The sequence below is a fragment of the Malus domestica genome, chromosome 09, assembly GCF_042453785.1.
Source record: "Malus domestica chromosome 09, GDT2T_hap1".
NCBI classification, from domain to species: Eukaryota; Viridiplantae; Streptophyta; class Magnoliopsida; order Rosales; family Rosaceae; genus Malus; species Malus domestica.
Genome location: NC_091669.1, coordinates 2,601,318 through 2,739,722, shown reverse-complemented (window position 1 = coordinate 2,739,722; position 138,405 = coordinate 2,601,318). Strand labels below are relative to the sequence as shown.

General features: G+C 39.9%; 17 protein-coding genes, 4 long non-coding RNA genes, 3 other non-coding genes and 1 pseudogene across 29 annotated transcripts; 13 read left to right on the top strand and 12 right to left on the bottom strand.

The window, feature by feature from the left end:
• Positions 1-1,054: 1,054 nt before the first annotated feature.
• Positions 1,055-1,887, bottom strand: LOC103421488 (uncharacterized). The gene is made up of 2 exons (XR_011571152.1): positions 1,554-1,887; positions 1,055-1,460 (listed from the first exon to the last, which is right to left on the bottom strand). It is a non-coding gene; the product is annotated as an uncharacterized lncRNA (long non-coding RNA).
• A 1,980-nt stretch (positions 1,888-3,867) lies between these two features.
• Positions 3,868-7,797, top strand: LOC139188091 (uncharacterized). The gene is made up of 4 exons (XM_070805158.1): positions 3,868-5,350; positions 5,666-6,443; positions 6,753-7,525; positions 7,670-7,797. Exons 1-4 carry the CDS (start codon positions 3,868-3,870, stop codon positions 7,795-7,797), a joined length of 3,162 nt encoding a protein of 1,053 aa, XP_070661259.1.
• A 12,185-nt stretch (positions 7,798-19,982) lies between these two features.
• LOC103442314 (AAA-ATPase At3g28580-like) lies at positions 19,983-21,964 on the bottom strand. Its single transcript, XM_008381095.4, has one exon. The coding sequence runs from the start codon at positions 21,684-21,686 to the stop codon at positions 20,118-20,120; it is 1,569 nt and encodes a 522-aa protein (XP_008379317.2). The 5' UTR covers positions 21,687-21,964; the 3' UTR covers positions 19,983-20,117.
• A 4,963-nt stretch (positions 21,965-26,927) lies between these two features.
• On the bottom strand, positions 26,928-27,388 carry LOC139188264 (uncharacterized). Its single transcript, XR_011571597.1, has 2 exons — positions 27,250-27,388; positions 26,928-27,074 (listed from the first exon to the last, which is right to left on the bottom strand). It is a non-coding gene; the product is annotated as an uncharacterized lncRNA (long non-coding RNA).
• Positions 27,389-35,234: 7,846 nt separating this feature from the next.
• Positions 35,235-37,123, bottom strand: LOC103411183 (AAA-ATPase At3g28580-like). Its single transcript, XM_008349830.4, has one exon. The coding sequence runs from the start codon at positions 36,940-36,942 to the stop codon at positions 35,374-35,376; it is 1,569 nt and encodes a 522-aa protein (XP_008348052.2). The 5' UTR covers positions 36,943-37,123; the 3' UTR covers positions 35,235-35,373.
• A 3,100-nt stretch (positions 37,124-40,223) lies between these two features.
• On the bottom strand, positions 40,224-40,349 carry LOC114827184 (small nucleolar RNA SNORD14). Its single transcript, XR_003776405.1, has one exon. It is a non-coding gene; the product is annotated as a small nucleolar RNA SNORD14 (small nucleolar RNA).
• Positions 40,350-40,431: 82 nt separating this feature from the next.
• On the bottom strand, positions 40,432-40,532 carry LOC114827208 (small nucleolar RNA R64/Z200 family). Its single transcript, XR_003776426.1, has one exon. It is a non-coding gene; the product is annotated as a small nucleolar RNA R64/Z200 family (small nucleolar RNA).
• A 218-nt stretch (positions 40,533-40,750) lies between these two features.
• On the bottom strand, positions 40,751-40,836 carry LOC114827204 (small nucleolar RNA Z199). Its single transcript, XR_003776421.1, has one exon. It is a non-coding gene; the product is annotated as a small nucleolar RNA Z199 (small nucleolar RNA).
• Positions 40,837-41,618: 782 nt separating this feature from the next.
• Positions 41,619-42,900, bottom strand: LOC103429032 (thaumatin-like protein). Its single transcript, XM_008367174.4, has 2 exons — positions 42,680-42,900; positions 41,619-42,447 (listed from the first exon to the last, which is right to left on the bottom strand). The coding sequence occupies exons 1-2, from the start codon at positions 42,741-42,743 to the stop codon at positions 41,723-41,725; spliced, it is 789 nt and encodes a 262-aa protein (XP_008365396.2). The 5' UTR covers positions 42,744-42,900; the 3' UTR covers positions 41,619-41,722.
• A 1,348-nt stretch (positions 42,901-44,248) lies between these two features.
• LOC103429031 (serine/threonine-protein kinase D6PK) lies at positions 44,249-47,533 on the top strand. Its single transcript, XM_008367172.4, has 2 exons — positions 44,249-45,542; positions 46,578-47,533. The coding sequence occupies exons 1-2, from the start codon at positions 44,881-44,883 to the stop codon at positions 47,449-47,451; spliced, it is 1,536 nt and encodes a 511-aa protein (XP_008365394.2). The 5' UTR covers positions 44,249-44,880; the 3' UTR covers positions 47,452-47,533.
• Positions 47,534-49,010: 1,477 nt separating this feature from the next.
• LOC139188250 (uncharacterized) lies at positions 49,011-51,345 on the bottom strand. Of its 3 annotated transcripts, none has more exons than XM_070805475.1 (4): positions 49,893-51,345; positions 49,673-49,781; positions 49,477-49,583; positions 49,011-49,353 (listed from the first exon to the last, which is right to left on the bottom strand). In XM_070805475.1, the coding sequence occupies exons 1-4, from the start codon at positions 49,964-49,966 to the stop codon at positions 49,203-49,205; spliced, it is 441 nt and encodes a 146-aa protein (XP_070661576.1). In that variant the 5' UTR covers positions 49,967-51,345; the 3' UTR covers positions 49,011-49,202. The 3 variants fall into 2 exon arrangements, 1 of the variants encoding a protein (XP_070661576.1); XR_011571560.1 differs by having other exon boundaries at positions 49,477-49,781.
• Positions 51,346-60,300: 8,955 nt separating this feature from the next.
• On the top strand, positions 60,301-62,340 carry LOC103404395 (glycerol-3-phosphate acyltransferase RAM2-like). Its single transcript, XM_008343298.4, has one exon. The coding sequence runs from the start codon at positions 60,400-60,402 to the stop codon at positions 61,945-61,947; it is 1,548 nt and encodes a 515-aa protein (XP_008341520.2). The 5' UTR covers positions 60,301-60,399; the 3' UTR covers positions 61,948-62,340.
• A 1,520-nt stretch (positions 62,341-63,860) lies between these two features.
• On the top strand, positions 63,861-66,501 carry LOC103442307 (probable prolyl 4-hydroxylase 7). The gene is made up of 8 exons (XM_008381086.4): positions 63,861-64,065; positions 64,162-64,248; positions 64,374-64,431; positions 64,549-64,653; positions 65,367-65,424; positions 65,522-65,697; positions 65,793-65,853; positions 66,010-66,501. The coding sequence occupies exons 1-8, from the start codon at positions 63,965-63,967 to the stop codon at positions 66,318-66,320; spliced, it is 957 nt and encodes a 318-aa protein (XP_008379308.2). The 5' UTR covers positions 63,861-63,964; the 3' UTR covers positions 66,321-66,501.
• Positions 66,502-66,896: 395 nt separating this feature from the next.
• On the top strand, positions 66,897-68,786 carry LOC103403369 (transcription factor MYB35-like; the record flags this gene model as incomplete). The annotated part of the gene is made up of 3 exons (XM_008342175.3): positions 66,897-66,957; positions 67,075-67,204; positions 68,043-68,786. Coding segments are annotated over 3 exons (855 nt in total), but the record flags the coding sequence as incomplete, so codon positions are not given.
• An 871-nt stretch (positions 68,787-69,657) lies between these two features.
• On the top strand, positions 69,658-70,461 carry LOC114826902 (uncharacterized). Its single transcript, XR_003775913.2, has 2 exons — positions 69,658-70,068; positions 70,152-70,461. It is a non-coding gene; the product is annotated as an uncharacterized lncRNA (long non-coding RNA).
• On the bottom strand, positions 70,345-73,201 carry LOC103442308 (uncharacterized). Its single transcript, XM_029107784.2, has 9 exons — positions 72,666-73,201; positions 72,505-72,585; positions 71,991-72,341; positions 71,748-71,883; positions 71,486-71,648; positions 71,161-71,289; positions 70,835-71,029; positions 70,615-70,737; positions 70,345-70,519 (listed from the first exon to the last, which is right to left on the bottom strand). Exons 1-9 carry the CDS (start codon positions 72,814-72,816, stop codon positions 70,409-70,411), a joined length of 1,440 nt encoding a protein of 479 aa, XP_028963617.1. The 5' UTR covers positions 72,817-73,201; the 3' UTR covers positions 70,345-70,408.
• Positions 73,202-73,723: 522 nt separating this feature from the next.
• LOC103442309 (uncharacterized) lies at positions 73,724-76,412 on the top strand. Its single transcript, XM_008381088.4, has 10 exons — positions 73,724-73,954; positions 74,053-74,150; positions 74,256-74,351; positions 74,545-74,649; positions 74,733-74,837; positions 75,144-75,282; positions 75,493-75,605; positions 75,684-75,740; positions 75,875-76,091; positions 76,266-76,412. The coding sequence occupies exons 1-9, from the start codon at positions 73,813-73,815 to the stop codon at positions 75,986-75,988; spliced, it is 969 nt and encodes a 322-aa protein (XP_008379310.1). The 5' UTR covers positions 73,724-73,812; the 3' UTR covers positions 75,989-76,091; positions 76,266-76,412.
• A 463-nt stretch (positions 76,413-76,875) lies between these two features.
• LOC139188213 (uncharacterized) lies at positions 76,876-82,114 on the top strand. The gene is made up of 4 exons (XR_011571504.1): positions 76,876-76,978; positions 77,795-78,540; positions 78,640-80,438; positions 81,350-82,114. It is a non-coding gene; the product is annotated as an uncharacterized lncRNA (long non-coding RNA).
• Positions 82,115-84,353: 2,239 nt separating this feature from the next.
• LOC103442311 (inactive LRR receptor-like serine/threonine-protein kinase BIR2) lies at positions 84,354-86,692 on the bottom strand. The gene has a single exon (XM_008381091.4). It carries the CDS (start codon positions 86,493-86,495, stop codon positions 84,693-84,695), a length of 1,803 nt encoding a protein of 600 aa, XP_008379313.2. The 5' UTR covers positions 86,496-86,692; the 3' UTR covers positions 84,354-84,692.
• Positions 86,693-88,209: 1,517 nt separating this feature from the next.
• LOC103442312 (uncharacterized) lies at positions 88,210-92,482 on the top strand. Of its 2 annotated transcripts, XM_008381092.4 has the most exons (5): positions 88,217-88,357; positions 88,503-88,679; positions 89,455-89,508; positions 89,656-91,338; positions 91,850-92,482. In XM_008381092.4, the coding sequence occupies exons 1-5, from the start codon at positions 88,340-88,342 to the stop codon at positions 91,880-91,882; spliced, it is 1,965 nt and encodes a 654-aa protein (XP_008379314.3). In that variant the 5' UTR covers positions 88,217-88,339; the 3' UTR covers positions 91,883-92,482. The 2 variants fall into 2 exon arrangements, with proteins under 2 accessions (XP_008379315.3, XP_008379314.3); XM_008381093.4 differs by lacking the exon at positions 89,455-89,508 and having other exon boundaries at positions 88,210-88,357.
• A 3,152-nt stretch (positions 92,483-95,634) lies between these two features.
• Positions 95,635-96,126, top strand: LOC103442781 (uncharacterized). The gene has a single exon (XM_008381587.2). The coding sequence runs from the start codon at positions 95,635-95,637 to the stop codon at positions 96,124-96,126; it is 492 nt and encodes a 163-aa protein (XP_008379809.2).
• Positions 96,127-98,847: 2,721 nt separating this feature from the next.
• Positions 98,848-101,793, top strand: LOC103442305 (type I inositol polyphosphate 5-phosphatase 4-like). Of its 3 annotated transcripts, XM_008381085.4 has the most exons (8): positions 98,848-99,011; positions 99,160-99,416; positions 99,535-99,625; positions 99,716-99,826; positions 99,945-100,526; positions 100,813-101,076; positions 101,200-101,389; positions 101,506-101,793. In XM_008381085.4, the coding sequence occupies exons 2-8, from the start codon at positions 99,317-99,319 to the stop codon at positions 101,629-101,631; spliced, it is 1,464 nt and encodes a 487-aa protein (XP_008379307.2). In that variant the 5' UTR covers positions 98,848-99,011; positions 99,160-99,316; the 3' UTR covers positions 101,632-101,793. The 3 variants fall into 3 exon arrangements, with proteins under 3 accessions (XP_008379307.2, XP_017190174.2, XP_008379306.2); XM_017334685.3 differs by lacking the exon at positions 98,848-99,011 and having other exon boundaries at positions 99,013-99,416; positions 99,492-99,625; XM_008381084.4 differs by lacking the exon at positions 98,848-99,011 and having other exon boundaries at positions 99,014-99,416.
• On the bottom strand, positions 101,740-104,228 carry LOC103442779 (uncharacterized). The gene is made up of 8 exons (XM_017334686.3): positions 104,114-104,228; positions 103,753-103,922; positions 103,605-103,667; positions 103,492-103,511; positions 103,339-103,383; positions 102,949-103,010; positions 102,617-102,753; positions 101,740-102,517 (listed from the first exon to the last, which is right to left on the bottom strand). The coding sequence occupies exons 1-8, from the start codon at positions 104,184-104,186 to the stop codon at positions 102,398-102,400; spliced, it is 690 nt and encodes a 229-aa protein (XP_017190175.2). The 5' UTR covers positions 104,187-104,228; the 3' UTR covers positions 101,740-102,397.
• A 4,336-nt stretch (positions 104,229-108,564) lies between these two features.
• On the top strand, positions 108,565-119,349 carry LOC103424183 (ABC transporter B family member 15-like). Its single transcript, XM_029107783.2, has 9 exons — positions 108,565-109,071; positions 109,200-109,257; positions 109,372-109,550; positions 110,344-110,801; positions 113,343-113,898; positions 114,414-115,307; positions 116,155-116,625; positions 117,294-117,573; positions 118,285-119,349. The coding sequence occupies exons 1-9, from the start codon at positions 108,817-108,819 to the stop codon at positions 118,902-118,904; spliced, it is 3,771 nt and encodes a 1,256-aa protein (XP_028963616.2). The 5' UTR covers positions 108,565-108,816; the 3' UTR covers positions 118,905-119,349.
• Positions 119,350-124,157: 4,808 nt separating this feature from the next.
• On the top strand, positions 124,158-129,984 carry LOC103442778 (ABC transporter B family member 15-like; annotated as a pseudogene).
• Positions 129,985-138,405: the final 8,421 nt, after the last annotated feature.

The window sequence follows — 138,405 nt, the reverse complement described above, 5'->3', positions numbered from 1 at the left end:
ACGGTGTGGGTTTTAAGTTTACATGCAAGCTCGAAACCAAGCTAGAAAACGGAAACTGAAATGAAATGGAGTAGTATGGAGGCTTACCAAGTCAAGACTCAAGAGCTCGAGAACTAGTTGGGGTACGTGATGAACAGTGGTGGAACCCATTATGTAGAACTTGGCTTGGCTTGGTGTCCTTAGCAGATCCAGAAGCTCTGTGCGTGGAAAAGGAGAAGTGCATTGGTGGGATAAAGGGAGATGTGCAGTGGAGAGGTAGAGGAAGGGATAAAACTTGGCAGGTTGTAGGCTAAAGGGAGATGTGTGGTGGAGAATAAAGGGAGATGTTTGTAGTGTTTTGATTTGTGGTTTTTCATAAGAGAAGAAGATGGAGGGATGGGAAATGGAGAAATCGAGGAAAGAGAGAGAGAATAGGAAAGAGAGAGAGGGATGAAAGAAGGTTGAGTGGGTGGGTGCAGAGAGATGTGATGGAGACGGAAAAGAGAGGGGGTGAAAAAGAACCAGTTAAAAAAAAAGTGAGAGAAATGAGGCATGTGTGTCAGAAAGAGAGAAAGAAACCCATGTGAGGGAACTGATGTGTGCGTAAGAGAGAGAGAGAGAGTCAAGTGAAGTAATGGGAACGGAACGGAACGGGTCAACATTGGGTTTTAAAATATTAAAAAATAATTATTAGTGTCGGCTACAACCGACACTGGGTTTTACAGTATTTAAAAATTATTATTAGTGTCGGGTAGAAGTGACACGATTCTTCATGTTGACACGATTTTCTTTTTAAGCGACACCACCATTCATAAAGATTAAAAGCTATGTCGGTTATACTCGACAGTAATTCCGACACCATGTAAAGAGGGTGTCAGAAATGTCTTATCCGCCAGTATATTATATAAAACCAACACCAGTCATCGACAAAATAAGCCACTTTTGTAGTAGTGGCTTAAAACGGTGATCAATAATTCAAAACATGCATGCATAATATCATAAGTAAATTGAAAAGAAACTACATATTCTTACTAAGGCTCAAGGCTTCGCCCTAGCAAAAGAAACTAGTTACGAATAATCATAAAACAAAATATTATTAAGAACATGGAAAGGAAACACCTTGAAAATAAACTTCAAAAGCTCTCTAAAGTAGTGCCCGTGTTCTCCTCCCCTTTCCTAATGGCTAAAAAGCCTTATTTATACTACTCCAAATTAAAACCCTCATAGAAAAGGTTTTCTAAAAATAAGGAAATAAAATATTAAAAAGATAACTAGGAATTACATTCTTATTTTGACTAGGAAATCTGCCCAGCAAAGAAATAGCCACGTTTCTAGACTTTCATGGCTCCAAATCAGGCCCAAAACGTCTTGAATTAAATATTATGACCTCCTCTTCAAGTTCCAAGAAGAGTCCAAGTTCAAAATCCATCATCTTCCAGCCCAAAATTCGCAAATAAGCTCTGCAGCCCCATCTGCCAACACTGCACGTTGACCATAAATTAATTTGCCACGATCAGATGCTTGGGGATAAAATTATGAAATTTTGATAAAACTTTGTTGACAGATTCACGAACCTGCTCCAATTGAAATCACTCAAAAATTCCAAAGTGGAAGATTTTGTGCTGAGGTAGCTCTGGATAGCGGAATAGATTTCGCTTTGGTTGCGGAAATCATCGGTGAATTCATCAAAGGTGATTTGGATGTAAGGGTAGACAAAGCCCACTAATTTTTGAGTGTATCCTTCGACATGGTCCCGAAGTTGGAGGGGAAGGTATCGTTGAAATATGGTGATAACGAACACCATACTCGCTATCACCGAGCCCATTTGAGGCCACATTCCCCCAATCATCTTCGTTTCTGACCGAAGGGTTTACGGAATCTCTTGAAGGTTAAGGGTTTTAATTTTGTTTCTGCTCAATGAAAGACATGGTTTTATATAGAGTGGAGTATTTGTTCTTTTCTTAAAAGCCAAGTTTTAGTTGTTTACGATAACTCAGTGACTAAAGGGAAAAAAATGAGGAAGTTTGCTGGGATCTTCCGAAGGGAAAATTTTTAGTTGTGACGAGAACACGGATGATACAACATGTGTTTTTATGCAAGTGGTGGAAACTTTTAATTTTTAAGTTATTAACCTTTTAATATACGTAACCCACCATTTATGTAAAGATACATGATGTAACATTTCGTGTGACGGAAATACTGAAAAATCTCTTCTTCCGAAGGTAGCCGCCATTGTTGACAAAAGACTACAAAAGACAATTATTTTTGGCATATTTTTCTGTTTTTAAGAGAAACTCCGTTGTACGAGTTGATGTTTTTTTTTTTAATTAAAAAAAAAAGTCATTTTTTAATGATGGAAAAGAAGAGGACGTAACGAGAAATTTGAAGTGGAGTGTGCTGGAAAAATTAATTTGTTTCTAAAGGGAAAATGCATACGTCTACATCCTGTTACTATCATTGCTATTGTTGTCACCACTATCACCAGTGTTACCTCTACAGCTCACCAACCAACACACCCCTTTATTAGCACCACATCACCATCACAACTATTGTCCTAGCTACTGTTCTTGTGGTTATCACTCACACTATCATGTTCATTTTTATCATTGTATACAATTACATCATTTTTTCACCAAAGTTTTACCAATCACTTTTACACTCCTTTCCATACTGAAAAGACTTTTAAAAATAAAGTTTACTGTTTGGGCCCAAAATAATAGTTTGGGCCGAGTATAGAATCATTCTCGGCCCAGAAGGCCTTGCGACAAGAATACCATGGATCGTTTAGTACGTGGGCCTCCAAACCTAGGTCAGCTAGGTCATAATGCAAGAAGTCGAGTCCTAATGCAATGAGGAGTCTCGGCAGGACCCGGAAGCAAATCCGGCTCGGTTAAGGACTAGGTTCACAATCCTAGTGAAAGTAGGACTGGTCGAGTTGGTGCTGATCAGGAGAAGAAGACCTAGTCCGAGTAGGTTTTTAACTCGACCTTGGGGGGAGCCGTTGCTATAAATAGAAGAGGATGCGCATCATTCAAAGCCCCCTACAAATCAATACAAAACTGCCCTGCGCAAACTCAACAACTTGAGATTTTTCTTTCTTTTTCGCTGACACATCTTCCGTTGGCATCAACAGCACTGTGAAAGCAACCGGTGATATCTTAAGTCGGCATAGATAGCTCTGTCACCGTAGAATCAGTCGATCTCGCAGTATCTTCCGTTGGCATCAACAGCACTGCGGCGAGAACGGTTGATTACCTATCCAAGTCTCTGTCAAGGAGGATTTCCGGATCCTTATTGATTGAGGTCATCTCATTAGCCTTCTCGGCGAATTGAGGTGTTACGATATATCGAGCTCGGCGCTTTGCTTGCCGAGTTATTTTATGATTGGATATTCTCAAGTGGGATTTAGAGTTCGGCATTCGGACGGCCGAACCACGTTCACCATTAAAACTTATATTTGCTTTGAGTATTTGTGCCCTTACACTCTGGTGTCGATTCGGCGTGAGTTTACTCTGACGAATAACATCACTGTGACTGAATCCGACGACGACGACTCGTGAACTTCGTAAGAATAGTAATCTTGTCTTCAGGTTCGAGAGCCCAAGAGGCCGAGACGTGTTCCTTTCTCGGCCGCAATCGCAAGACGCAGAAGTCAGCCGCGCGCCCAACGCAACATCAACAAAATTTACTCCTCGGCCGAGCTCGGCCGACGAGTTGGCACGCCCCGCATTCACCGAAGGACGTAGTTAGCTTATAGATTACTCGACCTGCGCGCCACGTAGGCTTGGTAGTTTCTAGGGTCAACATTTTGGCACGCCCAGTGGGACCCAGTGCTAGACTACGAAGTTCATGCCAATTGAAACACGATTGGTAAAAAAGAAAACAACTATGGGAAAGTCGACATCCGATCTACCAAATCAGAACGCAGGACACCATGTGCCACAAGCGCAAAATCCCATCAGCGCCGTGACACCTGAGTCTACGAGCGCAACTCGCCGAGAGAGGGAAGTTAATCTCGGCGGTCAGGTTCGCAGTCTTGAAATTCCCGACAGGAACACTTGCGTTCTCAATGAAGGAGTAATAGAAGATTGTGATGAAAATGGTGGCGAAGGATCCGATCCACCCACAAGGTCGTTTATTCGAAAACGGCTTGACGAGCAATCTCGGACAGTTGAACAGACATTGAGTCGAGGAATCGATAAGCTTCATGACGTGATACGCATTTCCAGTGAAGCACAAACCAGATTACTCGAAATACTGGTTAGTAAGGTCAGCGATGGTAGAATTTTCGATCTTGCCCAGCATTTGCCGCCAAGGAATAATCTATTATCAAGTGCACCGGCCGAGCCAATTCCTGCTCGGCTCAGGCCACTTCAATTGGAAAAAGGAGGAGGGTCGAATAGTAGGTCAGACGGATCCGACCAGAGAGCGGAAGTAATGCCCGTCGATATGACCGAAGTTCAACGGATGATCGATTCAGCCATGAAGAAAGGGCTGAAGTTCCCTAAGTTTATACACCCGTATCCAGCTTACGTGGAACAGGTCGAATACCCTAGAGGTTTCAAGATCCCAGATTTTAGCCTTTTTACCGGAGAATCGTCCTTATCCTCGTTAGAACATGTAGCTCGCTTCACCGCACAGTGCGGATACGTTAATAGTGACTTTCACAAGCTGCGACTTTTCAATTTTTCGTTGATCGGCTCAGCATTCGCTTGGTATATTAACCTCCCACCGAACTCCGTCCAGAGTTGGGAGAAGTTGGTCGAGAAATTTCATGAGCAGTTTTATCGGCCGGGAATGGAAATGTCAGTATCCTCACTAGCAAGGATGGCTCAGGCGTCCGACGAGTCACCAATGGATTATCTTACTAGATTCAAATCAGCTAGGAATTGGTGCCGAGTGCCTCTCCCCGAAGTTGAATTCGTCAGACTTGCTCTGAACGGTCTTGACGTCGAATACAAAATGAAATTCTTGGGGGTAAACTTTCGGGATATGTACGAATTAGCACAGCATGTCGAGCAGTATGATGATTTGCTCCACGAGGAAAAGATTTCGAAAACTCCATCTCGGGGGACGATTTACAAGAATCCTACTGTCAGTTATGCATCAACCGAGGATGAATGTGTTAGTGTGGATGCAGCTGAGATAGTGATAGATAAGCCATACGTCTGCAAGGCACTGACTCAAGTTGATTCTAAGGAAGTCAAAACCCGCTCGGCTACTGAAGGAGCACTGAAACCGTCGAAAGTTTATACATTTGATATTACAAAAGCCGATGCAATTTTTTATCAACTCTTATCAGCAAGGATCATCAAACTTCGGCCTGGGCACAACATTCCCAAGGCCGAAGAGCTTAAAGGGAAGATATATTGCAAATACCACAATTCAAGCAAACACACGACAAACAATTGTGTCGTGTTTCGAGACAACGTCCAAAGCTGGATTGATAATGGCAAACTGAAATTTCCAGAGAAGAAGATGAGTGTTGATACTGACCCGTTCCCCACGGCAACAGTAAATATGGTCGATGTGTGCCTACCTAAAGACAAAGGGAAAGGGAAGGCCGAAGATGTTGCGACGCAACACTTTCGAAATCAGAGTTCTCGGCCACGTTTCATGGCCGATTTTCATTCACACAAACCGCCTACAGCTTTAACGGGACCCGCTATTGTCAAACCTATGATAGATTATACCACCGATGAAGACAGTGGGACAGCGGTTTTGTGCAGTAAATGTAGAGCAAAGGTCGGCAGTGAGTCAGAGGAGAAGCCCTCTTCGCTTATAACGGAACGACCTACGGCCGCAACCCAGCAGAAGGTTGCCGACGTAGGCCAACATCAAGGGGTTTTTGATAGGCTCGGTCCCAAAGTGAGGATGGAAGAGGCACCCTCAGTCAGGCGACGTCTTGATTTTAATGCTTCATTTTACGACGATGACTACTATAAACGTAATTCTAGCAGTTCGGAGTCATCGCGGAGCCAAAAAACTTTCAAACCTCCTAAACCTAGCGATCAACGTTGGTATACATATCATTCTTCGAAAGGCGTTTACACCGCACTGTCCAAATCCCAGAAACGCCGGCACCAAAGGATAGATTGCATGGCCCGCCGACAAGCGGCCCAAGAAACTTCGGCTCCTCAATGGCGGTTGAAGGACACAATTGTTACTGATGATGAACGACCACCTCCAGCTATTATGACAGAGTTGGTTCAAGGGAAACGGCTGGTCAACCGAGATATCGAAACCACGTTCGAAGAGGCTGATAAACGGATCAAACTTCTTCTTCGCCCGGGGGAGATGAAGGCACGCCTCGAGCATTTCAGGCAGGAGGCCGAAAGTAAATTACCCCCGCCGGCCATACAAGAACCTTTGATTAAAATTCGACGGAATTTGCACCCACCATTCCTCGGGGAGGCTTTGGAGTACATGCGAGAATTCCATAAGAAACATTCGGCCAATGATCTGTATGGCTTGCCGAAGGCATGTCAGGATACAATTGATCTAGTCCTGATTTGTCCTGATGCCGAGCTAATCATTCAGAAGACCTCAGACCCAGGATTGAAAGCAAGATTCCAGCACATACGAGAAGCTCGTGTCCTTGGATTTGAAGTCGACCTATACACTGATATCGATGCAGCCGACCTTCCTTTCTCAATAGAGGATCTTCAGTATTTACGATATCACTTCGAAGTATTTTCGGTTGTTTCTCTCTTCGGCCTTACGACCGATGAAATAGCACGTGTTGCGCGATTGGATGCTTATCTCGACACCAGGGATGCCCGGATACACTACCAGGAGCAGGCTCGGATCTTGACCCCAAACACACTGTCGACCTCAACCTCACTTGAGGTGATAACGCAGAACCAACAAGCTGCCGAAGCAACAACACAGGATCAAACCCTTGAAGAAGGAGCAGAAGAGTCTCTTTGTCCAACTCTGACAACAACGGAAGCTGTAGTCGCCAACCAGACGAGAGATAAGGTTAACGAGGAGGATCCTAACCTGATGGGCCCATCCGTCTTGGATAACATGGAAATCAATATGGTCCATGTGTTACTTGCTGCTTTTCAATCCAGCACAGCTCAGCTAAATTTCCTCGATGGTGATGTAGTCGCCGAGGAAGCCGGCCATGTTGATTTCGTCTCCGTTGCTGAAGTTGACTCTACAACAAAAGATGACAATATCAAAGCAGCTTTGGCCGAATTATTTCCTCGTTCACCATCGGCCAACCTCCATCATTTAAAGCCATTGTATGTGACGGCCCATATCGAGGGATATCCAATTTCTAAAGTTTTTGTCGACTGTGGAGCTACTGTCAATATCATGCCTATGAACATCATGAAAGCCTTACGTTGCTCTAATGACGAACTTATTTCGTCAGGGATCACAATGAGTAGTTTCGTCGGTGACAAATCCCAAACCAAAGGTGTCCTTCCGCTAACAGTGAATATTGCTGGTCGCATTCACATGACCGCCTTTTTCGTGGTCGATTCTAAAACCGAGTATAATGCACTACTCGGTCGAGATTGGATTCACCAAACCAGCTGTATTCCTTCCTCATTGTATCAAGTGCTCATTTTTTGGGACGGCAAATCGGTCACTGTTCACCCGGCCGATAGCCAACCCTTCGAAACCAACATGATCCAAGCACGGTACTATGATGACTACGTCGGCTACATTACTTTGCAAGGCTTCAATGATGAAGGACGACCGACTCAGATTTCTGTTCAGAAAGCTATCGAGGTTGGCGCCGAGACTGTCCACCAGGATTCGGCGAGACTCGGATTAGCCAACTTTCTCCCCGAAGCCGATGTTTGACACCGATCGGGAGGAACGTAGGGCCACGGTTTCATCTACTATGGAACGACTGCTGGCCCATTGGTATACTATATCTCAACAACCAAATTCGGGCGTTAACCTCGTCGAGTTCCTTGCCGAAGGAAATAATGGTCCTGTCTTATCCCTTGACAAAGTTCGAACCGCCCCGGCCGAGCTCGAAGATCATCAGCCCCAAGTTAAGGACCCCCTGGAAGAGATTAACGTTGGGACGGCTGACGACCCACGACCTTTGTTTATTAGTGCATTACTTCCCCAACAAATGAAGGACGAACTTTGTGCCTTGCTTACAGAGTTCAAAGATTGTTTTGCTTGGAGCTACCATGAAATGCCCGGCTTAGATCGCACTCTTGTCGAGCATGAATTACGTATTAAGCCCGGATGTAAACCTTTTCGGCAACCACCTCATCGATTCTCGACCGAAGTGCAACTCGGTATCAAGGATGAACTGGTTCGACTTTTGAAAGCCGGGTTCATTCGGACAGCTCTTTATATGTGGAATGGTTGGCGAATATCGTTCCTGTCTTAAAGAAGAATGGTGCACTGCGCATCTGCATCGATTTCAGAAATCTGAATCTGGCAACTCCCAAAGATGAGTATACAATGCCGATTTCAGATCTATTAATCGATGCCGCGGTGAATCATGCGATCTTATCCTTTATGGATGGACATGCCGGGTACAACCAAATTTTCATTGCTGAAGCCGATGTGCACAAAACTGCTTTCCGCTGCCTGGGGACACTCGGCACTTACGAATGGGTTGTTATGCAATTCGGCCTCAAAAATGCCGGCGCCACATACCAACGGGCAATGAACACCATATTTCATGACTTAATTGGAACCATCGTCGAAGTCTATATTAACGATGTTGTAATTAAATCCAAACAACGGCGGACTCATGTGGATGATCTCCGACAAGCTTTCCTTCATATGCTCCAACACAATCTCAAAATGAATCTTGCCAAATGTGCATTCGGTGTGTCAGCCGGTAATTTTCTCGGTTTCCTGGTACATCACCGTGGGATTGAAGTGGACGAAAATAAAGCACGTGCAATCATCAGTGCTCCACCCCCGACTACGAAGAAACAGTTGCAGTCCTTACCCGGCAAGATAAATTTTCTCAGCCGATTTATCGCTAACTCGGCAGGGAAAATGAAAGCGTTTTCAACGCTTTTGAAACTTAAGGACTCGGATACATTTACATGGACGAACGAGCATAAAGCGGCGTTTACACAAATCAAAGTCTCCCTCACGACACCACATTTCCTTGTTCCACCTCGGCACGGTAAACCCCTCAAACTATATATCTCGGCGGCTGAAGAGTCCATCGGCTGCCTCCTTGCCCAAGACAATGATGTCGGGCGAGAGCAGGCTATTTTTTACCTCAGTCGAAATCTTAATCCACCGGAGATCAATTATTCCGCCGTTGAGAAGCTCTGTCTTGCCGTGTTCTTCGCCGCCTCCAAGCTCCAACATTACATGCTTCCGTCGGTCACACAAGTCATTACCCAGACCGACGTTATCCGGTACATGTTTACCCGGCCAATCGTAAAAGGGAGAATTGGGAAGTGGACGATGGCGTTGTCCGAATTTAGCCTGCAATACGTGCCCCAGAAAGCTGTCAAAGGCCAAGCATTGGCCGATTTCCTTGCTCACCACCCCTCCCCCTACGGTTTTGGGGACACTGATGTCGAAATCGGCATGGTTGAAACACGCGACAACTATTGGACGATGTATTTTGACGGGTCCAGTACTTCATCCTCGACCGGCGTTGGAGTTGTCATTCAATCTCCTAATCACGATCGTTGATATTTTTTGCTTAAGTTGGATTTTGACTACACCAATAATCAGGCCGAATATGAAGGCCTAATCATCGGCCTTGGCCTCCTTCATGACTTGCGGGCCACCCGTGCCCTCGTCCTCGGCGACTCTGAGCTTGTGATTAACCAACTTAATGGGTCTTTCCGCTGCATGAGTTGTACCCTGGCACCCTACCACATGGTTGCCAGCTATTTGGCCGAGTCCTTCGACGGTATTACGTTCGAACATATTTCCCGGATCCATAATACCGACGCGGACGAGTTGGCTCAAATTGCCTCTGGTGCACAACTCCTGGGGGGTAAGCTAGGCCGGGAAATACCGGTGTTACGACAACTATACCCAGCCTTGGTCAACCAGCAAATCCTCCGGCGCAACGATGTAATACGCACTCGGGTCATGTCTTTACCTTCATTGCTAGACCGACAAGATACTATAGAGGTTTGTACCGTCGAGGCAACACCAAATGATTGGAGAAAACCCATTATGCAATACCTTGACAATCCCGATGGAAAACATAGTCGCAAGACACGAGTCCACGCCACGAACTATGTCACGTACCAAAACGAGTTATACCGAAAAGGGGAGGATGGATTGCTACTGCTATGCCTCAGCCCCCAAAAGGGTGCTCGGGCGATCACAGAAGTCCATGAAGGGGTTTGCGGAGCTCATCAATCCGGACGAAAAATGTGATGGCTACTTCGACGACACGGTTACTTTTGGCAAAGAATACTAAAGGATTGTATCGAGTTTACACGAGGATGCGTACAGTGCCAAATCCACGGACCTATACAAAGGGTCCCGGCCGAATCATTGCATTTGGTCATCAAACCATAGTCGTTTAGAGGATGGGCCATGGACGTAATCAGCAAAATCACGCCATCCTCCGGAGCTGCCAAGCATGCATGGATAATAGTCGCAACCGATTACTTTACTAAGTGGGTCGAAGCAAAATCATATGCCGAGCTAACGTTTAAAGAAGTTTGCGATTTTGTGGAGGAACACATTGTGACCAGATTTGGCGTACCAGAAACGATCATAACTGACAATGGAACAATCTTCACAGCCGAAAGGTTTAAAGAGTATATGGCAAATTTAAAAATTCAGCTCGAACAATCTACACCGTATTATCCACAAGCGAATGGGCAGGCCGAGGCAAGTAATAAAGTGTTGATCGGCATCCTCGAAAAAATAATAAAAGAAAGACTCGGCATGTGGCATTTGAAGTTGAACGAGGCATTATGGGCATATCGAACATCGCCCCGATCGGCGACTGCGACAACCCCGTATGCATTAACCTACGGACACGATGCAATGTTACCAGTCGAGTTAAGCATAAATTCGTTGCGATTAATTGAACAAAGTAGTTTGTTTAGCGCCGAATACAATCAGTCCATGAGACAGGAATTAGAAGATTTGGAAGAAGCACTGGTGCGTGAATTTCTTGACACACAAATTAAACCCTCTTTTTGACAATTGTAGTATAGATGTAAGTAGGGTATCGTTCTAGGCCGGGGATTAGGAGGGATTGCTAATCTATTCTAAATTAATTTAAAAATATTAAACAAGACTCAAGGACACAAAACTAGGCTAAAAACTCTAATAACTCGAAACACACTTAGGATGACTCAAAATAATGAAAATAATCAAATTAAACACTAGGACTGAAATGGACGGAAATCGAATTGAAAGACTAACAATAATGAAAACTAACTAAATAATATAATTTAATAATGGATGGGTGTTTGGTTTTGATGAAAAATAAATTAAACTTAATTAAATTACAGAATTGACAAAAACATGAAATTAAGGTGAAATGATAAATGACGGACTAGCTAGAGGGTTCTTCTCCACACATGACACATATGCAACCTAAATTGATTTTCAGTTGTTCCTTCAATAAATTGTGAATCTCAATACTCCAGATTAACCGTGAACAGCACTTTTTTAATCTTCAAGTTTTCCTTAAGTTATTGAATTGGACGGAAAAACACATACAACAATTCAAAACATTCTTCAAAAGTCCCCTACGTGAAAAGCACAATAGCGATACAATCAAAGATCATTAAACTTTGTGAAAACTATAAGCATTGACGAGGCATTCGTAACTATGAAAAGCATGATACTCTTGCCAAGAATTTACTTAACGTGATTGTGACTAGCAACCTTTACTACTTGTGAAAATAAGTTCATAACGATTAGGTGAAATTCACTTATATTCTAGCATCAAATTCATGCATGTAAATTAAGCGTGCACTCTCAACCAACATACACAAATCAGTTTTTATACGAACGGATAAGTAAATTGAAATCACAACTTATGAAATCACAACCGAAGGTAATCAATTCATATTACAGATATAATCATGGCTTTGAATTAACCTCTAGCCAAAATCAATTTATTTACACATTATTAAAAATAGAAATAAAATAGAAGTTTTAGAAAGATTTAACCGAGAGAGAGAAGGCTTGCAGCTTCTGTCCACCTGACGTTGTCTCTGTCCTCCTCCCATCCGCGCTACTCTCTCCTCCCGTCCGCGCAAGCTTTCTGTTTTTCAAGGCTGCAAGGGCAGCTTTTTCTTCTCTGACCCTCTCTTGGCTGTCCCGTATCTATTCCTCTGCCCTGCCTTCCAATCCCGTGCCTGCTGTCCTTTCCCACGCTGGTTCTCAAAACTCCCCTATGACTTCTTCTCGCTGACCCCGTGCTGCCAAAGGCAGCTCCCTCTCTCGTCAGTCACCTCTATCCCCCCGCGTCTCCCACTGCTCTCTCGTCTAACCTCTCTGACCTCCCTCTATTTTCTTTCTATTTTCTGTCCCTCACGCTGCCCAAAGGCAGCTTTCTGCTCTCCAATTCCTGTTCCGTGTGCTTTTCTTCACACGCTGCCAAGGCAGCCCTCTCTCCTTTGCTCTCTCCACTCTCACGCTGCCCAAAAGGGCAGCTCCCTGTGCTCACCCTGTCCCTTGCGTCTCTGCGAGCTGCCCAAAGGCAGCTCCCCCTTTTTCTTCTCGTTTCTCCCCCAAGACCGCCCCCTTATATCTCCTGCTTCTGACAGTCTCCCCGCGCTGGCACTGAAGCTTTGCTGCTTCTCTCTGACCTCGCTGCCCTCTCGTGTTCTCTCCAGCTGCAAAGGCAGCTTTTGGTTCTTTTTTTTATTCCTTTCTTCACCCTCCCACGATGTAAACCAGCTGTTCCGTCTGTTGCCTTAAACAAAAGGCAATGATTTCTTTTCAAAGCCCCCAAGGCCACCAGTGGAAACCCCATCATTGATGTCCCCCGTGCTCTCCACTTTCTTCTCTAATTTCTTTGCTATTTTCTGCAAATTAAGTGGAATCCCCACTTTTCTGGCAAAGCCACGCACCTTTATTTTCATTTAGTTTCTAGCAGCCTCACGTAGCAGAAAAATAAGTTCTTTTAATCATGTTACTCCTACAAACACAAAATATCAAAAGTATCATAAATACTTAAAGCTTCCAACTAAATTAGACAAGAGAAGACATATAAAAGGATGAAATATAAAGTTTAAATATTGGTTTATCATTTAGCGTCACAATGGATTAGCAATATTGTAATTTAAATTTGCTTTTGACGAATTTATTACATAAAATTTAACTTGTTCTATTTTTATTTTCTTTGCATAACAAATCCTATAAACACAAAAATAACGTAAATAACTAAAAAATATAAGGAACTAACTAAGAAAAGACGGGTAAATTTGAAGTAAAAATATATATAAATATGATCCGATCAAGCACGACTTGACGCTTATAACTTACTGGTGGCACAAAAACGTATTGCCGAGCGAGCCTATAATCAAAAGGTGCGTCAGAAAACATTCGGCGAGGGTGAATTGGTTTGGCAAACGGTGTTACCCGTAGGACTAAAAGACCCTAGGTTCGGCAAGTGGTCGCCAAATTGGGAGGGGCCGTTCGTTGTGCATAAAGTATACGGAAAAGGTGCGTATCATCTCAAAGACCAAACCGGTGTAGTGCATAGATTACCAATCAATGGGAAGTTTTTAAAGAAATACTATCCGGTCATATGGGAAATGCAGGAATAGAAAACCAATTCATTAAGATTGATAAGCATGTACAAAATGAGTAAGTCGATCGGTTTACATTCAAGTACATTCAAGGTGAAGAGGGTAGAAGAGTGCCGAGCAGGGCCTTCAACTCCAACCATCGCACCTCACCCATGATAACCTCGACTTGCCGGTTCCTCTTATCCAGCTTCAACCGCTCGACCCGTTTTGTGTTCGCCGCATACTCGGTTAGGCAATCTTTTCCGCCCGACTCGAAGTCCTTAGCAAGCTTGGAGGCAATGGCCGACCTACGTTTCGCTAGTTCGGCCATTTGACGGTCAAGCTCAGCCAATGCTTCTCCTTTTACCTTTAAAGCGTCAATTTTTGGACGGAGAGTGTCTTGGACGGCCGTGGCAGCTTGCAAGTCTTGTTCATCCTTTAGAGCGGTTTGGAAGATACTAAATGTCTCTCGAACCCGCTCCAAGGTAGACGATGCTCGAACGATAGCATCTCCGCTCAAACGACCGTCAGCTCCGAGGTCGTTCAGACATGTGCCGAGCAAATCAAGACCGTTGCGCTCGAGTACTTGCGACGCCGAAAGCGACAAGACTTCTCGCAACTGAGTTAGAGTAGTTGAATCGGCAGCTTCAGTCGCGGCGGCCGAAGAACCAGACCCTACAGTTGTGCTGGAGATGAGGGCTTTGAATTCGACCTCCCACGAAGCCTGCACACACAAATCAGGTTAAGCTCAAAAGAAGTCATGAAAAGGATAGCAAGAAGGTTTCATTTTTTTTAACCTGCCGAGAGGAGACCTCGGCCATGTCTCCAGGATCGTTGCTCGAACCTAAAGAACTCAATGGCCGAGCCCAGTGTCTTAGACTGCTTCTCAGTTCACGCGGCCGATGGAGGTAATCTACGTTCGATGGCCACTGAGGCGGCCAAGAAATATAGATAACACCCTTCGGCGCATAGAATTTTCGATGAAAATAGTGTATAGGCACCTGACATTTAGTATTTTCCTCGTTTAGAATTCTAAAGCAGAAAAGTTATCAAGGAGATACGGTGGAAGGTACTTACGAAGGCCGAAGTGGCTTCCTGGGAAGGAATATTGAGGTCCTGGTCCTGAGGATGAACGGGCGTTTCCGCCGTCGCCTCTGGCTCCTCGGCAGGTCGCTTGCCACAGGCGGCCATGGAAGGGCCGATCGAGACAGCCACTTCGAATGCAGGATTGAGGTCCTGGTCCTGCGGAGGAGCACGCGTTTCCGCCACCATTGTTGGCTCTCCGACCGGTCGTTTGCCACGGTCGACCGTGGAATGACCGACTGGAACGGCCGCCTTGGACGCAGGTAGAGGTCGACGGTGGGGATGAGGGCGACTCGCCAATGGAATTTCATCGCTCCCCTCGCTCTCTTCCAGGATGAAAATCGAAGGTTTTGGATGTACGAGGGAAGTCCCCTCGGTCGCAGGGACTGCCTTTTCTAGGACAGGCGCAGTCTCGACCGATGGAGCTACAACGGGTGCCCCGACCTCAGAAACAGGCCGGGCTTGGACTGTTTCTGCGATCGGAGTTGGCTGTTTCTCGACCAAGGTTTGGCCGACGGTGGGAGAAGAAGAAACACCGGGAGTCATCTCCGTAGTATGACTGGAGATAACGTGGATCTCCCATGCTCCTTTCTTTGCCAGCTTTTTAACCCGCTTGGCAGGCGGTGGAGGTTCGATGACCGGCTCGGCCTCTTGACGAGGCCGTTTGCGCAGCACAGCAGTTTTGGCCCTCTTAGCAATGACCGATTTCTTCTCGGCCGCAGTTGCAGCGACCACCTCCACCTTTCTCAACGACCGACTACCTGAGAAAGTAAAAGCAAATCAGCAAGGCAAATTAACAAAAAAAAAAACAAAACAAAAAAACAAAAAATTACCTTGAGCTTGGGGGGCCGAGGCCTTCTTAGGCCGGTCACCAAAGAGTTTGTTCAACACACCTTCGACCAGAGCCCCAAAGAACTCATGGGTATACTGTTCCCACCAATCGCCGAAGGTGTCAGTGCAGAGGGTTTCAGGGGTGGCCGGTCGAAGGTGGAAACTTTGGCATTGCTCTTGGAACTCCCTCTTGGCGATGGTGCATTCCTTTTCCGATGAGCCCAGTTCGCGCCCACGGCTTAAGACGGTGCGGGAGGAAAGAATGGGGACCGGGCAGCCTTGGAGGTAGCCGAGCTGTCGAGCAAGGAAGTTAGGATGGTACACTTCCCAACCCGCTCGTTTCCCATCACAGCCGAGATGAAGGTCGCGAGTGAGCACGAACGACCCCCATGACTAACGAAGGTCGGCATCTTCGTCCGCGCCCCACATGGATATGGGTAGCCTGATGGAGGAATGATAGTCTCGACGACGACATATCAGGAATTCGTCGTTGAAAAGGTCATTAAGGGTGAAAAAGTACTTAAATACATCTTCGGCTTGGTGAGGGGGTATCGGTCGGGAGGCCAGCTGAGGTCCGAGCGCTTCCATTGGTGAGAAATCAGCGATGGCCGGTCGAAGGGAGGCGAAGTAAACTTGCAGCCAGAGTTGGAAGACCCAGAGGGGACCATTCTGGTGTGGGTCGATCTTGTGAAGGGTCGTCTCGGCCAGGCAGCGGAGGAGATGGGTAAGAATGTTGTAGCTAAGTGACAGGACGTGACCACTAGCCAGGGCCTCGACTACCGGCATGTTCTCGACCAAGCATTTGTTCGACTTGGTACAACAAATGTACTTGTTGTACCAATAGAAGAGGAAAGCTTCATGTTCCCCTTCTCGCAGGGCCTCTTCTCCTCGGCCGGAGAAATGGAGATAGAGGGTGTTGTAATTGAAGAAGTTCTTGTGGAGTTTCTGAACGTCTTCTTTCGACGGGATTTGACCCTCACGGCTCAATGTCTCAAAAGCCCGTCGATCAAAAAGCGTCTTCAGGTCAAGATTCGACGAGTACCCGGAGAGGGCCGCATCGATGGGGATTCCAGTTGCCGAGGTGCCCAAGATGGTGGTGACATCAAGAATGGTGGGGCCGATAGGACCAAGGGGGAGAACCATGGTGTTGGTGGCCGAACACCAGAAGCACAGGGCGGCTAGGAGAAGCTCCTTGTCGAAAACGACATCCATAGATGAGAGGAGGATGGCGTCGTAGATGCCGATGGCCTTCCATTGCTCGCCGAAGAGCTTTTCCATTCGAACAACCCAGGCTGCCCAGGTTGTGGTGGTCGAAGGCCAGGAGCCTTGAGGTTTCGCCGCATCCCATCTCGACCATTCAAACCCTTGGAGCAAGGGTGATAGGCAATGCTCCTGGAGAAGTCCAGTAATGGCTGACGGTACTGCCGCTTTGAAAAGAGGACCCAAGATTTGGTGAGAAGTGCTCATGTCACTTTCAAACCGTATGGTTTTGATTGAGCTTCGATCAAGAATCTTCTGACACTGATCACATTCCTTGGAAAGCTTAGAGATGAAGGAGGCCATTGTAGGAGGTTTAAAAGGTACGGTGAAAAAGGGGTTTTTCTGGGTTGGGGGATTTGGAGACGAAGACTTGGAAAAAGAACTGCGCTGGAGAACAAGGGCAAGAAATTTCAGAGAGATTTTGAAAGCGTAAAGTATGAATGAGGGATTCTCAGTATTTATAGGATTTTGGAAGGAAGGGCAATCGTTCGAATTTCAAAACAAAGGGCAAAATCGACCGAAGGAATCGCTAATCATGATGAACATTTAGGAAATGCAGTTGAGAAGACCGAGGGTCTTAGGTTTTGGGGGCGCACGATTGCGTGTGATGGCGAGATTAATGGCGAAAGACGTTTCGACGTCTACACGATGACAAGCGGCTCACGGATTGAGGTAGAGTGGCTAGGTTCAACCATAAGGTCATGATGGCACGACGGTTCAGGTAGCCGCATGCCTTAGACATCATTATTGGGGATTGGTCGTGTTAGAAGACGCCACGTGGCGAGTTGGTTAGCAGGATCAAGATCGTGCAATCGTGCTCAATAAATGCGCCTTAGAAATAGAACACTAGGGTTCTGAGGATTACATTCGCTTCTTGAAGGCCAAACCTCGGCCAACAAATTCAGGCCGAGGACCTCAGAAGCGAGAGGGCAATGTTTGGGCCCAAAATAATAGTTTGGGCCGAGTATAGAATCATTCTCGGCCCAGAAGGCCTTGCGACAAGAATACCATGGATCGTTTAGTATGTGGGCCTCCAAACCTAGGTCGGCTAGGTCATAACGCAAGAAGTCGAGTCCTAATGCAATGAGAAGTCTCGGCAGGACCCGGAAGCGAATCCGGCTCGGTTAAGGACTAGGTTCACAATCCTAGTGAAAGTAGGACTGGTCGAGTTGGTGCTGATCAGGAGAAGAAGACTTAGTCCGAGTAGGTTTTTAACTCGACCTTGGGGGGAGCCGTTGCTATAAATAGAAGAGGTTGCGCATCATTCAAAGCCCCCTGCAAATCAATACAAAACTGCCCTGCGCAAACTCAACAACTTGAGATTTTTCTTTCTTTTTCGCTGACACATCTTCCGTTGGCATCAACAGCACTGTGAAAGCAACCGGCGATATCTTAAGTCGGCATAGATAGCTCTGTCACCGTAGAATCAGTCGATCTCGCAGTATCTTCCGTTGGCATCAACAACACTGCGGCGAGAACGGTTGATTACCTATCCAAGTCTCGGTCAAGGAGGATTTTCGGATCCTTATTGATTGAGGTCATCTCATTAGCCTTCTCGGCGAAGTGAGGTGTTACGATATATCGAGCTCGGCACTTTGCTTGCCGAGTTATTTTATGATTGGATATTCTCAAGTGGGATTTAGAGTTCGGCATTCGGACGGCCGAACCACGTTCACCATTAAAACTTATATTTGCTTTGAGTATTTGTGCCCTTACACTCTGGTGTCGATTCGGCGTGAGTTTACTCTGACGAATAACATCACTGTGACTGAATCCGACGACGACGACTCGTGAACTTCGTAAGAATAGTAACCTTGTCTTCAGGTTCGAGAGCCCAAGAGGCCGAGACGTGTTCCTTTCTCGGCCGCAATCGCAAGACGCAGAAGTCAGCCGCGCGCCCAACGCAACATCAACAAAATTTACTCCTCGGCCGAGCTCGGCCGACGAGTTGGCACGCCCCGCATTCACCGAAGGACGTAGTTAGCTTATAGATTACTCGGCCTGCGCGCCACATAGGCTTGGTAGTTTCTAGGGTCAACATTTACCAAAGCTCAAACTAGCCCTAGTTCATACAATGGTCCAGTCATAATAAATTAGTAATAAATTTGTCGTTTAAAATATTCTAGCTTTAAGACCTTCAACTTGTAAAGAAGAATACTACTAGACAGTCTAGACCGTATTACTAAATAACATATTACCGGACCTTAATCCCAATAGTCAAAGGTTAATTTACCAAAACTTGTTAATCAAGTGACAAGAGTAATTAACCACATACGTTTCAAGAAGAAAATAAAAATAACCTAAACAACGAAGGACAACAAAAGACATATAAATTAACAAAAGCAAGAGACACTGAAGACAACATAACCCAACAAGTGGGATCAGTGCGTACAGTAGAACATATATCCTTTGTTTTTTCCACCCAATAATTGATATTAGAAGAAGATAAAAATGTCGAACGGGCTGTAGCACAGCCAGTCCTGTGGCTCTCTATGTCCCTGGGTTTTGGTTCATCCGTTGGCCGGTGAATACGCAAACGGTCACCGCCCGTCGTCTATTCCGTTGCTCTATAAAGTCGAACGGTGATACAAAATAGTGACTACTTAGAGTGGATGCATTATTTTTTTCCAAACCTCTTGAAGGTTTAGGTTTTTTTTGTCATGACTAATGAATGGTGGAAAAAAATAAGGGGCATTGGTTCATTCCTTTGGCTGGTGAATAAGTACTTAGAGCAGATGTGTGTTTTTTAATCCCGAGTTTGAATCTCCTTTTCTCTAATTTTAAAGACTAGTTTTAAGAAATTTCAGATGGGTGCTGCTCTTCTACTGCTGATTCCGTTTGACAAGGTTGCATTTTGACAGGTTGGTCCAAAGTGCACAGAAAGAAAGAAATTTCAGATGGGAGCTGCTCTTCTACTGTTGACTCTGTTTGACAGGTTGGTCCAAGGTGCACAGAAAACAAAAAATTAGTTAAGTGACTAATAAGAGAGCAAGTCACTCCATACTTTTCATTCTTTCACCTTCACAAGGGGATGAAGAATGTCAAGCTCTTGACATCCGAGCCTCCAATTAATTTGGCCGAACCATGCAAATACGCGTGTTCTTTGAATAATTGTCGGATTTTGTTGTCTTAATCATAGCGATTCGTTTACTCTAATTGATAAAGCTTCATCAATTGAGAATGTACATGATAAGTACAGCCTTAAAACTTCTAAGAAACTTTAATAAATAGTAATGAAATTAATGGAAGACATAAAAAAAAAACTTCAAATTACTAATCTTTTCGTTTAGATTAGATTATTAATGGGGTGACACCATTTTCCTTAACTTTTTCAGCTAATGTTCCATTACATTTCACTTCCTCTTTGGTAGATTCATCTTTCTTCTCCTTTTCTTCTTTCTCCGCCTTCAATTTCCCTTCTTCCTCCGCCTTCAGTTTCGCTTCTTCCTCCGCCTTCTGTTTTGCTTCCTCCTCCGCCTTCACTCTCGCCGCCTCCTTGGCAGCCTCGAGCGCTTCAATCAAGTTCTTCAAACACGACTCAGCATCCTCGACATCAGATTTTGGCATCAGATTCTCCGCAACATCGGCAGGTGTCATGTCGGTCTCTCCCAACAAGCGCTCAATGGTTCCAAACAACTCGTGCGTTTCCAAATCCAAATAATTCCTAGCAAGAACTTTGAACGCCTCGTAGCAGCAGTAGGACAGTTTTATGTGCTTGTCCATCCTTCCTCTTCTAATCAGAGCAGGATCAAGTTTATCCACATAATTAGTCGTGAACACGATCAGTCTCTCCCCTCCACACGCAGACCAAATGCCATCGATAAAATTCAGCAGCCCCGAAAGAGTCACCTTGCTAGTTGTGTTCTCTTCTTCTTCCTTCTTTTTCAGAATTTGATCCTTTTCATCACCATCTTTGGCCTCCTCTACTTTCTTATTCTTTCGCTGCCCGGTAAGATCAAGGGAGCAATCAATGTCCTCGATCACAATAATCGCCTTACCGGATATGTCAATCAGCAGCTTTCTCAGCTCGGTGTTGTCCTTAACCGCGGTCAGCTCTAGATCATAGACATCATAATTCATTAAGTTCGATATGGCGGAGATCATGGTGGACTTCCCTGTCCCCGGTGGCCCGTAAAGGAGGTAACCCCTCTTCCAAGCCTTCCCGATTTTCTTATAGTAGTCCTTCCCTTTTCCGAACTTCAAAAGATCGTTAATTATCGACTGTTTCTCCTTCGGATCCATCGCCAATGTCTCAAACGTCGCCGGATGCTCAAACACCACATGGCTCCACTTCGTACCCTTTCCGGTGTTGTTAATGTAGAGCTTCCGCTGCCTGTTCTTAACCGCAATCGCCTTCCCCTCCTGCCTCACATGGTCAAGATACGACCCCATGACAACGTCCCTATGCCGGCGGTGGAACGTCAGCTTGTACATCTTCCTGTCATCGTACTCGGGAAAGAACGAAAAGGATGTCTTTTTCGACGCGCTCTTTTTGGACGCCCACCAGAGCTTGATGCCCTCGAACTCGTCGGTGACCTCCTCGTTGTCGTCCATGCCTAGAACCAAAGCCTTGCTTCCTTTAACCTCATGAGCCTTGAGGCGCTTCGCTCTCGTCGAGGATTTCGCGCTGAGGTAGCTCTGGATGGCGGAGTAGACCTCGCTCCGCCGGTGAAAGTCGCTGTCGTATTCGTCGAAGGTGATTTGGATGTAGGGGTAGACATAGGCTACTAATTTCTGACCGTATTTTTCAAGGATATCACCGAGATTGTCTGGGAAGAATTGCTTGAACATGGCATAAGCAAACATCATGCTCGCCATCACCGAGCCGAGCTGCCCCCACATTTCCCCCATCTTTGCCATCGGGGAACGGAGAAATCACGTGACAGTCCGACAGTAACAGTATTCTCAAGAAGAAATTCAACAATTACGCTGTAATTCTCTCTGATAGAGGTTTGAAAATGGAGGCGAAGTTATATAGACACAGGACTGCCTCCAGAGTAGTGTGACCAACTAACTAGATGCTCTGATCAACTCAACTTCCTGGCAGCTTCCATTTGGCCACCTTTGATTTCTATGAATTTCGCTTTGTCCATCTACCAAGTTTGACCGAATATTGTGCATGTTCGCATACATGGAATTGAAATGACCAAGATTATAAGATATTTTTTTTAAATATTAGTATTTAAACGAATACTTCACGTATTATATAAAATATATAGTAAAACATTAAAAAATATATTATTTTTAACACGGGGGATCGATTTAACTTAGGTCACGAGGTAATCGATATGAATATGAAACAGAAAGCGGTTTTCTCGTTAAATTATTTACTTACGGTCATGAATTGAAGTAAAATTAGTTTGGCTACTGGAATACTTTTGTATACGATAACATTTACTACTCAATTTTCAAGGAATTGTTTTTGGTCTTTGAGCATGGAGCATTTGATCATGACTTGTTTAGAGGTACTTTTAAAATTATTGAAAAAACGTTGTTAGATGATGTTTGTACCATACTTGACCAATCCCGAAACTACCGAGCACCGGCCAACGCTATACTGTCAAGGACCCAGAAGAGTTCCCCTCCGACCAGGAGGCCAATCACTACTCGACACGTGTCAAGATTAGAAGCCAATCAGAGCGCAGCACGTGTCGACATCAAGAACCAATCATAACATGACACATGTCAATGTGACAAAGCTACAAGTTTTTCTATAAATAGGGGTCATTCCCCCACAATATTGCCTAATGACATTTGTGTTAAATCATTCACAAGAACTCACTAAATTGAGAGCTTGATCCTTTGTACTTGTGTAAGCCCTTCACTACTAATAAGAACTCCTCTACTCCGTGGACGTAGCCAATCTGGGTGAACCACGTACATCCTGTGTTTGCTTCTCTGTCTCTATTCATTTACGTACTTATCCTCACTAGTGACCGAAGCAACCAAGCGAAGGTCACAAAACCTGACACTTTCTGTTGTACCAAAGTCTTCGCTGATTTTGTGCATCAACATTTGGCGCCGTCTGTGGGAAACGACACTTATTCCTACTCTCTTCAGCTGTGTCAAGCTGGTTTCTATCATTCGTACACTTTCTTTTGATCAGGCATCCCTCTCCAGCATGGGAAGCGAAGGAAGCCACAGCACACAGAATGACACCCCCCTTGCACATAGTGCGAAACAACGAAAGAAGGAAGGAAAACGAGTTCTTCTTCAAGCTAAAGTCGATGAGTTGGAAGCTCAGAACAACAAGATAGCAATAAGGAATGAGGTCCTCCAGGAGCAATATGAGAAGCTCTTCGAGACACTCCACGAAGCTAGGCAAGCTCAGACACGCGAGCTTGTTGCCCCCGTGGAAGTCAACCATCAACTGGGTGCCCTCCAACATGGAGGGTCACATGCATTCGACATAGATATCCCTGATAGGGAACAGATTACCCCTCGACTTGATAATCAACATGAGGCTTCTCTTAACCCAGTTGCTTCGACCCGAACCATGAGAAGTGGAGGGAGACACCTCTTTGCTGAAGGGGCAGAAGGATCGAAAGCCGTCTTTCGCGATTGTCGGGATTTCCTGAAGCAACGTCGAGAGAATTCCATCCATATAAGCTCAAAGATTAATGACCCAAGGATTTCTGAGAGACTCGGTCCCCTGCCACGGCCCAAGCCGGCCACCAATTTGGGGAAGGGGCAACAAGTCCCAGAGAGACATGAGGGTACAGGGGACTCAGAGGTGTTCCGACAGACATACCCTGGAAGCCAGTACAGCGAGTCCAGGGAAAAATCACATGCCCTTGATCAAACCTTCCTAATTCCAAGAGGAGATGGAGATTTACGAAAGAAAGCTCCAGTGACACATAACTCCGCTCAGGACCCCTTTGTCCTACAACTTCTTGAGGAAGTAAACAAGTTGAAGGCTGAACGTCAGGCTGAAATACCTGACTGGAACCAACCCAGGCCTGGCCCTCTTACAAGGAGGATCCTCAACACCCCCCTTCAAGCAAAGACAAAGCAAAAGCTTGGCTTGCAACTTTATACTGGAAAAGAGAACCCGATTGAGCACCTTAACCTCTTTGAATCCACCATGGCATACCGGATGCACACCGACGAAGAGCGATGTCTTCTCTTCCCCTCCACCCTCTCTAGTGAAGCTCTAAATTGGTATTGTCGTCTTACACCTGAGACGGTAGACTCATTTGAGGAATTGAGGAAACTATTTGTTTCCCAACACATTTTCCAAACCGATCGCTTGCACTCTGCAGATGACTTGTACACTATCCGCCAGAAGCCAGACGAGTCATTACGTATGTATGTTGGCCGCTTCAGCCATGAATACTCCCGGTGTGCCGAGGCAGACGACAAGACTGCCCTCAAAGCCTTCACGGCAGGCCTACGTGATTGTTTCTTTAAATACATGATCAATGCCAATACTTGGAAGACTTACTCTGAGGTGATGGCGCAGGCTTATAACCATGCATCCGCCGAGGCAAAGACATATCAGGAGAAACCCCCTACAACCATCCTTTATCAACAAGTGGGAGGTGGAAGCCAGACTCACCTAAATGAGAAGACCTCGACTTTCCAAACAGCAGTGGCACCTCCCCATGCCTTGCATAATGCTTCACCGAATCAACAGACATATCAATTTCAAGGCAAGAGGAAGGATTTCCATCATCACCACTCTCCTTTCAGTAAAAAGAGTAAGGGACACTATCCCGATAACCAAGGGTATCGCCACAATAGCGCTCGCCCCCAGGCAGTCAATGCAGTGGGTCAAACCCGCGTCAAGGGTATCGCCACAATAGCGAGGTTTTAGCCTGCCATACTTAAGGTGTCTTACGCCTGCCGAGGCGGAAATCGTCCTTCGGGAAATACATGAGGGAGTCTGTGGAGATCATGCTGGATCTCGGTCCCTAGCACACAAGACTTTTCGCCAATGATATTACTGGCCAACACTCCACCAGGATGCCATCAAAGTATCCCGCTCATGTGACAAATGTCAACGATATGCAACTATTCCTCATTCCCCTCCAGAGCCTCTTACTCCTATGATCAGCCCTTGGCCCTTCGCCCAGTGGGGACTTGATTTGATCGGCCCAATGCCGGCAGGGAAGGGCAAAGTCTGTTACGCAGTCGTTGCAGTGGACTACTTCACAAAGTGGGCCGAAGTAGAACCCTTGGCAACCATTACTGAGGCAAAGATAGAAGACTTCGTGTGGAAGAACATCCTTTGTAGATTCGGCATTCCCAATGCGATAGTCACTGACAATGGGCGACAGTTTGACAACAAGAAGTTCAGGTTGTTCTGCTCTAAGTTCAACATCAACTTATGCTTTGCCTCTCCAGCTCATCCCCAGTCTAATGGACAAGTTGAGGCCATCAACAAAATAATCAAGCGCACTTTGAAAACCAGCTTGGACAAAGCTAAAGGCTGTTGGCCAGAATTTGTACCCCAAGTTCTTTGGTCATATCGCACTTCATATCGGACTTCAACAGGAGAAACTTCATTCTCACTTGCCTTTGGCACAGAGGCGGTTGTCCCTGTTGAGCTCGAGCAAGCAACATTCCGAGTCCAGAACTACATTCAAAGTGAAAATGACAAACAACTCACCCTCAACTTGGATTTAGTCGAGGAACACAGAAACCAAGCTCACTTGAGGAATGTCGCCTACAAGCAGCGCATCTCCAACTATTATGACTCTAGGGTCAAGCCTCGTTCTTTCAAAATAGGAGACTGGGTCTTAAAGAAAAGATTACTCTGCGACAGAGTCCCGAGTGAAGGCACACTTAGTCCAAACTGGGATGGACCGTATGAAGTCATTGGCATCAGTCGCCCTGGCTCTTACACACTTAGAAGCTCTGATGGCAAGACCCTTGGCCATCCATGGAACGCTGATCACTTGAAGTACTACTACAAATAGACTCACGATGTACAAGTGTTGAGCTATAGCCGTTCGGCATCCTATGTAATGAAGGCCATTTGGCAATGAATTCAATAAAGAGGTAATTTAGCCAACTCAGCCCTCACTCTTTTACATTCATAGCAAGCGATGCCAGAACCCTTCTCAATCAGAAAGCAATCCGTCTTCCACAGTCACTACAAAACAAGCAAATGAAGACCGTGTCAAGCGCCAAAAAAAAAAAAAAAAAAAAAAACAGCTTCATCCAAAAAGCTTCACCCGAAAAGCTTCACCTCCAAAGCTTCACCCACAAAGCTTCACCTAAAAAGCTTCACCCAAAAAGCTTCACCCGAAAAGCTTCACCTCCAAAGCTTCACCCACAAAGCTTCACCTAAAAAGCTTCACCCACAAAGCTTCACCCAAAAAGCTTCACCCGAAAAGCTTCACCTCCAAAGCTTCACCCACAAAGCTTCACCTAAAAAGCTTCACCCAACAAGCTTCACCTCCAAAGCTTCACCCACAAAGCTTCACCTAAAAAGCTTCACCCACAAAGCTTCACCCAAAAAAAAAACTTCACCCGAAAAGCTTCACTTAAAAAAGCTTCACCTACAAAGCTTCACCTAAAAAATCTTCACCTAGAAAGCTCCCTCTACATACTTTCACCATCAAAGCTTCACCATCAAAGCTTCACCTAGAAAGCTTCATCTACAAAGCTTCACCATCAAAGCTTCACCTAGAAAGCTTCATCTACAAAGCTTCATCTACAAAGCTTCACCATCAAAGCTTCACCTAGAAAGCTTCAACACCAAAGCTTCACCTACAAAGCTTCAACACAAAACCTTGCTCCAAATAAACAAATTTTGTTCACAAAACCCAAGATGCCCTTGAACTTGTACAAAAACACTTGGGTAAACATAAACATTTTTTGTTTTACACCCACAAGGGCCCAAAATTTTCCTTCTTATTTATTCACTTATATATGTTCCCAAACATATTATAATAGATCCAACAACAAGCCAAAGTCCCAAGTTTCATAATGGACAAAAGTACAAGCAATTCATCAATAATGAAGGTGCTACAAAAATTGGAATCTGCCCCAAAATAGAAATCCAACCCAAGAGACTTTTTCTCTCTCTCCCTCTTCCGCCTCCTTTCATCTATCAAATTTCTGCAACCTCTGCTCTTCTCCAATGGAGCTGAATTTTGGACACCCTATATTTCTTGAGCATATGAACAACTTTCAAGAAGGAACCATTTCTGTTTGAGCGACGGAAATTAAAGTGTTGAAGCTCCAAACATGATAGTCGGCTTCTTGCAGATTTCGAAGCTGTTGTGATGTTTCGAAGATCTGGAAATATTTAACCGTTAGTTCATCCTGAATTTTTGATATGTTATGAAAGCGTCGATGAGGAACAACTTCAATGAAGAAAGCATACCGATCTGAACAAGAGAAAATGGAGTTTCGAAGCTCACAACAAATCTGACGGGTTGACAGAAAAATAATAACCAGTCATTCATCATACCTGGATTTCTGGAGTTATACTGCTCCGAGGGATCTCAAATTTGGATATGTTGTAGTTCACAAGCTGAGGAACAACTTCAATGAAGAAAGCATGCTGATCTGAGCAAGAGAAAATAGAGTTTCAAAGCTCACAACAAATCTGACGGATTAACAGAACATTGATGAACAGTTACTCATCATACTTGAATTTCTGAAGTTGTACTACTCCGATGGATCTCAAATTTGGATATGTTGTAGTTCACAAGATAAGGAAAAACTTTCATGAAGACGACTTTGCAATCTGAGCTATAGAGAAAGGTGTTATCTTGCATCCACTCAGGCTGATTAGTGGAAACGAAAAGCAATTCCACCAAAGAAAAGATGAAAAAGAGAGAAAAGCTACTAATTGCACTTGATCTTGTCTAGTCAATAGCATGCAGCATCAAACACACAAAAGTTGGAAATATTTTTAGATAAAGCATATACGAATGTGTGACATCGAAACAAGAATTCGTTACTTTGACAAATTAGTAACACGCGAGACACCTCATTCGGCAACTCTCTTCGCCTAAAGACTTGGGGGACTCCCACCATATGCTACTGCACCTTGATACTCGGCAGTCTCACAACCACTCAGTGACTTGGATTTTTCAAGTCTCCAACCGAGAAGTTTTCCTCACTCGGGAAATTAAGGGAACACTACCTCAAACTACATGCTTCACTCACAAAGCTTCAACAATACAGGTTTCAACAAAAGCAAAAATTCAAAGAACTTTATGAAGAAGGCTTTGGTGTATTTAACACAATATGTTGAAATGAAGCAAAGCTTATTTATTAATATTTTCGATAAGCCACAAATATGTACATATACATGAGTCAAAATAAACAAACAAAAGGGAGCCTTCACAAAGGTTGCTTAGGGGAAGTCTCAGCAGTCGGTAGAGCCCTAGAAAGAGAAAGCACCGGAGGGTGGTTATCCGGAGCCTCAGTACTTGACAAAACCCCAGAAGGAGGAGGCATTGGAGGTTCATCATTTGAAGCTTCATTACCAGGTACAGCCCCAGAGGACGAAGGCAATAAATGCCTTTGGAACAAACCCACAAACCGCTGATGATCAAGTAAAACCTTACCATCAGATTCCTTCATCTGGTCAAGCTTCCTCTTCATGTTTGTAGCATAGTCATGGGTGAGCCGGTGCAACTGCTTATTCTCATGCTTGAGCCCTCTAATCTCCTGTTTGAGACTCATCACTTCAGCAACCAATGATTCAACTTGGCGGGTTCTAGCAAATAGGCGTTGGGCCATATTAGACACAGAACTTGCACACTGAACACTAAGTGCCAGAGAGTCCTTAACAGCCAACTCATCAGACCGTTTGGAAAGTAGTCTATTATCTTTGGGAGTGAGAAGGTTCCTGGCCACCACTGCAGCGGTCATATCATTCTTCATCACAGAATCCCCAACGGTAAGAGGACCAGTAGGGGATATGAAGGATGGGCGCCATATGTTGTCTGGAGAAGGCGTGGCTGTCTCTTCTCCAAGGTTCAAGTCAAAACGACGGTCGGAGGGTCCAGACATTTTCAAATGTGTTGAAGAAGGAAGAGGTCAGACAAATCAAGATCTTAGAAGTGCAAGAAATGAGGTTCTACTGGTAGAGATTCAAGTGTGCTGTGGAACTTAATGCCAGCCTCTATAAAAATCTGCACTCGACGGAGCTTCAGAAATCGAAGAGGCGTTTGCTTTCTCAAAAGCTGGGCTGCTCAGAGACCACGAGGGCCGATCTCAGAAATCGAAGAGGCGTTTGCTTTCTCAAAAGCTGGGCTGCTCAGAGACCACGAGGGCCGATCTCAGAAATCGAAGAAGCACCTGCTTTTTCAGCCTCGTCAGCACCTGTCACATGCACACTCAGCTTTGCGGAAATTACGGGCAATCTGTCGAAGATTTCTGGTGAAGTAGAAAGCACGTGAATCTTACTGTTCAATCACCGCTCTCCATATGCACCATCAACTCCTCGGGTACCACATATAACTTTGTCAAAGATCTCTGACAAAGTTTAGGCACGAGAATTTCGAAGTTCCAGCTACCCTACTATTACCCATAAGGGTAAAGGAACAGCACCACTGCTTGACAACTGGAAAGTCCCTATGTGTGTCGACCTCCGGGTTTTGCGGCAAGACAGGTTGGCAAGAACGTCCAACCTTTACTCACATTCGAGAAAAGACTCCCAACATAATTACTTTCTAAAAAACCGGAGTAGCACCGCTTTCCGAATCTCGAGAGTCAGATCCTCGACGGGATTGCTTGTTCGAAAACCGAAGAGGCACAACTCTCAGAACTTCGAGAGCCAGATTTCCTTAGATAAAGCTTGTCTGTAATCTTCACACGTAACATCAGCTTTCCAGATACCACATACCACTTTTTCAAAGTGCTCTGACAAAATTAAAACACGTGAAGCTGGCAGCTCCCACTACATTGCTGTGACCAAGAAGGGTAAAGGAATAGCATTACTACTTGTTATTGGGAAATCCCTATATACATTGACCTCCCTCCTCAACGGACAGGCAAACCTGCAAAAATGCTCAACCCTTTCTCGCATTCGAAAAGGCACCCTCAACATAACCTCTCGAAATACTCAGCTTTATTTCCCCCCGATAATACCTCAGCAAATAAGCCACACCAAGAACAAGAGTATCTCATATCATCAGGGTCGAAAGCAAGAGTATCCCATATCATGCTTTCTCCCTATCTTTGTCTTTGTCCTTGTCCACACCTGTAGGACAATGAGAAAGAGAGCAGTCAGTCGGAACCTAAAATCAAACCTCCAATTTGGAACTGACTGCCTGGAGCCTTTGCCTGGTTGCTTACTTAGCATTGCTCTCGAGTACTCATCCTCAACTGCTGTCAAGGTCACGAATTCCACCGGCAAATACCTCATGACAGTTGATCAGATATTGTCTCTTTACACTGAAGCTGCCAAGCGTGGATGAGTCACTATGAAGGAATGTTCTGAAGGACCATTTAAATGCAAAGGTTGCACACCACTTCTGCCATGCAAAAGATTGAAGCAGAAGGTTCAACGGTGAGCTGAAACAGATCACTACAGCACGACACCTTTCCATACCACATTCATTATTCCGTCAACAGCAAAAGTATCCCATATCATCAAGGTCGAACGTACTCTAGATTTGATGGACTTGTTTTGACCCTCAAATTTTTGAGTCGGCCTTATACTCTGAAGGGCACCAGAAAACCCTCCAGCACAGTTCAAGAATAAGCCTGTGGAAAGTTACTTCTTCAAAAGCAAAAGTATCTCATATCATCTCTTATCCATTTGCTTCTCCTTATCCTGTCAGTTGAATGAGAGACAAGGAGAATGAGAACAATCAACCGGAAGCCGAAGTCAAACCTCTGATCCTGGGTTGCTTACTTGGAAGTTTGACTGCTTACCTTGTCTGTCACCTCTTTCGGCAGATCTCCTAGCTCGGCGACTTGGGGGACTCCTACTATAGGGTTTGTATCACACTTGACTAAGCCCGAAACTACAACTAAGCTTCAAGTGAAATTGATACATTACCTTGTGCGTCAACATCAGCTAAATACACCATTCCCGGATGGAGGAAAAGTACTTCCAGAGAAGGGCAGATGAAGATCAGACCACACTTCGGTACTTAGAAGTTTCGTGATTACTCAAGGGATTGGATCTTGCAAGTCCCCAACCGAGGAGTTTCCCTCACTCGGGAACTTAGGGGAGCACTGTTTGTACCATACTTGACCAATCCCGAAACTACCGAGCACCGGCCAACGCTATACTGTCAAGGACCCAGAAGAGTTCCCCTCCGACCAGGAGGCCAATCACTACTCGACACGTGTCAAGATTAGAAGCCAATCAGAGCGCAGCACGTGTCAACATCAAGAACCAATCATAACATGACACATGTCAATGTGACAAAGCTACAAGTTTTTCTATAAATAGGGGTCATTCCCCCACAATATTGCCTAATGCCATTTGTGTTAAATCATTCACAAGAACTCACTAAATTGAGAGCTTGATCCTTTGTACTTGTGTAAGCCCTTCACTACTAATAAGAACTCCTCTACTCCGTGGACGTAGCCAATCTGGGTGAACCACGTACATCCTGTGTTTGCTTCTCTGTCTCTATTCATTTACGTACTTATCCTCACTAGTGACCGAAGCAACCAAGCGAATGTCACAAAACCTGACACTTTCTGTTGTACCAAAGTCTTCGCTGATTTTGTGCATCAACAGATGAAATGTTTTTGGATTCTCAAAGCACTTGAAGTGCTTTCTGAGATAATGATTTACTTGCGTTTTTACCAAGAATTAATTTCAAAAATAATTTTAAAACAAATTATTTTCAGTCATTTTAAAAATATTTCAAACAAGCACTTGTTTGGAAATGCTTTTAAAATGATTAAAAATGTTGTTAGACAAAATGTTCTTTTGATTCCTAAAGTACTTGAAGTGCATTCTGAGAAAAGAATTTACTTACGTTTTTATCAAAAATTAATTCCAAAAATATTTTTACAAAAAATTATTTTCAATCATTTTAAAAATATTCCAAACAAACACTTCCACAGAGAACAATTTCATTCATTGTTCCTTTTAATTCCCACCTAACATGAGGAATCTCACTCGCCCTACAAATTAGTAATGGCATTCCTAACTTACTTACAAAGCTATTTGATGGAAAGGGATCCTCTCCGGATTCCTTCATCCTAATCCACAAAATCAGTGGATCCGTGCCATGAAAATTTAATTCAAAAGCTGAAATTATTATAACTTTTAAAGTGGGTCCCTGTTTGTAACCGTTAGATCAAATTTCAATGTCACAGATCTACTGATTTGGTGGATTAGGAGTAAATGATCCGGAAATGATCCATTTCCCTATTCCATGACCTTTTAGAACAAGGTGTCAAAAATTAAATTGGTTAACCATCTTTTCCATCTTACCTTAAAATTCATAAATTTTAATTCATCCCTTAAAATCTTAATTAAACACGCCTTTTTAAAAATAATATAATTTTATATAAACGGTTTATTAATTTACATCAATCAAAATGGATCAATATAATTATTAAAATTTTACATGCTAATTAATAGTAAACATAGAATATCAAAAAATTTGTGAGTGTAATAATTAAAAAATTTGCACACCTAATACAAATTCTACCTTCTTTACACATAAAAATTGCATTGTCACATCAATCACCTTCACTACTTTCTTTTCTTTGCCGATTCACCTTCACTTGTTCACACAAATCAAATAGGATGAGTACACCGGCTTCTGACGTTTTCTATTAGAATCGGTCACCAATTAGTATACGTTGGCGTGACCAACACGATATAAATTATTCTCCGTTCTCCACATCACACTTCAACACTCAATTTAAAATATATATATATATTTCATATCATTTTCTGCTTCTTCTGCCTTTAATTTCGCTTCTTCCTCGGCCTTCACTCTTGCCTCCTCAAGAGCTTCGATCAAGTTCTTCAAACAAGACTCAGCATCCTGTATAACAGACTTAGGCATCTAGTTCTCAGCAACATCAGCAGGAGTCATATTGGTTTTGCCCAACAAACGCGCAATCGTTTCAAACAACTCATGTGAATCCAAATCCAAATAATTCCTAGCAAGCACTTTGAATGCTTTGAAGCAGCAGTAGGACAACTCTATGTGCTTGTCCATCCTTCCTCTTCTAATGACCGCAGGATCAAGTTTGTCCACATAATTAGTCGTAAACACGACCAGTCTCTCCCCTCCACAAGCTGACCAAATCCTATCGATAAAGTTTAGCAGCCCTGAAAGAGTCACCTTGCTCTGTGTGTTTTCTTCATCTTCCATCTTATTTCGAACTGGATCCTTTTCTTCCATGCCCCCTTCATCCTTGTCCTTCTTCTTCTTTCGCTGTCCGGTAAGATCAAGCGAGCAATCAATGTCCTCAATCACAATTATAGACTTACTCGACGTGTCAATCAGTAGCTTCCTCAGCTCAGTGTTGTCCTTCACCATGAGTCGATTTTATAGTATATATTATTTCCTATTCTTGGTATATTTTAGTTATTATTTTGGTGAGATTTTGATGTTTTGCTATGTGTTTTTAATGTAGGACATGCGAATAGGGGTGGGTTCAAAAAACCAAAAACCGAAAACCAAACCGAACCGAAACCGAAAAAACCAAACCGAACGAAAAAACCAAACCGAATTGAAAAAACCGAACCGAACCGAATTAATTAAATTAATTTTTTTATTTAATTATTTGTTTTGGGTATTATTTTCTAAACCCAATTTGTTAGTTAAAATGTGCTAAACCCAATGTGTTGCCAAACTTTAAGCTCAAAATATTTTAAAAAGGCCTATAAAAACTCTAAACCCTAACCTATTATTTATCTCCCATATAAGGTTACGGAACCAAACCTCCTTCAGAAGTACCTACATCCATCTCCATAGCACTGCCTACTTCTGCCCTAGCTTTCTTTTCCAAATCTACTCTCATATAACATGTAACAGAATCCATAAACATTTATTTCGGGTACATTACTTGGGTAATTTGTGATGGAAAAGAATCTAACACACACTAAATAAATCCACCCACGCATTATTTTTACTAATCAAGTTGTCAACATGCAATTACAAGCAAACAACCTTGATCTTTGAACAACATCATACAATTTAACTTTTCTAAGTCATTTGTACGATTTTTGTGTTGTGAGGTTGTTAGTTTGGACTTTGGAAGACTTGATTGATGATTTTAGTTCAATTTTAAATGTTTATTTTCATTGTCTTTGATTCTAGTTAGAATGCTTATGTTATGATTGTGTTGGATATGTTAAAATTTAAAATTTCAATGTTTTTCATTTTTGAAAAAAAAAAACAAAAAACCGAACCGGAAAAAACCGAACCGAAAAAAAACCGAACAGAAAAAAACAGAAAAAAAAATGAACCGAACCGAAATTTCGGTTTGGTTTCGGTTTTAGCAAAAAACCGAACCGATTTAAACCGAACCCACCCCTACATGCGAACTTGTTTTGAGCATAAAATAATCAAACGGTGGAATTTTTGAGTGATTTCAATTGGAGCCAGTTCATGAATCTGCCAAGAAGGTTGTGTCAAAATTTCATAATTTTATCCCTAAGCATCTAATCGTGAAGAATTAATTTATGCTCAGTGCTGGTAGATGGGGTTGTAGAGCTTATTTGTGACTTTTGGGCTGAAAGATGATGGATTTTGGACTTGGACTCTTCTTGGAACTTGAAGAGGAGGTCATAATCTTTCATTCAACACGCTAGTGTTGTAAGCAGGATTATAGTAGTCAAAATTTTCCGTAAAGTACTGCAACAATAATGTAGATTAAAAGTTCGATCAACCAACATATATTGTAGCAGCTCAAGCAAAGTCGTTTTCCACAGGGATTGAATGAATAATTTATGTTTAAAACAAACTCTTAATTAATTATTTAAAACAAAGTTTTGAAAATATTGATTTTGGAATTTAATATAATAAAAACGAATTTAAATTAAAAATAAATAAATAAGTCAACTAGAAACCACTTTAAAGCCCTAGGGTTCATCCGTCACATTAGCAATCCTACGTAGTTCTTCCAATTACTTATGAATTATCCATGCATATTTATAATGTTAAGTTTTCCTAAGATATATTCTATTTGGAACCTCCAACATAGAACGTATATCTAACATGAAATCCGTTTGGATGTTCAAATCAAATATGAACTTGAAAGACTCATTAAGTTTTATAAAAACCCTTTGAAAAACCATGCAACCCTTAAGACGTGGTGTTAATCCTAAATGAAATTACAATTATTAACCACAAGAAGCCAGCGCCAATTTCAGGGAACCTTCCGACTAAAATTGCATCAAATTACTTTTCTAAATATCCTAATGGTAGCGAATCACTAAAACACTTAGATAGTTCACTACTACAAAAGAGGTTATCACTGGCGGTGCAAAAAACCAACACTAAATCCTAATTGATAAAGCTTCATCAATTGAGAATGCAAACGATAACTACAGCCTTAAAACTTCTAAGAAACTTTAATAAATAGTAATGAAATTAATGAAAGACATAAAAAAAAAAACTTCAAATTACTAATCTTTTCGTTTAGATTAGATTATTAATGGGGTGGCACCATTTTCCTGAACTTTTTCAGCTAATGTTCCATTACATTTCACTTCCTCTCTGGTAGATTCATCTTTCTTCTCCTTTTCGTCTTCCTCCGCCTTCTGTTTCGCTTCTTCCTCCGCCTTCAGTTTCGCTTCTTCCTCCGCCTTCTGTTTTGCTTCCTCCTCCGCCTTCACTCTCGCCGCCTCCTTGGCAGCCTCGAGCGCTTCAATCAAGTTCTTCAAACACGACTCAGCATCCTCGACATCAGATTTTGGCATCAGATTCTCCGCAACATCGGCAGGTGTCATGTCGGTCTCTCCCAACAAGCGCTCAATGGTTCCAAACAACTCGTGCGTTTCCAAATCCAAATAATTCCTAGCAAGAACTTTGAACGCCTCGTAGCAGCAGTAGGACAGTTTTATGTGCTTGTCCATCCTTCCTCTTCTAATCAGAGCAGGATCAAGTTTATCCACATAATTAGTCGTAAACACGATCAGTCTCTCCCCTCCACACGCAGACCAAATGCCATCGATAAAATTCAGCAGCCCCGAAAGAGTCACCTTGCTAGTTGTGTTCTCTTCTTCTTCCGGCTTTTTCAGAATTTGATCCTTTTCATCACCATCTTTGGCCTCCTCTACTTTCTTCTTCTTTCGCTGCCCGGTAAGATCAAGCGAGCAATCAATGTCCTCGATCACAATAATCGCCTTACCGGATATGTCAATCAGCAGCTTTCTCAGCTCGGTGTTGTCCTTAACCGCGGTCAGCTCTAGATCATAGACATCATAATTCATTAAGTTCGATATGGCGGAGATCATGGTGGACTTCCCTGTCCCCGGTGGCCCGTAAAGGAGGTAACCCCTCTTCCAAGCCTTCCCGATTTTCTTATAGTAGTCCTTCCCCTTTCCGAACTTCAAAAGATCGTTAATTATCGCCTGTTTCTCCTTCGGATCCATCGCCAATGTCTCAAATGTCGCCGGATGCTCAAACACCACATGGCTCCACTTCGTGCCCTTTCCGGTGTTGTTGATGTAGAGCTTCCGCTGCCTGTTCTTAACCGCGATCGCCTTCCCCTCCTGCCTCACATGGTCAAGATACGACCCCATGACAACGTCCCTATGCCGGCGGTGGAACGTCAGCTTGTACATCTTCCTCTCATCGTAATCGGGAAAGAACGAAAAGGATGCCTTTTTCGTCGCGCTCTTCTTGGACGCCCACCAGAGCTTGATGCCCTCGAACTCGTCGGTGACCTCCTCGTTGTCGTCCATGCCTAGAACCAAAGCCTTGCTTCCTTTAACCTCATGAGCCTTGAGGCGCTTCGCCCGCGTCGAGGATTTCGTGCTGAGGTAGTTCTGGATGGCCGAGTAGACCTCGCTCCGCCGGTAAAAGTCGCTGTTGTATTCGTCGAAGGTGATTTGGATGTAGGGGTAGACATAGGCTACTAATTTGTGACAGTATTTTTCAAGGATGTCGCCGAGATTGTCTGGGAAGAATTGCTTGAACATGGCATAAGCAAACACCATGCTCGCCATCACCGAGCCGAGCTGCCCCCACATATCCCCCATCTTCGCCATCGGTGAAGGAGAAATCAAGTGACAGTCCGACAGTAACAGTATTCTCAAGAAGAAATTACGTAGCGGTGCGACTGTCACATCCTAAATCTCTCTGATGGAGATTTGATAAGAAGGCGAAGTTATATAGAGAAGATGATGAGGAAGTTTGGCTTGGTGATCAAGACAGAGGACTGCCTAGAGAGAAGTGTGACCAGCTAAGTAAAAGCTCTGATCAACTCAATTTCCTGGCAGCTTCCATTTGGCCACCATTGATTTATCTGAATTTAGCTTTTTCCACACCTACCAAGTTTGACCAATGCAAAATATTGTGTACGTTCACAGACATGGATCAAATTTCAATAGCACGAATTCATTGATTCCGGGAAATATCAATTTCCCTATTTCATTACCTTTTAGAACAAGGTGTCAAAAATTAAATTGGTTAACTATCTTTTCCATCTTACCTTAAAATTCATAAATTTTAATTCATCAAAATCCATTATAATCTTAATTAAACACGCCTCTTTAAAAATAATATAATTTTATATAAACAGTTTATTAATTTACCTCAATCAAAATGGACCAATATAATTATTAAAATTTTACATGCTATTTAATAGTAAACATAGAATATCAAAAAATTTGTGAGTGTGTAATAATTAAAAATTTTGCACACCTAATCTAAATGGACCCGGCTTCTTTGCCCTCTCATTTTCCATACACTCTCATTCCTCCTATTTTGTGTTGTCATGGTTAAGCTACGTCAACATTTTATATTGATTTTTTTATAGATATAAAGACAAAAAACAATAATAATATAAAATGTTGACGTGGCTTAATCGTGACCGCACAAATAGAAGATGATGAGAGTGTATGAGAAGTGGGAGGGCAGAGAAGTCAGGTCCACTGACAAGGATTGTGTGCCCTCCCACTTCCGATGCCCTCCCGTGCCCTCCTGTTTTATATGGTTACGGTTAAGCCATGTCAACATTTTATATTATTTTTTTATAGAGATAATAAAACAAAAATGAATAGTAATATAAAATATTGACATAGTTTAACTGTGACCACATAAACAAGAAGGCATTCGAGGGCAGACAATCATTGTCCCAATCTAAATTCTACCTTCTTTACACATAAAAATGGACTTGGATTGTCTGCCCTCCCATTTAGGTGCCCTCCCCGTGCCCTTCTGTTTTGTGTAATCACGGTTAAGTCACGTCAATATTTTATATTATTTTTTTATAAAAATAATAAAATAAAACGAAATAGTAATATAAAATGTTGACGTGGCTTAACCGTGACCACAAAAACAGGAGGGCACAGAAATTGGAGAGCAGACAATCCAAGTCTCATAAAAATTGCATTGTCACATCAATCACCTTGACTACTTTTTTTCTTTGCTGATTCACCTTCACTACAAATCAAATAGGATGAGTACACCGGCTTCTGACCTTTTCTATTAGTATCTGTCACCAATTAGTATACGTTGGCATGACCAACACAATATAAATTATTCTCCGTTCTCCACACCACAATTCAACAGACAAGGACTGTCTGCCCTCCCTTTTTTCATGTCTTTTCATACTTTTTTTTGTTTGTATGGTCATGATTAAACCACGTTAATATTTGATATTATTATTCATTTTTATTTTGTTATCTTCATAAAAAAATAATATAAAATATTAACGTGGCTTAACCGTGATCACACAAAACAAAAAGGTATGGAAGGGCATGAAAAAAAGGAAGGCAAGTAATCCTTGTCCCACTTCAACACTCAACTTTTTTTAAAATATATTTCATATCATTTTTATTTTTAAACTAAGATATTAAATTGTTAAAGCAACGTAGCATTTTTGTTTTTATATTAGTATATTTTATATATTTTGTTTTAAAAAATTTTGATACAAATTTAATCTTCTTAATTTTGTCAAATATATTTATGAGAGAAATTTGTGCATTACCCAAATGTATTTATAAGGCCATCTCCAATCAACCCGACCAAATGATCATTGAGCTAAAAATAGTTCGGAATGACACGAAAATCTTCTCCAACAGAGGGTTATCCCAAATGGCTTATGGGTTCCATTAGGCCAAAACTCCCAAATCAGGCCAGTGGGCTGGTCATTTCCAGCTAGCCAACCATCCCTCTAGTGCCAGAATGACAAGCTTGATATTTTGCCAACCCTCCAGCTCTAGAATGTCAAGCTTGATATTTTGTCAACCCTCCAGCTCAGTCCATTTGAATGCAAACAGCTAGTTGTTAGAATTTGAATTGTTTTTTTTGGACGAATTTAAAAAGAAAAATTCTAATTTTTTTTCCTTATAAATACCTACACCATTCATACAACATTGAAAACTGAAGATAAGAAATGTCACGTAGATACAAATCTTATCTAAAATTTGCACAACAAATTACATCTTGACAAATGACACTCGAAATCCTATCCAAAAAATTATTAAGATTAATAAAGATAAGAAATCTGGAGAATTATGCACTTTAGGAACACGTATCACTCAAAATCTTATTCAAAAAATTATTAAGATTACATAAAGATAAGAAATCTGGAGAGTTATTTATGTTAACGACACATGTCACTTAAAATCCTATCCAAAAAATTATTGAGATTATATAAAAAGAAATTTGAAAGCTTATTCATTTGGCGACAAGTGACACTCAAAATATGACACTTAAAAAAATAAATTATGTTTACCCTATGACCCTTTGGCCCCATCGGTTTGAGGTAGTTTTTTGTCAAATGATTATGTTTCGCCTATGATCCTTTGATCCCCTCGATTGAAAATGGTATAAAATATAACTTAACACTTTTGATTAAAATATAATTTTTTGTAAGACTATAGAGTTAAAAAGCATGACCTAAGGGAAATTGGTTGGTCTAAAGGGGTAATATAATAATATTTTAATAAAATTAACTAGGTTATTTTTTGTTAGGGATGAAGATGCTTTGATCTATTAATGTTCACTTGGGTTTATTTCTGTTCACTTAAAGTGAATAAATATTAAGGTTTATTACTGTTCCCTTGAGTGGATAAATGCGCTGGATGGCTCAAGCTTAAAGTCTTTTGGGGGGGGGGGTGGAAAATGCTCTTAGAGAAATTGGTTGGCCTAAGTCTGACAGCAAACGCCGCACAACGTCGGAGGAGCTCCCGCGAACGGAAATATGGGAGGAACGCCGCCGAGGAAGGCTTTCTTTGTGACGTCAAAATTCACGAATGTTGCACGATCAAAAACTGAAACGAAATCGTTATCAAACATAATAAAAACAAATTGCAAGGAAGTCAATCTCAGACATCCAAGGAAGGATAAAAGCAGCATAAGCTCTCAAGCCCGGCGAAAGGAGAAAGCTCTTAGGCGGCCACTGCGAATGTTCTTGAGAAACAAGCCTTCGATTTTGTCATCATCGATAATTTTATACTTATACATACAAATTATGATTTAAAAATTCACAAATGCAAAAATCATAAATTAACAATTTTTTTTGTGAATGCGATCTGCTCAGATAATTTGAATTTTCATTCTCATTGATTTAAAATAAATAAATCTCTGAAGTCTGACATGTGAATTAATTCAGAAATCATCACAGCAGAGAAAAAAATGAAGAACAATTAGAAAACTTTCGGATATTTTTAACGAAAATTTGAAATTGGTAAAATTGGAAGAGCGATCAGAGATGGTTAAGGGTTGTCGGTCACGGTTAAATCAGAAAAACGGACCAATAAGTTCCTCATCATATCACAATTGAAAAATAAATAGGCTTAAATTTGTGAAATTCATGAAATAAAATAAATAAATGGAAGAGTGGAAAGAAATCATCAGAGACTTAAATACTAGGAATCATGGAAAATGGAGCGTATCCATCATATTGTTGCAGTATTTTCTTCATCACCTGATTCGCCTTCCACATCACAGAACTAAAATCGGGGCGGTAAAACACGCTAACTAAATCACACGTAAAGAGATAGAGAGGCCGAGGGGCGGCGGAGGGAGTGTGTGCGTGTGCAGAGGTTGAAGAGAAACCCTAGAGTGATAAGAAGAGGAAGAAGACGATGGTTTGGAACTGCAGGAGAGAATATTTATAAGGTAACGGCTGAGATGTAAAAACCCTAATGCCAATCTTCTGGGTTTTGATATGGGCCGTGAGACATAAATGGGCCTTGTATTCACTTAATACGTATTCATAATGTAATGGCCTCTCTATACCACATGGTATAAGGTCCACAAATGAAACCCAAAAACTTATCTTTTGGGCTAGTTTAACCTAAAGGTGGGCTGAGAGCGATCCGGTTTGGTTTGGTTAAACCCTCAAATCGCATACTGACTTCGATCTTTGCTCATTCATACTTTTTTTAAGTGTGAATGGTTGAGATTTAACTAATTAAGCTCGTGAGAAAAAAGGGCACGAAGAATTTCCACATTGACCCAATGTAAGTGTTAAGAAGATAATAAAAGTAATATTGGCAGTTTAGTTCGGTTTAAGTCAATTCTAAATAGTTAATTTTGAGTAGTCTTTTCGTATAAGATTTCATTGCTTTAACGTAAAATTTGAACCAAATTGCTCAAATTGGTTTGGTTTGACTGAGTTGAATAGTTTGGACAGTTGTCAGACTATTCCTAGATTTTTTTGTCCCCCTAAAATTTGGAGAAATTGAGTGTCCAACGAAAATAAACGTAACAGTTAAATCTCCAACAACATTATTTGTGGTGTTGATTATCAATTGTACATTAGCCTTTACACCCGAATTTCAAAGTAACACAACATGGGGCAAACTAGTCTTTAACCTACATGGAGATATACCCAGCACCAGCAGCACCCCACCCCGCAGGACAAAATGTGATCACATACTTACTCGCCTTGCAGGTCACCAATGGAGGTGGTGTATCATAAGCATAGCTGTAATACGAAGGGCAAGCATCTTTGAATAACTTTGAGTACACACTCGGCTTGCATTTTTCTGGGGTTCCATACTCTTTCCGGCAACAATACGCGTCCGTATTAAACGCCAAGCAAGCGCTTTTGCACGCCACAACTTCCCCTTTCTTGTTTAAAACCTTAAGCTCTTTGGGGCACCGAGTTTTCAAATCTTTCAAACACCCTCCGATAGTGCAATTGGATGCTACTGGATTTGATAAGACCACGACCGGAAGATTGTATCCATCAACCACGCTCACATCGTAGAAATTCAGCTTGTCTTTGTCGCCTTGAACTGAAACTTGCACTAGTGTCACTGGTGGATTGCCTATTAGCCCTTTGCATGCTAATCGTCCGTCACAATCTCCTGTTTCGCAAGCAGGATTCCCGTTGGAAACAAAGTTGCATCCTGTTCGCGCCCAAATCCGACCGCTCCATGACCACGGGGCAGTAACGCGCTGAGTCTTGCCAGCGGGGAGGTAGAAGCCACCATCAGCTATCACGGCCTTTCCGGCGTTGGGGGCAGTTGCTGGCCATATGTTGAAGGGGCACTTGTTGTGTACGTAAAACGCAACTGTCTGTGCCGTTCCATGACCTGCAATATAACATATTGATTCAAAACTAGTAACAATAAAGTTCAAGAACAGTTTAGACACTGAAAAATATGAATCTGCTTTAACAAAGGAAAGCGATTTTCGCATTCCCTCCCCCCCCCCCCAACATTGTTTCCCTTAGGGAGGAGTACATACCGAGAGAATGGGAGTATGAAAATCACTACCCTGACAAACAAAACTGTTAAACGAACATGTTTGTTTATATGAACTTACCAAAAAAGATGAAAGTCCACACTAGGAACAGAAAGAAAGCAGCAACAAAGTCAGGCGACTTCATGTTTTGGATGCATATATTCAGGTGGAATGCAATGTTGCTTAGGAGCTACATATATAGGTAAAGTTAAATGGTGCTTCTTGTTGGATTGCACTTCAAGGTTTGGTGTGGACAATCTTCGTACATAATTAATACAAGATTATAGTAATGTTACCCTTTAAGCAACGTTCTTAAATTGTCATTTGGACATTGACCTCTGTTGACAAATCATGAGAAGCAATACAATGTCTAACTACCTTTGCAGAGAAAAATCACCAATAATAGGTCACATGTAAAACATCAGATGAGAGGTAATTATCAGCAGTGCTAACTTTAAGGTCACTCTTTCATAGGGTAAATTATTCGGTGAATCCGGTTGTATATTTTGTGTTTATCATGAGAAAAGCGAGATAGATACAAGATTATATGCATTCCGTTGTGCCATAAGTTCTCTAATTTCATAGCGAAAAGTTCTAGGCACAACCAAGTGTATATCACCCTGTCTTTGTTCCTTCTATATCTCTCTTCATGTGATACGGCACATGAGGAGCAAGATAGGCACAAAAAAATATACACTCGAGTGTGTATTACTTTGTTTTTGTTCCTTCTATATCTCCCTTCATGTGATACAGCACATGAGGAGCGAGATAGGGACAAAAAAATATACAGTCGAGTGTGTATCACTTTGTTTTTGTTCCTCCTATATCTCTCTTCATATGATACGGCACTGAAAAGCGAGATAGGCACAAAAAAATTATACACCCGATTGCATTTTAGTTTCTTTTCTTTATATAGAAAGGAGAAAGGCAAAAGCTTTCCAACAGTTGGACAATGATGATGAATGATTTGTGTAATATAAACTTATGAGCGCTGCTTCGCTGCTGAAGGTTTCAGCAGGAGTTCCTGCTTACACTTGGGCTAAAACCTTCAGGAGCGAAGTCTTTATTCTAAACTTATTTTCTTTTCAAAATTGAAATAATACAAAAACTCTCAGATAATCATCAGTGCAATTAATGTGGTAACCAAGAAATTCAACCCAGGATTCTGACCTGACCCCCTCAGTTTTTGTGCATTGTTTATTCTTTCCAAAGTCCAAATAATATTTGTTATAGTAGTGTTATTTACACACTTATTTTTATTTCTTACATACTTCTTGCTAATCTCTATCCTTCGATCAATTCATTCGATTCGCAACCGAAAATTAAGAGTGGTGTGTGAGAGGTAAAAATAAGTCTGTGAATAACACCACCCTATTTGTTATAACAATGGTGATATTTCTTGCCCTTTTTATAACAAATTAATAAATAATGAGTTCCTTTCTTATTCTGGTCTCTGCAAATGTGTTTCAGAAATTTAAAAAATAAAAAATTGCCTCTTTTTAGTAAAATCTATTCACATACATGGAAAAGTAATTATTGTCCAGGGTGGTTTACCTTACGTTCTCCTTCTCCTGCCACATTTAGCTGTCAAGAATATCCAATGGTATCCACACTGCATCCTCTGCATCAATTGCACTTTGCAAATTTGCTATTCACCATCTACTCAATTCTGGATACAGTACACTGAAACTGTTCATAATCCGTCACAAGATAAACTTCTATATATCAAAATGTCACCGCGACGATATTTCAAGTTAATCACGAACAACCCACCAACCCAAACTTGAGACCTGATGTGGGTTTATCACATGGCACCAAACACTCAAACCAGAGGGGGAAGGCAATAACGGTATTGGCTGAGGAGGTGTATAATATACATTTGCACTTTTGGTTTCATTAGAAAAATCTGAGAGGCTTTTGTCGTCCTCGTAAACAGGGATTCTCTGTTTCCTTCTCTCTCTCTCTCTCTCTCTCGGTGTTGTGTTTTGTCTCCAAGCTGTAACATTTTCTGGGGCAGAGAGTAAGAAAATGGACATTGGTTATCTCACCCCGTTCTTCCCACACTCACGCTCTGATTTCAAATTTGAATACCGTTTTTATACACTCTGTTTTGGGTCCCTACGCTCAGCTCCCTTCTTCGCGCCCGCATCTCTCTCGTCCTCCCTTTGACCACCTCGGTCACCCCCCCATCCGTCCCCCACCCCACCACCAACACCCATTTTTAACCCCAGTTTTTTTCTCTCTGACATTTCATCGAACACTTCATCCGCAACCTCTCAACCATGGACAAACCACCCCACTCCGCCGAATCCCACGACGGCGAATCCGTCGTCAGCAGCCTCCAAGATCTCAGCTTCAGCATCAGCATGTGTAGCAGCACCGTTTCTGGCTCCGACAGCACCAAGGTCAGCAGCAATGGCACTCCGGAAGCAAACAAGAACGCCGAAAATGCCGATTGCGAAGACGAAAGTTACAAAAGCAGCTTAACCCACTTGGGAAATTCCAACCGGTCCGACCCGAACGAGGGCAGCTTCCGGAGTTTCTGCCCGTCGAAGCCGCACAAAGGCAACGACGCGCGGTGGGACGCGATACAATCAGTGAAATCCAAAGACGGAGACTTGGGACTCGGCCATTTCCGGCTGCTGAAGAAGCTCGGCTGCGGCGACATCGGAAGCGTCTACTTGGCGGAGCTGAGAGGGATGGGTTGCTTCTTCGCCATGAAAGTAATGGACAGAGGAATGTTGGCGGGAAGGAAGAAGCTGATCAGAGCTCAGACGGAAAGAGACATATTACGGTTGCTGGACCATCCGTTTCTTCCGACCCTCTATTCGAATTTCGAGACCGATAAGTTTTCTTGCTTGTTAATGGAGTTTTGCTGCGGCGGCGATCTGCATACGCTGCGGCAGCGCCAGCCCGGGAAGCATTTTACTGAACAAGCAGCGAGGTTAGTGTCCCATAATTTGCAACATATTATGTAGGTCTGATGATATTAAGGACGTCGTAATTTTTTGGTCAAGGCATTGTTTTCGTCGCTACACGTTTATTTTCTCTGTAAATTATAATGGTTTATAATATCGTCTTATAAATGAAAAATTCTTAGTGTTTGTTTGGTATTCTAATTTTTTTCGTGGTTAAAATGATTTTTTTTTAATTTTGATTAGGCTTAACTGTTTTTTTTTTTTTCACAGCTAATTTTTATTCACATGATTTAGACCAAAAAAATTTCAATCTTACGCAACAAATAAAGTGATTATTTTCTCAGCACAGCAATATCAAACTAATCACGTGTTGCCCGAGATGTTGAGGACTAATTTTAGACCAGTATTCCACGCAACATGTTCTAGGTTCGATTATTGGTTTGTATGATTCACACGATGATGGTCATGAGGAGGAGGCTTGGTGGTCAGGTCAGTAGGAGGCTGAAATGCCAGCCACTAGAAGCCTTTCAACCTTGAAAAAGATAGATTACCGTGATGAAGCCACCATTAGTCTATTTTCAGAAGAAAAAAAAACTATTATAATAAAAAGTGATTTATTTTTAGTTTAACTCTTGTACTCTTGACGCTGGGAAAAGGGTCTCTCCTTCCAAATGGTTTTGCAATCAAAATATTTAGAAATTTCATTAGCTTTTGAAGCTTTTATGGGTATAGCAAGATCACGAGTTGTTCCACTTTTCAACTATCTTTTTATGTTCATAGCCACAACACCCTTTTAAGTGCTTGGACCTAGATCCCGAAACCGTCAGCTCGATAACCATGTAACTGTGACAAATGTCATATGTTTTAACTTTCTCACATGCTGTATTAGTTACATTCATAGCGAAGTATCCGGTTTATGTAAATCTCTTTCAGTGTAATGCTTGAAAGATTTATCTACCACCACCAATGATTTGATAACTAATTCCGGTTAATTTTGATGCTAACTTCTCAATCAAACAGTAAAAACATTTGCTCATATCAAATTGCATTTTGTTTTGCAGGTTTTATGCTTCAGAAGTGCTTCTCGCCCTCGAGTATCTCCACATGATGGGCGTGGTGTACAGGGACTTAAAACCCGAAAACGTACTAGTGAGGGAGGACGGCCATATCATGCTTTCCGACTTCGATTTATCGTTGAGATGTTACGTGAGTCCGACTCTTGTTCAGTCCAGCGACGATCCGTCTTGTAGAATATCTGCGTACTGCATTCAGCCAGCATGCATTGATCCCTCGTGCAAATTGCCGGTTTGTGTTCAACCTGCTTGTTTGCAACCCTCTTGCTTTAAGCCTCGGTTTCTTAGCTCCAAATCAACCAAGGAGAAAACCGAAAGAGTAGGATTTGGAAATTCAGATTCGTTGCCTGTACTTATTGCTGAGCCAACGAGTGCGCGCTCTATGTCATTCGTTGGGACACACGAGTATTTAGCTCCCGAAATAATCAGAGGTGACGGTCATGGTAGCGCGGTTGATTGGTGGACTTTCGGTATCTTCTTGTATGAGCTGCTGCATGGGAAGACGCCATTCAAAGGGAATGGTAACCGGGAGACATTGTTCAACGTGGTCGGTCAGTCTCTTGAGTTTCCGGATGGATTCAACGTTAGTTTCGCTGCGAAGGATTTGATCCGGGGCTTACTTGTGAAGAACCCTCAAAAGAGACTTGGATTTAAACGTGGTGCCACAGAAATTAAACAGCACCCCTTCTTTGCAAGCGTAAATTGGGCTCTCATCCGCGGCACGCGCCCGCCGGAGATTCCAAAACCGTTTGATCTTGCGACTCTAAGTCACACATTCAAGTCCGCAGTGCCTCAAAACAACAAGGTGGCTACCGAATCGAATCGATCATCGGGTCCATACTTAGATTTTGAATTTTTCTGATGAATTTTGATGGGACGAGAAAAAAGGATTGTAGCATTTTTCTTGCGACATTATTCATGTTCTCAATGAAATATTTTCTTCACATGATTGTTTCATTCAACTCCGTGCATAGGGAGGTTTATGCTAAAAAGTATAATTGCGCCACGATGGTGGGGTATGAAGCAGATCAAACACTGACATATGAAAAAGTTAAAACATGATACCCTATATTAGTTTAGAATACTGTCACAATCATATCTCATTTGTAGGTGATTAAGTTTCTGTCCCTCTATTGGTGGTGGAGAAAAACATCGGGCACATACTATTTGCCTCGTTCGCCTCACACAAAACCAGCCGTCCCCATGTATTTTGTCACACCCGTTGTTCTTGAACCGTACCTTTTGTACTTACGGCCTGAGTGCGGTAGCTCTACTGAATACTCCATATTTTCGTTTACTTGTAAGTTTCTCTCCATCTACTGGTGCTGGAGTCTGAATTGACATGTAAAATGTCCGAAACTTTGGCTGGAAATGCACTTTTTGAAAAGAAGATTAAGAACGAGACAACACAAAAAAAGGGAGGAAAAAAGAACCGTGATTTTGTCTCCCTGGCACTTTGATCTCTTTTGTTCTTATATAATCTGCTTTTATCAGTGTTGGATTCTGCTTTTTATTGAATTGTTCCATGTGCTTCTTTGCTTTTTTTTTTTTTTTTTTTTTCCAGTGCAGCCTGCCTTTCTTCAAGATTATACTTTATCAGTGTCCTTTTCCTAAATAGTGAAAATGATTTTACAAAAAAAAAAAAAATTGTGAAAATGGATACTCACCAAAATATGAAGAAATGTTTTCATTTCTGATATCGGTTTTCTTCGTTTTACCCGCTGTCTTTCGGACAATACTTGGGTACTCACTGAGGAGTACCTAATTTACTGACTTCATAATATGAGTCAATAAAAATCGGGAGTAAACTGTCGATTTACCCCCTGAACTTTCACTTAACTTTCGATTTCCCCCCTGAACTTTTCTATTGGAAAATTAAGGACTCAAACTAATTTTTTTAGCCGATTTTCCATCCATATTTCTGTTAAGTGAGATCATGTGCACAACATGTGACAATTCTTTAAGGGCAGAAAAGTCATTTAGCAAGACTTTCACACAATATACCTTTTGCACAGTCGATGTTAAGAAATCTAGGGTTTACACACGATTTGCAAGGTGGGTGTTCACTGAAACTTAGGGGAAATTGACTTCATAGTTTGTTGATGGTGGATTCGACAAAATCATTGAGATTACAAAAAGTTTTGAGAGTTGAAGATGCCCTTGGAGGTGCGCAGTGGGGGGAATCGTCCTATGCATGAAAAATGACATGTGGTGTTATTGTCTTCATAAGTAGCTAAGTTAGTATTTTTCTTGAAGCATGTACTACCATTTTTATTTTCTCTAACAAATTAATAATTTGACAAATGCTCATGATGTTATTGTCTCCAAAGCAATGCATTAATACAAGAAACATGTTCAAAATACTCATAAAAAAATGTTCAAGATAATTACATACTTTTCATAATGTCATAATAATCCCAATACAATTCCACAAAATGATCCTTAAGAAGTTGGAAAACATAAGAGATTTTATCATCCATAAGGTATATAACCCATATAATTTGGATTACAAAATATGGGCATTCCACTTAAACAAACACAAGCAAAATAAGGTTTTAGTTATCAAAACAAGAGCACAAACATTCTGCTCGAAATGCACATCACACGTGGAGATCAACTACACTTTCCATGGCCTTCCTCGTTTGGCTGGAATCTTGTACCTAAACCTATTTTCATTTCTAATGGCTGAGTAAGGTTGAGGGTGTGATGTAGAAGCAACAACTTAAGGTTGTGCTGCTTGAGATACATACCCTTCTCTTGTAACCTAAAAAAAATATCAGTTAAAGCATTAACATAAATCAGTTGAAATATAAAAACTTCACTTGAGATTCATGCCTTCCTCTTGTATTTTCATTTATACCTATAGAATAGAAAATGATGTACTTACAGAAAAATTTGTCGTCCTTTGAGCTTGAGATTGAGATTGAATTGGACATTCAGAATGAGCTTGAGTTGGAACTTGAGAATGAGTTTCAACTTGATCTTGCTTACCTCCTAAACCTTGAAGTAATTCAATGATGTTAACAATAGTTTATTTACCAATTTAAATAAAAATAAAAACTTAAATTGATGGTTTTCATCACCCCTGTTAAGTTTAGAGCTTCTCCGCCTCCTCTTGCTCCTCCACGTTGTCGTCTTGCTCCTTTTACCTCCCCTTGCTCCTCTTCCTCTTCTACCTCCTTATCCATCCATCTGCAATAAAGTTGGGAATTTCAATGAAATGCGTGTGAAACTATGAGAACTAAATTAAGTTCAAGTCAAAATTTGAGAATATCATAAATCAATTAAGTGAAAGTGAAATACATGCTCATTGTTGCGACAAGTTGCTGAGTTATGACCATCAACACCACAAATGTTGCAATTAATAACAATGCCATATCTTTTCAACTTTGTTGCCTTTTTTGGTATCTCATCAGCTTCCTTTTTTCGACAAGTTTTAGGTCTCCCAGGTTGTTTGTGATACAAAGGGGGCTTGATAGGCACAAGGCCTGTTTTCCTCCACTCTTTTGGACCAGGCATCAGAGAAATGTATCCCTCATAAGCCATATGCTGGCCTCTTATAACAAGAATGAACATAATCAAGTGGGTTATGCTCTTTCTTGCCTATTGCAGTAATAGCATGTGGACATGGGATTCCACATAAATCCCACTTTCGACAAGAACATGTATGACCTTCCAAATCAACAGCATACATACCACCATGAAGATGGTTCACCTGATACTTTCCCTCACCAGCATATGAGGCTATGCATAAAAAACTTTCAATTTTATATTTCTCAACTATTTCAAATATTCTGGGCCTAACTTCATGATTCCAAATTGTCTCTCGAACCCTAGCCATATAGCAGCATTAAAAGACTCACACAAATTGTTGAGTAGTATATCACACTTTGCATTAGTATTGAAATGTGACCTACTCCAATGCAATGGTCTACTAATAGCAACTGAATAGTACCTTACAGCCTCCCTGCATGCCTTCATGTCAGGAAACTCCATACCCAAATAAAAGGTTGGATTTAACAAGTCAGTCTTTCTTTTGAATTGTTTAAACCTTGGAGCTTTTCTCTTTCGTCTAACCTTTTTCACAACAATACCTTCTTCATATGAATGCTTCTCTTCATCAAGGCTTAGCAGCTCCTCTTAGTTGTACTCATCAGTAGAAATTTCGTCAGGCTCTTTATGCGATGCCTCAAAAGCCTCATCAACCACAAACCTCTCAAATAGAGTATCATCTTTCACAACGTCAGTATCATTTTCAGATTGCACATAATCAGAGTCAACATATTCAAAGTCATTTTCACTTTCCTTTCTTGCACCATCATCTTCCTCCGTATCAAGCTCTGATCCCACTTCATCATCATCACCAACATCTTCATCATCTTCATTTTCATTTTCATATTCATCATCAGCATCTACATCAAATATTTTTACATCAACTCTTTGATTCACACTAGCTTCAACATTCACACCTTTTTCACATTGTACTGTAGCATCTACAAGATGGTTGTCTAAGTCAGTTGCCAACACTTCTGTCTCAAACCAATTATCCCAACCATCACCCCACTGACCATTATTTGTCAAATATAAAACTTGAACCCTAAATGAAGGTATATGAGAAACAAATTCACTAACATCGGCATCTGCAATAAGAGGGACAAACCCTTTTACTTTGTCTTTGTAGTGAAACCCCGTTTGTAGATGGTTGTAGCCAAGTGATACAGCCACATCATATATGTCTAGCATAGACATTAAGTCAGCGTCGAAGTTGTCCACCCACCGTACAAGACCACCAACATACTCTCCATCCTTAAGATGACCTCCATGGTGAATCTCTATTGTGAATAAATCAGGCTTAGCTACAAAAATAAAGACACATAATTAAAAATCTATTTTTGTTAAAATAATAAAAGGCCCAAGGTTCAAATCCCTACAATGTAAACAAACAAAAAAAATAACATAACACATCCCATGGAGAGTATTAGAATCTACAGAGTGGTATTACAAGATTTTTGATCCAAAACTTGAAAAAAAAAAAAGGATATGGGACGACAAACTGACTAAAGCAACTGCAAGGTAGTAACCAACAAATTCAAAAACATTGTTGAACGCATCATCTACAAGTTATAATTGGCAAATCCTAACCAAATGGAGGCTCAAACTGATTCTTTAGTGACTAGATTTCGTACTTCTGTATCAATAAGATTGCGGTAGATGGCAATTAGACCTAAAAATCTATTTTTACATCAGCATCTTCATTTTCATATACATCAGTTGTTAAAAAAAATCCAATTGTTGCCTGGCACACCCATTCCCTTCTTCTTCTTTCCGTGTTAAGGTCCACATGCTTTTCTTTAAGACCACATATACATTTGACCACAATTTGAAACCAAAACGAAATCTCATACAAAGCTATAAAAGAGAGAAAAAAAACCATGTAAAGCCGACATCTTCCTATTAAACAAACAATTACAAAAGGTATAAAATAAGGAAAACTAATGAAAAGGGCTTGAAAACTTTGAGTTTTAATGATAAGGACAAAATAAAGGGTAAAGTGAATAGTACCAGGATTGACTTTTTAGTGTAAAAATGTGGTTTTTCGTTAAAGTGAACAGTACCGGGTGCTTTTCGTTAAAGTTCCCTATAAAATATACTTACAGTACTTTGGACGATTCCCCCACCTGCGCACCTCCAAAGGCAACTTCAACTCTCAAAACTTTTTGTAATCTCAATGATTTTGTCAAATCTACCATCAACAAACTATGAAGTTAATTTCCCCCAAGTTTCAGTGAACACCCACCTTGCAAATCGCGTGTAAACCCTAAATTTCTAAACAGCGACTGTGCAAAGGGTATATTGTGTGAAAGTCTTGCTAAATGACTTTTCTGCCCTTAAAGAATTATCACATGTTATGCACATGATCTCACTTAAGCACTTTTTTGTCGTTCTATTGGGGGTCCAACTTTTGTTTTGTGCTTTATGTGTAATTAGGCCTTTGTTTATGTACATATACTGTGTTAGTAATAAAATTTGTCGTTTACCATAAAAAATACGAAGAAATGTGTATACAAAGTTTTATTTTACAATACGATGTATATGTTTAATTACTCTGATTTTTATATACAAGGACGAAGATTAAAACGTGAATGCAAAAGGAGGAACACAATAATCTAGCTAACCAAAACTAAACACGTATGCTTTCGACTTGTAAACAATATTGCGACAAACTAAGCCAAATTCAGCTCAATGATTTACCAACAACATGGTACTTTTTCCCCTTTTGCATTATTGGTTGTGGCTTCACGTCTCCTCTGAAGCCCAATTACATGTACAAGGCTTAGTTGTTAGTTGGAATTTTTATTTTCTTGCTAACGAGAGTTGATTGAGTTGGTAAAGATCGTTCTTTTTTAATAAACTAAGGCTTAGGTTTGAGTTCCGCTACAAGCAATCTCACTTGGTGGGTTTTTTGTAAAAAAACAACAAAAAAAGGGTTGAGCCCCACTCAATAGCCCACAAAGAGGCGTGTGATATACCCTGACCTTGAGACGAGGAGTAGCCTCTTCTTCCCCTAAACTTTTGGTAATCTCCCACTAACGCGCATGCACACAAGCAGCACAGCATGTATAAACATTACATATTGAATGTCGTTGCATCTTTGTTTATGAATAGCATACATCCTTTATAATGTAATAAAAATAAAGAAATGATAAACACACATTATTTTTCTTTTTTTTTTATACCTCTCATTGATCTTTTCATTGTTTCCATTTTATTTATGGGAAAATTTATTTAAACCCATTTAACTTATTTATACACCCAACTTACTCTTTGCACCCATTTGATTTTTAACTAAATTATTAATATATCTTTAAACCCAAATTTAATACCTAATATACCCCCATAAACCCAATTCAATATGTGAATTTATTTTTACACCCAATTCAATAGGATGGCCTTTGCAGACCGCTGGGGGAGTTCTTGCTATTGTTGATGGTGTTTCTGGGTATGGAACTTATGTTGGCTTGCTTATCTACCCTATGACGTTTTATGATTCGAAAAAGAACAAGAAATCCAGGAAAATTTGGTTTAAGAAACTCCAAGGAGTGGACACATAATTCATCTGTTGATTTCGAAAGTTCTGATCTTCTCATTTTTTTGGCTTGGCAGTTGGGCTGAACAGGATGTGGATCCTTCATTGTTCCCCAAAGAAGTGATGGCCAACGTCTCAAATCTTGTGGGAGATGAGGATGTAGTTTCTCTCAAAACCAAGTACCACTTTCACTATTGTTAAGTAGATTTTCGAGCTTGTGTAAATTTCATGTTTGCTATGAAACCCAAGGCATGTCCCATATAGCAGGTGAATAACAATCCTCATATTCTGATAGGAAAGGCACATGCTTATACCTCCTCGATAGGTTCTGCTACAGTGTAAGTTCATCATTTCATTCAAGAAATCTTCGCTGTAGTTTGCCATATTTGTTCAAGAGATTCTTACTTAGCTTTCCCTTTATCTAAGTAAAATTATAACCAAAATACTCATCTTCTAAACTCTAAAAAATTGAAATCGAATGAACAAAAAATTCATAAATTGAGTCATACCTTGGTTAGAGGATTCAAAACTTCAAAATCACCATCCATCAATAGAAAAACTTATTTTTCTCTACGAGAGCTATTAGGGTTTTAGTTAAAATGAACGTAGGATAAACAAAGAATGATCGTAGGGTTTAATTATAGTGTTTGGGTTTATTGATAAATTTGAGTTTTATTATTAATTTCATTTTGTATTTAATAGTAATTATGCAATAGGGTAAAATAGATAATTAACATTCAAAATTTTAAGTTGGGTGTAAAAAGAGGTTGCATGGGTTTAAATAAAATTTCGCTTATTTATTTACTTCGAACCATTACTAAAAATAGGCAAGTGTCTAAAAATTGTGGGTGAAAATCTATATACCCTACAAGTATCACTTTCATTATAATTTTAAGTTCAATTATCTTCGCACGAAACTTATACAATTATAGCTTAATTAATTAGTAAACTCCCCTCTTTCCTATCTTTCCCATAAACGAACAAGAAAAACAGTTATGTAACCTTCACCTCTCCACGGAATCATCAAATGACGTGTTTGAAAGTCGTATAACATTTTATGGTCATCATTCAAAGTTATACTAGTCGACAGTATTGAAACGAACCAAACCACCCAGTCCATGAGCTCAATTCTTCACCAATTACATGCACTAGCCTTTGCTCATACTCTACTCAAACTTAACACAACAAATCATTATTTTCAGTCTTCTTTCCCACCAACAATATATTTCATAGGATAATCTAATACAGTTGGTCCAGTGAAAAACGACCAAATGTTTGAAATCTTTAATTTAAGTTTGTATTCTTATGAATGCATTTTTTCGAACCTTCGATTCTATTTTGGCGTACCGTTTGACTTCGGAGCTGAAAGACATTTTCGCCTCATGGGAGTTGGACTACATGGGGAGGAGGATTTAATCTAACATCAATGTGCAGCGGGATAGCTTTATATTAGTGAGACCTAAAAATATAACTTTCTATTAAAATAAAACGATATTATTATTCTAATATAAATTTAAAAAAGAGAGAGTTTAAATATGAAAGTAGTAAGTTGAAGATAAAAACTTTATTCATTACGGCAATAATTCAAGACAGAACAGGGACAATAGTCTTCCACCATAAATTTTGGATATGATTTTCATACACCCCATTTTATATTATACGTGCTCTAAAAAACTATTACATAATTTTTTTTTTGTTAAATAACCAGCTAGTGGAGAAGCTACGACAATCTATCTTCAAAGGAGCCGAAAAAACTTACAAGGACATTTTAACCTTTTCTAATCACTATCGTATATGATTCACTAACACTATAAATCGAACTCAAAACAAACAGTATGAAATAAGAGTTTAATAATCGGCCTGACCGGGTCAACCTCTAGCTAGTAGAATGTGTTGCAAGTCATGTAATTTTTATCTCCCAACTACTCCCCACACTCTTGCCATCCCCACATTATCAATGATAGGTTTGAAAAGTCAATGATTTAGGTTATGGTTATTGGGCTACCGGTGGGCCGAGGAAAACAAATATCACGCGAACAACTTTCCATGATCGTGTTAATAAGGACATATACGAAGCCACGACGCGACAGCCCATCAGCGGGACGTACGAAGGTGCTCGTTTTAAATGTTCAAATTCTTTCACCAGAATGCAATAAAAACAAAAAAAATATAATAGAGATCAACGACTACGTCATTTAAGTCATGTATGGCTAACAGCTTAATATCATGACTAGAAAATCAATTCATTTTAAATTTTCAAATTCTTTCACCATAACGCAATAAAAACATATAAATATAATAGAGATCAACGACTAAGTCATTTAAGTCATGTATGGCTAACAGATTAATATCATGACTAGAAAATCAATTCATTTTGGTAGTAAATCAAATTCCGACGTGATATAGTCTGTTCACATATATGATAACACGATGATACTGCATTTATAATTTTTATTAATATTATACCTAATTCATGTGTTGGAATAATTGGGTCTAATTGCTTTATTAAATCACATAAAAATTAAAAAAGAATTCCTGCAATTATATATCAAAATTAATGCATGCACATGATGTTAAATGAACATGACACAATGGATTAGAAAAACCTAGAAAATACGATCGAGGCAAGTGTTGTACACTTTGTCCTTAAGACAAGTTTACATCCCACCATGGTACTCATGGTTGATCGGCGCATATCTCCCAAGATACAATGACTATGTCCTTGCAATAGTAGCACTCCAAATCACAAGGCTCCATGAACTACGATTGTGTTGAAAACTCTCTCATATGAACTCAATGAGACTCTCTAATATTTAATGCACTGTATATATGTATGATGAAAAGTTATTTTGTGATTATAGGGGGCTTCCTTGTTTATAGAATGTGAGATAACTCTTTGGAAAACATGTAACTATTCATGAAGAGTCAAAAGATGCAACTCTTCATTTGATTAGACACATCTTTCTACCAAAAGGCTCCACTTCTAATTTCCATTCAATTAATAAATATAATAATAATATTATTAAATTTTCCAACAATCCCCCACATGAATGGAAATTGACTCAATACCATACAAATGACAATGCAGACACTAGAGAGAGAATTCAGTATGAAAAGTACCGCATCGGGATATGTGGCTTTTGGCTTTAAACCTTCCGTAGTGAATTACTTTCGGATTTACTTGGCTAATCAATAAACGTAATGTCTTGAACTGCTCAGCCATTTGTGTAAACCAAGACAATAAGAATCACACAATACCCTTCCAGACACCCCATGGTTGCTCGGTTGTGTTCATTTTGGCCCTGAACAATTCTTGGTTTCTCATGAGCGCTTTTAGAGAACTAAGCCCTTCAAAAAATTCTCACATGAACGGTCTCACTCATCACTCAAGATAAGTGACTTCCCATTAAGAGTATCTTGCAATACCCCACTTGTTATTTACAGGTATAGGAATCATTAAAAGCAAAGCTAATCCTAAATACACTGCAGATAGCACTGTTTCATCATAGGACATAGGTAGGAGATTATCTCCGTAGTGCTCCCATTGAATCATCCACAATTCGGTTGTCCCTTTGAACCTAGATCTTGGGATCTCCAGTCAGCTAGGTTGGGTTGCCATTATGGCGATTCTTAAGACGTAGGCTTTTAACCCATTCTCCTTGATGATACAACTTACTCTCTAGTCAAACCTTTAATTAATTGGATCCACTAGGTTGATGACTATCACTTATGGTGCGCACTTCCATTTATGAAATTATATTCATTCGAGAGTAGTTGTTTTCCAACGCTAAGTCCTTCAAAACATATGTTAGGACTTAAAAAGTAATTTGCTAACACTCGAGTACATTCCCCCACATTTAAGGTTTTTTTTTTTTTCGGAAGGTCTCTAACCTTTCAATACCTTAAATTAAAGAATATCACTTTTCTTGAAGCAAATTACTTTTCCATTATACTTAAGTATATCATTTTTCAAAAATAGCTAAGCCACCCCCACAATTCCCTTACATTGTGATTGCTTTTTAATGCTATCAATTACTAACTCATCATACTTAAGAAGTAGGAACCAATGAAGATATTTTGTTTTTATCTATTTTCACTTGTTATGCCTTAAAGTATCACTATAGCATCTTCCCGGAGAAACATGTTTTGAACTTTGCATTTAGCCTATAAACTTATCGAGTTCTCATGGCTATACCTAGCTTTGATCAATGACAACACCAATTTCAGTAGTCACACTTCGAAGTCAAAACATTATTCTCCCATGTACCTCCCTTCTCGGAAATAATTGTCTTTACCTTACTTCCCTTTGCGGGAGTAGTTATTTTTCTTTCTCTCAATGTTGTTTTCCTTTGTTAATCACAGTGTTTATAATAAAGATGCAAACTCTGCTTGTTTCCTTGTAGGCAATTAACAGTGAAAACTATGCCCTTTGCACACTAACATTTTTCACCAAGAGTTGCATATGCCTGTAATGTTGGCCAAGTCATCACCTTGAGATAACTGTCAACCACCAAATGATGATCATTGTGATCATCTTACATGAAACAATAATATGCATGAAGCACCTATTCAAGCAAGTGTGGAAGTCTGCAGTTTCTGCAAATGTTCCTTCTAATGCCCGGCAACACCTTATGGCGAAAGGAGCATAGGCATTTTATGCTTCAATTTTAATGACCATCATCACCTTATTGTGATCACTAGCAACAAATATACACGATACTACTATCATGCTTTGTCCTGAAAATGTTCAAACACCTTCTCTTTACCAACTATATAATTGTTGGGTGACTGCACAATCTGCAGATGCTTGATACATGACCGAAATCAAACGATCCTTATGCGGTTATCCAGACTGGATACCCCATCGCCATAGTACCTTTTCCAAGTGAAATGATGCGTAGGAGACAAGATTAATCTGATAATTAATTGTAACTCTAGATTGAAAAGGTGCATGGTTTACAAATACCAAATGAGATTTAAGTGTGCAATTCACTATTATCTTAAACAATTGCAAGAGATTCCGGGAAATACATATATCCCAAAAAATCACGTAGGTATATGTTCTAATACGTAACGAACAAAACTCGTGTCCTTAGAATAATGTCAGGATATTTAGTATAATAATAATAGAGTGAAGCCGTATCTTGATTACTATACCCAACACTCTCACGGTTTGCAAAGCCAAAGCGTTTCACCATTTCATATATTATTCAAATTAATTAATTTTAAGGAAAACTAATGAAAATGGTTTGAAAACTTTGAGTTTTAATAATAAGGACAAAATAAAGGGTAAACTGAATAGTACCAGGATTGACTTTTTAGTGTAAAAATATGGTTTTTCGTTAAAGTGAACAGTACCATGAGCTTTTCGTTAAAGTTCCCTTAATTTTACCCAATGTATTTCTTCCAAAAGTAAAATTCATTAATAACTTAGTTGACATACAAAATTTGCCCCAGTCAAACAAAGAGTTCACACTAAGCATCGTAACCTTAACGCTCAGGCATCACAAAATTGAAATTCAATGCAAGGCAAAGAGGTAACCAACTAACCAAGAATATAATAATTATTTTTGCAGTAAACAAAACAAGACCACTTCTTCATATGCAAGATTAGATATGAGACCATTCTCCCACAGAATTAATCAGGAAGAAAATTCACGCCTATAGGGACCAAGTATTATATCACGGATAATTTAATTCTCAAACAAACATAGCAATCAAACCATAAACTTGTCTTAAGATTGTTAGAATAATTGGGTCTAATTGTAATATTAAATCACATAAAATTTAAGAAATAATTCATGCAATTACATATCAAAATTAATGCATGCACATGAGTAACCAATGCTAAATGAACATGACATAATGGATTAGAAAAACCTAGAAAATACGGTTGAGGCCAGTGTTGTACACTTTGTCCTTAAGACAAGTTTACGCTCTATTAGGTTTCTCATGGTTGATTGGCGCATGTCTTCCAAGATACAACGACCACGCCCTTGTAATAGTAGCACTCCAAATCACAAGGCTCCATGAACCACGATTGTGTTGAAAACTCTCTCATATGAACTCAATGAAACTCTCTAATATTTAATGCACTATATATATGTATGATGAAAAGTTATTTTATGATTATAGGGGGCTTCCCTATTTATAGAATGTGAGATACCTCTTTGGAAAACATGTGACTATTCATGAAGAGTAAAAAATTGCAACTCTTCATTTGATTAGGCACATCTTTCCACCAAATGGCTTCACTTCTAATTTCCATTCAATTAATAAATTTAATATAATAATATTATTATTAAATTTTTCAACATCTTGTTATAATATAAACATGTTAGTATTAAGTAACGCAATGTGATAATGAAACGTTTCGACGCCCATAATTTGGCCCATAATTTTAAGCCCTAATACAATAATTAGCATTTTTCTTTCTCTCGTTCATTATTAAGCATTTAAGCCTAATACACACAACGCAACTAACACAAGACAAATGGGTAATGAGTCAAATGATGGTGTCACCATTCTCTCGGCGACACTGTCATTGGTCACATAAGTCAAAAAATTCAAGCAACCACCCTATTTCTCTCTTTCTATATATATATCCACAGACATACCATATTAGGCAGGTACTAATAACAAATTACTAGGAAAAAAAATATTAGTACCAACAATTTTTCCATAGCCAAGTTGGTATAATTTGCAAAACTTTCGATCCCCTCCATGGCCACCGGTATGAAGGAAGGTTCTCTTCCTACCTTGCCGGCAATCGACCGCTGCCCTTCAATCGGTCGCGAAAAACACACTGTCGTGGCGGACATGGACGGCACTTTGCTAAGAGGACGGAGCTCCTTCCCTTACTTTGCCCTCGTCGCCTTTGAGGCCGGCGGCATACTAAGGCTTCTCTTTTTACTACTGGCGTCTCCACTCATTGGTCTGCTGTACTACTTTGTCTCGGAGTCAGCCGGCATTCGTGTCATGGTTTTCGCCACTTTCGCCGGTATGAGAGTCTCCGACATAGAATCTGTGGCGCGTGCGATCCTCCCCAAGTTCTATTCCGCCGACTTGCACCCCGAGACGTGGAGAGTCTTTTCTTCGTGTGGGAAACGCTGCGTTCTGACCGCAAACCCGAGGATAATGGTGGAGCCGTTTTTGAAGGAGTTTTTGGGCGCTGACATGGTTCTCGGGACTGAGATCGCCACCTACAAAAGCAGAGCCACAGGTTGGGTCCTCAGTCCTGGGGTTCTGGTCGACGGAGGCAAGGCCAACGCGCTTAACAAAGCGTTCGGCACTGACCCCTCATCAGCTCCTGATGTCGGGCTTGGCGACCGAAAAACGGACTACCCATTCATGAAGTTATGCAAGGAAAGCTATGTGGTTCCTGCTACGCCGGAAGTTGCGGCGGTGAGCCTCGACAAGTTGCCAAAACCGATAGTATTTCACGACGGAAGGCTGGTTCAGAAGCCATCGCCGCTCTTGGCGTTGCTTATAATTCTTTGGATCCCGGTCGGTTTTACTTTAGCTTGCTTGCGAATGGCAGCGGGCGCACTGCTTCCTATGCCCGTCGTATACTACGCTTTATGGGCGTTGGGCGTACGGGTGTACATCAAAGGAACCCCACCGCCTCCCGCCAAGAAATCAACAGGCCAGACCGGAGTCCTTTTCATTTGCTCACACCGCACTCTCCTCGACCCGATTTTTCTCTCAATCGCTCTGGGCAGGCCCATCCCGGCCGTGACCTACTCTCTCTCCCGTCTCTCCGAACTCATCTCGCCAATTAAAACCGTCCGACTCACACGGGACCGGGTCAAGGACGCGAACCAGATTAAAGACCTCTTAGAACAAGGCGATCTCGTCATATGCCCCGAGGGAACAACGTGCCGAGAACCATTTTTGCTACGATTCTCCGCCCTGTTTGCAGAGCTGACCAACGAGCTCGTCCCTGTAGCCATGTCAAACAGCATGAGCATGTTCCACGGGACGACGGCCCGAGGGTGGAAGGGGATGGACCCGTTCTACTTCTTCATGAACCCTAGCCCGGCGTACGAAGTAACGTTTTTAAACAAGATGCCGTACGAGCTGACTTGTGGAGCCGGAAAGTCGAGCTACGACGTGGCGAATTGCATGCAGAGGACCATCGCTGCGAGCCTGTCGTATGAGTGCACCACCTTCACGCGGAAGGACAAGTACCGGGCATTGGCGGGGAATGACGGCATCGTCGAGGAAAGGTCTAAGCGTACGGCTGCAGCCAATAAAATTATGGGCTGCTAGCCATAACGTGATTAATTAAGACAGAAATTATATACAAATTAGCGTGTGTGTTTTGTTTCTCAAAAAGTTAATCTCAGATAATCACATGCATATTGGGTAACAACCTATGCATGGCAATGCATGGCGATAAATTTTTCAGTATGCCGAAAATACAGTCAGGTTATGACATTCAATATACCGAATCGTAGTCTCGGCACACTAAAAAATTTCTCATGCATGGAAATTAATTAATTAATATGTTGCAGTAGTTCAAATGTATTTTTCCTTTGGTTTGGTATTTTTTTTCCCTGAGTTTAAATGTATTTTTCCTTTGGTTTTCAATTGGGAGTTAGTTTTGATTAGCCAAAGGCTAGTTGCCCCATTAAATAATATTTTTCGTTTGATTGGTATTGATTTAGAGGTTTCGTGCAAGACAATATAAATGTCGCTATTGCATTTGTTTGTGAACTTTATCATAGTTTGTCAAAAAATATCACAAATTTAAATACTGATTAAAACCAAAGATTTTTATATCGCGTTAGTTAGGAACACAGTTAAAGGTTAACTGATAAAAACCCTAGAGCCGGAAAATTTTCTTAGAGAATCTCCAAATTAAGGAGATGTAAAAAATTAATGTCAGTTGGACAAAAACGTATATTTTTAATAGCAAAAGTGGTTCCAACCGATGAACCAAATGCTGACTTGAATTGAAGCAGGTGCTTCCAAATATTTTTAATTTGATTAAGATAGGGTCCACAATAACTACAACCTTTTTGGTTTCCTTTGAAATTATTACTTTCCACTTTCTTTAATAGAAATGGAAAATAATATAAAATGAAACATTCTGATATATGATGGAGTAAGAAGTTTTGTAGGATACCAAATTGCCACATAAGTTCTCAAATTAAAATTTGATATTTTACATTTGATATCTCCTTTTAGAATGTGCTTAAAAACTCATCAAGTCCGAAAAAATAGTCTTAGGAAATTAATCAATCTTTAAAAAGTAATGCTACACTACCACATATTTGTACCATCATTTGTACTATATATATCTAATAGAGGTGAGGTCTACCAACACATGAAATCCCGTCCATATGAGAAAAATGATAAAAAAAATTATACAAATATATGAAAAGAGTAGCTTTATTACCTTCGAAACATACGTAAGTTAAAAGTGTGGCCAACAGTTAATATAAACTGGCCCAACAATAAAGAGGTTGGGTATCAGCACCCTGGGAGTTGGAATTCCCACAAGATTTCTAGGCCCAATATTTAACATTGTGTTACACAATGCAAGCCCATATACGCCTAACCCAAATCCGATAACATGTATAAACTGACCTGCCGAATGGGAAGTTGATTTAGTTGTAGTGCCTAACTACGCCTAACTCATAAAGATTGTTGGTCGATCAAACAGCAGGACGTTGACCATGAAAATTCAAATCCGATAAAGAACATGTATAAACTGACCTGCTGAATCAACTAGTTACAAATCCAAAAACAAACGACGCTAAAGCAGACGACCTAAACCCCGTTGTCATCATAAGTTTCAGACCCCTGATGAGTAAGACAATGCAACATTGCTACAAAACATGGGTTTGATCCAACACTACACTGATCTACTATATGTGAAAGCTATCCAATCAAACAGTTCTACCGAAATTTCTCTTGAGACCCTTTATTTGTTTTTCTTTCTTTGGACTAGCCTTTTGACCTTGTGTACCCTACATTACCTCAAACAAACGGAACCTTCCAGACAATCACAATTGGGGCTTTGACTGCAGACAACAGAAACAAAACCGGACCAAAACGATGCGGTGGGCGCCCATTTTATTTGTCCCAACTGAAGAAAAAGCTAAAAAATCGAATTAATTAATTAACTTTTTGCCAGAAAATTATTTAATTTGCAAAACAACCCACCAATTTAGTACATTTTCAGCATAAAACCCCTAGGAAGGGCCGAAGTCTTCCATCTTCGTCTTCCTCCGATTCTGTGACATTTCTTACAAACCTTACCAAAACCTTAGATTTTCTCATGGATCTTGGATATTTTCTCGCACTTTCTCTCTGTTTCCTCTGCATTTCCTCTCACCTCGCCCATTCCCTCGTTCCGGGATCGCTCGACGAGAAGAAAACGTATTCCCATATCTCTCTCTCTCTACGTAATTTTTTGTGTACATTTTCGTAGTTTCGTTTATTTAATTTTTGTTTGGAAATTGTGTGAATTTTCAGGGAGGGATCGGTGATCAGATTTAGAAGAGGAGCTTCCTCTGCTACCTTCGATCCGACTCGTGTCAGTCAGCTCACATGGCGTCCAAGGTGAGGTTTTTATTTTTCTCTCAATTGCATTTCTAATAATTTCTGCTGAATTTCTCTTTTTATTATTGTTTCATTAATTTTATTGTTTTTTTTTCTTAATTTTTCGTGTGATCGACAATCTGCAGGGCGTTTTTGTTCAAGGGTTTTCTTTCTGAGGAGGAATGTGATCATCTAATTGAAATTGTAAATGATTTTCTTCCCTATATTTTCGTTGAATTATGTGTTTTTAGTCCATCTAGAATTCACTAATTAGAGTCTCTAATCAGTATTAATTTGGTTTGTGTGAATTTCGCGGAGTAGGCGAAGAATAAGCTAGAAAAGTCTATGGTGGCCGATAACGAGTCTGGTAAGAGTATAGAGAGTGAAGTCCGGACGAGCTCCGGAATGTTCCTTCTGAAAGCTCAGGTTTGTCAATTCCTCTGCTTTCTTGAATTAGTCATTTTACTTCGTTGAATGATTTTGAATTACTTCATTAATGCCGCAATGATTTTGAATTAATTCGATGTACTTTTGAAGGTTCGTCTACATACCATGTTACGTATTGATTTATACTGTAAACAGTAGTTTCAACTCGTACGAGTTCCTCCACGCAGTTTTGAACCTACTTGTTCAGCGGAGTTGTTAACTTGCCTTTGGTGTTGTCCAATTTGTGGAATTAGACCTGAAACGTCTAACATTCATAGGGTTAATAGTTATGTTTTTTTCCTCCGTCGTTGATAGACAATTGAACTCAGAGCAAGTGTATGCGTCAAGATGATCATCCTCTTGCATCTTATTTAAATCAAATTGGGTTGTAGACTTTTCATGTCAAATGAGTCTGAAAGGGATCATTGATCAAACCTTCGTATATTCGTGTTCGGAAGAAGAGAAGTTTCTATTTTTTTTTAGCTGTCAAGTTAATCCGTCTTACTATGCCCTGAGATTCAAACCCGTTGCGCTTCTATGTTAGATGATAATCCCATCATATGCAAAAGCTTATGCGGTAAATGTAGCCATTGTGATGGATTGTTTTTAGGCATTTATTAGAAAATGCAAACCATGTTCCATTACTATGGTGTCTTGCTTTCTCTGACTTTTGAATTCAGACGGTTTACTTGGTGTTCTATGTTTCACCTTAGGATGAAGTAGTTGCTAACATTGAAGCTAGGATTGCTGCATGGACCTTTCTTCCAATTGGTAAAATTTCTCTCGCGCTTTTGATTTACAGTTTATTGGACTCTTAAGAAAGTGCCTTATTTCATCTTTGTTGAACTTCCTTTCTTTTTCTAATCAGAAAATGGGGAGTCCATTCAGATACTGCACTATGAACACGGTCAAAAGTACGAACCGCATTTTGATTATTTTCATGACAAGGCTAACCAACAATTGGGTGGCCACCGTATCGCCACTGTATTAATGTATCTCTCTAATGTTGAAAAGGGTGGGGAAACAGTCTTTCCCAATTCGGAGGTAATGGATTACTTGCAAGACTGAATTCGTTTGCCCTCCTTTTCTTTCTCCTTCCTTACCTCTTGAATTTCATTCATCTTCTTATGCGTTGACAGGGAAAACTGTCTCAAATTAAGGATGACGACGCTTCTGATTGTGCTAAAGACGGCTATTCAGGTATCACATTATGATATGGTTTGAAATTCATGTTCTGTGTAAAGTGCGGAAGGGGGTAGTGAATTATAGTTTGAAATGCATACAAAACATATTTGCTGTTATACTGTTTTATATGTGTTGTAGTCACTTATTTACTATGTCTATGTATCCCTACAGTGAAACCGTACAAGGGTGATGCCCTGATGTTCTTCAGTCTCCATCCCAATGGAACCACCGATCCAAGCAGCTTGCACGGGAGTTGCCCTGTCATTGAGGGCGAGAAATGGTCTGCAACCAAGTGGATTCATGTGAGATCCTTCGAGAAGTCGCTATTAAAGTCTGCAACTGGCAAGGGTTGTTCAGACGAGAATGATAACTGCCCCCTTTGGGCTAAAGCCGGTGAATGTCAAAAGAACCCGACTTATATGATAGGCACACAGGGCCTTCCTGGATATTGCAGGAAGAGTTGCGATGCGTGTTCGTCCTAAGGGAGGTCAATATTTACAGAGCGCGGTTAAATGCTTAGGTGTACATAACATTGAGCTCTGCCATAGTGAGATATATGTTCGGAGCTGCTGTGCCCCAGATGGAAACTTTAGAACATTATTCATTTGTTGCGCAGTTTACTATTACAAAAATGAAAATTTTAATTTGGGAGTCTTAACGAAATACTCATGGTACTGTTCATTTTTAACGTTAAGGACATTTTGGGAGTCTTAACGGTTATCCCTTATCCGTTGAAGCATCACGAGCTCTTTACCTTGACGATTTACGATCTCTTCTTCTGTCTGTGAACTTCACTGAATCTTGCAATGAATGCGGAAGCGGGGACATTCCCTTGGAAAAGTTAGGGCCAAAATGAAAGGGAACTAGTTTTATCTACGTACGTATTTGAAATTGTCAACCTAATGCATGTCCGGTTCCAAGTTTGTGAACATTCACGACCTGTAAAAGCTTATGTCCAACTGTTTAATTCTGCTTGTGCCTTAACCAAATAATTCATCCAATTTGAAACAGCTGGGTGAGAGAGAGGGCGCATAGGTTGGTTTGTGCCTTAACCAAAAATTCTTGCCTATGTATCGAAACATGGAGTCGGAAATTGGACGTTGGTTCCTAAAAAAGCAGGTTCGATTTTTATGGTTAACTTCGTTAACTGTTTATCTAAGCGTCTGTTTGATAACTATTTCGTTAGTTCGTCCGATGTTTAAAATTTACGTGTTTGCATGATGAGTTTATCTGCAGGACTCAACAGATGTGGGAAGAGTTGCAGGCTTAGGTGGACTAATTACCTGAGGCCTGACCTCAAGCATGACAACTTCACTCCTCAAGAGGAAGAGCATATCATTGACCTGCACAAGGCCATAGGAAGCAGGTGGAGTAGTTTTTCTTTTACTTTTCTCCTTTCATGTGAACGTAACTGGTAAAATATAACATAAATAACCAAGATTATATCTTTAAGTATATAAAAACCAAGAAATTAACCCAGATTACCATGAGAAGAAGTAAATAATATATCTAGAAAATTAGGGAATTTCCCAATAAAAACAACAAATTAAAATTTTAAATGTACATGTAAAAGAAATTCTGTGTTTCTAATGAGTTAATAATATTGTAAACGTCATACTGTGATTTGTAGCTAGACGTCATATTGTGATTTGTAATTAGGTAAGGAGTCAAGCGGTATTTTCCCCTAACTTGGTTGGTGTGATATTTTGGTTTTAATGAACTCTTTTAGGAGTAAGGGACTTGTAGCTCAAGTGTTTATGATCATTATTCTCTATGCACTCGAATTCCTAGGTGCACTGCCCCGTCTCACCATCACTTGTATGATTGTATCAAAACAAAAAATTAGATGAATCCAGAACTATTAAGATATTCATTTGTAGTGAAGAAAATAGACAAATACGATTTTATATCACTAAATTTAATCCAATAGTCATGTGATTTTGAATTTGGATGATTTATGGTAGACATGATCTTTGAGAGAAACCTAAAAGATAGACGGTTTGGATTGTTAAAATGCATTACATAATGACCCTAAAAAAAGGTGTATAAAAGCGTATGTTTTCGAATTTTCACCCTATATATGTATATATAACTAACTGTTTAACAGCCTGTATTAATTCTGTTAGAAGTGCATGTACAATAACTCTCTCTCTCTCTCTCTCTCTCTCTCTCTCTCTCTCTCTCTCCATGCTTATGTAGTGCAGGTGGTCTCGCATTGCAAAACGACTACCAGGAAGAACGGACAATGATGTCAAAAACTACTGGAACACCAAGCTCAAAAAGAAGCTTTCCAAGATGGGAATTGACCCTGTCACCCACAAACCCTACTCTCAGATCCTCTCCGACTACGGAAACATCAGCGGCCTCCCAAGCACTGACGGGAATCATCCGTTCTCGTCCCTTTTCAAGCAATCGAAAAGTGCATTCGCACCCGAATTAAACTCTTCCTGCATCACAGGAATTCCATACACCAATGTGACCTTGAACCCTAATATTAATGGACAAGGATTTTCGCAACCAACTAACGCGTGCTGGGAGTCACACGAGGCTCAGATTACGCCGTCCTCTTCTTCGTTCAATTGGAGGGAGTATCTTCTGTACGATCCTTTTACATCAGCTGATCATTTGAAGCAAGAACAAGATTTGCATGGGGTGATGATGTCATCTCCAGAAAACCCTACATTTGGAGTGCAAGGCAGCTCCGATGCAATTGAGGGATGTGATTTTGTAGGTCAAAGGAGCTATGACTGGCCTGATCACCAAGCTTCTTCAACTTCCATGTGTTCGTTTGTGGAGACTATCTTGGATCAAGACAGTGAGATGCAGGCAGCTTTTCCTCAACTTTTGGATGCTTCTTTCGATTATTAATTAGTTAAACTATTTTTTGATATGAGGATATCCTATAAACTATTATAATTTAGAAGAAAAGGATTCGAACTTGGATGCAACGGACGAGCATACTACCATTATACTGACAATAACTCACATCTGCATTAAAGTAGTTAATTTCTTGTCTTAGCTTTAATATGTTACGTTAACTACATAATGAAAGCTTTAATTTTCATGTCCAATTAATCCTATACGGTTTATACCCTTCATTAACTTCTGCGTCTGTTTTCACCTACCACCAAGGATGAGACCACAATAATCAGTATCAAATTATTTAAGGTTGAGGGAGATTTTTTTTTGGGTTACACAAAGGAGCTAATAGCCCGACAAAAGAGAAATTACAAAATGATGTCGCGAGGTCAAGAGATCTCAAAAATATCAAACAATAATAACTGCTTACAGAAGATAAAGCTTGCTCAAAATAGACCGGACCCAAAGGATGAGCGAGGCTCACATTGGCCAACTGATCATCAACAAAATTCATCTCACGATTGATATGTCGCTTATTACATTTCCGGTCACGCAGTAACATCGCACGACAAGCTTGAATCAATTCATCAATAGGATATTATCAATTGCACCATGTGATATCAACTAGAGAGCAATTGCGAAATCAGACTCCACCAAGACGCTGAACGAGAGATATTATCACATAATACTAGAATAACATCACGTAATTTTAACTTAATTTTAATATGGGTGGATTATTGTTAATATTATAACCTAAGACATAAAGTCGTTGTCCACTCATATTATAACATGGACTCACAAGTTACCAAAACTAAAGAAAGATGATGGTAAAGGGCATAGTAATGAATTGCATCTAGAATAAAATTGTGGCTATAATTATGAGTAAGTGGCCACAAACTCAAAACAAGAAGCTGTTTTGTTTGTTAAAAAAGGAAAGCCTATTAATATCATCCTCCGAGCAAAGGAAGAGACCAAACAAGACGGATGAAACAAGGGAACACGAAGACAGCGACCGAGGAAGGGAAGACACCGAAAGTATCGATCAATGACGGCGTTGCGGAGATCGTCGATGTCATTTCGAAGGCAGGGCTCCTCCGGCCTCATTTGGGAGGATAAGAGTCAAACCGTCGAGAAAAAGCCGACTCTGGAGGTCACAGTTTCGATTAACAAAAGTGACGGGGAAGAACATCCAAATCCAGACGAAGGGTCTCGAGAAAGAAAGGATGCTGATTCACATTCCCCACCAGATTCATCTTTACGTTCTAAGCCTGATCACAGTGTTCATAAATGTTCGTTTTCTACGGTTTTCGGGCGATGTCTGAGGCCTCCTGCAGCCTAGTTGGAACCTCGTTTTATAAGTGCCTCACGACGGTAATTATGAATGAAAATCTTTATTTCTTACTTTCTTACCATGTACATCTGGAAAGATGAACTTATCGATCATCAGCGTGCAGATAAAAGCAGCAGCTTCCAGATACAATCAGTGGATTTAAATGGAGGGGAAGGAATGAGACCTGTAGATGCAGCAGCAGGAGGAGGAGAGGAGAAGATTCTGGCTCTTGCTCCGATCTATAGCCAAACCCCTTGCTGCCAAGAAGCTGCAAACAGAAACCGAAAGCATACTGGACACAGAAGTATGAATACAGATTTTATCGTAGAATTTGTTTTTCAGTTATTTATTGATTTGAAAAACTCGAGCATCGTGTTGGGATTACAGAGACTTTGGATTCAAAACTCCTGGTAATGATTTATTATTGTAGTCAACTTTGTTCAACCGTATGCTGCATAACAAATGTTCAGGCAAGTCTTCTGGCTTGTTCCCCTATTTGAAAATCACAATGCATAGCACAGATTAGGTGTCGATCTTAAGTATGAGGTAAATGCGCCATGCTCAGATTAACGAAATATATTGTTTACCTGAATTGTGAGACCAAAATCCAATACCGACAGCTTCATTCTTTCGTGAAATGCTTCAATACCTTTTCTAGAGATGTAGCTGAATCTGTGCATATCCAAATCGATCTCGAAGTAGTTTTCTCCCTATATGAGTATGATTGACGGGAAAGAAAAGTTAAAAGGGGATATATGGTGTGTTTTCCGATAATTACGTAGGTGGAGAATCAAAACCAAAAATTACCAAGTAAAATTCATGTTGAGGACGTGAAAGAACAGGTTTTTCATTGTAAGCATTCATTAGCTTCTTCTCGGCTGTGCTTAAATGAAGATCCTCCAAATTTGCCACTCGGCCCAAAATTTTCAATCTTTCCCTGAAGGGTGCAATTGTATCGACAGGGAATCCTCTAACTCTCTCCACTTCGTCATTGATCAGTCTCTGTCACGGAATTAACCAAGGACACAGAATAATTAATAAGCTATACATACTAAATCAACACAATGAGCGAGTCTTGAGTCTACTATACGATAATCAGGAACCGGACACATCTAGAGTTTCACGCAGCTTACAGTGATACTTTCTCGGAAATGAGGGGGAAGCTCTTTGGAATAAGTTTCAGAAATCTTATAGTACATAACCAAGTTCATTCCTTCTCCATCACTATCGCCTTGAAAAAAATTGGCTGGATAAAGTGGTATCTGTAGCATAGAAGATTCACATAGAATTAGCAATTAGGGAAAAATTACAAAGAATGTTTAGCCAAAGAAAAAAACGATTTCCGAACCTAGAGGACAAACAGATTATGAACATACCAACAGGTTTAGCATGGAACATTATTATTATTATTTAAAGCGAAACGAAATAAGTTCAGAGTAATTTGTGAAGAATAGGCACCTGAACATTTACAACAAGAATAGACGGGATGTCTCCAGTGGTACTCACAACTGGAAGTTCCACAAAACGAGCAATGTGATCAATCTTTTTCTGAGATACGAAAATATCAGCGGCGAAAGGATAAAATGCAGCGCAGCTCGGAGCAATTTCTTTCTTTTTATCCCTGTCAAGCAAATGAAGAGTTGATATACAGACAAATCAGACAGATTGTTCCAAGAAAAAAAGAAATCGATCAATTCTATTGAAAGTACTAAGCTCTCACCTAAGATAATTTTTACCCCGGACTTTGAATGTATTTGGCTCGAGAGGTGACCAACAATCTGGAATTCTCTTCTCAACGGGACAGTACGGAATTGTAGAACCGGCAAGTGGTCTTTTCGCAAGCGTTCTGGGGGAAACTAACACGAACACAGAAGATTAAGATCAGCTGCCAATCCACATTGTTAAGTAGCACGATTTAACATCACAATACTAACAAAACGGCAAGTATACGGGCAAAACTCACGTAATGTGGGGGTGGAATCAGCTGCAGCTGCAGCACTAGCAGAATGCCCTTCCCTCCATTTAAAGGAAAGGACTTTCCTCCTCAAGCTTGGCGCGGCCGGGGTTATTCTTTTGTCGCCCAACGGGCTATTGGAAGTGGAAGGAAGACAAGGCAAGCAAGAAGTTTGAAGAATCCAACAATGATCCAGTCCCTGCATCTTGTCCCCTCCGCCAATTTCATCCACAGTCACCTCCGCGGACACAGCGGAGGTGGAATGCAATGGCGGCGGTTTCAGTGCCAGCCGAGAAAGACCTCTCGGTGAAGACACACTCAATGTGGATGCACTTTCCGACTCGTGTAATGACATCACATCTGCAAACCAATACAAAGCAACCCACTTTTCAACTCCACCGTTCACTTCCTACAACTACTCTTGCACAAACTCGCTTTAACTACAAAATTCAGGCCAAATTCCTACGCAATTATTTAAAAAAATGGAAAAAAAAATTACTGAAAATTGAGAAATGAAAAATACCATCATGAACACTGTAAAATTCGTCATCTCGCTCCGACTCGATCGCCGAATTCGCATCAAAAAACGATGCATCCATACTTCCTGCTGGACAGAACTCGTCCAATTAAATAAAATAAAAAGAAAAACGGAAACCCAACGAATCAAAAGAGTAAATTAAAGACCTTGGTGTGTAGGAACGGAGTGAGAGCGATCGGAGGCCGACGAAACGCGCCGGGGAATGACTCGCCTCCGGCGGCGGGCGCCGCCGTCATTCTTCTTCTTCTTCTTGAATCCGAAACTGCAGCCCTTCGGCCTCGAAGCACAAGCCCCCATTTCCCCCAAAACTAAATTCCCTCACTTTCCAATCGGATTGGGCAGCTTGTGCTTCTGCTACTGCTCCTCCACTCTCTGATCGATCGATTGATTAAAAATTAAATACTTAAACTAATTAATTAATTAATTATCAAGATTCGACGCCTCTTTCTCTCTCGCTTGCGGCATCGTAACTGGCCAAAGTTGGTGGGCGAGTCCAGTTTAGAGATTTTCCAACGTCACCGGTATACGGCGTGTATTAATGATGTGATATATTATATATGAGTTGAGAAGTTAATAATTTAAAAAATAAATTTTTTTATAATTTTTATAAAATACGTGATGTATTATTTATATTTTTGTTATCATCATAATGAAATTTTTTTGGAAGCAGATTATCTACCTTCTGTTTGGTACTTTTATTTATCATCTTCTATTTATATGGTCACGATTAAGTCACGTAAATATTTTATATTCTTATTATTTTTTATCTTATTATTTTTATAAAAATAATTAATATAAATATTAACGTGTCTTTATATGACCGCACAAAATAGAAGAGGATGAGAAGGGGTGTGAAGACAATCTGCCACCAATTTTTTTTCCAGTTTCAGTGACGCGGTCTTTCCACGCATGAAATCGACGGCCTACCGAATGCCGCGTGGCAGGGTGATCGTGATCGTGATAGCTAGATACCATGTGTTCCATGCGTTAGTGTATACTGACGTGTCTCAGTTTGCGAGATCCTGTTTGGTGACGCTATTGGTGGATAGATTCGGACACGTGTGGACGCGTTAACAAGGCACCGGGTTCGAGGAAGAGTCTGGTTGTTGGGCTAGCCGACTAAAATTGTAGGCCCATCCACCCTTTTTCTGATTTGTATTGATTCGACACATAAAAGCCCACATACATAGGCCCAGCTCGTATTCAGCCCAACAGAAAGAAAAAGATAACAAAGTGAGAAGCTTTCACTCTACAGTCTACAGCTTGAGTTGGAGCTCTGAGCTCAGGGCGGCAATGGCGGTTTCATCTTCTCCGATCCTCTCTCCATTCCGAATGAAGATAACAGCTACGGAATTTGTCTCGCCTTCTTCCACTCTTCCTCGCATCAATTTCTGCAACAATCGACGGCAATCACCTGCCGTCGTCCTCGCTTCCAGTAAACCTCGTCGTTTTTATACGACTCGGTTCATTCGATTGAAATTTCGTCGTTTTTATTAGAAATTTGAAGTTTTTTTTGTGTGTTAATGGTTGCAGAGTCGGAGAAGGAATCGTGGAGTGAGGCCAAGAGAGTGTTGATGGAGCAGTACGGCTTCAACCCCGATGAATCCTTATCTCCTGAGCCCTCTCCAAACGTACCCTCTCTCTCTCTCTCTCTCTCTCTTTAATCCGTTTGTTATATATAAAAAATATATATGTATGTATATGTGTATATTTACGTTTGGGAATTGGAATGTTAGGGAAAGAGGAAGAAAAAGCTGAAAGAGTCTGGACGGGGCGTTGAAATTACACCAAAGGAGCCGAAGGCCGCTCGAACAACCCATAAGTTGCTTACTGTATGTAATTTCTCCAAATTTTGTGTCTTTCCTTCATAATTTAATGCAAGTTAAGAACACATTTAGCTGCTACTTGTTGATTAGCGAAACGGCGGTATACAATAACATGTTTGGCAGTTGGAAATAGTGAAATACCAATTACAGTAATATTTCTTGAGTCTAAAATTGCAGCCAATGATTACGGCCAATGTAGGTGCTTGGAGGAAAGGCGCGGAGAATGAAGTTGCTAAGTCCAAAAGGTATGGATGTGCGCCCGATGATGGAGGTTGTGAAAGGTGCAGCCTTTGATATCCTGCAGGTAAGTAAGTCTTGTGCCTACGACATATGTGCCTGTATTCGACATCTGTGCTTGTAAATTAATATTTGCGCTGCAAATCTTAGGCTGCTGGTGGTTGTCCTGCATCTTTGAGGCCTGGCCGTTGGTTAGACTTGTACAGTGGTACTGGATCGGTTGGAATTGAAGCTATTAGCCGAGGATGCTCCGAGGTACCATTCATAAATTAGTTCATATCTCTTGGTACTACAAAATTGTTCAATGTTTAATACAATAGACTTACGTATGTACTTTGGTGAGTTCTCAATTCATATCTGGACCTACAACAGTCTAAAGCAGTCTTCTAATTTTAGGTGAAGTTGGGGTTTGAATGTGGAATTTCCAATGAATTTTTTTTTTTTGCAATGCATTTATTTTCTGTGTTTGTTGTACTTCGTAGCATATTATATCTTTTGTGTCTTTGGGTCAAGAACTTACATCTTGATGAATTTCCTACCTTCACCAATTACAAATTCCAGGTACATTTTGTTGAGATGGATCCATGGGTTGTTTCAGATGTTTTACGCCCAAATTTGGAATGGACTGGGTTTCTTGATATGTCAGTTATACATACTGTTCGTGTTGAAAAATTCATGGAACGTGCACAGAAACTTGCAGGTATGTGCTAATAATCTCTCTTTCTTTCTTGCTCTGTGTGTGTGTGGTAACCATAGACAAATGTTTAAGTGCGGATTAGAAGTGACCTCATTGTGCACAAACATTGTTATAATCTTAGATTCGTTATCGTCATATTTCTTACAACATATATACCATCTTTCATTCTCTTTTTGTATCCAGTCATTACAAAATAAAATCAATTTCCTGCAGGTAAAGAACCATTTGATTACATTAGCGTTACCCCACCGTATATGGAAGTTGACTATGCAGTACTGATGGATCAAATATCAAGTTCAGATCTAGTTGGAGAAGATAGCTTTATAGTAAGTTGTGATTTTCTATTTCTGTTATTGCTTATATTTTTGCCAGTTCTTCACTAATCTTCCAAATTCATGGTCTAGGTAGTTGAGTACCCACTAAGGACTGACATGCTGGATTCATGTGGATGCCTTGTGAAGGTAATGCATACTATCAGTAGTTTTACAATGGATAAAGCATTATGAAATGTGAGATAGTGATAGCTATCCTGACCTTATAACTGTAGAATGTTTGGGATGGGTTTAATTGCTAATGGTTTCATATGAAACTGCAGATAACCGATCGACGGTTTGGCAGGACACACTTGGCTATTTATGGACCCAAGTGGGCCCAGAAGAAGAAGAAGAAGAAAGAAAAGTCACTTCGAGGAGCAGCAGTAGAAATTTGAAGGAAGTCTATCTATGGGAGGGGGCTCATGGAAACTGAAATATGAAACTATGATGATTTTTCAGATGATGCAATTACACATTCTCTAATGCCATGTCAAGAAGGTGAGCTTGTAACTTTGAGTCATGCTGCATCAGCCTTAATGAACTTGCATTGTAAGTTACTGTTTCACGGGCAGTATATATGAATTATGTTTTCCACGTGGTCCCATAGATGTTACTATTATGTATATGTCCATATTGTTACATCTCTCTGATTTTTGGACCTATATATTGCAGGTCAAAGACTTCGGTGATAAATTATAGTTTCCTGGATGATCAACTACTGTTGAAATTGAGTTAAACTTTATTATGTTAAAGCCGAGTTTTGTCAAGAATGTAAGAAATCTGCAACTAACTTTGTATATATATTTCTTTTACTGGAAAGTTAACTGTGTAGGTAGAGTTATTCTTTAAGTATTTATCATCTCCCAATATCTGAGTTGCTCAAATTATTAGGTCTTGTAACCAGCTTATCATTTGGTTTTGCATGAAATAATGGCACCAAAATTGCTCCATATCAATACCTGCTATATTTGTGAAGTCTTTTCTTATGTATGCAGGATGTATATGTGCTACATAGTCATCTCCTGATCTTCCAATGCTATAGTTATAAATTTTGTTTTATAACTATATGAAAATTCTTTTCATTTTGATCGCAAGATTTATGTATACATGTGCTACATAGCCTAACTCTTGATCTACCTATACTATCGTCTTATCTTATCATTCCCAAAATGTAGTTGATCTGTAGCATAACAGTTCCTCTAGAATTTCTTTAAAAATTGGTTTCCTTTATTTTTCTTTGCTGATGTGATGGTGGCATTATCTTATTCATATTGGTGTGTAGTCTTACTCCATTCAAGGCCGGTAACGGAGGTCTAGAAGAGCGCATAGCATCTAGTATCAAATTGGTTGACCCCACTAAATGGTTTATGCTTCTAAGATCTAAGGTAAAGGAAATACTTTTGACTTGATTCTGTTGGTTTTAGTATCAGAGAATCAAATTGGGCCCTTGAAAGCACAATATATGTTCACCTAATAGAGGTGACAGTATGTAAAAGTACAAATGTCATAAAGAGAGGTGAATTTTGATCAAATGATGAATGGTGGGCCTAAATAAATACTTTGAGTTTTGTAATTGCAAGTTTGAAAGCACAAATACGCTGCGTAGGGAGGGGGAAAACTAGTAGAAATCAGTAAGGCCTTATATCAGACATGTAGGGTACACTCGCTTTGGACAGAAATACTGACTTTGAACTAGGTTCATGTCTTCATTGTGGGATGAGGGCTTGATGTTTGGATTCATTGTGACTTGTTAATCTTATTTGTACGTCAAATTGATTAGCTCACTCACACTCGCATATGGTGCAGCACAAAGAACAAACATTTTCTGACTGGATATATTTGTAGAATCGGATGGATAAATGTCTAAAATTCAAGTCAAGTTCAGTGTTCTTTTTTTCCTTTTACTTTCTGGCAAGAGAATTGAGTTCTTTCAGGTTTGTGATTGGTGATTATATGTTTCATGTTCTAGGTTTTGCTACTTATACTCCAATCTTTGTTGTGGAAAGGGCAGTTAGCATTGAGTAGGCATCTCACAACATCTGAAAGTTGATTAACTTTTTTGCGAATGATTTAGATGTGGTTTGAAATTTTGAATAGCATCTGCATTGCTGCTTCATATCAGGAGCTATCTGCATTTCGTTGAACTGATGATATTTCATAGCTAATGTTTGCCCCATTTCCCCTCTCCCTTCTCTCCTCAGAACTGTGAGAAACTAATTGGGCTAAGTGGAAGTTGGGACCCAAAAAGGTAAATTGTTGTTGTTGCAACCCAGTTAATTAATAAACTATAGTCTCCACATGTACTTATTTATGAAGAAAGAGTTGGGACCTTTTGGTGGACCGTATATCTCATATGATTGAAAGAGATGCCCCCACATGTTGATTTGAACCGTAGTTCTTTCAATGGAGCCATGGATTAAGAATTTGTTGATGTAATACTTATCTCTAGCCTTGAAAGTAACATGGAGAACTTTGAACATAAAATAGTTAAAGCTAATATTTAAATACTATTAGATAGGTAACATTACTGGTAGCATTTCTTTATCTGTCACTAAATATATATCGTATGTCGGGCAAGCTGCCGAGCTTTAGTACACATCAGTTTCTGTAAGTAGTGACCATGGATATTTGTTCAATCATATATGGTATAATCGTCAGATTTCGTAAAAACACCACTAGGTTTTTTTCAGGATTCGATGTTTCTGATTCCTCAATTATTTGGGACACTAAGTGTTATGTTTAAGGATTTGTGTCTGGTCCCCCCACTTTGGATTGCAATGGCACCCTCTTTAACTGTCACTCTCTAGTTGTATTTCTTATAATGCTATGGTTGTTGTCGACATTGACGAGTCTGATGGGTAATCCCCTATTATACCCTTCTCGTGTTATGATTAATAAGAAAGTAGATTTTAGAGATGTACTTGTGTTTGCCTCTCCATAAATGGGGGTAAGGCTAGCCGACATTCACCTCTCCCAGACCCTGCGTAAAGCGGGAGCCTTGTGCACTGGGTACGACCTTTTTTTTTACTTGTGTTTGCCTCTCCAGTTTGTATCTTTGTGACTGAATTTAGTAGATTAATTATGTGCTCACATCTCTTTATTCAACTCTTATTCCTCTATAAGCTTTCAAATTTTGCACGTCCACATGCATATGAATAAAACTAGTTCAAACTGTTACGAGATCATCCTTACTTGAAGACGCTTAAGGAGTAAGTAGCGTAAACTTTTGTGATACATCATTTATCATATATTCATGTGACCGACTGATGTCGACTAGTGTTGCAACTGATTAGGGGACAGATATACCTTATGGTCCTCTAATGAGTTGATTGCATCAAAGTAATTGCATACTTGATGGCTTAATTGATAGTTCTAAAGCATTTAGCATCATTTTGGTGGGACTTTTAAAACCTGTTTGGAAATTTCACCTCATTTTGAGGGCATATTTGGAAATTTGTCTAGTCGACCAAGACAGGTACATTATCAAGTGCAGAATACATTGATCTGAAACTTAGTGCCAATCCAATTTGCTATTGTTTTTATTTGAATGAAAAGTAGCATATGGCCTTACTTTTTATTGTTAATTATTTTTACTTTATTACAGACAAGCATATGTTGAGATCCTTACGAAGCAAGGAAACTCTCAACCGTAGCCAAAGTTTTAGCCTGACGCCTTTCTGTTTATTAGTATTATTATTATAAATATCATTTAGTTTCTGTTGTTTGGGTGTAGTTGTTTATATAATGTGGGTGAGGGCTTTAGGGTTTAGTTTAATTCAGTTAAGAAATCAGGGGGTAGCTTGTTCTCTGGAGCCAAGTATTCATCATAGGTGGGGAGGGAGGAGCTCTTGTGTGAAGCTAGTGTATAGGGTAGCTGACTCAAAGGTGTAGGACCAGCGTGGGGTTGGGTGGGACCAAATACAGGGGGTCCCGCTCTGTTGTGGGGAGGGTCGGACAGGTTACTTGGTCCAGCAATTGAATCCTAGAATTTTCCGGTAGGGAGGGGAACAAACAAACCAGTAAATAGGGGGTTCCAACTTCCTCAGTCCCGAATGTTATATAATAGGGTAGCTCCAGGCTCTATGTCTTTTAGAAACTTGGGAGTACGCAAGGATTACGAGGACAGTGAGGTCCCCTATTAGCTGCATGAAAATACACAAACCAAAGCAGAGAAAGAGGGTACAAATGGACCCATTCAACACAGAAAAGGAATAATGAACGTTTCTGTTTATTATTATCCATTTATTCTCTCTCTCACTCACAGAAATACCTCTCATAGAGCACCTTCCTGTATGAGCCTTTAAATAGAACCAACCACTCTACCCGCCAAGTTAAAGATCACCTAATCATTTGTTCAATTCTGTTCTCCTTTTTGCTCTCTCTCTCTCTCTCTCTCTCTCTCTCTCTCTCTCTCTCTCTCTCTCTGTTTTCTGTTTGTGCTTGCTTGTCTGAGAGTTCATCTTTGTACTCTCGCCACAAGCATTGGTCTTTGGGTACATTCTTTATCTTGGTTTCAAATGACCGGCCATCAGGCTTGGTCGGAAAGCCAGTAGGTAAAACTTAAAGCCGGAGGGGGCTGAGGAGAGATATATACATGGCAAGTGGCAGGAAGGTTTTAAGAGCTATGTTTGGAGCTCTTCTGCTTCTGGGTGTCTTTTGGTTTTTCCTTGCTGGAATTCTTGTAAACCGCAGTGCCGAAAAACCAGCTGTTACAGTTTCACCCACCGAAATCTTCAAGCATTGGAAGTTGATTGGAAGAGAGAAGCATGCTGTTGTCTGGGATTCCACCTTTATTTACGTGAGCAAAAGAAGAGTGCCAAATGGACCCGATCCCATTCATAACAGGTACTTATATTTTCCTTAATCAATTTTTACTAGTATATTTCTCCGTAGCACTATAATTTACTGCTGCATACTTAAAAGCTGCTTAATTATGAGGGGGGGGGGGGGACATGCATACTGAGACAGAAGAGAGAGACTTCCCTACACCCGGGTATGCCACTGGGGCATCTACAACGCAATGTGGGGAATTTAAAACTCGTGGCATTGTATCATTGGTTTTGGTTTGGGATGCTAAAATGGCATCCCGGGGTGTAGGTAAGTCCTCCCCTACACAAAGATCCAAAAGAAAGAAAACCAATAGGGAAAAGCCAAATAACAGTAATTGGAAAGAGAATATATTGTTTCCATAAATTTCATTTCATATATTCGCTTTCTGGTTTTCGGAGACGTGACCGTGAACTTCTTTCTTTACCTACAAGTGGCTCACTGGCTTTGATATCATCCTGAAATATTAGTTTCTTTTTTCTTTTATTTTTTTTTTGGGGGGGTGGGGGTGGGGGTGGTAAAAAGAAATGCATCCCTGTTTCTTTCTTTGTTTGTTGGTATATTTTGTATGGAAATTGAGGATTGTCTCCCCCTTTATTTAAAGCTTCTTTATATACCAAGCTTTCTCTTATTTTTATAAGGAACACGCATAAAGGCCTTGGAGAAAGAACTTAACAACTTTTTGTTGTGGGAGGACCTTTTTCTTTTGATAGTTTTGTTAATATATATACAGTGTTGATCTACTCTTTTGGCCCCATATGAATTCGAGATTAAAATTGGAGTATTAATTTTAATCTTAGGAAGGCTTGGTGCAAAACCGAGCGCAGTGGCTTAGTATTAAACTCTTGATAATCGGCATGTTTTCCCAATTTGCATACCATTTGCTCGCTCGCCTCATCTTTTTAGTGCTTTCTTTTTTGTGTATACAGGAGAGCAGTGAAGACTAGACAACCACCTATGCGAGCCTAGACGTGCGGAGTTTTGAAGCTTCAGAACTTGAGCAGGAGGCATGTACAATAAGTTAATTATATATCTGCATTCTGCATTTTTTTCCCCTTCAGTTAGTTATCATTTTCCCCGCCCGTAGGAATTAGAACTTGTGGAGTGATTAGTTACTAGATTTTTTCGGAGAAGGATAAGCTTAAGCTCACTAGTTTGATCGATTTCCAAGTTCCCAGCATTGTTGCAGACTCATGGTAAAGTTGTTCGTGGGCATGGAAAGAAGCCAAAGCTTTATCTCAAACAAAATATACACGTTCAAGAATCTTGAGAAAGGAACAACTTTTGAAATGTATCTCGATGGTATTTGCTTCAAATGTTTTGGAGGCAAGTTTATGGAGTGGATTTTGCTTTTGTATTGAAAAAAACAGACCAACTAGATATACTATAAGAAAATTGGAACACCGCCCGAGGAAAATCCTATTCTGGTTCCATCTGATGTGAGAGTTAGCCGGTTGAAGTCTCGGTCCCCCATATGATATATGTTGATGTCACTCGTGAATATCTCACTCATCATGTGATCTCGCACTGTACGTATTGGAGTATTGAAGAGGAGTGGGCTTGTAACTTGTATGACTCATTCATCACTCCTCTTTCTCCTCTTTCTTCAAGTGGCTTTTGTCGTTTGTGTTTCCCAAGTAAAGCAATTCCCTCTCAATAAAGGTAAGAATCCTTGAATGGTGTTTGTGAAATAATTTTGCCGTTTCATTTTAATTTTTTTTTTTTTTTCCAAATTCATGTTTAAAAAGAAAGGCGTTGAACGCACGGGGCCTGAGCTTGTTTAAGAGCGTTTATCGATGCACTTGATATGTGGGCTTCGAATGGAATTCCCTCCTTTAACTTCGATTGTATCCAAAAAAGGAACGTAGAGACCCACCAAAAAAAAAAAAAATATATATATATATATATATATAAAATAAAAAAAAGATTTAAAAAAGAAAAGGGAAAAAAGAGAAAGTAGAAAGCAACGCATCGAGTTGAATTCAAAGTTAAGAAGAGATGGTGAATATGCGAAGTGAAGAATCGACTCTCTGGAGATCTCGTAGCTAGAGCCAACGGGTCGTGTAATCCAGACCACACGTTTAAATCCTATGGTTCCATAGGAGAGAGGATCCTTGTCGGATCTTCTTTGTGAAAATATCAGAAATCTTCAAATCACATCCGTTCATCGTATATTAAGTACTGTTTATATTCAATTTTAAATAAAATTTTACAATAATTTCTGACCGCACGATATACGATGAACGGATGTGATTGGAGGATCCGGCAAGGATCCTCCTGGCTATTAGTCTATTCCACTTGTCACCTCACACAAACCAAGAGTCCGAATCTCTTTTTATTAAAAACGGTCTCGATTACTCTGTTGGTTGGCTCCGAACTGCGAGATCCAAAGAGAATCTGAATTGCAAAGTAAAAATGAAGGAGCTAAAAAATGTGGAATTTTGCTTTAACTTTTGCTTCCTTTTGTCGTTTTGATTTTGATTGATTCGAGAGAGGGAGAAGGAAGACTGGGTCCAAAGTCCCTTTTCTTTGTTGCATGGGACACAGATTCACCTCCCGTGCAGTGCCGTTCCCTTCCCCTTGCTTTGCTTTAAAGAATCAAGGCAGTAAAAAGAAGAATTTTCCCCCTCAAACTATTCCACTCAAATTAACACTACTTAGACAGACAAAACTAACGACATTGTCTATACTCTTTCAAATATAGAGGTGGGGACATTTACTATTGCAAGTACGATACACCTGTATTAAAGAGTCGTTAATATGATTAGTTTTGTACGGCTAAATAACGATACTTGTACTAAACATACACAAAAGCGGTAATGGCACAATGCATGACAAATCTTGCAGGATTGTTGCTGGATGTGAGGGTTGGTCGTTCGGTTTTATAGCATCGATCGACCAGTTACTCACATCTAGTCGAGCACTCGAGAATTACTAGCGATGGCATTGGTCAATTACAAAGTATAATGGCCCAACTCATCTCATGCTAACTATTTGTCAATGATGAAAGTTGAAATCAAAGTGGTGCCGTGCTGAAAGTGGTGATGGTAGCAGTGGCCTAAGTCTACGGATTAGACTTGGACTGCCTGCCGCACACAACTTAAATTCTTAGTGGTATGAAGGGATCAGATTAGACTACAGTATTCAGTGCCTCAGACTATTTCTTTGCCACTGTGTTGTGTAATTCCAGCTGTTGTATAACAACACTCAACACCTCTATTTCTAACCTTGTTAGTTCGGGGGCACGAACGATTTTTCTACGAGTTTCTATCACTGCTTAACGAGAAAGAACTAGCATATCCCGGTTGTGTGCAACATGTACAGCCGCGTTCTTCTCCTGGCTCGACGCTGATCTACCTAAATAATTGTTAAACTGAAACCATCAATCTACAAACCCCATGTTGCTCCTGTACCAGTTGGTATTTAAAGTGATGTATAAGAACTCGGAAGTGGATACCAATTGGTAATGCGTTACCACTTCGGATATTTTCATCACTGAATGCACCTCCTAATGAGCATGTCTAAACAAGAAGTAGAAAGGCTCGGTCTGTATCGAATGGGTCCAGCTGCGCTGTTTCTTTGGTTCTAGCCTAGCACCTAGATCGGCATCAGTTCTATCAGTTGTAGTTCAGGCCTCTAAGCTATCCACCACTCTTTTAGCGAATGCATAAATTGATCATCAACATCTTTAAGAGTGCAAACAAAATCTTGTTTAAATCATAAACACAGTTAATATGCAAAGGAGGTCGTAAGAAGTTGAACACGGTAGAATCAGCACGCGACACAAAATCTTGTTTCAATCTGAACAACGAGAATGTGAAGGTCATGGTAGTCTAAGGAGTCCAGCACGATTCAGATAAACTTAGACGTTCTGAAATATTTTCGTTGTGTCAAGCAGTAAAAGAAATAGCACTTCAAAACAAATTGAGCAGATAGAAGGCAAGGATTTAACTGTTTGCATATAATATCTTACACTGGAACTTCCATTTTTCGATCTTTCGTTCCAACTTTCTACGGCGAAAAACTGGAAAGCATATTGTAAACATCACTGGATTTATAACAAATAGTTTCGTGGGATGCAGGACCTTAGGATGTTTATTGTATCATACAGCTAACTAAAAAATAGGGAAAAACCGGGTAATTAAAATAAAGATCACATCGTACCATCGTACCATTTACATATATGAACCTTATAATAAAACTTACCTGAATACGGAATTCTGTAACCATTTGTCATCTCTCTCCTCTTCGATTCGAGTTGAAGCTGAATCCTTATTCCGTGTCTGGCTTGCGAAAGAGCAATGGAAACTCGTCGTCTTGTTCCCTGAAACTGTGTTCTTTGCTCATACTCTTCAATGCATGGTAAACCTGGTACATAGACCACCTGTCCTTAGGCCGAGAAATCACACAACTACTAGCAATCTTCAGAAACTGCAAAATTTCCTCGTCATGCCCTTTTCCGATGAGAGCTTTATCGATGGCATCCTTGGTTCGACCAGAATTATATAGATGATTCACCCAATCCACAACATTACCCTTATAACCTTCATCAGCCGTGCTGACTTCGAGAGGCATTTGCCCGGTCGCCAGTTCCAGAAGCACAATTCCAAGTCCATAAACGTCCCCTTTCAGTGAAGCAACCAGAGTACTCGGATACTCTGGAGCTACATAACCGAGCTCTCCCAAATCTCCGTTAACGAAACTGCTCTCCTTAGGATCAGAAGCCGTGAGCGTTGCCAATCCAAAATCCATTATCCTAGCATCAAAATCCTCGTCGAGGAGGATCACATTGGAGCATATGTTCTGATGCATAATCGGAGGTTGGCAACCGTGGTGAAGCCAAGCAAGTCCCCTGGCAGCACCCAAACCGATCCTAAACCTAGTCGGCCAATCCAATCCCTCACCACTTCCGTGCAACAACGAATGCAAAGTCCCACTCGACAAGTACTTATACACCAAAAGCTTCTCCTCCTCCACAATGCAGAAACCCAAAAGGGGGGTCAAATTCGGATGCCTAAGCTGTCCTAACCGGTTCATCTCCAACCGGAACTGCTTCTCACCGAGCTTACAAGCACTAAGCCGCTTAATGGCCAGCGCCGACCCATCAGGCAGCAGGGCCTTGTAAGTAGTCCCCGTCCTAGTCGAAATGATCACATTTTCGGGGCTAAAATTATTGGTAGCCGCCATCAAATCCGCCAACTTAACCTTCACAAGTGGCTTCTGAAACAAAGAAACTTGAGTAAGCCTATGAGCCCTCAACTTTTCAGCCCAATCTTCCCTCGCAACACCATAACCTCCCGTCCTCCGCTGCTTACTCAGCCTCAAATGGTACCACCACCACAGCCCCAAAGCCGCCAGCAAAGACGCAGCCGCGCCAAAAACTCCGGCAGCAATTATAATAGCAAGACTCTTTTTGCTCAAGCCACCACACTTGGACCCGAGAGGACCGCCGCAAAGCCCGCTGTTCCCGGCAAAATCCGCCTTATCAAAACGGTCGAGAAACGAGGGGATAGCTCCCTTCAACTTATTATTCGCCACCGAAAACTTCTTAAGCCTACCCAAGCTAGATAATTCAAAGGGAATCGGACCCGTAAGCTTATTATCCGAAAGGATCAGACTGTTCAGATACTTACAGTGCTGGAGGCCAGGCGGGATCGGGCCTGAGAAGTCGTTCCCGGACAAATCCAGGGTCACCAAAAAGGGCAACCAATCGCAAATATCCGGCGGAATCGGCCCGGAAATAGCGTTGCTGCCGAGATCCAGATTCGTGAGGCTGCCGCAGTACTCTATCTCCTTGGGAACCGCGCCGGTGAGCTCCATCTCTCGGAGCTCCAGTTTGACGATCCGATTCTCCTTATCGTTCCAGCAGGTGATGCCGACGAACTTGCAGATGACTCCTGCGGTGGTGTTCCCGAAATCCCAAGACGCCAGCTTCTCGAGCGGATCATGCAGCGACTGCTTCAGCCCCCGAAGGCACCTCAAGTCGTCTTCGACCACGGCGTAAGTGCAGAAATGGGTGCTCACACAGCTCAAAAACAACACCGGAATCCAAATCCTGGCTGTACGGGAATCCATATCCGGCCAATTCAGCAGGTAACAAATTGTGGGTTCTGCTCCTTGAGGTCTGAAATGCTCAAAGGTCCGGACTTTTTAGTCAAATTTGCGCGTATTCTGTGGGGAAGAAGAAGGTAGGCTTGTAGAGAAAGCGAGGGCCATTGACTTCTCTGCGTCCCTGTCTGAAAGTCTGAAATTACCAATTTACCACTACATTCCAGGCAAATAGTTGCATGGAAAATTTAGGGTTGAATTGGATGAATCTCTGCGAAATGTGTGACTGAAAATTGAGAGTTGAAAATTATGAGAAATTTTTAATTGTGATGAGAATATGGATAGTACATCACATGTTTTTATGTAATTTGTCGAAAAAAATTACTTTTTAGGTTATTACTTTTTAACATACATATTTCACCATTTATATAATAAGACGTAGTGTACCACTTCGTGTACCGTTACATTGAAAATTCTGGAATTCTTTTAAACAAAATTTTAATCTTGGTTTAGTAGGCAGGTGTTTAATTTAATTAACTTTAATTGAGGGATTGTTTGACTTAAAGGGGCTGCCTGCTATACTACATAATGAACCGAATATGGTACTTCTTTCAATTATTTAACTAACTTCCAATTAGTTTCTAATTAATGTGTGTTTTATTCTTCTGTATTAGTTTGTCCTTTAGTGCCCAGCCAATCAGGGTTTGGGAATATGCATCATTGACTTTGACTGCCACTGGCTTGTAGATTGGGAGTTATTTTTTAATATGTCTGGAATACAAACGTATACGTCGGATATTATTTAGAATGACACTTGAAAAAAAAAAATTATATTATGAAATTCAGTGTCTTGGACCACGTTTCCGACACATTGAAATTTTTTTCCTTGATAGGATGGAATTTATCTTAGTATTGCTCCACCTATCAAATTTATTACCTTCTAGTTTGGTCATATCTTTATTTTTGTTTCATGTGTTTTTTTTTGGGTCAAATTTGTTTCATATTATAACTACTTGCGTTTATTTTATTCTTATTTCATTGATTTCGTTTAACGTTGATATTATATACGTGTACATTGATAATGTGTTGGTTCTTTGCATTCTTATTACGCGTACATCAATAATGCGTTGGTTCTTTGCATTCTTATCCATATAAATTGAAGTACTCTTCAAAATTATCTTGTAAAACAAAAACTAATATCAAGCTATTGAAATTATTCTGTAATATCGACAATATCGTGAAAATATCATCGATATGGGAAGAAACCGACTTACTCGCAATCTCAGTGTCAATATTCGAAAAAAAAGAGGTATTATTGGCCGAAACTAATACGTGCACTTACATTTCTTTATTAACTTTTAACATTCAAGAAATAAAAACTTTTAAAGTAAAATAATCCTAATTCATAATTTCACTCTTTTTCGATCGAAGATCTCAAAAACAAATTTGACGATATCTAACCGACTCCTATAGTATGAATGCAACAGTTGAATCTTTCCTGGCCCAAAATATCCTTTGACATCAAAGCCCAATAAATAACAAAAACGAGGCCCAATAGAAGCCCAGTAACCCTCCAGCGGAGACGTGACCTTGACGGCGCGTTTACAGAAGAACCGCGACCCGCGTCGTATTAAACTGTCGGAAACAGCTTTATGCTACCGGTGGGCCCCCCAATTTTCCCTCCTCGCGCGCCTAAACGGGTGAAATGACCAAACTAACCCCCAAGACCTAACTGACAGGGGCACACGCAATACAGGCACGGCTTAACAACCGAAAACCTCCCCCCTTTTCTCTCTCTTGCTCTCTCTCTCTCTCTCTCTCTCTCTCTTACTCTTTCACTACTCCCACTAGTTCGTTGGCCCCCAAGAGAAATGGACGACGAGGCGCAGGTGAAATTCCCGACCACCTTCCACCACTACTTGTGGCGCCGCCACCATCGCCGCCTCAAATTTCAAATCTTTTCATCTTATTTTGTAAAATCGGGTGCTGATTTACTTTGGTTTGTTGGTGATGATGATGATGATGATGTTGCAGAAAATGGAGGCTCTGAAGAAGGTGTACGCGGAGATAATTCTGAACACGGCGAAAGAGGCGGCGGCGAGAGTAATGGCGTCGGAGCGCAAGGCTCTCCGGTACCAGCACGATCTGCAATTTACGAAAGACGAGGCGCTTCGCGTGCTTTGCCGCTTAAAGCAAATGCTCGATTCCAAGGTTTGCTTCTTTCTTATTTTTCTTCTTTTATTTTCCTTCTGAATTTTGCATCCTTGAAGCTTAAAGTTCTGTTTTTTTTTTTTTTTTTTTAACTAGTTTTGATGATCGGATTCCTGTTCTTGGTTGGAAAGAGGGGTTTTTTATTTGTCAAAACTAAATGGAATCATCAATCTTGAATCTTTGTGATTTGTTTGGATGGAATGAATGTGTTGGAATTCTGGAGGTTGTAATTGTGATTTGTTTTCGCGAAAGAAGCCATTTTCTGTTCTATTGAACTTAGATGATGCTTCACTTTCGAAATTGGGTGTGTAGACATCGAAATTTCGGTGAACATTTATTTCGAAATTGGGTGTCTTTTTGTGTGCTGTAAAAGCAGTTTTCTATTTCTAAAAGCGAAAGCTCTTTGTTAATCTTTAGATATACTGAACTTTGACGAAATGGAAGGTAGCAATTGAAGAATCTTTGTAATCTAATTTGGATGGAATGTGAGTGTGTTTTGATTTGAGAGTAATTGCGATTCGTTGCTATGAAAAAGCATTTTTCGGGTATTTTTAACCTTGAAGAAGCTTCACATTTCAAAAAGCAAGAAATCCCTTTGCATCTTCTGTTCAAGCAATTAAATTTTCCGAAAAGCTAGATAGCATTTCCCAAGTGCTAACTACTTGTTCGACTGTCAATGTCGTCGTTTAGGAGTAAGCTCTTTGTTGATGTTTAATCAATCTACTCATTTTGAAACTTCTGTGATGCATCCATTATGCCTTGTCTAAATTTGCAGGGTTTCCTCCTTGTGATGTTTGGTTGTACTTGCGTCGTCTGGCATTGCTTGAAGGTTCTATAGATACTCTTTGTAATATACCCATGTGCAAATTGAGTGATGCAAGAGTTTTATGTATATCGTATGGAATTTATACTGATCACTCACTCATTGTATTTACTATAAGTGCTCTTATCTTAATGGACATTTCAATTGACGCAGACAAGTGAAGCGGAGATAACTTCTTTGAGCCAACAAAGAAAGATTGAAGAGCTTGAAGCGCAGCTCCAAGAGGCGGAGGATATCATAACTGATCTGAGATCAGAGTTGAAACAAGTATGGAGTGAATTGGAGAGGGTAAATAACAATCAAGTGAAGCCTTTGGACGAACAAATGACGAGGGAAGATGCATCATTTTCCTACAATCCGATACCTGAGCCTATCATACTATCTTCTTCAGCTACAGGACATGAAACTATTCCAACTTCTGGCCCGAAGAACATCAAAGCAAATAGAGGTATTGAGCATAAGTGCTGTAATGAAATGAAACGAAGTGTTTCTGATTTGGATAAATTTTTTGCACCTGACTCTGACCTTGCCTCAATAATCATGAGACCCAAGGAGCCTGAGCTGCTCAGAAATGGATGCACACAGAGAATTCGTGCTTTTGAAAGAAACTTACTTGATGATAAACCGCTGCCTTCTGGATATGTAGACAATAGCATTTGCCATGAGAAGAATGAGTTGGTCATCAAAGCAAATGACAAGGAGGAAGAAAAGTGTGGTTCACCCTCTTTTAGCGACAACAGCGTGGAAGAAGTTAATGGCCCATCTTTGGAAGAGACCAAAAGGAATGCTAAAGCGCACACATTACGAAGAAGGCAGACTGGATTTGGGAAAGCCAAAACCTCGGGCCGATATCGTCCTAGTGAGCTCATGAAATCTCACCAACAAACTTCTGTTCCTTCTCGTTGTAGAGTATATTCAGTCAATGGAAAAGATAGTTCTCAAAAAGAAGCTTGCATCCTGCCCTCTATCAAGACCAAGAATGTAGACATGACAGGAACTTCCAGTGGGTTGGAAGAAAGTTCGCAGCATAGTAGCTGCTATTTCATGGACAGAGTTAAGAATATTCCGAAGGGAAAAAGAAAAAGGAAAATGAAAAGTAAGAATGACATTACAACCTCACTCACGAGTACTGATCAGCCGTCTTCTGTTCTGTCCCGCTGCAGGACTTTTGCGTATTTACTTTATGGTGGTGTGAAATCTTGGGAAGATCAACCAATCACAACTGAAAATGCGGCTAAGATGAAGTCATTGCCCCGTCTGGATCCTGGGTTGATATTAATGAGAAATGATGTGGATCCTATATCAGGGTCAGCTAGTGTCACGGTGAGCATGAAGGGGATGAATAAATCTGGAACTGTCCAGGATGCAGCAGACAAGGACATGGAGTTGATAGATGTGCCTGTGTTGATGACGGAAAGTGATGGTATTGAGAATTCAGAGGCCCCGAATTCTGAACTCGACCTTTGTTCTGTTGATGTATCACTAATGAACTCCAAGTTAAAAACTGTCAAAGTGTCATTGATGAATTCTGAACTAGAACATGTGAATGCATCATTGGTGAAATCTGAATTAAATGATGCAAGTGCATTATTGATGAGTTCTGAATTAAAAGATGTGAGAGCATCAGAACAATCAAATGGATCTCCTAGTCGTGTGGACAACAGCAGACTTCTCAAGTACACATTCCAGAGGAAGCGCAAGAATTCCTCAAGGAACCCTGGTGAAGAGAGCACTGCTAAGAGGAGGATGGAAGAGAAGGAATGTGTTGCACAACAGCCACAAACGACAGATGAATTATCTAGGGACAGCCGGCGACTAGCTCAGGTTGCTCGACAGGTTGGTTGCCAACAATCCTTTTCTTCATTCCAAATTTGAATTGAAAACTGAGATAACTTGACCTTATTTTTCATATCCGTGAATTGTATTAGCACACCAAGGGCTAAGGTCACTGTGCACTGTGTTTGGGAAAAGTTTACTTAGGCTGGGGAGGAAAGGAGGTCAATTAGGCAATCATGAATCATGAACTGTGTTACAACTCACACGTATTTGTTAAATTTCATAGAGCAAAACAAATACAGTTGGACATTGTAATGTTCCATTGAAACTCGGGATCTTAGGTTGAAATGACCTGAAGTATATTGTAGAGCTTTAATCCCCACGGCGAGAACCATAACAAGATTGCTAAATAGGGGAACTTAGCCGCTGTTGTCTCCAAACTTATTTATGCTTTGATATATGGTTTGTCTGTGAAATCTTTATTTTTGGGGACTACACTCTGTAATCTATATGCTTGTTAAGTTACTGCTACGGGGTCATTGATCTCTCTTAATCTTTCATTTGTTGGCAGCTCATATCATTGTCTGGGAAGAGATGGGATTAAGAACCACGATCGGAGGTAGTTTTTGAAGGATGTTTTTCGACAAAAATTTGACAGACAATTGGCTGCAGAGTATCAGGGGAGAGAGAGGGGGCAAGAGAGATTTATGAATCTGCAGTAATGTCCGTTAATTCGCAGTTTTTCAATACTATTTTTACAAATCCAATACCGGTTCTAAAGCTTCTCCCAAGATGCCTCCAAACATTATTCTCTGCGATTCTCGTAGCTGCTCGAACAAGTCATCATGTGAGTTAGGTCAATTTGGTTATAGGCAGCGTGTCCGCCTGCTTGCATCCGATTCAGTCCCCTCAGAAAATTAGAGCAGTTTAGAATGATAACCACTTCACAGTGTCTAGTTTCTGAAAGTTTGGGCCATTTCTTGTTTACTTGGTTCTTTTTTCTTTTGTTTTGGTCCGCAAAGGGTGCAATCTAAAAACCGATGCAATTCGCTTCCAAAGGTCTGCTCACAGCATAACGAGCTGGTTTTTTAATTTCAGTCCAGTTCGGTTTTAGACAGTTCATTTTTTTTGTCCAAACCAAACCAGGTTCAGATTGACCGGTTTGGTTGGTTGGACCATAATAACGCCCACACTTGCGCTTGAATGGTTTGTTTTCATGTTTGGAGAGATTATATCATGTTATCAATTCACCATGTGGTAATTGATATTTGCTATTGGACAAACAATGTACTTTTAAAACACGTGACAATCAACTATTTAACAGTGACAATATCAAGACTGAATATTGATTGGACAAGAGAATCTCGTCTGTTGTGGACCTGTAGATTGAAATCTCTTCTTTCTATGAAAATTTGAAAAAACGCAGGAACCCAAAAGAACCAAAAGAATGATTCTCTGGTGTTGACAGCTGCTGCCACCGGCGGAGGGGGGGGGGGGGGCGGTGATTGTGATGTAATTACGGTGGCATGTGGGGTCGTTTTTCTGATGATGAAGCAATCAGGTGTGTTTTTTCGACCTCTACGTTAAAAATGTGATTTTTCGTTAAAAATGAATAAGATTGAAAGTATTTCGTTAAAACTTTATTTTATTGCCTCTCCGTTACGCGGCAAGGCACGCTTTCCAAGTTCCCACTTCCGATTCGAGTAAAAAGGCATGCGCCTTTCCTTACTACTTCTCTAGAATTTCGCCTAACTTAAGCTTTAATTAAATTAAATCAAATAATTTTCTTCTATTTTCATACAAGCAAGGAGAAGATCAACCTTGATAATCCCAAAAGTAATGACTTTTGTTTTGGCAGGCTGAGATGGAGTGATGAACATATTTGATTATGTGTAAGAATGTCTTAAAACCGAATATAAAAAATTTTGCATGGTTAAATCTAAAGTCAAGAAATTGTTAAGAATATATTCCTGCATGGCTATGACAACACTCATATGGAACACATATTAAGAGAATTTAGCCAAGCTAAGTTGCCAAAATCAAGAAAACATTTGAGTGTAATTGAGGATATCCTCTATCATACTTACGCCTCACGTAACAGAGAAATAGGAGAAAGACTTCTATGAAACGTGTTTACCGTTACGTGACGTTCTTTATCCAATAATACATTGTCATACGCAAGTTTTTCCCCCACAGCAATATCTTATTAAATCAGTATGCTACGTGGCAGTGCACATATCAATATATTATTGGACAAAAGACGCCACGTGATGGTGATTGTAAACCTATTTCGTATAAGTTGCGCTTATGATAGAATGAGTACACGTAAGAATATTTTCACAAACAGCTAGAAGACTAAATCCAAATTGGAGAACTCATCACATGGTTACAATGCAGGTTGCTGAAGGGAAGAACATGGACTGCAGGGCCTGTAGGCTTCAGTGGATATACGTCTAGATGTCTCCCCTCCCCGAGCAATTGCTTAAGTCACGTCTCTCCGATCATCACAGCTGCTCCCTGAAAAAGTGAAGCGCACTCAGAAATCCCACAAAATCCTCTCCTGTCCAGCAACCCAAAGTCCCACAGATAAATCCCACCCCCCAACCCCTGCCCCTGTATATATAAACCAGGAAAGGTATCATTTCCGGATCTCTTCCATCTAATCATTCTCATCAAACAATTTGCACCATTGAAATTTGATCCAACGGCTAAAATTATTATAACTTCTAAAGTAGGCCCCTGTTTTTAGCCGTTTGATCAAATTTCAAGGGTCCGAATTGTTTGATGAGGAGGATTAGGTGGAAGGGATCCGGAGAGGATCCGGATCCCTTTCCTATAAACCAAACCAAGCAGATGATATCACAATTTGTAACATCTGAGAAAACCAAACACGTACATTGATATTGATAGGGATTTTGCCACCTATGCAAATAAGGGCAAAATCACGTGAAATACTTGCAAGAATACAAGGATGTAGTAGTATAGATGTCCATGCAATGTCGTTCTCCTCAAGGACTATTTAAACAATTTATGTAAAAACTATTCCTAATTAACTACTTAGAATTAAAACTTGAGAAAAGAGATTTTGAGATTGGGTAATATTAAAAACGAATTTTAACAAAAACTAATACAATCGAAGAAGAGAGTTTTAAATATCAATTTATAAAGGCACTAGGGGTCCACCATCACCTAGCAATCCTACGAATTTCTACTAATTACTTATGATCTACACATGCCACTTTGAAGGTTAGGTTTTCCTAATATATATTCTCTTCGTGATATTCAAGCAAGAACGTATATCTAACATGCAATCTGTCTGTGATATTCAGATCAAATATAAACATGCAAGACTCATTAAGTTTTATGAAAACCTTTTGAAGAACCATGTAACCCCTAAGAACGTGATATTCGCTTTAGATGAAATTACAATTATCAATCACAAGAAGCAATACTCAATCCTCTAGTGATATTCCGACCGAATTGCATCCAATCACTTGTCTAAACATCCTAATGTTGGCCAGTCATCAAGACAATTAGATAGTTTAAAAACAGTGATCAATAATTCAAACTGTGCATGCAATCAATCATAAGCAATTAAATAAAAATTACATATTCATGCTAAGGCTCAAGGCTTCGCCCTAGCAAAATGAATTAGTTACGCATATTCATTATTGAAATCATAGAAAATATTATTAAGAAGAAAATGAATGAAAACACCTTAAAGTATAAAATCTCCAAAAACCCTAGCAAAGTTCTTTGTCTCTGAAGTTGAATAATAATAAGCGTAGAGAAAAACTGCAGACGACCAAGCAATATATTTGCTAAGCCATCACACAAACCCTAAAACATAGGTCTCTTATTCCAATTAGGAAACTAAGAAAAATAATAAAATATCTTAGAAAATAAAACCCTAATTAAACTAGGAGAATCTGCCATGTAACTGTACAGCCACGTTTTAGCCTCAGATCTCCTCCAAATCCAGCCCAAGATAGCTTGTTTTAAAGATCAGGACGTTCCGAACACATATCTAGAAGGCCACGAAACCATCCGATGTCATCTTGGGCTCCAAAAACGTCATTTTCCAGCACCGCGCATCACTCCTTTATTTTATCGCCAGAAAATAACCACTTGGTGGAAAAATCCCAAATTTTGATACGATCAAGCTAAGTGACTCACGAACGTCCTCCAACTAGAATTACTCCAAAATTCGTCCATTTGGTCCTGTTTTGCTCATGAGGAAGTCGAAAGTCCTATATTGAAAATACAATTCAAAGTATCAAAATTCTTCCAAAATATTAACCAAAATATACTAAGAATATGGTAAAATATATAATATAAAATCTACTCAGATATCATATGGAGAAGATGAGAGAGGGTGGGAGAGTAAACACAGTTTTGTTCACAGCAGGAGCAGCTGTGTTGATGGCATGTTTGAAACGTTTTATATTAATGGTGTTTCTCATGGAGCATTGGCGGGCGTGGGTTTTCCTTCTACTCAACCTCGTCCTCCTAGCCGTTGTTTTCACCTCCATTTCTTCCAGGACATCGAATACTGATCGAAATCGCGAATGTGAAAACAATGCCGAAGGATTCAAAAGAAATGAAGGAGCAAAAAGAAGAGAATATCGATGCCCATCAGCTCCTCAAATAGTTGAACGAGTTAAGGTATGTGAGGATGAAGTGTGCAAGAGATCGGCGAGCTGTGGCGGCGAGAGCGAGCAAGAGCGGGTTGAAGACGATACGGAGGAGGAGGAGGTTAGGAAGCTGTCGAAGGAGGATTTGAATGAGAGAGTGGAAGCCTTCATCGTTATGTTCCGGCAGCATTTGGTTTCCGATTCAAGGAATTAAGGTTGTAGGGTTTAGGGTTTATAAACCAGCACTCTGATTTATAAACCTGTAGTCTGTTTTAGTTTGTGTATTAAATGGGGGGTTTACCGGTTTAGGGTCTGATATACATTGTCAAAACTTGGGGTTGAAGTTCAGTTTGACGCCCAAATATTCAAACTATGTGTGTTTTTCTTATGGGATACTTTGGATGCGGTACTTAATCCTTAACATTATTTGATTAAAATCTTAATAGTATTCAAAGTTTGATCTAGGTCCCTTAACTTTGTACACCTCATTATATTACTATTAATACTTATATTTTTATAGTTTTGACATTAATTATTTGATATTTTATGAGATTTATAATTTTATAAATTTAAAATCGCTCATTATAATACTATTCGAAACAGTTACAATAAAAAAATTCAAACATTTTGATTGAATAAATGGATAAAAACTATGTAAAAATAAGAAATAATAAATGGCAAAAGAATGTATCCATAGTGTTAAAAAATTGGTACATTTTACAAAAAAATTGGTACATTTCACATATAACAAAGTGCTACATTAATAAAGAAGAATGGGAAAATTATAAATAAATTAGGGTACAGATAAAAGATTAAAAAAATTATGAGTACAAATGAATTTTTTAAAAATATAGGATCTAAAAGAAATTAATACATGGGTACAAAATAAAACTAAAACGAAAATACTACAAATTTAGAAAAATGTTGCAAATTAAAAGTGGGTACAAACTAAAAATATAAATATATGATACAAAGTTTAGGCATAAAACATAAATATACCATATGTAATTTTTCTATCATTGATTAAATATACAATGTCACGTGGCGGTATACACATGGGTACAAACATAAATAAAACTTTAAAAAATATGGGCACAAAAAGAAACTAATATATGGGTACAAATTAAAAATGAAAAGAAAATTGGTACAAATTGAAAAATATTTGCAAATTAAAAATAGGTACAAATTAAAAATAAAAATATATGATAAAAAATTTAGCCATAAATATAAATATACTAATTGTAACATTTTTAACACTAAAGGAATATATTTTAAAAATAAAAATGTTTTATTTATCAAATAATTAATGATGTTATTAATACCCAAGGACCTTGATCAAAAAATTAAAAATGAATAGGATTTTAATCAATGGAATAACAAAAAGAAGGATGTGAACTTAATTTCTCATTTTCTTATTATATTATAACTTGTAGAGAGACTTGCATGTATCCAACGTATATTTTGTATTTACGTTTTATCTTACGCGATGAAAATGTTTTTTCATGTAAGAGATCAAATAAAAACATTTTCTCATGAAAAAAAATCACGTAAAAAGAAATATAGATACGAACCCGAGCCCGTGATATATGGGTAGCAAGCAACAATAACAAATGAATTAACAAGGTTATTTTTCCCACCCAAACAAACTTCCAAACACTTGAAAAGGTATTCAACTCCTATGAAGATGGGTGCTATAATGGGAGGGTAAGATCGTCATTTTACGCGTAAAGATTGGAAAACGAATCAAATGGTCCCCAAGGAAGGAAGGTTGAGGAGTAGGCATCTCATTATAGTTTGAGGTAGAAAGCTATCTGCAAAGACTATAATCGCATACACTTCTCCCGCTAGAATGTCTCAAACCCATGAAAACAAGAAGAATTTAATTAAAATACGTCAAAATCCAGCTTCCAAAGGATAAGTGTGGATCAAATTAATTCCGATCCGCCAGTTCAAATCTACAAGGTACATTGAGGCCACAAAAGGTCAAAGTGCATAAGATTTGAACTCTAGGCCAGCCTGCACCAATGACGAAAAATGTAACTTTCGTTTGTTTTTATATGGTTATATTGAAAGTTTCGAACTCTGAATCTAACCTATTTTTACTGATCACCGTACTCATTCATACCACCTAACCTATTTTTGCATGCCATATACTTCATGTGCTTGTACAATAAATCCAAACGTACAAGTCACTGGCGTCATTACTACTTTGGACCCCATTATCCATGCTCCCACATGGACTGATGGTGAGACGATCTACATTTTGGAGTTTTATTTTGGCCATTAATCTTTACTAGGAGTTGGGACAACAACTTATCACATATAAACCAAAAGAGCTCAGTGGTTGGTGAGTCGTCGGCCTCACTCTCATCCACGATTGGTGAGTCATGAATTCACTTTCATTGACGATTGACAGTCACTCACATATATGCCTGTCAATTGCTCGCACAATTCATTAACGAGTTAGGTTGTTATCGGTTAAGAATCCAATAAGACATCGTTTGTCAGATCTAGACATTAAACATGATAATTTCTTGCATAACTTGTTAACCTAACATGAAATAACACGATCTATAAAGGAATTGGGTCGTTATCGGGTCACCTGTTTAGGACCCGTTAAGATAGTAAGTGTAACACGAAAACAACACGAACACGACAAACACGACCCGTTTTCCAGACCTACTCATATAGTCCAACAAGTTATTGATAGGTCGTGAGACTCATATCAACAGCTAACAAACCAGCCACACATAGTTGAATATGTGATTAATTAATGGAAGATACTCCATTTAGTTAGTTAATGCAGCATTAGTGAAGTCTAAGAAGCCTATAGGGGCAGATATGTAAAAAGATATTCTAGCTTGTTGATTGGACTTTGGACCCCTCGTAGGTGTACCCAATGCGATAACCCTATAACCTGGCTTTTTAATTATTTGACTTGGACATGTTATATACTTGTCATGTAGAAATACCACGACACGAACGTGACAACTACCAACCTAACCAACCCGAATAATCAAACCAAATGAAAGAGCCATTGTCCTTTTAACCCTCCCCTACTTATCCTAATTCTTAACCATCTCTGCCTTCACACGCACGGTATGTTTTCTCTCTTGTGTTTGCCGCCGGATCCGTATTTTCTCTCAGCTTCTTGCGCTCGTCTGTTCCTATGCTTTGAATCGCTTCCGAACACGGCGGGCTATACGATGTTCTTACAGCTAAACCCGCGTTTTGTTTTTGTGTCCAGAGCAATGCGGCTAGAGGCCGCCATGGTAGGAGGGGAACAGCCTTCCATCTGATCAGCAAGGCGCAGGAGTATTACGGAGTTTCACAACGGCGATCCTCTGGTACTCTATCTATTTTGTAGTTGATGTATGGACATACGAAAGACCGGAGAGTAAGGCATGGACGGAGAGAAACCTAAGTCGAGGAGAAGAATGTTTAGAAAGTGGTTCAAGAGAAAGCATAAGGGAGCTGAACCCTATCAACTGAGTCAAGTTTCAGGTTTTGTTTCTTCTAACTATGGATCTGATACCGACTTCTTTCTTATTCGCATTCTTATTCTTCTTCTGTCCACAGAGTAAGTTCAATCCGGACTGAAGTTTACTGAATTTTTCTCCAGATGGGGGCGAAGATGAAAGCACGGATTACTTGGATGATATTCTCTTTCAGTCCATGGAGATGGATCCATGCACTTCAACTAGTGAGTTGAGGTAATTTATCGATTTATGGAAGAAAGAAAGCAACAAGAAAGTGTATGATCTTATAGTACTTCGTCTGATAACCATTTTCGTATGTTTTAGAATCTTTGTGGGAACTTGGAATGTTGCTGGAAGGTCTCCCAAAGGGAGCTTGGCAGTAGATTTGGATGAGTGGTTGAATCTTAAGGACGCGGCAGACATGTATGTTCTCGGGTATGTTATATAAACTTGGAACTCAACATTACACATGGTGTTCATATTTTCTTGATTTTTTATCTGACTAATATGAGAAAGTAGCATGGATATCACAACTCAGATGTTTCGCTTGCAGATTTCAGGAGATCGTACCTTTGAAGACCCGAAATGTGATAGGAGTGGAAGACCCAACCGAAGCAAGAAACTGGAACCTGCTGATAGGGAAAACTCTCAACGAAAAATTCGGGTGCCCTTGGTTGACGCCCATTGTGCATCCAATTTCTAGTGAGAACTACAATTATGTGCAAGTTTCTGAACTCGAACCTGAAATCACGAGGGAGCAATCAAGAACCCTACAAGAAAAGCCAAAGAGTGTGAGTAAGTACAAGCTAATTGCAAGCAAGAAGATGGTTGGAGTCTTCCTTAGTGTATGGATGAAAAGTGAATTGGTCAGAAAATATGACATTTCAAATGTTAAAGTTTGTTCCGTGGCCTGTGGCATCATGGGTTATTTGGGAAACAAAGGTTCGGTTTCAGTTAGCATGACAATCGAAAGAACTAGTTTTTGCTTTGTTGTTGCCCATTTAGCTTCTGGAGAGAAGAAAGGAGATGAAGGTAGAAGGAATCATCAAGTCGCAGAGATTTTTAAGCGAACGGCTTTCCCTCGATCCTCTTCAGACAATGATATTCCTCATCCTCTCACCATCTTAGGACACGAGTACGTGTTCCTCCCAGTAGAAATGTAGCAGTAAAATTTTCCCGTTATTAGTTATTCAACCCAATAATTACAAGAGTTCCTAAAACTGACAATGATAGGACAGCTTTTACAACTAGTAGCATGCTTTAACGTAACCAAAACTCAATACTCACAGGAGTCTGTCAAAATTTAACCAGATTTTAAAACCTATAAGGTATCTGGATGACCCGATTAACTGAATGAGTCAAAATTATCAAAGAATGGAAGAAGTCATCCTTAACGGGCTAATTTTTCTGTTGTGAAACAGTCGGATTTTCTGGTTCGGGGATCTCAACTATAGGCTATACTTGGAGGACAATTCAGCCAGGCAGCTGATAAGGAAACTAGACTGGACAGCGTTGCAAGAATTTGATCAACTTCGTAGGGAACGAGAATATGGTGGGGTATTTCAGGGTTGGAAGGAGGGAGCTTTAGAATTTGCACCTACCTATAAGTATTCTTCATCAAATTGCAATCGCTATTCAGGTGGGCTTCCAAGCAGATCAGGAGAGAAGCAAAGGACTCCAGCATGGTAAGAACCACCAGAATCAGTTGTCTACCCCCCCGATAGGCCTCCCATGAGCCTTGATCAACAAATACCTTAACTTTCTTCTGCTACGTAAAAACTAAAGACGTAATTTAATTATGGTGGCAGGTGTGATAGAATTCTGTGGTATGGAAAAGGGGTGACACAGCTCTCTTATTTCCGGAGTGAAAGTAAGTTCTCAGACCATCGGCCCGTCTCTGCCCTATTCTCAACACAGGTAGATGTAGTGCAGTCTACTAATCCAAGAATGGTTTCAATGCATACCATTCTTCCCGCCATACCAACTCCTAAAGAAATTGTAAGTTTTCTCTAACAAGGTCAAGTTCAGTAAACTATATGTCATGTTCAATTTGAGTTTTGTAAGAAGATGAAGCTTTTGTTGTTGGAATAATAAGAAGAAATTTATCAATGCAGGTGCAGAGCAACCGTGATGAAGAGGCCAGTTCTACATTTTTATCATTGATCATAAAGGATTTCAAAGAATCACCAACACAAAATACAAGTTGTATAGAACAAATAGATGACAGTGGTTGCAGCTAGCATTTGGCAAGTGTGTTGTTTGATGCATGCTCTCCAATATAGTGTAGTAAGCAATTATCTATGATATAATTTAAAATGCCAATTCAGCAGTATGGAACCTTAAAAAACTCCAAGGAAAACTGTGGTCATTGATAAATTGCATATCGATTTATTGTTCTACAAGTTCTGATTTGCAGTACATTACTTGTTAGGTAAAACGAACATATAAAGTGTAGTGTAGTTATGTGAAGTAGATTACTTACAAAAAATTAATCTGCCTCACTTGACTGAATTAATCCACCCAGGACGTCCACATTGTCAAAATGACAACTGGGACATACGCATCTGCTCTGCAACGTCTCACCAATAGTAGCACAGATTTGTTCCAGTTCTGAAGTCTGCTTATTTCCCGTCAAAGGCAAAACTTATGTAGGTCATGCTCACAAATATGGTATTTAGGGCAAACTAGACCTTAAAATCCAGCATAGCAAATTAAATTCTTGACTTCATGACTAAAACAGGCATTCACTTCGGAAGCTTATACAAATAGCTCTTGTGGATTGGGTTGCATTCAATTATGGCAGTTTTCAAATGATGAAACATTCAAAACGGCCTACGAAGTGCATTTGACTATTCTCACAATCATTTATAAGCATTGGGACTGCTTTAAAATCCTTCGCCTATGATCAATAAATAATAGCCATATGGGATGCATAATTTTCTTGCATTCTAATTTTCTCAATGGTCGGGAGGAATAATATATTTTTTGCTTAAGCATTGAATAATTTCAGTAACCAATGCATTCTTGAAAAGGATATCTTGTCAAATCATGCACTTCTTTCGTTGCCTTGAACAACTCCTCCATCAAGAACACCTTCCTTTCACAATCACTCAGCACCTGCTGGACCTGCAGAGGCAGAAGTGCCATACAATCCAATTACTTAAGCTAAGCTTCTAGCAAACTGTAAAGACCCATTCGTAATGTTTCCAAGACCGATTTCTTCACCTGCTTTTGAGTATTCTGTTCAGCTTTGTATTCTTCTTCCGCTTTGGTTGTCTGAGACACCACACCAGCAAGCATATCCTCAAGTTCTCTTAAATCACCTTCAGTAACCTCCTCCTTTCCTAGCTTGGGATCTTCTTCTGAATAAAAAATTGCAATTTTATTTTAGTTGCTACCCACACTACATTACGGAATCATTTTGTTCCTCTAATGAGAAATATTTATTTTGAAGATTAAAAGAGAGACGGAGGAGTTTAGTCCATAACAAATAGAAGATTCAACAAATTGAATATGTCAAGAGATCAATTCTACAGGTTAATGGCAAAACGTATCACCTTCTGCACTTCCACAGTACTCTTCCTCATGAATATGGCCAGCAATTGACTCTTGGAACTTTCTACATTCACAGATTTTAACAAGTACAGTAGTAATTTAGTAACTGCAGGAAGGCACTGAACGCTTTTGAAACATAACTCACATCAATCACGTGAAAGTAGACTATAAACGGGGCACATAAATATGTCAAGTATTCCAAATTATCTGTGAACTTGTTACAAACTGCAGCTTGGTCGCGGTCGATCAAGTTGTGTACAATGTCAGTATTGATCTAAGCAAAATTCAGTAATATGTCTGTCAAGAATACGAAAACACCTTCTCTTCTCCTTTAAGATATGCATTAAATGGAGCATACAAGTACAACATTTTGCTTTTGAAATGAGGCTAACCTTATCTTAGCGTTGATCTCAAACATTTCGCTTATAAACTCGTCCCTGCGTAAACAATTATGGAAAATAGGAAGGTAAGCTATTGGAATATTTTGAAAAGAAAAACAGATGTGAAAAATAAAAGTAAAAACAATTGAGAGGAAAATTTCATACCTCGAAGCAGCTTCTTTGTTCTTTTGCAAGATCCAACAAAAACAATGTAAAATTAGGATCAGTAATCAAAGATTTTAGCTGAGAAAATTACAAGAAACTGAAACTTCAATTACCTTAAGAGCTTCTACTTCGGATCCAACGGCGGAAATCTCATCTTGCGTATGAGAAATCCTCAACTGAATTTGAAAATCCGATCGGAACCTAATCAAATTAAGAACAAAATCACTCAATCCAAACAATGCGCAAAAATAACAAACAAACCTCCAGCGTTTGAATCGTTGCTTCGTTCATCGCCAATTCGACTTCGAAGCCTTTGACCTCTTGCTCGGCGGTTTCCTTGGTGCGCTTGGCTTCTTCGAGCTCCGCATTTGCAATTTCCAGCTCGGATCCGAGCTCTTCGATTCGCTTCCTCAGACTTACCACTCGTCGCTCTGCATTTCTCAAATCATGCACATGCAAAGTCCTTTAGCTGAAGTTTGAAAATCAAAGAAATCGGAACTCTATTTTTTCGTTTCCAGGTGAAAATTGATTTTTCAAATTTTCCTTTTCCTCAACATTTTCTCAGGAACCAAACAGAGTAGCGAATGCAGAACGGGAAAAGGTGTGCAGGTAAGGACTGTACCTCCGTGCGACTTTTCGGATGCGAAATCGTGAATTAAGTTCAGAAGCTGCTTCCGAGCGTCGCTTCCCGCCATGACTCGTGTGCTTCTTTTTCGCGCTTCTTCTGCAAATACGTAGTCTCAGACCATCACACCCGACCGCGGATGTTCATACTTATATGCGAGATCATAAATTCATATTGTTGTTTTAAGCCCAAGGCTAGGCCCACTTCCCTTTTTTCATTTTTGATGGGTCAGGCCCAAAAAAGGCCCACTACCAACACTTGGAAAAAGAAGGTCGTATTCAATTTTCAACAAAGGTGGTATTTGCTCATGCATCCGAAGTTTTGTGCTTCGAAGTTCTCACTAAGTTATTAATATTGTTTGCTAAACTACCCTTGTGTTTGAATTTCTCACAAAATATTTTCGATAATAAGATTGAGTTAATAAAGAAATTTTTGGCAAGTGAAATCGAATATAGTTGGGGAGGAAAATTATTTTCATTATAACTTTGTTAGTCTTAAAAATAGCAAAGCTTACGTGGCGTCTAGGCCAAAACGATTAGGAGTTAAATACGTTTTTTTCGATGGCTGGAAAGCTGATGCGTGCCAATTCGTTGCCTAGATCGGCCGGATGAATAACTTGAATGTAGTGAATGTGGTGAAATGCGCTATCTTGGGTTCTATAAACTATAACTTGAAGTCTATGTTATGCAAATCATTGTCAAGTTCTAAACCTTCTACACCAGGTTCAGTAGCCTATACTATATTGGTGAGAATATAGGTTCGTCGAATTGATATCAAGTTGTATGAACAAAAATACTCAAAAGGGATGATTGTCTTTATTGTAAAAGTGGTTCGAGCATTTGCGTGCCGAACTCTAAAGATAACTTGAAAGTGACAAATCACAAATTCACTTCGCCGAAAAAGCTGATAGAGTGACATCGAAAGAATTAAAAACTCTTTACCGGCTAAGACTTAAGATAAATAGTCAGCCAAAGACTTAGGAGAATGCACGTCTATCCAGTCAGTCGCTTTCCTGGTTACTTCTGGAAAACCTCGTCTATCTAGTCGATTGTCAACTCAACCTTATTTATCCAGTCAAAAGTCATGCTCATGGTTAGTGAAGCAATTAGTTTTGACATAAGTGTAGGAGATATTTATCATGTATAACATTGATTTTTATGGTGAGTTGAAAGTCTTTTTCTCTTTTCCAATACTCTTAGGGCCCGTTTGTTTTGCTTCACTAGGTTTCACTGGACTAGACTGGACTAGCTTTTAGTCTAGTCCAGTGTTTGTTATCATGCGGGGCTAAGATTAATGAGATTAGCCCGGACTCGCCGGGACTAGCAGCGTCACTAGAGGTTCTTAGCTAGAGTCCCCGAAAACCATGGGACTAGCTAAGACTTGCTTCGTTCCTCTGTCGCTCGTCTGCTTCCCTTCGCCAACTCCACCAGAAAACGGGTTTGATTTTTCCAAAAAAAAGCTCGATGACTCCGCTGTTGAATCACTGCGTGTCTTGCCGCACATACATCGGAAAAGCTTGGACTTTCACAACCTCCGCCGTTGAATCGTCGACTCAACACACCAACTCCCCCAACATGTCTCAAATCGTCGGGCTCCAACTCCGAAAAGAGTCTGGGTCGGCCGGATCTGGGGCCTGGGAAGATGACAGTGAATTGACAAAAAAAACAAAAAGAAAAAAGAAATACAAAATCGCTCAAGACTTTGGGTCCTTCTTGGAAGCTCAACTGCAGGAGAATTAGAGCAAGTTTCTTCCTTTTCCACGACTTGAGATAGGAGGCAGAGAGGGAGAGCGTAGAGAAAGAGGATGAGGGCAGGACTGAGAAAAATGAGGAATAAAAACAGAGGTTGATGGATGGAGAGGTTTCTAGAATTAGGAATAAATTATGAATTAAACTATATAATATTAGAATTTATTATTATTCTGCTTCTTAGTCCGACACTGCACCAAACGCTTCACTAAGCTAGTCCAGCTTAGTCTAGTCTAAGCCAGTCCAGCTTAATTCCTGAAACTAATCCAGTCCGAGACAGTTCGGTGCAACAAACGCACCCTTATACCTATAGGAGTAGGTTTCGTAATACTCCGGCCGGAGTGCATATCGTGTGTTTTCCACGTCATTGTGACTTTGTCAACAGCAAAGCATAAGTTTGTTGTAGGAGATTCATGCACTTGCCAAGCAATTTGGCTGAATAGGCTACTTAAAACACTTCATTATCAGCAGTAAAAGCCCAACAATAGTGTTTTGTGATAATATTTCTGCAATTAAGTTGTCCAAGAATTTAGTTTTACATGGCAAAAACAAGCATATAGATGTGAGATTTCTTTTTCTGCGTGACCTGTGGAAGGATAAAGTCATTGATATGATTCATTGCAAAAGTCAAGATCAGAATAATATTTTAACCAAGTTTCTCAAGTTGTCTGTGTATTTGAAGTTTGTATTTGAAGCGAAGGAAGGAGCTGGGAGTTTGTTCTTTGAAAGATACTGCTGGATGAAGTTATATTATGCACAAGAACTAAAGTCGTTTTCTCTACACCTGGAGAGCATTCAGCTTATAGGAGGATGTTAGGAATTAATTTTATTAATTTTTTTATGTTTAGTTATCTGTAAATTAATAAGTAGTGGAAGTCCTATTCTTTAGGAATCAATTTGGATTGCCTACAGATTAGGAGTATCTCGTTTATATTAGAGTATGCAGTTGTTACATATTTTTAGCTATTTTTGTTATTGGGTAAATTACATAGTAGCCCCTCAAGTTTGAGCTCTATTGCAATCTCATACAACATCTTTAAAACATTTCACTTTCATACCTCAAGTACTATTTTATTTCAATTTCATACAACCGTTAGATTTTCCATCCATGGATCTGTTAAATGCTGACGTGGCTGCCACATATATGACACGTGGCTGCCAAATGTCTGCCACGTGGCAAATAAAATAATTTTTTAATTAAAAAAAAAAAACATATCTGCCACTTTTTTTTTTTCTCTTTCTTCTTCTTCTTCTCTTTCTCTTTCTTCTTCTTCTGGGTTCGGACCTTTTTTTTTTTTCTTCTTCTTCTTCTTCTCCCTCCTCCTCCTCTTTCTTCTTCTCTTCTTCTTCTTCCTCCTTCTTCTGGGTTCGATCCCTTTCTTCTTTTTTTTTTTCTCTTTCTTCTTCTTCTGGGTTCGGACCTTTTTTTTTTTTTTTTTTCTTCTTCTTCTTCTTCTTCTCCCTCCTCCTCCTCTTTCTTCTTCTCTTCTTCTTCTTCCTCCTTCTTCTTCTGGGTTCGGTCCTTTTTTTATTTTTTTTTCTCTTTCTTCTTCTTCTCTTTCTCTTTCTTCTTCTTCTTCTCTTTCTTTTTCTTCTTCTTCTGGGTTCGGACCTTTTTTTTTTTTCTTCTTCTTCTTCTTCTTCTTCTTCTTCTCCCTCCTCCTCCTCTTTCTTCTTCCTCCTTTTTCTGGGTTCGGTCCCTTTTTTTTTTTTTTTTTTTTCTTCTTCTTCTTCTTCCTCCTCCTCCTCCTCCTCTTTCTTCTTCTTCCTCCTTCTTCTGGGTTCAGACCCCTTTCTTTTTTCTTTTTTTTTTCTTCTTCTTCTTCTTCTTTCTCCTCCCTCCTCTTTCTTCTTCTTCTTCTCTTTCTCTTTCTTCTTCTTCTGGGTTCGGACCTTTTTTTTTTCTTCCAATTTCAGGTTTTTTTAAAAAAAATTAAAAAATTATTTTATTTGCCACGTGGCAGACATTTGGCAGCCACGTCAGCATTTAACAGATCCATGGATGGAAAATCTAACGGTTGTATGAAATTGAAATAAAATAGTACTTGAGGTATGAAAATGAAATGTTTTAAAGATGTTGTATGAGATTGCAATAGAACTCAAACCTGAGGGGCTACTATGTAATTTACCCAACATAGTATTATAATCCTAGCTTATCCAATCCTAGCTAAGGAAGTGAAACAAACAGCAACAGTCCTGCCGCGATAACACCGACAAAATGTAAATAACACAAGATGTATCGTGGTTTTGTGCATCAACAGAGTTAACACAACATGTTCACGTGGTTTAATCGTGATCATTTAATAAAAGGATTAGAGAGGAGGAAAATTTAGAGGGAAGAGAATCATATTCCATTGAAGTTAACATGGAGTTATTGTTTTAACTTATTCGAGATGCATTATTAAAAGACAGATTAATTGGTGACGCAGAATGATAAACTAAACGTCTTGTATGTCTTGTAACTTTTTTAGTTCGCCTCCCACTATAAGATACCAAATTATACTTTTAACAATAATCCAATGGAAATGTCTACTCCTTGAGTTGAGTCCTTGTAGATATTTTAACTTTTGTACTTTGCTTTATATATATATATATATATATATATATATATATATATAGCAACTAGAACCATAGAATGATATTTTCCTTCCAATATTATTCTCAATGTCATGCCTCACATGCAAAATAAAATGTTTAAATTTCACTTACAAAACGTGACACTACATGCATTAAGTACTATGTTCCACCAACGTGAACAAATAATTTCCAGACTTCTCTATCCAAATCACTTTATAAATTGTTTGTCAGAATGCAAGCCAACTACCAATAAAGCAGGAGATGGATGCTAATCATGCTATCCAGTGGCCATTATAAACAAGAAGGCCAGCAGGTTTATTTTTGCATTACTAATTAGTACTGCTTGTCATCATCTCCGAGAGAGACTGAGAAAAAATGAGTAGTGCAGAGAAGAGTAGTAATGGAGAAAAGAAGAAGAAGAAAAACGGGTCGATACGCTCCATTTTCGCGCATGCAGACGGAGTGGACATGTTGTTGATGACTCTAGGGTTGCTCGGAGCCATTTTTGATGGATTCACATCGCGGTTGCTTGCCGTTCTCGCTAGCCGGTTGTTTAACCTTATGGGGAGAGCGGACAGACATGGAGCCTCAGATTTCGACGCACATATTTTGCACCGTTATATCAATAAGGTCTCTCTCTCTCTCTCTCGACCTTCCCACTCCTCACACATGCACAAGCACAAACACTGAAAAACGAGTACTGAAAACCCAATCTCAAGTTTGTAACGTTAGTTTCTGATCTCAATGGCCTCATGCAGGACGGAGTACTCGCTTTCATATACTTAGCCTTGGCGTCGTGGGTTGCTTGTTTCTTAGGTAATCAATCCGATGCGATCCAATCTTAAGCGTCAAACGAGTTATATAGTTTTTCTCTTTTTTTTTGTTTTGTTTTGCATAAAGTAATTTTCTGTGTGATTGTGATTGTTTTAGAGGGTTATTGTTGGACAAGAACAGGGGAGAGACAAACTGCAAGAATGAGAAGTAGGTATTTGAAAGCAGTATTAAGGCAAGATGTAGGTTACTTTGATTTGCATGTAACAAGCACATCCGAGGTCGTCACAAGCATCTCAAACGACATTCAGGTCATCCAAGATGTGCTTGGTGAAAAGGTTTGATCCTACAAATCTATTTTCTGAATTCTAATTATATATAGTGACGAAGTCAGAAATTTATGTTAGGAGTGTCATACTTTAGACTAAAATATTTATGGACAACTATATATATATATATCAAATTCAAAGATGATTGACTATGCATTTAAAGGTGAGTGACTATGCATTTATTCTTCACATTCAAAGGTGACCTGAATCTCGTTCTTTTGTGCACCTAGGTATCAAATTCAAAGGTGAATGACTATGCATTTATTTATTCTTCATTATATACATGGACAACTATATCAAGACTTGACAATAAAACATTAAAAGCACATCCGTTTATTCTTCATCCTTGATATCTAATTCAAAGATGAGCGATCATATATTCCATTTTTCATGGTGATCAAGAGAACATTTTTTGTAAAAACATTAGGCATGAGAGATTTTGAAAGTTTTTTGTGCTAATTTGGATACAAGAAATCTATTTCTCTTCTTCATTTTATGGATGATATAATAGAGGGAAATGAGAAATTAACCAAAAAAATAGTCTCAAAGCAAAGGTAAAAAAATGTATGTAGGTAAAAAACAGAGAATATGATCAACTAATATTATTATATAACTATAGTTTCAAATCTTTAATGTAAAAAATTAAAGACTGTATTTGTTGGATTGAAGTTAAATGGACTAACCAATACAATTACAAATTGACGTACACAGTATGAGAAAAAATCCAGAGAATTACACACACGCACACAGTATATGAAATTGGTACAGTCCAAAGTCCGATTTCTAAAATATGAATGATCAGGTGCCAGATTTTTTAAGCAAAGTGTCAACGTTCATCGCGGGTTACATGGTGGCATTTATACTGCTGTGGGAACTGGCCATGGTGGGACTCCCTTTCGCATTGCTTCTGGTTGTCCCAGGTTGGATTTGCGGAACAACTTTAACCGGATTAGCGAGGAAGAGAAGAGAAGAGAACATTAAGGCCGGGACAATAGCCGAGCAGGCAGTATCTTCCCTTAAAACTGTTTATGCATTCGCTGGAGAAAACAAGACTATAGCACAATTTTGTGCAGCTCTGCACGGGACGATAAAGCTGGGGTTAAAGGAAGGCTTGGTTAAAGGCTTGGCCATTGGCAGCTCCGGCATTGCCTTCTCCATTTGGGCTGTCATGTCTTACTCCGGTAGCAGAATGGTTATTTACCACGGTGCCTTAGGTGGGACTGTTTTCGCAGTCGGCTTCTCAGTCGTCAACGGTGGATTGTAAGCAAATTTTCCTCAGTTTATGATGATAATATGAAGCATTTCATGTTATTGCCGACTTTTTTTAGTACAAATACGTATTAAGTACGAACACATGTAAATGACTTATCAGGTGGTGTGTCAAGCCAATTAAAAGATGATATTTTCAGGTGTTCATATTAAGTACGTGTTTGTACTGTAGTTGGACCCATTATTTAAATAAGAAATTCTATTTGTTCATGTTTGGAGCCGTTAGTTTAAGCGAAGATCAAGAATGTTTGGGCTTGAAATCTTGGTTCTGGATCAGCTGTTAGAAGTCAGCCAAGAAAGGAGGTTGCGAGTCTCGGCCCAGCAATGTATAACTGGTGGCGTGACCGAGTCTTAGGTAAAGTAGGATTGTTTGAAGACTAGGATTGGCTTCTGATGAGATTTGAAGTAGCTACTTAAAGGTTAGGATTAGTTTACGATGTGCCGGAGTCCTAGACGAAGCAGGACTGTTTGAGGATCTTCACTGGTTTCTAGATAAAGTATGAATCAATCATATAATCAGTCTACGTTTAGAGTCATAGTTCAAGTTGAAGAAGGTGAGACTCGGCATTGATATAGTTTTGGTCGAGGATAATTTCAGGTGTATCCGTATAAAGTCGAGAAATTGTAGTGCTATTCGAAATCTACCACTTGAGCATCAGGAAATTTGTCCCTTTACATATAAGAGGATTTGCAATGTAGAAAGGAACTTTAAACCAACACACAAATCATCGCTTGACATGAATATCTTCACACCTTTTTGTGAAAACTAACTGCTTCACTAACCGTTAGCACAAATTTCAACTGGATAGCCAAGGTTTTCCTAAAGCAACCAGCGAAGACGGCCGACTTGATAAACGGTGCCAGAGTTGTAGAATCAGTTTGGCGTAAGAGTCTCAACTGACCGGACAGAAGGGGATCTCCCAAGTCCATGGCTTACTAACTATCTCAAGTCTCAGTCAACAAAAAGTCTTTAATTCTTTGACCAAAAGAGGCCACTTCATTAATTTTCTTGCCGAAGTGAGGTGTTATTTCAGAGTTCAGCACACAGACGGCCGAACTATTTTTAAACTTCACAGCGATGTTGTTTGGGCCCAAAATATTAGTTTGGGTCGAGTGTAGAACTATTCTCGGCCCGGAAGGCCTTACAACAAGGGTACCATGGATCATTTAGTGTGTGGGCCTTCAAACCTAGGTCGATTAGGTCATGCTGCAAGACAAGCCGAGTCCTAGCGCAATAAGGAGTCTCGGCAAGATTAATAACCCGGAAGTGAATCTGGCTTAATAAAGGACCAGGTTCACAATTGTAGTGAGAATATGACTGGTCGAGTTCGTGTTTGATCAGGAGAAGAAGACCTAGTCCGAGTAGGAGTTTAACTCGACCTTAAAGGTATCCAGTGCTATAAATAGAGGAGGTTGTCCATCATTCGAGCCGCTCCAATTCAACACACAACTGCCCTGCGCAAACTCTCTCAACAACTTTGAGATTTTTATTTTCTCTTTTCGCTGACACATCTTCCGTTGGCATCAACAGCACTGTGGAAGCAACCGGTGATATCTTAAGTCGGCATAGATAGCTCTGTCATTGTAGAATCGGCCGATCTCGCAGCATCTTCTGTTGGCATCAACAGCACTGCGGCGAGGACGGTTGGTTACCTATCCAAGTCTCGGTCGAGAAGGATTTCCGAATCCTTGTTGATTGAGGTCATCTCATTAGCCTTCTCGGCGAAGTGAGGTGTTACAGTTTGCTCGGCGCATTACACGCCGAGTTATTTTATGATTGGATACTCTCAAATGGGGTTTAGAGTTCGGCATTCAGACGGCCGAACCACGTTCACTATTAAAACTTATATTTGCTTTGAGTATTTATGCCCTTACACTTCGGTGTCGATTCAGCGTGATTTTACTCTGACGAATAACATCACCGTGACCGAATCCGACGACGACGATTCGTGAACTTCGTAAGAATAGTAGCCTTGTCTTCAGGTTTGAGAACCCAAGAGGCCGAGACGTGTTCCTTCCTCGGTCACAATCGCGAGACGCATAAGTCAGCCGCGCGTCCAACGCAACATCAACAAATTTACTCCTCGACCGAGCTCGGCCAACGAGTTGGCACGCCCCGCATTCATCGAAGGACGTAATTAGCTTATAGATTACTCGGCCTGCGCGCTACGTAGGCTTGGTAGTTTTTAGGGTTAACAGATGTATAACCTTATCTTTAGGTTATAGAAGTCAAGGCCAAGAGCGTTTCTTCCTCAGCCAAAGTTGCTCGATTCAAATGTCAACAACGCATTTCACCACAAGCCACCAAAGGACGTAGTTAGCTCCTAGTTAATTCGGCCTACGCGCCATGTAGTTTGTGTAATTTTTTAGAGTCAATAGAAACATTTTATGTTACGTAACGAATTTTTCAGAGTAGAAATAGTATTAAGTATGAACAACTACAAATGACCTATCAGGTGATTTAACTTACCAATTTGACAACTGTATTTTTCAGTATTCACATTTTTGTACTTATTTGTTTTTGGTGAACAGAGCAATGGGAGCTGCACTATCCAACCTGAAGTACATTGCTGAAGCATGCTCAGCTGGTGAGAGAATAATGGAGGCCATAAAACTAGTCCCCAACATTGATTCAGACAACATGGGAGGCAAAGTATTAGAAAATATTTCAGGAGAAGTAGAGTTTAAGGATGTCAAATTTGCCTATCCATCAAGGCCAGATAGCATCATCCTCAACAAATTTTGCCTCACCATACCAGCAGGAAAGACTGTTGCCTTGGTGGGTTCGAGTGGCTCAGGGAAATCCACAGTGATATCTTTGCTGCAAAGATTATATGACCCACTTGAGGGAGAGGTTGTTCTGGATGGAGTTGCTATTGATGAGTTGCGGCTCAAGTGGCTTAGGTCACAAATGGCAGCAGTGAGCCAAGAGCCTTCTCTTTTCTCAACTAGCATTAAGGAGAACATACTTTTTGGGAAGGAGGAAGAGGAAGAGGAGGATGGTGGAATAGAGGAAGTGATTGAGGCTGCCAAAGCTAGCAATGCCCATGAGTTCATATGTCAATTGCCTCAAGGATACGATACTCAGGTAAATTAACATTCCCTACTAGAAATTAAAACAACGTTAAACTGCACAAATCACTCTTGTGAGGTAGAGAAATTTTGGGGTCTGGACAACTGGATCATCGTGACCGTCTTACTACACGCACAAAACACCCTACTCCCTGCATTTTGGTCTTCCACTCTTTCCCACGTCCAACCGCACACACAAAACACCCTATACTTGTATACGGGTGACTGGAATGAAGATCTCTCTCTTCTGAGGTGGGTGATATGTCAATGTTACTCTCGTGATGGAAGAATTCTTGACCATGCACATGAAGTATGGTCAAGAATTTAGACTGAAAGTTCAGTTTGGACTGTAATTGATAAAAATATAACCACAAAGGACATTAGTTATCAAAGTTCTTCCTGAATGAGTGACATTGACATATAATCGATGCAATTTACACCTAAAACAACTATTTACATAGTTATATGCTTACAAAAACTTCCAATCACGTTATGGTAAATTGGTAAAAATTCAAGAGATATGAACTGCAGGTTGGTGAGAGAGGCATGCAACTCTCAGGTGGACAAAAGCAGAGAATAGCCATTGCAAGAGCAGTGATAAAGAAACCCAGAATCCTTCTTCTCGACGAAGCCACCAGCGCATTGGACTCGGAATCTGAAAGGCTAGTCCAAGAGGCCCTCCACAAGGCAGCCGTGGGCAGAACAACCATAGTCATCGCACACCGCTTGTCCACGATCCGAAACGCTGACATTATTGCCGTCATGCAAACCGGTAATGTCATAGAAATTGGATCACATGAAGAGCTGGTTCAAAGCCAAAACAGCCTCTACTCCTCATTTGTCCGTCTCCAACAAACGATAAAAGATCCAGAAAAATGCACCGCAAGTATGTCCTTTCACTGCAACAGTACTAGTAGTAGTAGTAGTCTTTTATTATTGGCTAATCAACCAGACTCGAGTCCCAGGGTCGCTGGATTTGATAGTACTAGTACTGCCCGAGAATGTCCAAACAGCATGACTAACCAGTCCAAACACACTTCGTCGTTTTGGAGATTGCTGCTGATGAGTCGACCGGAGTGGAAGCAAGCAGTTTTGGGGTGTTTGAGTGCGGTTCTGTTCGGAGCAGTTCAACCGTTGTACGGATTCATCCAGGGCGCTACGGTGTCTGTGTTTTTCGCGACGGATTATGACGAGGTTAAAGAGATAATAAGAACCCTTGCGTTAAAGTTTTTTGGACTGTCCGTTTTTACAATGGGGATTAATATCGTCGAGCATTACAATTTTGCATACGTGGGGGAGTGCTTGACTAATCGGATTAAAGGAAGGTTGCTTTCCAAGATACTCACTTTTGAAGTCGGATGGTTTGAGGAGGATCGGAATTCTAGTGGTGCCATTTGCTCTAGACTGGCCAAAGACACTGAAATGGTACGTAATAATATAACATATTAGATTGTTTAACAAATATTTATTGACATGTTTTCTATAAAAAAATGATTATCTTTTTCGGTCTTTTCTCTTCTACACTTCATTTTTCAGCTCTATAAATGAATAATTCTAAAAAAAATTAAGAGACCCAAAAAAAAAAAAATTAATGCAACCCAAAACTAAGAATGAGAAAATTACCATCCTTTTCTTTTAGCAAATATCAATTTAATATAATAATGCATATACATTATCTATGTTTTATGAGTAATGCTATTTATACCATATTTTTATATCACTTTTCTATACCACCTTAGGTGGCATTTGATGTGGACAGCCACATTATTTGAAAAATTTGCAAAACCCAAGGAAAGAAAGGAGAAAGACTCATCGTATACCACAATTATTATTTAATTAACTAGTTTTTCTTAATTATTAGTTTATTAAATAATGAACTAAATTTAAAAATCTGATTAATTCAAATGATGTGGCTGTCTGTCGCCTAAGACGGAATGAAAATGTGGTACAAAAATATAATATGAATAGCATTTTTCATTGATATTAGCAATATCAATAGAATCTAGACTGCATAGCACCAATCTATACAACCAAACAATACTTTCATTATTCCTATCTATCAGAAGTTTTATCCGTTGGTTATTCGCTTTTAACTATGATAACTATTTGTTGAAAATGCATTGATAATATATTACTAGGTTTTGTTGGTGACACTGATAATAACACATTATCAACACATATATCGACAATTCGTTCCTCACTGTACAAAAAGAAGATGTTAGTTCTGTAGAAAGATTAATTTGTGGAATAACCATGCTTTGGCGATTGTCAGGTGGGATCTTTAGTGGGTGACAGAGTGGGCTTCCTTGTACAAACATTCGCAGGCGTAGCCATAGCATGGACAATGGGTCTAATAATCGCATGGAAGCTTGCAATCGTCATAATAGCCGTACAACCAATCGTGATTGCGAGCTTTTATGCAAAGCGAGTGCTACTCAAAACGACCTCCACCAGAGCCGTCGAAGCCCAAGAGGAAAGCTCCAAGCTTGCGGCTGAAGCAGTCGCCAACCACCGCACCATCACTGCCTTCTCAGCCCAAAACAAAATTCTCAAGATGTTGCAAAAGACGCGAGTGGGCCCACGTAGAGAGAACATCAAATGGTCATGGTACGCAGGCATTGGGCTAGGGTTTGCGCAGAGCATCACCCTCCTCAATTGGGGCATGAGCTTTTTGTGGGGTGGCATGCTCATCTCTAACGGCCACGTCACATCAAAAGCAGCGTTTCAAACCATCATCATTTTGGTAAGTGCTAATTTCTTTTAGGTCAAAAAAATAGTATAAGGGTAGAAAAATAATTAGTATAAGGGTAAAAAAAATAGTAGGCCTCAAATTTTGCACAATAATATATTTAGAAATAATTAGTTGTGCATTAATCACTTACGAGATTTTAACTTAAGACCATTCACTTATAAGAGTAGAAAAATATCATTAGATTGTAATACTAGATAACACTAGTAGGCAGCAATTAAATTAATTTTTTTTTCATTAGCTTAGATTAAAGTTAAATGGTAATTCTTTCATCATTTGTAGTAATAATGAAAGTTTTGTTTAGCATCATATTGAATAATAATTTTACAGTAAAAAAGTTATAGTATTAGACATTACAAAATGTGTGTCACCTTTGTTTTCTTTTTAAGGGGGAAAATGATAAGTTTTTGAAAAGTATAATAAACGGTTTACTTGTGACATATATTAACAATGGGCTCGTGTGAAGTGCTTAAAAATAATTAATTGGAAACATTTTAACTGATGTTTCTTGCATGAATCATTTTAAGTACATTTGAAATTCAAAAACAGTTTTTTCTAGAAACGCTTTCAATTATTTTAAAAACACTTTCAAACAAGTTAAAATATGATGATTTCTTTACAATTATGAGGAGTTGTGACCAAAACCTAATATCCTATTTCAGGTAACTACTGGCCGAACTATTGCCGATGCTGGAAGTATGACTTCGGACCTTGCCATTGGTTTGTACTCAATCGGTTCGATTTTCAGTGTTCTGGACCGGACGACAAAAATCGAGCCCCAAGTTCCTGAGAACTCCCAAGTGGAAAAGATAAGGGGCATGATCCAATTTTGTCATGTTTATTTTGCATACCCAACTAGGCCAAATGTGATGATCTTGCAAGACTTCTCGTTCAAAATTGAAGCAGAAAAATCTACGGCTTTGGTGGGTCAAAGTGGATCAGGTATAACTACTTTATCTTATGCCAAAAAATATTTTTAATATTTGGAATCAATTAAATTACTTTTTTTTTATGTTTAATTTTAGATGAAAGTTAACAATTAAATCACTATTTTTTTTTCTATTTAGTTTTCCTCTTCAACTGATCACTCTGTTCTGTTTTGCGTTTACGTCTTTCTCCTCTCTTTATTTAGTGCACCCCTCCTTATTAATATGGCTTAATTGGATTAATCATTTTCGTGGTGATAAGGTAATTGGAAGATAGCTCATGTGATAAAAAAAACGAGAATTTAAGTCCCTGTGGTAAAGTCTGATAGGATTTATGCCCAAAATTGAAAATTTCATCAACTTTCTGTTAGTTATTAGCACGTGAGCCAGCCCCACGTGTTAGCAATTAATAGAGAGGTCCGTTTTAGCTTAATATGTGTATGGAGAGTTCCGTTTTAACCTAATATGTGTGGCTCACATACTAATAATTAACATAAAATTTATGAAATTTTCAATTTTGGGCATAAATCCTAACAAACTTTACCACAGGGATTAAATCCTAGTTTTTTCACCATAGCGCCTATCTCCCAACCACCCTATTTACCACGGAGACTATTAATCCAATTAGTCCTAATAATATTATAGATATAAGGCATGTCAAACAAGGAAAATATTTCTTCCACTTTCAAATTTAAAAGTTTTGTGACCCAGACAAAACTTCCTGCAGGTAAATCGACCATCATTGGATTAATCGAGAGATTCTACGATCCAATCAAAGGTGTATTGGAAATGGACGGTCGAGATTTAAGGTCATACAACCTTAGATCATTGAGGAAACATATTGCGTTGGTAAGCCAAGAGCCAATGTTATTTGCCGGAACCATAAAAGACAACATTGCATATGGATCGTCCAACGATAAGGTCGACGAGGCGGAGATAGTGGAGGCGGCCAAAGCAGCCAACGCTCATGATTTCATCAGCGGGTTAAGGGATGGATACGACACCTCGTGCGGGGACAAAGGAGTGCAGCTATCAGGGGGACAAAAGCAACGGATAGCAATAGCCCGGGCAGTACTAAGAAATCCAGCGGTGTTGCTATTGGACGAGGCCACCAGCGCGCTCGACAGCCAATCAGAGAAGGTGGTGCAGGAGGCGCTCGAGAGGCTGAGGGCGGGGAGGACTAGCGTCGTGGTGGCGCACAGATTGAGTACTGTACAGAAGTGCGAGGTTATAGTTGTGCTGGAAAAAGGGAAGGTGGTGGAGAAGGGGTCGCACTCTTCTCTGCTGGCTATGGGGCCCGCGGGGGCATATTACTGCTTGGTCAACCTCCCGACGACGGAACCATAGCTGACTAGCTACCAAAAGCTTATTAGTTGGTGTGCTTAGTTGAGTTTTGTGTGCTTTCAACAACAACAACAACAACAACAACAACAAAACCGTGAGTTTGTGCAATCTTGGATTGGTACACTTATCAAAGTTTTAGAAAATATTTCAGGAGAAGTAGAGTTTAAGGATGTCAAATTTGCCTATCCTTCAAGGCCAGACAGCATCATCCTCAGCAAATTTTGCCTCACTATACTAGCAGGAAAGACTGTTGCTTGTGTTAAGCAACATATTAAGTTGCAGTAATGTAATATCACAGAGAAGATGAAGAGGTTTTAGAGATAGAAAGATAGAGAGAGAGAGAGAGAGAAATGAATTATATTTCTGTACTGCAAAGTTACTGAATTACTCTACTTACAATTGTTATATAGTTATCTATATTACTTCTTCACTAAGACACCTTATCCTACTTATAACAACCATACTGATCTTATAACAACCACACTGATCTCTTGACACATGTCAATGTATCTAACCATCTATTATCTATATTGTTAACATCCTCCCTCAAGCTCAGGAGAAGGACCACGAAGCCTGAGATTGCAGCAAGGAGCACGAAAAAGTGGTGCAGATAGGCCCTTTGTCAGAATATCAGCAAATTGCTCATTAGAGGAAACAAACTGCATTTGAAGTAACTGTTGGGCAACCCTGTCACGAACAAAATGGATATCAATCTCAATATGTTTGGTTCGTTGATGCATCACTGGATTACAAGTCAGAGCAATAGCCGAGAGGTTATCACAAAACATAATGGATGGAGTCGAAACTGTAATCTGCAGAAAAGTGAGAATCTGTCTTATCCAATCAAGCTCAGCTGCTGTTGTAGCAATGGCACGATACTCAGCTTCAGTAGAAGAGCGAGAGACAATGTTCTGCTTCTTTGATGACCACGAAATGGGATTAGAACCCAAGAAAACAACCAAACCTGTTGTAGAGCGTCGATCATTCGGATCCCCTGCCCAGTCCGCATCACTAAATGCATTTAACTCTAAGTCGCCCTTTGTATATTGAAGACCATAATGTTGAGTGCCGTTAAGATACCGTAATATCCTTTTGACAGCCAAGTAATGAGACTCCATGGGACACTGCATGAACTGAGCAACCTGATGGACCGAAAAAGCAATATCAGGTCTTGTGAAAGTTAGATACTGTAAGGCGCCCACTATACTTCTGTACAATTGAGGATTGTCAAATGGTATGCCATCATCCTTAAGAAGGCGATGAGAAGGCAGACAAGGAGTAGCACAAGACTTGGACTGATGCATTTCTGTCTTTGTCAATAAATCGGTGACATATCTATGCTGAGACAGAAACAACCCTTCTGTATTGGTTGTGATTTGAACACCAAGGAAATAATGGAGTGGTCCCAAATCCTTGATATCAAATTCTGTAGCCAACGCAGAAATTAGCTCTGGAATGACAGAAATGGCACTGCCAGTGATGATGATATCATCCACATAGAGAAGAAGAAGTACTATTCCAGAAGAAGTATGTTTGACAAACAATGAAGTGTCGGCATAAGTTGTGTGAAATCCCAAGGAAGGCAAGAACTTAGTAAATCTCTCATTCTATGCCCGGGGAGCTTGTTTGAGACCGTATAAAGACTTGTGAAGTTTACACACTGAGGAGGAATAGATAGGGTCTACAAACCCCGGAGGCTGCGCCATATACACTTCTTCTTCCAAAATACCATGCAAAAAGGCATTTTTGACATCGAGCTGCCGTAAACCCCAACCATAATGTGCAGCTAAGGCAAGAACAAGACGTACTGTAGTAGGCTTAACAACAGGACTGAAGGTTTCACCATAATCGATTCCTGCCTCTTGATTGAACCCCTTGGCCACAAGCCGAGCCTTGTATCTCGAAATGGTACCATCAGCATGTCTCTTGATCTTAAAAACCCACTTGCACCCCACAAGGTTTCTGTTTGATGGTAGAAGAACTAAGGACCAAGTTTTCTGGGAATGCAAGGCTTGTAGTTCCTCCTCCATGGCTTTATACCAAACTGGCGATTTAAGAGCAGATTTATAAGACAGTGGTTCAATCTGAGATAAGTCAACGTCTGTAGTTGGAGAAGTCAGAGCACTAAATGCTTTCTTCTTGACAATACCACTCTTCGATCGGGTTTGCAGAGGATGCAAGTTAAATGGAGGTAGAGGAAGAATGACTTGTAAACTTTCTGGAAGAAACTCAGGAGCCACAGGAATGGAAGGAGAAGTACACTGAGGGACATTGCAAGTAATGGGGGAGCTGATGTCGTCGGTTGCTGTTGGCTGAGACAGTTCAGGTGCAGGAGAAGGATTGGAAGATCTAGGAGTGGCAGTAGCAGTGCGAGGTATAACACTAAGGCTAGGCACGGATGAATTAGATGACACTCCAACAAGCAGGTTATCCCGTGTAATAGACACTGGATTCATTGGTATTTTAGGAACAGACTGTGAAGTAGAAACAGATGACTTTTGGACAAGAGAGGAATAAGGGAAATCACACCCATCAAATATAACATGTCGTGAAATATAAATTCTCTTTGAGCTAACTTCAAAACAGATGTACCCCTTGTACTTAGATGCATAACCCAGAAAGATACATAACTTTGTTTTAGGTTGCAGCTTGTTACTAGTATAAGGCTTTAAGAATGGGAAACATGCACAACCAAAGATTCTAAGGTGTTGAACATCTGGAACTGAATTGAACAGAAACTCAAATGGTGACTGATTATTTGTAGTTGAAGAAGGCATCCTATTTATAAGGTATATCGCAGTTTGACAAGCAAATGACCAGAAAGATGCTGGAAGATGTGCATTCTGTAACAATGTGATGGAGGTTTCAACTACATGCCTATGTTTGCGTTCTGCCAGCCCATTTTGTTCTGGAGTATGGGGACAAGAGATTTGATGAGTGATTCCTTTATCTAACAGAAAAGATTGAAGAGTGTGACTTGTATATTCCCCACCCCCATCACTTTGTAAAGTTTTAACAGAAACTGCAAAGTGATTAAAAATGAACTGATAGAAACCAATGAACACAGAGCAGACTTCACTTTTATTATGTAGAGGAAAAAGCCAACAATATCGAGTACACTCATCAATGAATGTCACGTAGTATTTAAAACCATCAATAGAGGTACAAGGAGCAGGGCCCCAGACATCACTATGAACTATTTGAAAAGGATTTACAGCCTTAGACACAGAGGATGAAAATGGGAGCTTGCTGAATTTTCCTTGTAAACAAGAATGACACACAGAAGATGAGACATCATAGGGGACTGAGATATTGGACTTTCTAAGAATAGTAAACAAAATGGAATTGGATGGGTGACCTAGTCTGCGATGCCATAAATTGGAATGTACTTTCTGTCCAAGAAATGCAGTTGTATAGGCTTGATTCTGAATTGCAGCTGGTCTTGACATTGGTAGTGGATATAACCCATTACTGCATTGGCCCTTGTACAGAATCCTCCCTGTGGCTTTGTCCTGAATCCAGAAATTAAAAGCATCAAAGATTAGCCAACAATGGTTATCTAGACAAATTCTGTGCACAGACAACAAATTCTGAGTAATTTTGGGAACATATAAAATGGAATTAAGCTTCAAATTTTGAGTAGGGGTCTGAATGATAGAAGAACCAATGTGTGAAATTGGTAAACCTGCACCATTCGCAGTTTGAATGGTCTCTGTGGATGAGAATGGAGTAGCCAAGGAAAGATTCTGTAAGTCTGCAGTGAGGTGATTTGTTGCCCCTGAATCTGTAATCCAGAACTGCTGAGATGAATCATTTGATGGTGGAGTGGATGAGGAAGAGTTTACATGCATTGCCGTCATTTGAGAAGCAGAACCAGAAATATTGGCATTTCGAAAATGACAGAACTGAGCAGTGTGATTCTTCTTGCCACATATTTGACAGCCATCAACTACAACAACATCAGTATTTCGAAACCGACAGGTATCAGCAAGGTGACCAAATTTTCCACATATTTGGCAAGCTGATTGGGTTGGAGGGGCACTAAGAATACCAGGAGCATGAGTTGTATAGGTATTTCGTGAATTCCCAAATCGAGAATTAGTATTATAGTTGAATTTTCCTCGACCCTTGTTCTTGATGTAATTATTCTTGAAATATGTATGTTGCTGAAGTGGGACACCAGAGACACCAGAAGATTGATGTGGTGAATACCCGGGACTTGGATTGGCAGAAACCCCTTGACTATGACCACCAGATTCAGAGTTCTTGGCAATCATGGCAGACAAAAATGGCGTAACAGCTGTATTCTCAATCATTGCTTCTTCAGCAAGCAACTGAGACCTCAGATCCTTAAGAGAAATAACATTCTCTCGACCTCGAATGATAGACCGGATGGTATTATATTCTCCCGATAAGCCATTAAGAGTGAGAATGACAATATCATCATCCTCGAAATGAACTCCGGCAGCTGCCAAATAATCACGAGCAGCCTTGATCCTCTGCAAGAATTGAGATATAGAATCAGGGCCTTTCTTGATATTCTGTAACTCAGACTTCATCTGGAATATGGTTGCACGAGTAACAATAGAAAATTGCTCCTTGAGACGAATCCATAGATCCCGAGCACTGGTGCTTCCAATGACACATGAAATAGCGGATGGAGAAAGGGTGACAGTAATAAGCTGCATCAAAGCTCGATCATGCATCTTCCAGATCTTGTATGCATCTGTTTCAATTCGGGACGAGGAATCTCCAGAATCTAAATCAGAATCGCCAGACCCAGAAGAGCCAAACTGTGCAGGACAAGGACTAGAACCATCCAAGAACCCCATAATTCCATGACCTTCAAGGAGGAGTTGCATCTGAAAGTGCCATGTGAGGTAGTTGGAATCATCAAGCTTCACAGTCACCGACGTAGGAACGGTGGAGATAAGAGATGTGATAGGCGATTGCACAATTTGTAGTTGATTGGCAGTCACCATTGCAAAATTGTCGAAGAAGAGTTCTCACAGGAAATGTATCGAACACGTAGAGGGCACGATTGCGCAGACGAAGAATCACAACCCGAAGAACTATGAAAAATTCCCAGATCAGAAGAACACAACAGAGAAAGAAAGAATCTTGAGCGGCGGAAGCAAAAAAATCAACAATTCCAAGATCAGAAAAAAAAACCTTTCAAGCACGTAGAGCTTGATCGGCGAATGATACCATGTTAAGCAACATATTAAGTTGCAGTAATGTAATATCACAAAGAAGATGAAGAGGTTTTAGAGATAGAAAGATAGAGAGAGAGAGAGAGAGAGAGAGAGAGAGAGAGAGAGAGAGAGAAATGAATTATATTTATGTACTGCAAAGTTACTGAATTACTCTACTTACAATTGTTATATAGTTATCTATATTACTTCTTCACTAAGACACCTTATCCTACTTATAACAACCATACTGATCTTATAACAACCACACTGATCTCTTGACACATGTCAATGTATCTAACCATCTATTATCTATACTGTTAACAGCTTGGTGGGTTCGAGTGGCTCAGGAAAATCCACGGTGATATCTTTGCTGCAGAGATTATATGACCCACTTGAGGGAGAGGTTGCTCTGGATGGAGTTGCCATTGATGAGCTGCGGCTCAAGTGGCTTAGGTCACAAATGGCATCAGTGAGCCAAGAGCCTTCTCTTTTCTCAACCAGCATTAAGGAGAACATACTTTTTGGGAAGGATGAGGAGGAGGATGGTGGAATGGAGGAAGTGATTGAGGCTGCCAAAGCTAGCAATGCTCATGATTTCATACGTCAATTGCCTCAAGGATACGATACTCAGGTAAATTAACATTCCCTACTAGAAATTAAAACAACGTTAAATTGCACAAATCACTCATGTGAGGTAGAGAAACTCTGGGGTCTAGCCAACCGGATCACGTGATCGTTTTCCTACACACACAAAACACCCTACTCCTTGCATTTTGTGTCTTCTCAAAATGACATATTTGCTCTTGGAATTTAGACTCAAAGTTCAATTTGAACTGAAATTGATAAGAAATATAAATTATCAAGATTGTTTCCTGCATGAGTAAAATATTGAGAGGGCGAGCCTTGGCGCAATAGAAAAGTTGTTCCATTGTGACCGAAAGGTCACGGGGGGACCCTCGCAAAACATAGAGGCTTGTTGGCTTGGGGTTACCTTTTATGTACTCACGAAAACTTATTATCACATGTTATTTGCACTACTAAATTGGTGAAATTTCAAAAGATATGAAGTGCAGGTTGGTGAGAGAGGCATGCAACTCTCAGGCGGACAGAAGCAGAGAATAGCCATTGCAAGGGCAGTAATAAAGAAACCCAAAATCCTCCTTCTCGACGAAGCCACCAGCGCATTGGACTCGGAATCTGAAAGGCTCGTCCAAGAGGCACTCCACAAGGCAACCGTGGGCAGAACAACCATAGTCATCGCACACTGCTTGTCCACGATACAAAACGCTGACATTATTGCCGTCATGCAAACCGGTAACGTCATAGAAATTGGCGCACACGAAGAGCTGATTCAACGCCAAAACAGCCTCTACTCCTCATTTGTCTGTCTCCAACAAGCGATAAAAGATCCAGAAGAATGCACCGCACATATGTCCTTTCACTGCAACAATACTAGTAGTACTAGTACTAGTCTTTCATTATTGGCTGATCGACCGAACTCAAGTCCCAGGGTAGCTAGATTTGATAGTACTAGTACTGCCCCACAAAATCCAAACAGTATAAAATCCAAACACACTTCGACGTTTTGGAGATTACTGCCGATGAGTCGTCCGGAGTGGAAGCAAGCGGTTTTGGGGTGTTTGAGTGCGGTTCTGTTCGGAGCAATTCAACCGGTGTTTGGATTCATCCAGGGGGCCATGTTGTCTGTGTTTTTTGTGACGGGTTATGACGAGGTTAAAGAGAAAATAAGAACCCTTGCATTAAATTTTTTTTGGACTGTCCGTTTTACAATGGGGATTAATACCGTCGAGCATTACAATTTTGCGTACGTGGGGGAGTGCTTGACTAATCGGATTAGAGGGAGGTTGCTTTCCAAGATACTCACCTTTGAAGTCGGATGGTTTGAGGAGGATCACAATTCTAGTGGTGCCATTTGCTCTAGGCTGACCAAAGACGCTGAAATGGTAGGTGATAACATAACAAAGTAAACTGTTTCATAAATATTTGTTAACAATTTTATGGAAAAATGATCATTTTTTCCATCTTTTCTCCTCCTCTACTACTCATCTTGTTTTCAACTCTAAAAATGAATAATTCTAAAATTAATAATGTAATTTGATTTTACAATAATCATGCTTTGATGATTGGCAGGTGAGATCTTTAGTGGGTGACAGAATTGGACTTCTTGTGCAAATATTCACAAGCGTAGCCATGGCATGGACAATAATGGGTCTAATAATCGCATGGAAGCTTGCAATCGTCGTAATAGCCGTACAACCAATAGTGATTGCGAGCTTTTATGCAAGGCGAGTCCTGCTCAAAACGACCCCCACTAGAGCCGTGGAAACCCAAGTGGAAATCTCCAAGCTTGCAGCTGAAGCAGTTGCCAATCACCGGACCATCACCTCCTTCTCAGCCCAGAACAAAATTCTCAAGATGCTGGAAAAGACGCGAGTGGGCCGCGAAGAGAGAACATCAATCGATCATGGTACACAGGCATGGGGTTAGGGTTTGCCCATAGCATAGGACCAGGATCCTCTCCTGAGCAGATGGAGAGATCCTCCTGACCAAGCCCATCTGGCCGTTCATTTTTTATCCAACGGCTACAAACAGGGGGTCGTTCTAAAAATTATAATAATTATAGCCGTTGGATAAAAAATGGACGGCTCGATGGGCCTGGTCAGGAGGATCCTCTCAATCTGCTCAGGAGAGGATCATGATCCTGTCATCGCCCTCAATTGGGGCATGAGCTTTTGTGGGGTGGCATGCTCGTCTCTAACGGCCACGTCGCATCAAGGGCAATGTTTCAAACCATCCTCATTTTAGTAAGGGCACGTTTACTAATCCGTAATCAAATTGAGAGGAATTGGATTGAGGAAGAATTGAAATGAGGAGGAATCAGAATCAGATTCCTTTTGAAGTTGTTTACTAAAACTGTCTTGAATCGGAGTAGGAATGACATTGATGTATATAATTGTTTATTCACATGAATCGGAACGAAAACTATTGTGATTACTAAAATACCCCTAGTTTAATTAATCTATTTTATATACTAATTATTTTTAGTAAATCTTTTATTCTTTTTTTTTTAGAAGAGAGAACCATTATTATTTTTTATTTTTTAGTAAAACTTTTATTATTTTATATTTGAATGTTTTTAGTGGAATTCTGGTGCTTATCTACAACCCACTGTCCTCATCCAAATTGGCATTATCTAGAACCACAACCTCGAGAGTTCACCTCCTACCGCTTCTTCTTCGGAGAGATCACCTCCTACCTGCAGAATTCTCGTGCTCAAAGCCTCATCCCGGCAAAGAGATCACCTTCTTGGGCGACGTGCGGGCATCGAGCCTGCGCCTCAGCGTGGGACTCCGCAACCCCGAGCTCCAATTCGGGTCTTTCTCGGGTCTCTCTCACCTGAACCCGCTCCTCTCCCTCGGCCTCTCTGGTACCACTCTCTTCTCCATCACTTCCGTTTTCTGAAGATTTGATTTTTGCTTTGGGTATGCTTGCCATTTTTGGGTTGATTTTGCTGTGTCGAATCCTATGGAGGAGGATGTGGAGGATTTTGAGGTGGTGGAGCGAGAGGAGGCGGCGGAGCAGCAGAGAGCTGCTAGAGAGGATGGCGGGGGACAAGTAGAAGATGGAAATGAGTACTGAAGGGTAGGGCATTTTGGGAAGGAAAATTTGATTCCGGATGGAGCCTTCTCCCCGGAATCCAAATACTACCTTCTTCTAGGTAATCTAATTCCGACAATATCAGGAGATGAATTCCTGATTTTACCTGGGGCCCGCAGAACTGTTCATTCCGCTTAAGTTGGTAAACAGAGGAATAATCAGGAATGGGGAATGATTCTCATTCCATCATATCCTTTCCCTGTATGTAAACACACCATAAGTGATAATATCACTAGGTCATAGTACGGTACTAGCAGGCAGCATTTTTGAACAAAATATGATGGTTTATTTACAATTCTAACGACCTAATTTCCTCTTTCAGGTGAAGACCGGTCAAACTATTGCCGATGCTGGAAGTATGACGTCGGACCTTGTCATTGGTTTGTATGCAATCGGTTCGATATTTAGTATTCTAGACAGGGCCACAGAAATTGAGCCCCAAGTTCCTGAGAACTCCCTAGTGGAAAAGACAAGGGGCATGACCCAATTTTGTCATGTTTATTTTGCATACCCAACCAGGCCGAATGTGATGATCTTCCAAGACTTCTCATTCAAAATTGAAGCAGAAAAATATACGGCGTTGGTGGGTCAAAGTGGATCAGGTAGGTACTTTATCTTATGCCAAAAATTAATTTGTTTATTAGGAATCAATTAAATTACCTTTTTATGTTTAGTTTTACGAGGTGTATTTAATTGAGAATTTGAAAATTTTTAATGGATTTATAAATTCATGAATTTTTATGGAGTTTAATTGATTTTTAGATATTTCATGTAAATTTTGATTCAATTTCCTCAAAATTTCTTGGGTAGAGGTGAGATTTATGGATACTCAAAATACACTACAAAATCTCTCAAATTCCTTCAAATTCCTTAACTTTTTCAAATTCTTTAAAATCAAATTATAATTGAATACACCTTGAATGTTATAAATGTTTTTAAAATCCTAATTGAATACACCCAAATTTCTAAGGATTTTTATAAACTATCTTAAAATCCTGATTGAATACACATTGAATTTTAGAGAATCACTTAAATTCCTGATTGAATACCCCTATATTCATTAAAAGAATTAAAATTTCTCAAAATCTCAATTAAATACCCCTAAATTCATTAGATTAAAGGTTAACAATTAAATTTGCCTTTTTCTATTTAGTTTTACTCTTCAACTCATTATGTTTTCGCTTTCATGTCTTTTCCTTTCTTTAATATTTATTTTCTAATGCACCACTGTCCTTTATAATATTATAAATATAAGGTATGTTCAACAAGAAATCTTTTTTTTTTTCATTAAAAGTTTTGTGACCTAAACAAAACTTCCTACAGGTAAATCGACCATCATTGGATTAATCGAGAGATTCTACGATCCAATCGAAGGATTATTGGAAATGGACGGTCGAGATTTGAGATCATACAACCTTAGGTCATTGAGGAGACAGATTGCATTGGTCAGCCAGGAACCAACGCTATTTGCCGGAACCATAAAAGACAACATTGCATACGGATCTTCCGATGATAAGGTCGACGAGACGGAGATCGTGGAGGCGGCCAAGGCGGCCAACGCTCACGATTTCATCAGCGGGTTAAAGGACGGATACAACACGTCGTGCGGGGACAAAGGAGTGCAGCTATCCGGGGGACAAAAGCAACGGATAGCAATGCCCGAGCAGTACTAAGAAATCCAACGGTATTGCTGTTGGATGAGGCTACCAGCGCGCTCGACTGCCAATCAGAAAAGGTGGTGCAAGAGGCGCTCGAGAGACTGAGGGTGGGGAGGACTAGCGTGGTGGTGGCGCACAGATTGAGTACTATACAGAAGTGCGACGATATTGTTGTGCTGGAAAAAGGGTAGGTGGTGGAGAATGGGACCCACTCTTCTCTGCTGGCTAAGGGGCCCGCAGGGGCTTATTACTGCTTGGTCAACATCCCCAAGACGACGGAAGCCTAGCTGACTAGCTACCAAAAAGCTTATTAGTTGGTGTGGTTATCTGAGTTTTGCGTGCTTTCACCATGAGTTTGTGTAATATTGGATTGGTATATTGATCACAAGTTGTGATTAATAAATTGTTGTAGTGCAGGCCAATCATAATAAACTTGTATAAAAAGGAATAAATTGTTATGTAACTAAATTGTGGTATATTGATCACAAGTTGTGATTAATAAATTGTTGTAGTGCAGGCCAATCATAATAAACATGTATAAAAGGAATAAATTGTTATGTAACTAAATTGTAGAAAAAGGAAGAGAAATTGCAATAAAGTGTGCTCTTGTCACTTTAGTTTTCATTGCTAATAGGGGTGTTTTTCTTTATTTTTCCAAACAAAAAGAAATTTCATTAAATATACAAATCGAATGTTGACATCATTCACTAGAATATCAAAGAGCTCGTATACATGTTTTGAGGAATGAAAAAAGGGTATTGAAAAGTTGATCCAAAGTAGGTCTTCTAGGCCTCGTTTGGTATTGGAATAAATAAGCCTAATATATTCAAAGGTTTGTTGAAAGAATAAATGAAAATTTGTGTCTAAGGTGAAGTTGAACCACCTTATTATGACAATTTCATTATAAAGCTTAGCTCTCTTCCCACGGTTAGTGTAGATAAAATCGCTTGTTCAAAAAAAAATTTACCCATTACGAAAACTGTGACAATCCGTCCCTAGTTCTACGATTTTATAAATTTTAAAAGAATGAATTTACGAAAATGCCCTAGAGGTGAAGGTTTTTACTTTCATTGACCAACGTGTAGAGAAACGTATGACTTATTCACTTAGTGCATTTGTGTAGCACTCGTTGGTACGAACGCATAAGCGAAAGCCGTTTGCGAGTCCAGATTATATCGGTATAGTTACAGACATTTGAAATTGGTTATTTAAAGTTTAGTTATAAATTAATTCAAACTCCCACCATGTGGGAATGGTAACCAATCAATTTTAAGAGAGGAAAAGGAGAACCAATTAGGAGGGGAGAAGGAAAAAAAAAAATCTTCCCGTCGGGCAGTGCACCCGTACACCTAAACCGGTCAAAATCCAGCCAATTTCTGCCATTTTGCTTTGTGGAACACCATATCCACCACCTGCAACATCTTCCCCAATCTTTCTTCTTCCATCTTTGCTCAAGATTGAAGAGTTTTAGGCCCAAAAACGCGAAGAACATCACCGGAGCATCGGAAGTGTTCGACGGTGATTCCTTCGATCCGGCGAGTTTCACCACCCACCACCACCCTTAATCAACTCCTCTTGGACCCAGGAACAAGACCCAAGCAATTGTAGGGGTGTTGGAACCTCGAGGAAGTCGAATCGAAGAACACCCATCTTAGGGTTTCCGGCAGGTTTGAGTGAAATTGGAGCCTTTCTCGGCTAAACTGGACTTAGCCACAGGTATAAAACTTGTTCTACTCATTGAGATCTTCATTTTTGTAAAATTTGGTAATTTTTAGAAATAGTTAGATTTTCCGGCGAGTCGGGGCGGTTGACCGCCACCCACGGCGGCGCGTGGCTAGGAGGCCATCGATATCATTCTTAGGCTAAATTAGATGCCTTGAGTTCATTGTTGGTAACTGTATGACTTAGGTTGATAGTTGGAACCTAAATTCTCTACGTCATGTTATTTGGTAAAAGTGTGAATCGACGATCACCGTTGGATTGTCACCAAACTTTAATACATTATAGTACGTAATATTTGAGGACCATAGAAACTTACGGATCGGGAATCCGACGTACGGATCTTCCTGAATTGGATTTGTAAGTTCATAAAATAAAATGTTGACCGTCACTTAGTTTTGGCAATTAGCGGAGGTCCGACCGTTGGATCATAATGAAATATTAGGATGTGGTTCTAGGAACATAATGTGAATCCTTGGAAGTAACAAATCGAAAATCTGTGATGCAGATCTTCCGGAGTGAATTACGTAGGGATGTGTTATTTGATAATTGTTCTAGGCGACATTGGTTCTAGGCGACTTCGTTATGATCAATCATATATATATATATATATATATATATAATAACACATTGGGATGTGGAATTTTCTTCTGTAAATTATGTATTCTATCGGTAATAACTCTGAGACGTTATTTGATATTGTTCTAGGTGACATTGGTTCGTGACGTCTCAATATTCGTGCTAGGGAGTCGTAGCGCGGACCTCAGGTGAGTGGGTCTTTTCCTTTCTATTGTGTATATTATATATATATATATATATATATATATATATATATATATATATATATATATATATATATATATATATATATATATGATTGATAATTCCACAAACGTTTTAAAATTGATTTATGCATATTACCTACATATATTTACTGTGAATGCTTTGAAGTACTAGTGTGAACTACAAATGGCTTTATCCCTGTTTAGGGTACGTAGGCAATCTAACGAGACGTTAGATGCAGTCATATAATAAATGAGACTAAATAATTGAGACAATAGCCTTGTTTGGGGAATTAAGCAATGTGAAAGAGATTGGTGGAATATGTGAGATTTAAACTTATGATTTGGTGGTTAAATGTTGTTCATAAATCAATGTGCGAAGAATCAAGAAATTGAAGTAAGGAAATGTAAGTAATGATAGTTAATTAAACTAGTGTCTAATTGGGCTTATCACCGATAATTATTCCCGAAAATAAATAGTTCGGGAGTAGGGCGTTACAGCTTATGCATTTTATGCATTATTATATATATATATATATATGTATGTATATGTATATAATTGAAAATGCTATGACATGGTTGAGTATTAGATTGCATCATGGTATATCCATATGTATATTACTTGCATATAATTATTGTGAACGCTTTGAAGTGCAAAGGTGAATGTAGGAGACCCAGGTAAGTTCATGTGAGTTTATGGTATTAGTTGAAATGATGAAGTTATGACATAACTACAAGTATATTTTAGGCAACTCCGACACTATCGTACAAGTTGTCTATGAGTCGTACATGTTATAATAGATGTAGTTAGAGCTCATTATCTTGCACCCCCGTGTTAGTGCTCCGCCCGTGGCCATGGCCTAGCCTTACGTGATCGTTCATCTCCTGCACCACACACTCACCTTGGATCCAAGATAGGTGCCAGCCTGTCGTACATACCATATTAGGTGGTTCCGACTCGTAGGTGACTTACGATATTTCGCACAGCCTTCACGTGATCGTAGCACTTGAGCGTATTTATTTACACCCAACCTGTCGTACAGACCACTTTAGGTGGTTCCAAGCCGTGTGCAGGAATTAGCAGATTAGCTATATATGTGACTCCGACTTACGTGCTAACATTGATTGATAAGATATGGGTGAGTCGTACAAGTCACTATAGGTTACTCCGACTTATGTGCTAGCATGCTAGCATTGATTGATGAGATATGGGTGAGTCGTACAGGCCACTATAGGTGACTCCGACTTACGTGCTAGCATTAATTGATGAGATATGGGTGTAGTCGTACAAATCACATTAGGTGACTCCGACTTGCATGCTAGTATGGATTATTAAGCACCTGATTATTTATATTGCTGATGAGATGTTGAATCATGGTATACTTCTGGATTTACTAATAGTATACAATTGATTTCATCCTTATATGTAGTATGATTTTCTGGAAACTAAGCAGGTGGTTATAACGTTTAGAAGATCTTTATTAAAACTTTGTTTTCAGGCCATTCACATTTTCTGTTTCCGCCCATTCAGGTGTCGGGCAACACAACTTGATTTGGAGTCCTTGTGGACATTCCGAATCGGGGTGTGTCAGAAACTTAGCCACTCTAACCCAGCCCACCCCGGCCCTCCTCTCCATATGAGAGAATTAAGTGTGTTTATTCATTACAACAATCCGATTAGTTTATATATGCAATTGCATGGAATATACATGATGAAATTGAAGCTTTCACATACAGTGGCGAAGCTAATGAAGGGCGCGGTGAAATTAAAGCTCACAAAGAACGAAGAAAGTTTATTTCCAAAGAAAACCGGAGACAAAATCGATGCATGCACTGTCTAAAGAAGAGGTGAATGACTTTGTCAAGTGTTTGGCGTACGAGTAAAGTTGCCTACAAGCCAAATAAATGCTTCTTTTTTGGTGTGTTAGGCATTGATATGCTTTGTGTTTTTTCCATATTAAGACAGTGTCTCAAACTTCAAGGACCCCCACCCGGCCACCCCACACTTATTTCATTACAAATTCATGTACTGCACTTTCGATAAGGATCGTGAATTCCAAATGCGATCGACCTTCCTTCAATTGTTCATCTTGTCTGTCAATCTTTGAGTCTATGATTTTAACTGATATGACAGAATGAACGAACAAATGCAATCTGGATGAAATGAACTCTCCATGCCATGCTGATGTGGAATCCAACAATTTGAACCGAAGGTCTTCAATTATTTGATGACTAATCAACTCTCCTTAACCTCAATTAGTTATGCGTGAAATTTTGACTACAAAAAGGAGATAATTATTAGGAATGTGGCTTCAATGGCGCCTTTGGATATCACATATATATGTTCCCTATTCTTAAGCAGAAGTGTTCTTAATTTTTACGATTTTTGTTTTAATTTTTTCTTAAATCTAGCATTGGCATGGCAAGGGCCAAATGATTATGTGAGCAGAACTATACATTCGGGGTTAAGTCATCGAACTACTACAACAGCTTACTTTCCCAACACATAGCGATTAGAGGGAATTTCGGCCCCCGATAAACTTAATGCCCTTGGTCCCTAGCTCCCTAGACACCCATATCTACTAAAACGTATTAGCAAAGAAGAGAAAAGTACAATGAGGGCACATGTAGGATGTAGACAAAGACTCATGTATATGAAACAATAGTTACACATGAACAACCAATCTCTATTTAAAAAAAAAAAGGTAAATCTCTATTTACTACCCTCATGTTTCGTGGTTTTCAACATTTAGTACATCAAGTTTTTTTCGTTCCAGAGTCATACTTAAAGTTAATTTTGGGACAATCTCTTACATCCGTTAGTCAAACTATTAAGTCTGCCGTTAACTGATGACATGGTGCCACATGTCATTAAGGGGTCCACGTGGATTTTTTTTTTTTTTTGAGAAGGGGTTCAAAAAAAAAAAAACCAGTGGCTCCTAAAACTGCAGCAACCATGGCTTTATCTTCATCATCCCAAACCCCTCTTCCTAAACCCATCTCAATCTTCATCTCCAAAATCCAGAAACATCAACAACCCTACAAAAATCGAGCTAAAACTTTCAAAACCTAGATCAAATCTTAGCCCCAAATACCCCCTAAACCATGAATAAAAAAAATCAAACAACATAGAAATTTGGAAAATCCAACAAAAACCCAAATCTAAGTTTTCGTCGATCCGCACGCAGAGCCATAAAGATCTGAACTTTGAAGCTCCGAGAGGCCCACAAGCCCACGAGCAGCGGCGGGGAGCCGTCGTACTGCTTGGTGTTGTGGGACCAGCAGGCCTACCATGTCGTGATGGCCTCCTCCTCCAACCCCATAATCGCCATCCACGACTCTCTTATCCTGTCCAGCCCTCCCAAGTTCCTTTGCCACCACCGCGACAGCGTCACGGCTCTCACTTTCAACCCCAACTTCAGCTACCTTGCCTCCGGCTCTGTCGACCACTCTGTCAAGCTCTATAAGTTTCCCGGTCAATATGTCCTTACCAAGTAAACAGACAACGCCCAGATTTGAATTTCCATCCAAAATCAAATACAACAAATTAGGGTTTCGTAATCTGAGAAATTGGGATTTGAAAATTGGGTATAACAAGGAGAAAAATAACAAATTCATAATAAAGTTTGAAGGTTTTAAATATACAAATATGTAAATGGCATGTTAATAGTACAAGGACCCATATATTCAAATTTTAGATAGAGAAAGAGAGACAGTGAGATAGGAGAAAAGAGAGAAAACTTACTCAGGTGGGTGTAAACCGCTCTTTAGGGTTTTGCCCTTCTGGCGAGAGACAGAGAAGAGAGAGAAAACTGAGAGAGAGAGAGAAAGAAAGAAAGAGAGAGAGAGGGAGAGAGAGAGAAAGAAACTTATGAGATAGAGAGAGGAAAGAGGAAAGAGGAGAGGAGAGAGGAGAGCAAGCGGTGGAGATGGAAGCTGGCACGGGCGAAAGAGGCAAGGGGCTTATCGTCGCACCAGTGGGGAAGACGAAGGGGGAAGGAAAAAAGGGGTTTTTTTTAAGTACTTTTATTTATTTAATTTTTATTTTTTTTAATGACACGTGGCGCCTAATCATTGTCCACATGGGCGCCACATCATCAGTTAACGGTAGACTTAACAGTTTGACTAACGGATGTATGAGACTGTTCCAAAATTAACATTTTAGGTATGACTCTGAAACAAAAAAAACTTGATGTACTAAATGTTGAAAACCACAAAACATGAAGGTAGTAAACAGAGATTTACTCTATAAAAAAGTATAAACTGTTTAGGGTTTAGAGTTTAAAAGTGTTTTCCTTGCACAGAAGCCATTATTTATTTTCGGTATCATTTCAGTTTTATACAATGTCCCCAAAAAGACCATGTGCAGTACTACTATTTATTAATTATTAGTTATGCATATAATGGATATATGTGCTTCCACCGAAGATTTGTGTCACATCCCAACCCGAACCCCTATCATATCCCGGGCTCGACTCCACCGTAGCACGGTATTGTCCGTTTTGGGCCCCCACCACGCTCTCATAGTTTTGTTTCTGGGAACTCACACGAGAACTTCCATGTGGGTCACCTATCCTGAGATTGCTCTTGCGCGTACTCGCTTAACTTCGGAGTTCCGATGGAACTAGAAGCCAGTGAACTCCCAAAATGCCTCGTGCTATGTAGAGATGGGAATATACATATAAGGCTTAAAGGATCCACTCCCCTGAGTGACGTGGGATGTTACAATTTGTGTGTGAATCTTTAGATGTGCTAGCTTGATTTGAGAATCATTTAATTCACCACTTAATCTCTTTGTGTCTGTGTCTATGTGACTATAGATTACCACCTACGAGAAATGTACAATATACAAGCACTCATATAGAGTGAACTTAAATTGTTAGTGACCTAACTACAAAAACTTAAATGATGGCGGCAGAGAACTTGCCCTACAACGACAGTGACGACACAATACATATATCGCAATTACATAAAGTTCTTAATTTTCATGTAGTGAATGAAGGTGAGAGATAGTGGGTTGAGTGTGTGATAAGGAGAAACAGAGACCGATATGTACCTGCAGTAAAGCTGCTGCATGATCATGTTGGACGGCTGATGGATGTTGGCACATAACTGTCCTATACACTATTTCCATCCACTTTTGATGGTTTATAATAACAGAAATGCAGAAAGGGTGATGCACATTTATCAACAAGCATATAATTTCAAAAGTTAGCCAGTGAATGAAATTAGAATTCAGATGGACAGAAGTATCGGGCCAAGGCGCCAAAGTTTAAGCCTTTGAGGGGATTATTGATAAATATTCCCCTCCCCCCAAAAAAAAAAAAAAATTCTGCCTTGTGCATGGTTTTTTATTCATCTCATATATATATGTTAATGGGTGCAACGATAAGATATTTTTGGTCCAACTCACAGCTCAACAGGGCTGTCTTATAACTTGGTTTACTTAATAATTTACTAATTCATTGGATTATTGGTGAAGTTGATGATTACAGATCATTAACAAAATTATGATCATCAAATGTTTGACAATAATGTAACTTTCAGCCTCTCATCAGTATGACAACAACAATAAAAATTATTAGAGGATTGATAAACCATCTGCTTCTCTGCCACTCACACAAAAACAAACAAGAACAATTTTAGTGAGTTAGGCAATCATGGAAGTAAATGATGACAGGGTTTCGTAGTCATCAAAACTTGCATTAATTAGTTGGTTATAAAAAAATAAAACTCCAACTATCAATTTCGGTCTTCATATTCCTTGATGTGAAGTGTTTGTAATTTGGTTGGCAAATTAAGGTGGGTATTTTTCATTCATAGGACATGTTGATTCCTTGGTGTAGTTGAATTTCTATGGGACTAATTATGATAAAGTCACTAGTTTTCAATTTTATTTGGGTGTTGTAATTAACAATCGACAAATGTCATTTGTGCTCTTTCTGTAAAAAAAAATCTTGTATTTTAATTTTTTTTTTTAAGAGAAAACATGATAACAATTTAAAGTGCTAGTAACTACTCCTTAAAAAAAAAAAAAAAAAAAAAAAAAACAACCCCATTAAGTAGTCTAGTTTAATTTACTCTTTCTCTGAAGCCTTAACCATTAAGAGATATAAAGCATGTTCCATTTCATCCATGCATGTCCGGATGTCCCTTTTTGGACCTCCTGAACGGAACCAAATAAATGAAAGTTGGAGAAATGGAAGGAATGTTTAAATAGTAAGAGAGCTGCCATATATGGCGCCTAGGGCCACTGTTGGTGATTGGTAATGGTGGGGATGTTAAAGAGGTAGTACTTGGATGACTTAAGAAGTAGTTGCTTTTTCTTTAATCGTGAGGAAAAATAATTTGCTTTGTTGCTAAATCTGCTGAAAGATTCTGCAGAGAAATTGATGATGGGGGAGCTGTTCTTCCGAATTGGTGTGAATAAAACAAATCAATGGTGGAGCCTTAGATGTATGGAGTTGTGTAC

Excerpts from the sequence above, each read along its gene's own strand:
- LOC139188091 (XM_070805158.1), top strand. The coding sequence starts at position 3,868 with ATGGGAAAGTCGACATCCGATCTACCAAATCAGAACGCAGGACACCAT. Across the intron at positions 5,351-5,665 it reads GCTTAAAGGGAAGATATATT|ATTATACCACCGATGAAGAC; the intron begins GCAAATACCACA and ends AACCTATGATAG. Across the intron at positions 7,526-7,669 it reads TTGGATTCACCAAACCAGCT|GCTTCAATGATGAAGGACGA; the intron begins GTATTCCTTCCT and ends TTACTTTGCAAG.
- LOC103442314 (XM_008381095.4), bottom strand. The coding sequence starts at position 21,686 with ATGGCAAAGATGGGGGAAATGTGGGGGCAGCTCGGCTCGGTGATGGCG.
- LOC103411183 (XM_008349830.4), bottom strand. The coding sequence starts at position 36,942 with ATGGCGAAGATGGGGGATATGTGGGGGCAGCTCGGCTCGGTGATGGCG.
- LOC103429032 (XM_008367174.4), bottom strand. The coding sequence starts at position 42,743 with ATGAAGTCGCCTGACTTTGTTGCTGCTTTCTTTCTGTTCCTAGTGTGG. Across the intron at positions 42,448-42,679 it reads GTGGACTTTCATCTTTTTTG|GTCATGGAACGGCACAGACA; the intron begins GTAAGTTCATAT and ends GTTATATTGCAG.
- LOC103429031 (XM_008367172.4), top strand. The coding sequence starts at position 44,881 with ATGGACAAACCACCCCACTCCGCCGAATCCCACGACGGCGAATCCGTC. Across the intron at positions 45,543-46,577 it reads TTTACTGAACAAGCAGCGAG|GTTTTATGCTTCAGAAGTGC; the intron begins GTTAGTGTCCCA and ends TTTGTTTTGCAG.
- LOC139188250 (XM_070805475.1), bottom strand. The coding sequence starts at position 49,966 with ATGGCATTGTTATTAATTGCAACATTTGTGGTGTTGATGGTCATAACT. Across the intron at positions 49,584-49,672 it reads AAGCTCTAAACTTAACAGGG|GAGGTAAGCAAGATCAAGTT; the intron begins GTGATGAAAACC and ends TTCAAGGTTTAG. Across the intron at positions 49,354-49,476 it reads AAAGGACGACAAATTTTTCT|GTTACAAGAGAAGGGTATGT; the intron begins GTAAGTACATCA and ends TATTTTTTTTAG.
- LOC103404395 (XM_008343298.4), top strand. The coding sequence starts at position 60,400 with ATGGCCACCGGTATGAAGGAAGGTTCTCTTCCTACCTTGCCGGCAATC.
- LOC103442307 (XM_008381086.4), top strand. The coding sequence starts at position 63,965 with ATGGATCTTGGATATTTTCTCGCACTTTCTCTCTGTTTCCTCTGCATT. Across the intron at positions 65,425-65,521 it reads ATGGACCTTTCTTCCAATTG|AAAATGGGGAGTCCATTCAG; the intron begins GTAAAATTTCTC and ends TTTTCTAATCAG. Across the intron at positions 65,854-66,009 it reads TGCTAAAGACGGCTATTCAG|TGAAACCGTACAAGGGTGAT; the intron begins GTATCACATTAT and ends GTATCCCTACAG.
- LOC103442308 (XM_029107784.2), bottom strand. The coding sequence starts at position 72,816 with ATGGGGGCTTGTGCTTCGAGGCCGAAGGGCTGCAGTTTCGGATTCAAG. Across the intron at positions 72,342-72,504 it reads ATTTTACAGTGTTCATGATG|ATGTGATGTCATTACACGAG; the intron begins GTATTTTTCATT and ends ATTGGTTTGCAG. Across the intron at positions 70,520-70,614 it reads ATTTTGGTCTCACAATTCAG|GGGAACAAGCCAGAAGACTT; the intron begins GTAAACAATATA and ends ATTTTCAAATAG.
- LOC103442309 (XM_008381088.4), top strand. The coding sequence starts at position 73,813 with ATGGCGGTTTCATCTTCTCCGATCCTCTCTCCATTCCGAATGAAGATA. Across the intron at positions 74,650-74,732 it reads CAGCCTTTGATATCCTGCAG|GCTGCTGGTGGTTGTCCTGC; the intron begins GTAAGTAAGTCT and ends TGCAAATCTTAG. Across the intron at positions 75,283-75,492 it reads ACGTGCACAGAAACTTGCAG|GTAAAGAACCATTTGATTAC; the intron begins GTATGTGCTAAT and ends AATTTCCTGCAG.
- LOC103442311 (XM_008381091.4), bottom strand. The coding sequence starts at position 86,495 with ATGGATTCCCGTACAGCCAGGATTTGGATTCCGGTGTTGTTTTTGAGC.
- LOC103442312 (XM_008381092.4), top strand. Across the intron at positions 88,680-89,454 it reads AGCAAATGCTCGATTCCAAG|GGTTTCCTCCTTGTGATGTT; the intron begins GTTTGCTTCTTT and ends CTAAATTTGCAG. Across the intron at positions 89,509-89,655 it reads TCGTCTGGCATTGCTTGAAG|ACAAGTGAAGCGGAGATAAC; the intron begins GTTCTATAGATA and ends CAATTGACGCAG.
- LOC103442781 (XM_008381587.2), top strand. The coding sequence starts at position 95,635 with ATGGAGAAGATGAGAGAGGGTGGGAGAGTAAACACAGTTTTGTTCACA.
- LOC103442305 (XM_008381085.4), top strand. The coding sequence starts at position 99,317 with ATGGACGGAGAGAAACCTAAGTCGAGGAGAAGAATGTTTAGAAAGTGG. Across the intron at positions 99,417-99,534 it reads TCAACTGAGTCAAGTTTCAG|ATGGGGGCGAAGATGAAAGC; the intron begins GTTTTGTTTCTT and ends ATTTTTCTCCAG. Across the intron at positions 99,827-99,944 it reads GCAGACATGTATGTTCTCGG|ATTTCAGGAGATCGTACCTT; the intron begins GTATGTTATATA and ends TTTCGCTTGCAG.
- LOC103442779 (XM_017334686.3), bottom strand. The coding sequence starts at position 104,186 with ATGGCGGGAAGCGACGCTCGGAAGCAGCTTCTGAACTTAATTCACGAT. Across the intron at positions 103,923-104,113 it reads ATCCGAAAAGTCGCACGGAG|AGCGACGAGTGGTAAGTCTG; the intron begins GTACAGTCCTTA and ends TGAGAAATGCAG. Across the intron at positions 102,754-102,948 it reads GTACTGTGGAAGTGCAGAAG|AAGAAGATCCCAAGCTAGGA; the intron begins GTGATACGTTTT and ends TTTTTTATTCAG.
- LOC103424183 (XM_029107783.2), top strand. The coding sequence starts at position 108,817 with ATGAGTAGTGCAGAGAAGAGTAGTAATGGAGAAAAGAAGAAGAAGAAA. Across the intron at positions 109,072-109,199 it reads TGCACCGTTATATCAATAAG|GACGGAGTACTCGCTTTCAT; the intron begins GTCTCTCTCTCT and ends GGCCTCATGCAG. Across the intron at positions 117,574-118,284 it reads GGTGGGTCAAAGTGGATCAG|GTAAATCGACCATCATTGGA; the intron begins GTATAACTACTT and ends AACTTCCTGCAG.